General features: G+C 54.2%; 1 protein-coding gene across 4 annotated transcripts; it reads right to left on the bottom strand.

The window, feature by feature from the left end:
* Window positions 1-24,642: 24,642 nt before the first annotated feature.
* On the bottom strand, window positions 24,643-121,274 carry PAX7 (paired box 7). 4 transcript variants are annotated; one of them, XM_087445816.1, is made up of 12 exons: window positions 121,190-121,274; window positions 118,423-118,658; window positions 117,733-117,862; window positions 116,601-116,729; window positions 68,688-68,887; window positions 62,288-62,453; window positions 60,968-61,174; window positions 44,315-44,334; window positions 42,062-42,088; window positions 36,195-36,209; window positions 31,832-32,078; window positions 24,643-24,758 (listed from the first exon to the last, which is right to left on the bottom strand). In XM_087445816.1, the coding sequence occupies exons 1-12, from the start codon at window positions 121,272-121,274 to the stop codon at window positions 24,643-24,645; spliced, it is 1,578 nt and encodes a 525-aa protein (XP_087301942.1). The 4 variants fall into 4 exon arrangements, with proteins under 4 accessions (XP_087301942.1, XP_087301940.1, XP_014639405.1 ...); XM_087445814.1 differs by lacking the exons at window positions 36,195-36,209; window positions 42,062-42,088; window positions 44,315-44,334 and adding an exon at window positions 31,143-31,196 and having other exon boundaries at window positions 60,972-61,174; window positions 116,601-116,735; XM_014783919.2 differs by lacking the exons at window positions 36,195-36,209; window positions 42,062-42,088; window positions 44,315-44,334 and having other exon boundaries at window positions 60,972-61,174.
* Between the last annotated feature and the right edge of the window lie 622 nt (window positions 121,275-121,896).

Raw genomic sequence — 121,896 nt, forward strand, 5'->3', positions numbered from 1 at the left:
TGTGGTGTAGTAGTTAAGTTTGGTGCATTCTGCTCTGGTAGCCCAGGTTTGCGGGTTTGGATCCCGGGTGTGGACCTACACCACTCATCATCCACACTGTGGCAGAAACCCACATATAAAGTAGAGGAAGATGGGCACAGATGTTAGCTCAGGGCTAATCTTCCTCAGCAAAAAAAAAAATAATAATAATAAATATTGGACCATTTAAATGAATGTTGACTTGGGGTGGGCTGTTTGATGTTCTTTGCTCACTCCAAGTGCCCTGAGTGTGGGCACTCACGGTCCCTGTCCCCTTCCTTGGAAGGCTTGTGGAAACATGTGCAGACCATTGCCATCAGATCAGTCCCTTCATTCTACAGGTGAAGATGAGGAGGCCCGGAGACACCAAGTGACCTGACCAAGCTACATGCAGGGCTTTACAGAACCACAAGTGGAATCTGACCTCCTGACTAAGCGTCCCCCGTCCTCTTCCCAACCCCTATCCCTGGGTCCTGGTCAGACCAGAGTGCCGTAGGGATGCTGGGAAATCCCACTTCTTGTACTTGACATCTGTGAATTCTGCATTGCAGTAAAGATGATTGTGTACATACATACTCCACGCATTGGCTGTTGACACACCTTTGGTGCCTAGGCCATGTCTTATATGGTTACATCTTTTTACTGAGCAAATACAGGTGGGAGGAGACGGTCATCTGGTCTACCTAGAACACTTGAGTACAGCCGTGTTTAAGAGCCAGCGCCGCCAGCTCTGCCACTTCCCGGCTGTGTGATCTTGGGTAAATAACACAGCCTCTCTGTGACTCTGTTTCCATTTGTTAAGTGGGATTAATAGTAATTTCATCATATTCTCATGAGGTAAATGAGATAAAGAACCTTGCACAGTGCCTGTAACAGAGAGTAGGTGCTTAATAAACATTATATTTGTAATCACAATTTGTAATGATTTGTCATAATAATCTTTCTTTCCTGCTTCCCCCTCAACTCCTGCCACCCCTCCCTGGATGCTCACACATGCATCTTCAATACACTGGTGTCTATTTCACCAGGAACTTCTCTCGCCCCCAAATACCAGCAAGTTTCTAAGCGAGAGACATTTTGGAGCTTGGCTTTTCTTGATGAATTAGAAGGATTTATTTATTATTATTTTTTAATATCTCAAAATCACTGAGTGAGCCGCGAGCCACAGCATGAGGGGGGAAGTTCACACCTGCCGAAGGCCTGCCGCCCGCTCTCAAAGTTAATCCTCACAGCCTCCATGCAGACGTATCATCACCTCCATCCTACAGATGAGAAAACAGAGGCACAGAAACCAATTAATGTGGCCAAGGTCAGAGAGCAAGAACGAGATGGCAATCAGATGCTGAAACTCTGAATGCTTGATCCTAAAACCCGTTCTCTTTCCACTAGGACATCCCATTTCGCTTTCTGAGCTGGAGCCTGACCCAGTCTTCACCTGGCCCTGAGGTCTGGAGCGGGTAGGAAGGTAGAAGGTGGGTAGGATGGGGTCAGAGGAAGAGGGTGTGGTCCAAGTTCACAAAGTCCCTTCAAGTATCTTCCAAACAAACAGCTGGAAGACATGGCAATGGGTCTTTGACTGATGGGTCTTGAATTGTTTTGATGATTTCCTGTGTTGGGGTTGAGAATACCTGGTTCCTCCCTCTGTAAAATAGAGTGTGTCCCTTGTGAAGGAAGTCCTCCATACAGGGCAGTTGCAAGATGGCGCTAAGTTGAAGCAGGAGAAAGTGCTTGAAAAACAAAAGCAAACATGCTCAGCAAAAGCAAGGAGCTCCTGGTGCTGCGTCTTATCATCAGGGTCTCTCCCCAGGCTCCTTTACATCTCAGAGACATCCCGGTCAAACACGCTGAAATGGGCCAGGCTCTACTGGCCCAGGATGGGCTGAAGAAGAGCCAGAATTGCCCCCAAGGAGGGAAAGGCAGGACAATGCTGGCCTGAGACAGTGACATGAGACCACACAACAGATCAGAACCAAGTCCTGCAGGTGGCGGCTGGGGAACTGGGAGTGGTGAAGCCTGCCCAGTGGATGAAGGTCAGGGCAGGAGGCTCAGAACCAAGACCAAGAACCAAGTGCGAGGCCGAAAGTCTGCTTTTAGGTGATTGGATGCAGATCTAGCGGCCCAAGAGGTCCACCCAATGCTCAGACTAAGGGATTAGGTTGTTCAAGATGGCAGGTTTACAGACACAGGGAAGAGATGGATTAGGGTGGGAATGACCTTCACCAAAGTCATCCAGCTTGGGCCAGCAACAGAGAACTCTGCCCAGGGAGCTAAGACCCACTGGCCGCCTCCCTTGTCCACTCCCATTGACCCCCAAAGTTCTTTATCTAGCCCATGGGGCTGCAGCAAGCCACAGCCCGTGGCTGCTCCTTTCATCTCCAGCCATAAAGAGACAACAGAATGGAAAAATAATTAAAAAATAAGAGTGGCGGTTGAGGGGGGGATGCGTTGGTGGAGGGGGGAGCTGGGGGCTGGGGAAGCGATTTCCAGAGAAGAGAGGGATGGAGGGTTGGAGAGGCCGGCGTTGAGATAACCAACAGATGCGATTCTTCAGATAAGCGTAGCAATTTAGATAAATCTCAGGCTTTGGAGGCTCTCGCCTGTGTCCCCTCTCCTCCGTCTGCTTTTTTTCAATTTTATCTCTGAGCCAAGGAAGGGGGAGGGGGAGGGCAGGGAACTCAGAAGGGTGAGGAGGTGGGAGGAAGGGAGGGCGGCGAGGGGGGCCAACTTCATCTTCGGGGACTTTGGCTTTTCTTTTTAATGTGTTTTTCCCAGAAGGTGGGAAATGCCAACACACACTCGGAGACCTAGAAGGCGGCCTATGTTTTTTAAAAAGCGGCGGACAAAAATCAAAATATTTGAAAATGTATTTCATGGTAATTATGTCATGTTTCATGGGCTGGTGCCACTACTGAAAGGGAGGCTGAATGCCTTAATTTGTATAGAAATTGTAATCATTTGTTCATTTCAAGGTGAAAATTGCATTTTTTAATTTAAATTGTATCCTGCATGATAGTCTATTATCTAGTAAAACTGTCTCCATGTCTGAATGCCTTATATGCAGCTGCAATGCTTGTTACAAATCCACTTATATTCATAAAAGCAGGTGGAAGCCATTGTGTGTGCACGCGTGTGGGTGCGTGTGGGTGCGTGTGGACACGGCGGCTCCTCTCGCCCGTCTCTCACTCCTGCCTTCTCGGCCCCCCTCCCGCCCCCCCACCTCTGACTCTCATGTCAGCATTTCCAGATCTGCTTAACAAATGATAATTAGTTGGACTAAATGAGGAAGCTGCAAGATGTGGAAGAAACCTGAGTCGGGGGGGGGCCGGGCAGGGCTATCTCCATCTTGCTGTGCGACCCTGGGCAGTTGCAGCCTTGAGCCCCACTCTGGGCCTCAGTTTCCCCCACCTGTAAAGGCAGAAGCTTGACTTCCTCTGCGTGGAGGTTCTGTGCACACATGGCAGCAGGGGGGTGAAGAGCCTGGCTCCACAGCCTGACAGCCACCTCTGAACCCTGGTTTTGTCACTAGCCAGCTGTGTGATCTTACACAGATACCTTAACCTCTCTGGGACTCAGTTTCCTCATCTTTAAAATGGGGAAACAACAAAATCAACTTCTTCTGGTTATTGTCAGCAAACCATGGCCAGGGGGCAAATTTGCCCATCACCATTTTTTAACGGTTGAAAAATAAATCAAAAGAAGAACAATATATTGTGACATGAAATTATATGAAATTCAAATTTAAGAGTCCATAATTAAAGTTTTACTGGAACACAGACACACGCGTGTGTTTACATGTGGCGTCTCTCACACTACATCAGAGTTGAGGAGCTACAGTAGAGACCAGACAGCTCACAAAGCCTAAAATATTTACTATCTGGCTCTTTATAGGGAAAGTTTGCCAACCCTTGAACAGCATAAGTGCCTAGCCCAGTGTCCGCGATGTCATAAGCATCAATTCTTGTTAGCAGTTACTACAGGTGGGAGATTTAAGGAAGCCTGGGGATCAGGGAGAAAATTAACCAACCAGTATTTACACAACAGTTACCGTCTGCCCAGCTTATACTTGGTACCTTCTGGCCAAAGGTACAGGATTTCTCTTTGGCACGAAAACCAGAATTGGGGCCTTGTTTTCCCAGAGGAACTTTACCCAGAGTTTTCTTGAAAATTCTATAACTTCTTTTAACCCTGGAGTGTCAGAAGGGGCTCTGGACCAGACGTTAGATGCTCCTGGTCACCCAGCTACCCTGGGCCTTAGTTTCCCACCTGTAAAATGGGTCCCTTCCAGCAAAAGGTACACTTGTGAGTGCCGCATGCCATGTGTAAAGGGTTTACATGCTCCTGGCATAGAGCAGCTCCCTGGAGGCTGTATTTCTTCCTCTCTTTTCCCCAGGGTAGGTTCCCTGGTCATTGCAGGATCCTATTTAGAAGCAGCTACTGCCCATCTTTTAGCCCAGCTCCTTCCTTCTTCCTTCCCTCCCTGCCTCCCTCCCGCCCTCCCTTCCTTCCTTCCCCCAGCAATTTCCAAGCATCTCCTATGTCCCAAGCACTGTCTTGGAGGAGGCTCCTTGTGGTCCCTCGTAATTCCAGGCTCCCTTTGGCAAAAACAGAAAGAAAACCTGCAATTAAACCCAAGCCGAGCATCCTTTGGTGAGTGACTTCATCGCTGAGCCTCGTTTCCCCAACCAGAAAATGGAGCTAATGATTTCCCTCTCCCTCACAGGATTGTGGGGGAAGATTCAAAGAGATGGTGTGTGTCAAAATGCCTTGTCAACTGTAAATCATCACGCAATTGTTTAAGGATTTACCTTTCCCAGGAGTCAGCTCAGGGATGACTTGCCGGAGGCCACACAGCTAAAACGTAACTCAGAGGAGTTTAACGTTGGTGCTCAGTGTTATGGACTGAATGCTTATGTCCCCTAAATCCCTCTGTTGAAGCCCTAACCCCCAGTGTGATGGTATTTGGAGATGGGGCCTTTAGGAGGTGATTAGGGTCAGACGAGGTCGTGAGGGCGGGGCCTGCATGATGGGATTAGTGACTTATAAAAAGGGGAAAGACACTAGAGCCCTCTCTTTCCAGGCACACCCTGAGGAAAGGACGTGTGAGCACGCAGCGAGAAGACAGTGTCTGCGGGCCAGGAAGAGGGCTCTCCCCAGAGCCCCACCGTGCTGGCACCCTGATCTCAGACTTCCAGCTCCCAGAACTGTGAGAAAATAAATGTCTATTATTTAAACCACCCAGTCTGTGGGAATTTGTTAAAGCAGCCCGAGCAGACTAAGATACCTGGGTCTGGATGTATTTTATGAAGGGGAGAGAAGTCCAGCCTTCTGTTCGCAGCCTGGGGGAATTTTGGGTAGGAGAGGGTTAGGGTTAGAGTTCCATGGCCTCAGTTTCCCCACTGGTTGTCAATATTGGTTGTGTGACAGAAACAGCTGGGGAGCTAAAATAGTAATAATAATTGTAATAATAATAATAATGGTAACAATGGTGATGATGCCCGAGCTCCATTCCCAGCGGCGCTGATTTAACGTGTCTGGGAGGGTCCTGGACATTGATGGGGTTTTATCGCCCTTCTCCCCGCCCCTCCCCCATCCTCTGTGATTCCACACAGAATATTTGCTGAGTGGAGGCCTGTTTCCCAAGCGGCAGCTCTCTGCATGAGATGACCCCATCCCATCAGCCCAGGGGAAGAAGCGGACAGACGCTGAGGGGGAGCAGTTCACATGCCCCTCCCTCCACGCCCCACACCCAGCTGGAACTCCTGGGGGGCTCCCAACGCTCCATGCCAACTCCCGAGAGTCTAGGAACATTGAAATAACTCAGCCAGAAAGGGTGCTGGGGTTGGAGAGCTGGGGCCTGGAGCCCTGGGTTTGCACACTGCCCCAGGGGCATTTGCATTGTTCAAGAGGGGCAGGATGCTGGAGGCGAGTCGCTAACAGCGGACAGACGAGCAGCATCAAGGGGTCTGCAGACAGGAGTTCTCTTGGCAATGTTCCAAGCCTGTTTAAGTGTTAATAACAATATTTACCAACTACTGTGGGCCTACGGTGTTTTAGATGCTTTGCTACATGGTCACATTGAGGACCTACTATGTGAGGTGTGTGGCCTCATCAACCACTCTCTCCTCTCAGCTCCTGGCACCATTCTCTCCTGCGTGTCCTCTTGTGCCCTCTGCTGCCCCTTCACAGGTTCTCTCCTGGATTCTCCTTTTCTTTTGAACTCTAGAGGCTGGCGTGCCCAGGGCCCAGTCCTTGGCTCTCTTTTCTTCTATTTTCTGCCTCACTCGCTGCCTAGCAATCTCAACCAAACATTAAATACCAAATGTCCAAAGTCGAGCATCACGCCTTCTCCACACTGCACAACTATCAGGTGGTGTCGAATCTCTGCCCCGCCCTTGACGGCCTTCCCCCTGGTCTTCCCGGCTCAGTACACGGACTCCATATCTACCCCCTGTTTACGCCAAACACCCTGGATTCCCTCTCCACCCCCTCCCGCCCTAACCCCCACCACATCCCAGTTCAGAGCAGGACCCGCTGGCTCCTCCTCCAAAAAGGATCCTGAATCTGTCCCCTCCTCTCCACCTCCGTGGCCACCACCTGGTCCCGGCCACCACTGTCGTTGGTCTGTGCAAACAGACCAGCAGGGGCCTGGCTTCCCTGAGTCGGTTCTTGCCTTCCCCCAGGCTGCTCTCCATACAACAGTCGAACAATCTTCTGCTAACATGAATAGATCATGTCACTCTAGATCCTCCCGTGGTGGCTTTCATTCACGTTTAAAATAAAATCCAAACTCTTGGCCAGTGTCCACAAGGCCGTCCATTATCTGGCCCCTGTCCATGTCAGCCTTCCAATCCCCTACCCCAAATGAAGGACTCATTGACTGACTGAATGAACAAACGAATGAATGAATGAATATATGGAGAAGGGCCTGGACTGAGAATGAAGAGACATGGACTCAAGCTCCTGTCACTCTGGAACTTTGGACAATCCCTTTGTCCTCTCTTAGCCTTTGCTCTCAATATTTGTTGGAATAAATTCTCCTATGAAGTGGGCATTGTGACACCCATTTCATAGACATAAAAAAGGAGTCTTGGAGGGGTTACGTCCCTGCCAAGGTCACCCAGTGCTAACTGAGAGGGCTGGGATTTGAACACAGGTCCATCTGGTTCCAAAGCCCACACACTTTTCTCTGAGCTTCTGCCCTGAATGTGCCTCCCATCCCAGAACCCTCCCCTCGTCTCCAGGCTGGGACCAGAGGCCCATTTGGCTGATGCTAGAACTCCGCCCCGACCCTACATTCTGGCTGGGAGCTGGGGCCCCACATCCTGCAGAACCCTCCACCCCCCCAGGACCTGGCTGCTCCCAAGCCAGCTGCACAGGCTTGGAGGGGACACTTTATAAGTCACAGTGGACCCGACTGAAAACCGCGTGTGGCCACATCCAGCTGTCTTCCGGAAAGAACCACATCAACTGCTACTCTGGTACAGATGGAAAAATTCCGTTAATTTAGTGAGTCAGGACACAGTGTAGGATGACCAAGTCCTAGTCTCCCAGCCTCTGAGTAATGGAGCTCACTGCCTCCTGACCCTCCTCTAATCCAGAGTTTCTCAATCTTGGCTCTTTTGACATTTTGGGCCAGATAATTCTTTGTTGTGGGGGCTGTTCTGTGCATAGTAGGAGGTTTTGCAGCATCCCTGGCCTCTGCTTGCTAGATATCTGTAGCAGCCCAGTCACCCAGTTGTCTCCAGAGGGGCCGAAATTGCCCCGAGTTGAGAACCACTGCTGTCCTCCTAAGCACCACCTGCTCCTTATCTGTTCTATCTTACAGGATAATAGCCGTTATCCCGGATGGAACTTTTCCTTGCTGCAGGCTGCTGATGACAGTAACTCACGCTGAGCACCTGCTGAATGCCAGACATAAACATCTAACATAGACTAACTCACTTAATCCTCACGGCAGCCCTTTGGGGTAGGTATTATTATGACCCCATTTTACAGATGAGGAGACTGAGGCACAGAGAAATTCAGTGAGTTGCTGGCAGACCTCCATTCCTGTAGACCACCCTGCCACAGCTAGGCTGTCCGCTGGGCATGTCCTGCATTCATGTTCTCATTCAATCCCAGCAACTTTGGAAGTCATGGTGTCATTATGCTCAGATCCCAGAGGGAAACTGAGGTTCATGCAGTTCCCAGGAGCTCCCCCAGTGTCCCACAGCCATAGCAATTGGCAGAGCCAGAATTTGAACCCAAACCTTACGGTAAAGCCCACTCTCTTCCCACCAATCCTGGCTGCCTTTTAGAGGCTCATGAATATGCTTTCAGTTGACAGGTGCTTAGAGATCATTATTCAAGAAATATTTATTGGTGCCCACTCCATGCCAGGCCCTGTGGTTAAGAAGGTGGGCTCTTCCTTATCTTTTAGAGACACATGCTGAAATATCTAAGGAAGAAATAATGTGGGATCTGAGATTTGCTTCAAAGTAGCCCAGGATGTAGAGGGGAGGAGCGTGAGGGTACAGATGAAACAAGATTGGTGGTGAGTTGATATATTGAAGCCTGGCAATGCATGTGTCTTTACTCTTGTGAAATTTTCCACCATACAATGTGTTAAGAAGTGTGGACCCTGATTCCTTGCCTGGGTTCAAATCCTGGATTCATCACCTCTGGTGTAATCTTGGGTAATTTTCTTCATCTCTCTATATCTCAGTTTCCTCATCTGTAAGGTGGGGACAATAATTTGTAGCTTGCAGTGTCACTGCAAGGATTAAATGAGAAAACACAGATGGCATATGACAGTTTCTGCACAGAGAAAGGACCTCACTGTCTACAAGAGGCAGGGGAGATTCAGCCTCATCACAGAACCCATCCTAGATGTATCCTCCATCCACCTCCAGCCCAGGTGGCCAGGGAAGCCGTAGACATTGTGATGGCCCTGGAGGGACTCTAACTCCGAGTTCCCCGCAGAGCGAGGTGAAGACAAAACTCCTAAGCCCCGTGAAGGACTCTGAGTCCCTGCAAGTCCACCCCCTCGGCCCCAGCTGTGACAAGGCCTCATCTGGAATTCCTGGTGCCCGAGCTGTCAGCAAGATCCTTGCGGAAGCCACAGATGAAAGGACCCTCCCACCCATTCAGCCCTCTCCCCTTGCTTCCTCGGCACTCTCTGAGGGCCGGCCCCCTCCCCCCATCAGCTGTCTCAGCTGGTTGAATTATTTTGATGTTCCCAGACTCTCAGGAGCTGGCACGGAGCGTTGGGAGCCCTCCAGGAATTCTGGCTGGGTACAGGGCATGGACGGACTTGCCATGTGAACTGCTCCCCCCTCAGCGCCTGTCCACTTTCCCTGGGCTAATGAGAAGGGATGGGATGGTCTCATGCTCAGAGGGCTGCTGCCTGGGGCATGGGCCTCCACCTCACAAATATCCATGTGCTGCCTCACACTTCCCAGACTGCCTTGCAGTGGTAAGTTGGACCTATGTGGCCAATTTCATGAGAGGAAGCGATGTGGGTAACTTCTGGGCTGAGGTAGTTACGAGCTGGTGTGCCTTGGTGCCATTCTCTTCCCCAGCTACAGTGACCTTGGAGGCCACATGTGCCAAATGATGTAGGAACACCAAGGAGAAAACAAGCCTTCATTTGGCAGGGCCTCTGAGATCTGGGGTTTATCTGCCTCTACAGCAGAGCCACGCCTCACCTGGCTAACACAACAGGGCCTGTCTAAGGACCAGCTCCTCTTCCAGAGGGTTGGAGACTAAAGGTGAGCCACGCAGGCAGTCAGCCACATGTCCCCAGTAAAATCTCTGCACACCGAGGCTCAGGTGAGCTTCCCGCTGTGCGTGTTGTCACACCCTGTTGCCGCGAGGAGTTAACACTGTCGATGACATCACAGGGCAAGAGCTCTGTGCTGGGAGCCCTCCTGGGTTCTGTCCCAGTATCTCTTCCCTGGGCTGACTTTAATCTGTATCCGTGCATTGTCATAAACCATAACCATTGGTGTAACAGCTTTCTGTGAGTCCTTCTAGCAAATGATCAAATCTGAGCATGGTCTTGGGAACCCCCAAACTCTGAAAAAAGCGAGTGTCAGAAGTGAGGGTGGTCTTGTGGATCCCCCCCTTTGCCGCCTTCTGTCATGAAAGCACTATACTTGAATGTGGGACCACATGAATGGACCACACTGTACCGCGGAGATGCGATTCGTGAGCCAATCTGTCTTCTGGGGACAAAGTCACAAATGAGGAGAATGGTGACGGGGATCACCCCTTGACAGCACTGGGTTATCTAGCAGAGCTTGACCTCCCCACCCCACTCCTGGTGTTCAGGCCAGGCCTGCAAGGGAGCTGGCGCAAAGACGTTCATTCGGCACTGTTTGTGGGGGTGGGGAAATGAAAGCCAGGTGAGCATCCCTCAGGGATTGGGGGGGTGGAATCTGATGGAATGTTACACGGCACACAGAGGTGATGCTCCAGTATGGTCACATGGAGGACGCTCAGTGTCACCTGAAAGCGAGAAGAAACAGAAGAATGTCTACAGCCCAAAGATATTTACGTAAATTCACAACACACACACAGCTGTGTCTCAAGAATCTGTTTAAGGATGTATATTCCACATGAAGGATGCTAACGGATGAAGAAAATGATAAACAAAGTAAGACAATGAAAATTCACATTGATCAGAGATTACAGAACTCTGAGGGGCACCACAGGTTATCAAATGACTGGTATAACCTTGTGGCCTATTTGTCTTGTCCCCTTTAGGGGTCTTTGCATTGCACTGCCCCCTTTTCCTGGCTTTCACTTTAAGCAAGCACACCAGCTCTCATCAATTTCAGTGAAGTTCCTTTGTGTGTGTGTCATGTTTCCCGCCTGCCTTCAGCACCCCCTGAGCCCAGATACACTGTTGGGTAGATCTTGATGCCACTCCCAGTAGTCAGGGGGTCTCAGTCCTGACTGCAGCTTACAATCACGCGGGACACTTAAAAAAATACCCACACCTCCTAGCATGATGCTGATTCAAATTGGCTGGGCTGGGGTCAGGCACTGGCCCTTTAAAGCCCCCCAGGTTGCATCCGGTGATGGGAACCACTGGGGTCAATGCTCCTGCCCTGGGCTTCCCTCTGTCAGAGCCCCTCTCACATCCACTAAAGTTTTCTACACGTTTCTCCCCAACTCAGCTGTTTCTGAACTACCTTGAACAGGACCAGGCACAGACCAGCCTCTCAGGAAAATGTTTGTTTGAGATGAACTGTTTCCAAACTGTTCAAACAGATTAGACACACACGTCGTTATCCAGTTCAGTCTGGCACTGTAAGCGTAATTTTTTTTTCAGCCACCCCCAGATTCAGCTCCTCATTCTCCTCCGGATCCTGGTGCTCTCATTCACAGAGAAAGAAAAGTCTTTTTCATTTTTAAAGTTTTAAACAGCTGGAATCCTCCCCTTTGCCTGTCAGTTCACTGTGTTATTGGGAGCCCATGGGTTGGAGGCGGTAATGCCGTGGTTAAGGGCAGGCTCTGGGGTCATATGGGCCTGGGCTTGATGCTGCTCCATCACTCCCCAGGGGTGAGACCTGGGCCAACTTCTAGTAAAGTGGGCCGTCTTGAGAATGAGAGGGATAGTACATGCAGAACGCTGAGTGCAGTATCTAGCACGTATAAAACACATCATTAAAACTATTCTTAGCAGCAATCATTTTGGTGATTTTAGACACCTCCAAGCATCAGGACTGCCTGCAGAACTGGGGGCCCAAGAAGGCACAGCAGCCTGGGGTCAATAGGCAGAGAGTTTATGGTGAACTCCAAGGACCGGTGGTCACACAGAGCCCACTTACCTGCAGGTGACAGATGCAAACCTTGTCTTTCTGGCCACAGGACCAGGAAGAGGGGTTCCTGTGGGCCAGAGAGTGTGAGAAAAATCTGTTTCCTTTTTATTGTTTTCTCAACCTCTGCCCTGCCCTGAGGCCAGCCCCCATGGCGGAGCTGCACTGCTGAGATGGCCGTGGTGGCAGCTGGGCGCCTAAGACCCAGAGAGAACACCTGTCCCTCTGGAGAGAGGAGCCAGGCAAAGGGCCCCTGTGTTGTGAAGAGTGTGGGAGAAGTGCCAGAATTTTTTTTTTTTTTGTCTTTTATCTCTTCTGCCTTCTCCTTGAAGGTGGGTCCAGTTACATGCAACCAAGTGACAGTGTAGGAGACTAAAACGCTGAGAGAACCCAGTCTTTCTGGTCAGAAGGACGGGAAAAGGAGGCCCCTGGGAGCCAGAGGATATGAAGGAATCTCGAATAGGAGAGAGATGGAGAAGGAGAATCCCCAATTCTGCATCAGAACTGACACAAGTACCTGGCTCACCCAGCTGTGTGTGCACAGGACACACATTAAAATACAAACAAGGGGGCCGGCCCCGTGGCATAGCAGTTAAGTTCATGTGCTCTGCTTCAGCGGCCCGGGGTTCACAGGTTCAGATCCCGGGCACAGACCTATGCACCGTTTATCAAGCCATACTGTGGCGGCATCCCATGTACAAAACAGAGGAAGTTGGGCACAGATGTTAGCTCAGGGACAATCTTCCTCAGCAAAAAGAAAACAAAGCAAAAATCCACAAACAAAATGTAGCAAAGTCTTTGAGGACCGAAGAATGATATAAACTACTACGCAAGCCCCAGACCAACTCCTGAGTGGCACAGGAGTGGGACAGACCCAAACAGCACAGCAAAGGCTTTCAAGACTAGATTGAGTCTGAAACCACCATTCACAGAAAGCAAGACAGATCTTGAGATCTGAACTGAAATGGGTTGATTGCTGGCTAAATTAAAACAACAATGAAACAAAACAAATAAGCAAACATTTCCTTTCTCTAGAGGATTTTAACAGGATCCAGAGTCTCACAACGTAATATCCAAAAAGTCCAAAATTATTTGATGTGTCAAAAACCGAAGAACTCTAAACCAATTTTCAAGGGAAAAGATAATCGATAGATGCTAACCCTGGGATGACCAGATATAGGAATTATCCAAGACTTTAATGTGGCGATTATAACCATACCCCACAAGGTAAAAGTGAACAGCCTTCAAATGAATGGAAAGATAGAAATTATTAGCAGAGAAACAGAAACTACAAAAAAGAACCAAATGGAAAATTTTTAACTGAAACCTACAATATCAGAAAATTTTTAAAAAACCACTGAATGGGTTTAACAGTGGAATGGAGATAACAAAGAAAAGAGTCATGGAACTCGAGGAAAGATCAATAGAAATGTTCTACTCTGAAGAACAGAGAAAAAAATATTGAAAAAATAAGCAGATCCTCAGATACCTGTTGGACAATGAGAAAAGATCTAATATTTCTATCACTGAAATTCCTGAAGAAGAGGAGAAAGATGTAGACACAGGGAAAATATTAAATAGAAAATAATGGCTGAAATTTCCCAAACTTAAGTGAAAAAACATAAATTTACAGATTCAAGAGGTCAGTGAGCCCCAAAGATGATAAACTCAAAGAAAACTATGCCCAAATGCAACCTAGCCAAACTTCTCCAAATAAAAGACAAAGAAGAAGAAATAACAAGTATTGGAGAGGATGTGGAGAAAAGGGAACCCTCATACGCTGCTGGTGGGAGTGCAAACTGGTGCAGCCACTACAGAAAATGGTATGGGGATTTCTCAAAAAATTAAAAATAGAAATGCTATATGATCCAGCTATCCCACTACTGGGTGTTTCTTCAAAGAACATGAAATCAACAATTCCAAGAGATGCGCCCCTATGTTCATCACAGCACTATTCACAATAGCCAAGACGTGGAAGCAACCCAAGTGCCCATCAACTGATGAATGGATAACAATATGGTATATATACACAATGGAATACTACTCAGCCATAAAAAAGACAAAATCATGACATTTGCACCAACATGGATGGACCTTGAGGATATTATGCTAAGTGAAATAAGTCAGAGAAAAACAAATACCATATGATTTCACTCATATATGGAAGGTAAACAAACACATAGATAAGGAGAACAGATTAGTGGTTACCAGAGGAGAAGTGGGTGGGTGAGGGTGAAAGGGATAAAGGGGTATGGTGGTGGATAAAAATGTATGTATACGTATGGTGATGGATAAAAACTAGACTAGTGGTGATGAACACAATGCAGTCTATACAGAAACTGAAATATAATAATGTACATTTGAAATTTACACAATGTTATAAGCCAATATGGCCTCAATAAAAATATAAGAAAACATCTTAGTAATGAGAAGTCCCGTTATACGAATTTAGTAAAGTTCTTTGGAAGTTTAAAAAAAAAAAAAAAGATAAAAGTCTTTGAAGAAGTCAGAGATAAACTATATATGTTACATAAAAGGGAACAATAGTTCAAATATCTGTGGATGTTTCATCAGCAACTGTAGAAGCCAGAAGATGTCTTTTCTGAAAGAAAATAACCATCAGCCCATAATTCTATACCTAGCAAAAATATCCTTCAGAAATGAAGATGAAATAAAGATATTCTTGTGTGAAAGAAAACTATGAGAATTCTTAACCAGGAGACACGCTCCAAAAGAAAGACTAAAGGAAGCTGTGGGTGAAAGAACCTGATACCAGAGGGAAATTTGGGACTTCAGGAATAAAGAAAGAGCAGCAGAAGTGGTAGCCATCTGGGTAAATATAATAGACTATTTTTCTCCTCTTAAGTAAGTTCTTTAAAATATATGATTTTTTAAAGAAAAAGTAAAACAGTATCTGGGGGCGTTCAATATACGTGCAGGTAATACATATGACAACAATAATATCAAGAGTTGTAAACCTTCTATGTTTTATTTTAAGTTGTAAAATATTAAGTCTAAGTAGACTGTGAACATTAGGTATGTATATTATAATCCCTAAAAAATAATATAAAGAGATATAATGAAAAAGCCAACAGATAAACTAAAATGGGACACTGAAATATACTAAAATAATCCAAAAGGAGGCAGAAAGAAAGGAACAGAGAAACAAAGAAAGGCAGTTACAAACAGAAAAATAATAAAATGGCAGGGCTAAATCCAACTACATCAATTACCACATTACATGCAGAAGGTCTAAGCACAGACCTCCAAAGACAGAGATTGTCAGACTCCGACAATGCTGTCTATAAGAAACCTGTTTATCTATATAATTATACTCTAAAAATTCTCTGGGGTCTTTATTGTCCAGCTCTTTGCCATTCAATATTTATCAAAAGCTCAGTTAGGAAAAATTCCATGTTAAGTGCAATTTTTTTTGATGGGCTTACCCACCCTCTCCAGAAATTCCAAAATGATCCTGGGATAAGGTGAAGTCATCAGGGCACCCAGGGTCTAGATCATATCATGTCCTCACCTCTCCCCACCTGCCACCAGGGTAACTTTTACTGAATTACTATCAACCTGTATTGAAGACCTTTATGAAAAACAATCACTTGCAACACATCTTCATATATTTCAGTAGTTTATTCTTGAGTTGTTATTTGTTACAGTACACTGTCCTATTTAGGAAGACACCAGGGAGAACCTTCCTTTAGCAAGTTTCTTATTTTCTTATTGACATTGGTACTTGTGTAACTCATCAGGTTTGCCATTTTCCATTGGCTGCTAGGAAGCTCCAGGCACCTCTCCATAATGTTAATAAGCATTCCTACAATAAAAGGTCCTATGGTCACGAAAGTTTGTGAAACACAGGGCTAAAGAAAGTTAAATTGGTTTCTTTATTCTGTCTCATTTAATCTTTACAACTATCTGGGAGGTTGGTACCATCATTATGCCAGGTTTACAGATGATGAGAAAACCGAGTCCTCAGAGAAGTTTAGACTATTTGCCCAAGGATAGACAGAGGTGATGTTAGAATTGGAACATAGGCTGTCTGACCTCAGAGTCTGTTCTCTTAAAACTGTAGGTAAATCATGTATACAAAGTACCTGCACAGAGGAAATGCTTATCCTTATGGTGTGGGCAGCTGAAGGGCTGGCCTCAAGCCTGGCTTCACAAAAGGAAGAGTTCTGGAGGGTCAAGCATGGGTGGCCCAGCCCAAAGAATCAAGGAATCCAGCCACCCCTAACCCGACACTTATCTAAGCCCTTCTGCCTGGGAATGTTCCTGCTGACGTCAATTGTTATCCAAAGCTGTTCCTGATAACTCACAAACCTTATGCTGGTACCTGATCCTCACCCTGACTTCTCCTAGGTCCCACTTTCTTCTCTTGGAGGCCTGCTCTCCACGACCCAATTTTGCAGGACTGGGGAAGGAGGCTTCATGGACTTCAAATGCACTGTGGACACAGCTTATTGGTCAGCTGTGTACCCACGGAAGTGGAGGAGGTAGAGCCAGATAGAGGGATATTTTGTTTGGGGTTGTTTTTGCCGAATTTCCTGAAGAGTGGGTCCCAATTCTTAACTCCTCTGTAATAGACACCTACACCCTTTCCCTGCCTCAAGTTGGGTGTAATGATCTTCCCCAACCCTTGACTTTGGGCTTGGGCAATGGGGTGTTAGTGGATCTGACAAGAGAAGAAGCTTGAAATAGGGCTTGTAATGGGACCCCCACAATTCCCTTTGAACTCTGTAATCATGATCTGTGACCCGTAATCATGGCCCAGTAGCCTTCTTCAAGGGCTCCCCCAGAACAAGTATCATCAGACCGACAGCCTGAAGCTGAGCTGCCCATCTGTATTAGTTTTCTATTGTTCCCTAACCAATTACCAAAGACTTAGTGGCTTCAAACAACACTCATTTATTATCTCACAGTTTCTGTAGGTCAGATGTCTGCGCAGAGCATAGCTGGGTCCTCTGCTCAGAACCTCACCAGGCTGAAATCAAGGTGTCAGCAGGGGCTGTGATCTCATCTGAAGGCTTGACTGGGGAAGAATCTGTTTCCAAGCCCATTCAGAGTGTTGGCAGAATTCAATTCTTTGGGTAGGACTGAAGTCCCCGCTTCCTTGCTGGCTGTCGGACAAGGGTCACTCTCAGCTCCTAGCAATGGCCCTCCCACAATGTAGCAGCTCACTTCTTTACAGGCAGCAGGAGACTCTCCCTCCAGGCCGCTATGATGGCATCTTAGGTAATGTGATGTAATCACAAGAGCGACTATCTCATGATCTCACCACCCACGCCTAGATTAGCCAAACCATGGTCAAGCTACAGAGCTGTGAAGGTGAGAATTAATGTTTGTTGTAAGCCACTGAGTTTTGAGGTGGCTTATTATGTGGCATTACTGTGACAATGACTGACTGATACACTTCTTTTCAAGAAGCATTGTCCTCCTGGTTCACATGGTGTCCCATATCCTCTTTGGGGAGGCAGCCTTCTATGACGGACAGAGCACTGGGACCAGTCAGGTCTGGATTTGAATCTCCACTCCTCCACCTCCTAGCTGGGGGGCCTTGAGCCAGTTACCTTACTCCTCTGGGTCCATTCCCCATCCGTATAGTGGTACCCACAATGCCTACCTCATCCGGATGTTGGGAGAGCTAACTACAGTGATAGATGAGGACCACCTGGCACATAGTAGGCACCATAAATGTTAGCGTCTTTTCTCTCTAAAGTTCATAGTTCTATGTCTTCAGAGAATGAACATGGTATGAATTCTGGGAGGGGACTGTGGCACTGTTGAGACCTGTGTTGCCTGGGTGGTGTCCCATCACCAGATGAGGGGTGACCGGCAGGGCTCTCTGCCCTTGGGAGGACTCTCTGTTTGAGCAGATTGTGGAAGGCAGCCCTGCCTAGTGTCTGTGGGGTAGAGACCAGGGTCATCCACCCTCAGACAAGACCCCTGCTCTATCTCTCCAGCACTTTAATCTTAAAATGTGACATGGAATCCCTCTTTTGGAGAGCTCAGTCTCTACCACTAACCAGCTGTGTGAGCTTGGGCCAGTGGCTTTAACTTTCTGACTCTTGATTTCCTTCCCTGCACATTAAGTGTGAAATTCCCACCTCACAAGGTTGTTATGCCAAGGATGCAACAAAAAGCGTGTGCATGGGCCCATCACAGGGGCTTCATAGACGGTGTTCCCTTTCCCACAGAGCAGAGACCATCTATGGCTGGTGTTCTTTTAGTGCCCCGTGCTGCCCCACCCTACCTCCAGGGACCATCATGGACAGCAGCACAGGGCAGGTGCTTAAGAAAATGTCTGCATCCACTCTGGCATCTGTAGCCTCATTTGATCCTCATGAAAACCCTCTGCCTGGGTGGGCTTGGCAGCCCTATGCACTGTTCCAAGTAGTCCAACTTCCCACCTCCCGGGCACAGGGTGGAATATACTTCCCTGCTCCCTTTGAAATTCACAGTGGCCACAGGACCTGTTTTGGTCAATGGAGAGTGAGCAGAAGTGTCCTGAGTCACTTCAGGTGGAAGCCTAGGAGCCAGGGCACGATCCACCTCCTTCCTTTTGGTACTGGTGACCAACAATGCTTGGGATCATGCCCATGCTCTATCAGGCTGACTACGATGAGTAGCAGAAACGAACATGAATGAGAAAAATAACAACCCTCTAATGTTTTAAGCCACCGAGATTTGGGGTTGTTGGTTACTGCATTCTACCCCCTTACAGTGGGACAGACTTTATTTCCATTTGAAGGATGAGGGGGAGTGGCTTGCCTACAGTCATAGAGGGTACCTGGGGCCAGGGGCGGGCCTTTCCCTGAGCGAGCACGTCCAATCCTTTCCAGGGGAGAGAGTAGAGGTGCCTGGAGGCCTCAACACACTCTTCATGGGCCTCTGGGAAGGGAGTCCCTGCTCCCTGCAACAGCTGTTTACATCATGAGAGCAGGAAAATGATTCTCTGCTCAGAGTAAGTCAGTGGCAGCCTGGGGAGTGGAGGGAGTGGAGTTCTGGAAGCTGTACTCTTGAAAAGACCAGATATTCTAGACTCAAATACACAACAGATGGGATTATACTCAGAAGCCCCAGTCTCTGTGTATCTCTTGTCTCGGGAGCCTCTTTCCCTCACTAGCAAATTTTGCTCCAGGAAAGGTCATGAAGCTCATCCACCATAAAGTGTGCGTGAGCAATGAGCCCAGGAAGAGAGACTGCTATGTTACGCAGCATTATTGTGACAATAGCTGACTGATACACTTGTCTGTCCATATCCATTCTCCCCTCTTCCTTTAGACACAGAAACCTGATTTTGTTCTGGGCAGTAGTGTGCCTGGGCAGAAGACTACATTTTTCAGCTTTCCTTGGGATATAAACTACGGTTGTTGGGTAGAACTCCTAGGAAAGCTCTCTAAGGGGGGGTCAGGGAGCCCTCTGGGGGCCCCCACGGGCAGGGCTGTGTCTGGGAGCTCCGTGGCATCATACACTCAGCACGCAGCACTTTGTGTTGGTTTCCCAACCCTGGCGATGGACAGCTCTGAGCCATCCAGGCACCGTCTGGGCTGTCTGCAAGACCAGCCTTTGGTTACTGGCATGGTAACCTGGAAGATCCTTAGAAATCATCTAGCTTGCTTTTAAAAAATATATGGAAATAAAATCCGAGAGGGGGAGAAAGTTGTCTCAGGACCCACGGTGAGTCACATGCAGAGCTAAGAGAAGAACTTGACTAGTTCTTGACTCTCCCCCACATCTTCCTGACTTACTGAATGATAACTGCCTGGTTGGGGTTGGGGAGACAGACATGGGGTGGAACACGGTTGGGAGCCCTGGTTCTGACATTAAGCTGCCTGGACTCTGTAGGGGCTGGTGCAGAGCTCATCACACTGCAGGGACTTTATGTGGAGGGGGATGCTGGGGCAGCCTTCCGATTGGTCTCAGATCCTGGGAAGATCCAACCTCCCTCCAGGTCCTGCCCTGGAGAATGTGGCCGGGTTGGATGGACTCGGGGCCATATGAACACTGGACCAGTCTTTCACGTACAATTCCTCCCAACAACTCCGCCACCTTGCCCCCTTCCTGTTCAGATCATCCAAGCGAACCAGAGCCCTGGAATGACTTGGGTACCCTGAGCCACAGGAACATGCGTGGAGTAGATGGCGCTGGTCCTTGCCCCATGCCCTTTACTGGGCTGGTGCACCTGTCCCCTAACTGACGTGAATGTTGCAGCTAAGGGCTCATTGCTGCACCTTTCTCTGGAGAACTGCCTACCGCCCAGAGGAGCCACTTTAACCAGAGATAATTGCGCACACAAGCCCTTTACCCACCCCCCCACCCCCCAGGGACAGCTGATACTGCAGAACAAAAGGCTGCTGTCCCGGTCTCATGGTGAGACTAACTCTGTGCTACAGCTCATGCTCCAGAGCTCCCTGCAGCATCAGGTTGAAGCGAGACTCCAGTTAAACCTCCTCTTTGCTGAGCTCCTTCCTGCGCCCTATCTTGCTTCCTTCACTCCCTGATGGATTTCTCTTGAGGGCTCCCCCTCAGTAATTCACCTGCGCACGAATCCCCACATCAGGCTCCGCTTCTAAGGCAATGTGAAAGCTTCGAAGCTCTCTCCCACCTTCCAAATTCTATGAATGCGGAGATGGCCAAAAGGGTTCTAAGCTTAGCAGCTAGAAAAGTCTGTCCTGGTGAGGAGAACCGAGGTTTCACCAGAGATGCTTAAGCAACAGCATCCATTGATCAATACTGATTGGGCATCCACTATGGGTCTAGCAGCTGCTTGGTGCTGGGGGACCTGGTGGGATGCAAGAGAAGTGCAGTTCTTACCCCTACCCTCTGAGTTAGGTCAAAGGGCTTCCTGACCTCCTCCTCAGTCCCTTTTAGAGTAGCCACATACTGGCAATCAATTGAGCACATGGAACCTTGGAAATGCTTTTAATTTCTTTTAATGTGTAACAGTAACGCCTGAGTTACAGAGGAAGCGCTTACAAGCAGGTAGTTAAAGCAAATGCCAGTTTCTCCTTCTAGTCTACTACTCCATAGAGCCGAATAAATTATGGTGCGATTATATTTAAACACACACCCTGGCGCCCACACGCCCATGCACACACCCCACTCACGCTCTCATGCACACACACTCACATCCACATGGAGGAAAATGGCTGTGAGTCAAACATGGAAGCAACCAAGTTGCAGTTACTAGGAAGAAGGAATGATCTAGAGTGCTATGTAGATATTTCCCAGGTAGGGGATTGGCCATGTCGGAGTTGAAAGAAAAAGCACTCAATACACAGATGTCTCTGAGCATTTCAAGATGGCGGCTGCAGTACCCCCATTTGGTCTTGATTTGGTGCCTCTGCAGGAGGGGAACAGAGAAGACCCATTGACCACAAAAAGCATCAAATAGTGAAGGGCACATTCAGGAGCTTGATGAGAACATCAACCTGAGAGAGGCCCCAGAGAATGTCTTTTGGGGAGCAATCATGGAGTTTCACCAAGTTCCAGGACCCAAATCTCAGGATGCTTTACTAGCTCCATCTAAAACACTGGATTTCAGGGGAGTGGCCAAGTCTGGGACCCGTCCTATTTTCAAGCCATAGTCAGATGGGAAATCTGACCTTCTCATTTTTCTTCTGGGCGAACCTCTCTCTTCATTCTTCTCTCCTTCTCTCTCCCTCCCCTATCTCTCTTCTTCTTCATGTTCCTCTGGCAAAAGAACAGTAAAGGTAAATCAAGTAAAAAATAAGAGTATAAAAGCATCGCTTGGTTCTTATACATCACTTCTTTTTTTTTTTTAGCAAGAGAGAGATAGCAAATGAAAAAATGAAGCCATAACAATGAAAGAACCCAACAGAGCCTGGAATGTATAATTCGAAACACGCGATATGCAGATATATCCCTACAGATGGTCCCTGGCACTAGCACGACACGCACTGTGGGGGTTTTCTTTCCTTTTTTAGTATATATATATTTATATATAAAAGTCAACCTCCTATAAACGAACGGCACATCACCACGTTTCCAACTAATGTACAATGAGCTCAGAGGAGGGGCCTCCCGTAGGAAGGACCAACAGCTACTCGTGATTAAGTTGGAAGAAACAGCTCTTATTTTGCTATGGACTCTATTTACAGGGATGGATGGGGATTGCTTGTGGGCCGGCCTAGCCCCTGGGATTCAGGCCTTCTTTCTCAGGCTGTGATCAACCTCAAGAGTTTGAGGCCTTGTACCTCTTGTCCCATATCACCTCTCTGGTGAAGGTGCCAGCTGCCAGCACAAGACTGAATTTTATAGCTTGAGTTGGCTAGACACATCAACACACGGGGTTTTAGGAAAATTCCGCTGGGGTTGGGATCTCTGTCTGAGGGGAGTGGGGCCCCTGGGGAATAAGTCTCATTTTCTACCAAGATGGTGGCTTGGGAGAACTCCAGAGAAGTTGGACGTAATGAGAAATCATTTGGTATCTTCCCATTCCACCATAGGGGGCAGACACTTGAGATTGGTCCTAGCATTGGAATGTCATCTCCTGGGGGTGGGGGTGGGCAGTTTTGATGTCACCTGCTTGAGATCCCGGCTCTTGGGTAACACAGAGTGTAAGGAGACTCAGATGATTTCTGAGCCAGGCCTCCAGGGGAAGGATTGAACATTCAAGGAATGTGGATGGAGACTGTAGTTGATCTTAGGGAACTGCTGCTTTCTGGCTGTGATAGCTACAAAAGCACGGACTGGGTCACCAAGGTACAATGCAGTCTTTCTTTTTGTCCAGAGCTTGAAGAACCAAAAGTCTCCTGCAGTGGATGCTCCAGTTGAAATCTTGGCTGAACTTGATGGGCCACACATGTCTGGGTGTCCGCTGCTACCAAAGAGTCTGTTTGTCCCCAATTCTTAATAGATTCCTCAAAACCAGAGATACGAGCCACTCTGGCCATGGTCCAGGACAGGCTTGGTATCACTGAGTCTGAAGATGTGAAACAAGTGAGCATTTGTCACAGAGGTGACGTCCATGCAGGAAAGTATCCTAGCATCCTGCCAACCAGCTCCCCAGGGGGGAGGACCTCAGGTCAACTCCCATAGCAGCAGGTCTTCCCTCTAGGAATGTCTTGTTGGTTGAAGGCAAGAGGCCTGGGTTGAGCAAAGAGGTGGCCTCACGTGCCCAGGTGGGGACAAGCAATTTGGTCCAGTCTTTGTGGATTCAGTGCTGTGTCTCCCGTCACAAGTGCCTTCTACCCAGCAGCACTTGATACAGGTGATCCAAGTGTAGATTATAGTGATGGTGATGCTGAAGATGAGTACAGTTTTGATAAATAGGTGAAGGTGGTGAAAAGTTCCAAGGGAGGCATAGTCAGGGGCTTGAACCATTCCCCAAAGGCCTCCACTCTCAAAGAGAAGGGAGCTTGGGGAAGCCACTGGAGTGGCCAAGGAAGGTGCTTTTCCCTTTTCTCCAGGACCTTCGGCATCCCCCTCTGCCCAGGGGTGGCGGCTTGAAGATTGGCCGCATCCGCCCCTGCCCAGCTGTGCTGGATCAGGAGACAGAGGCCTCTCGGCCGAGAGAGAGTCAACACTGAAAGATGCCCCCCTGGGGGACAGGGACATGCCCCCCCAAATGCCAAGGGGAATTGGTGGTCTTGCCTGTCGGGCACACAGTCCCTGCAGGTCCAAGAACCCTCCTCCAGAGCTCCACGGGAGGCTCTCTGCACCCCCAGCAGCTTCAAGGGACTCCCAGACAGATAGAGGCCCCCTTCCTAGAGGCCTGGGCAGGCAGAGGATGGGCTCAGTCTCCACAGGGGGCTTTGTGAGAAATCGAAGCTCCGTGGGGTGTGGACTTGAAGACATAGAACTGGAGCCTTTGGCAACAAAGGTTTGCCACCCACAAGCAGAGAGACCCCAGTTATGAAATCCCCTTCTGAGCCAGCCCTGTGCCTCTTCACTCACGTGCCCTCAAGACTAGGTCCCCTCCCCCTCCCATCTGATCCAGCGAATGAGAAAACTGAAGAGTTCTGCAGGCTCCTCAGGCCCTACGTGGGGTGGACAAGGTTGGACCTTAGGTTTCAATCTAAGAGCCGCCAGCCTCTGGATGCCTGTGTTGGGTCCTTGTGCCCTGGGCCCACCATGGCTGACAAGCCCCACCCCGACCTGGCTCAGTCCCTTGGTCAAGCCTCTTCCCAGGCCCCCTGCCTAGGCCAGATTCCCCCCGACGCCCAGCTGATGTGTGTGGGGAGGGTCCTGAAGTCCTCAGAATTCCTGGGTGATTCCCCTGGGAAAACCCCAGGGCTAGGGTCCCCTCTCTGCTGGAGTCCCAGCATCCAGAGGAGGAATGGGCTGTGGTTCTGACCCTGGGCCAGAGACCCACCTGGGAGGGCTGGCTCCCAGCACTTCGAGCTGAGAGCAGCCCTGTGAGCTCCACCTCCACCACTGGCCAGGGTACCCAGTGGAATTGGGTCCAAAGGGCTCTAGGACCTCATCCCAGACACCATCCTCCTTTGATACCCAAGGTGCTCGATTCAGGGTGAGCTTTGATCTCTGTGCCTGAGATGGCACAGAGGCCATGACAGGATTTGACTAGGGGAGGACTGCAGGCTGGCCAGAAACTCTCCTGGGGAGACAGTGAAGGGGCAGACTCCAAGGGGGTCACTCTAGGTCCCTAACCACAGGCAAATGGTTGACTGGCTGCACATCTCCAGAGGACTGGCTATGAGAAGGGAATGGGCTCCTTTCCTGGCCTTGTGGGACCCCAGGGCAATGAAGGGACTGAGGCTGGGAGGCTCAGGGATCAGTAAAGGTTGGGCTGGGACTTGGGCTGGGGCAAGTCACCCCAGGGGCCTTAGTAGGCCTGGCCAGTTTCCACAGGCAGGAGTCCCAGCACAGCAGAGTGCTCCCCAAGCTTCATGCGACGCTGTGTGGAAAGGCTCACGTTTTTGGCCAGGTAATCAACAGCAGCTGGAAAAAAAGAGAAACTCCTAGAAATTGAGATTCTTGTTGCCTATTCTTCCATCTGCCCCACATCCATCCATGCATCCATCCATCCATCCATCCATCCATCCATCCATCCATCCATCTATATATCCATCCATCTATCCATTTATCCATTCATCAATTCGTCCACTCACCCTTCTTTCAATCTATCGCTCTCTTCTTCCATCCATCCATCCACCCATCCATCCATCCACCCATCCATCCATCCATCCATCCATCCATCCATCCATCCATCCATTCATCAATTCATCCATCTATCTATCTCTTCTTCTATCCATCCATCCATCCATCCATTCATCCATCCATCCATCTCTTCGTGAAGCTCTTTCTCTCACCTCTCCAATCATTCAGCATATATTTACTTAACACATTATTTCCCCAGCTCTCTCCGGGGTTCTGTAGGGAGGTACAGAGGGTACCCACATTGTTGAGTGAAGAATTAGTCCCTCTTTCCAACACGCCTCTACATATCCCACTCTGGGGGGCACCCAGTGAGTCCCACAGAACCCAGGTAGTAATGAGGGCTAGGTCCTTCTGCCTTCTCTGGACCCTGAGCCCAGCTCATGGATGAGGCAAAGCAAGACCCCTTACTCAAAAGCCAAAGCAGCCTTTGCAGGTGAGCTGATGGGTCCATGTAAAAGGAGGAGCCAGGCCCCTGATATGCAGGAGCTGAGACCTTCAGCCTTGTCAGTTCTGGTCCTCCAGAGGACAGGGTGAGAGTCTGAGGGTGTGCTTGTGTGCATGTGAACAGTGAAAACAAGCATCTCTGTGAAGTAGTAATGGGCACGAACATGAATGTTCACACATGAGCAATACTTGCACACGCACATGTGCACAGATGTGGGTGAGCTGTGTGTACCTGCGTGTGTAGAAGAACAGTGGGAATGCCTGTGCCTGTCCGGGTAACTGTGTACCACCTAAGTCGGGTACGTGTGTTGGTGTACGTGTGTGCACAGGTATGACCACTGGGCCCACGTGTACTGAGTTCTGTCTTAACTGTACTAACGGTGCCTGCCTGAAGCCACAGCAGAAATCAGCCCAGACCAAATGATGTGACTGGCAGGTGACGAAGGCCTCCAAAGCCCGAGTCTGCGGCTGTGGCCAATCCAACCCCTTGGCACCCAACGAGAGAGAAAGATGGAAAGAGCACTGTGCTGGGAATCACGAGGCCTGGCCCAACACCGCTCTGTCACCTGCCCACTGAGGTCCCCTGGAACACTCTACATGTCTCCCCTTGGGCAGGTGGGTGGAGCCAGGGGGTGATGGGCAGGGTCAAATGCGAGGAGGCCCAGGGAGGCAAGAAGGGCAGTATCAATGATTGAGCTACAGGAAGTGGTATTGCCTTGGGGTTCGAATGACCTAGGTTCAAATCCTGCATCTACTAACTTTTAGTGTGTGACTTTGGGCACACCCCTTCACCTAGTCAAGCGTCAGTCTCCTTGTCTGTACAATGGGGATAATAACAGTATCTAGGTTGAAGAGCTGTTGTGAGGATTAAATGAGAAAATGCATGTAATGTAGTTAGTTGGCACTGTGCCTGTCACAGAGTGAGCTTGATAAACTCGGGCTCCTAGGACTGGGACTTAGGACAGATGTGACTGACCTTTGATGAGGACAAGAAGGAAAGGAACAGTGTGTGAGGCAATTCAGACTCCCAACTACCTCCCGCTCATCCAGACCTGTTTCCTTGTCTGTAAAATGGATAGAACAAATTCCAGCCTCCTCAAGGGCTGTTATGAGGATCAAGGAGATCATGGGCTTTAAGATCCCGGGCACAAAGGGCTCAGGGCCCAGACCCCTAGATTCCTAAAGGATGTGCAAATGCCCTGGGGTTTATGGAGTGTCTGGACCCTGTGCCCCTCAGCTTCCCAGGCTCTAGGGCCTGAGCTGAGGTCCCTGGGTGCTGTCCCCGAGGTCACACAGCCTCCGGGCTAGGGCAGAGGTGGTGGTAACCAGTCTTGCCTGCCTTGGGTCTGCCCCTAACTCTGGATGGGGGGTGGGAGAATCTCTTACTTCTGGCCTCAGGGGTCCCTGCAATTCTGGCCACACCATCTCTGCTACCTGGAGCCAGTCTTTTCTGGGCTCCAGGGTCTGCCCCACAAGGAAGTCTAATTTTCAGCATCATAATAGGAAGAAGAAGAGCTAACATTTACCGAGAGCTGCCCTGAGCCAGTCCTGTCTCAGCACTTTATGTGCACCACCTCATTCAATGCTCACAGCAACTCTATGAGGCTGTAGTGTTACTATGCCCATTTTACAGATGATGAAACCTAGGCCCTGCCCTGAGAGACTGCATAACTTGAAAGATCACATGGCTCGTAAGTTGTGCAGCCAGGATTCAAACCCAGGCAGTTGATGCCAGCTCCTAACCACCCCCTCGAGCTTCACCCAGCAGCTTCCTAAGAACAACCCCTGGCACATGCACAGCACTTTCGAGGGGATGAGGCACTTTACCCCCAAATCCTGCACTGGCCCCATTTGCTACTCCAGGAAATGCAAGTGACTTGTCCAAGGGCACATGACCAGGTCAGGCGACCTTCCCTGAGTCACCAAAGGCTCTGGCTACCCCTCCTTACTCCACATCACATCCACCTCTGATGCCAACCTCTCCAGCTCTTCCTGCAGTGGCGGGGGGCTGGGCAGAAAGGCCTAGCTTTGAACAGCAATGATGACAACAGCAAGTGACATCCCTCACATGTTGAGCACTTACTATCTGCTAAGCAGACAGGATCTCCTTGAATTCTTTCAAAAGCCCCATGCTCTAGATACGTTTGTTCCCATTTTACAGATGTGGAAACTGAAGCACAGAAGGATTGCTGGCCCAGAGTCATGTCTAGCACGTGAGATGATGGAGCCCAAATTTGTCCTGCTTGTGCCTCTGGTCACTCTGTCTGCTCTTTAGCCTCCCCCAGGTACCAGCCAAGGCCCAGAGCACAGTGGGAGTTTCCCCGGGCCCCGTCAAGATGAGCCAGGAAACACCACGATGCCTAACTTGACTGATGACCCAGCCAACTTCAAGGGCACCCACTGCGCCACAGGGCCTCCCTCTCCCTGGGGTCGAGGCGGGGGCCGGCGAGGGCAGGGCTGTGACATCTCTCATTACGGCCTCTGTCAATGGCCCTCCCTGTCCCTCTGTCTCTCCATGTCTCCCGTCCTCTGCCTCGAGCCCGCGCCTGGGCTCTAAACATCTCAAATTAGATTAATCGGGAGTTGGCAGGAGATGTGGCCACGATGCCAACCAGTAAACAAATCTCAGCCGTCAGCGTCTCGTCAGCCCGCGGCCCCAGAGGAGAACCCTTCTAGACACAAATTCTTATTAGACTTGTCAGATCTATTAAAATTCTTTTCACACTTCTGCGTTCTATCAGCCCCATCATTAGTATGGCCCTGGCCTCTGGGAACACCAGGGCCATATTAATCTGCCGTGCGCGCGCCCCCGCCCCCTGCCCCTACCCCCTCCAGGGATGGAGAGAGACAGACAGATGGACAGAGGATGGCCAGGAGCAGGAAAGCAAGGCGTGGAGCGTCCCTGGGAAGACAAGAGGCCCAGGGAGAGGAGGTGGACTTTTCTGCTTAAGAGTTTGGCCCACGTGTATACTCCATGCACTCCTGAAGGTGAGGCTGTCGGGGGGCGGGGCTGTGGGTGCGGCTGTGTACATGTCAGGACGTGGTCTCGGGCACGTGCGCTCTCTGGGACCCCACTTCCTCCTCTGCGCGGTGGGAATAACCACGCACACCGCACAGGGTGGCCGAGGGGATGAAACGCCAGACCCACAGTAGATGCTCCATAAACGGTCATTTCTCCTTCCTTTATGCACGTACATTTTGTACATCTGTATCTCGAAGCCATGGATGCACTCACATTAGTGAATACTCACAGAGAAATAAATCTCTGTGCCTGGGCATCTGTTTGTCCAAACGTGCCTGTGAGGTTGTGAACATGAACCCACACAAAGGGGGGTCCAGGTGTGCATCATTACTGAGTGTCTTACACGAGTTTGTGATTTGGCCAAAGAGAACTGGGTCTAAAGTCAGGAGACCTGGAGTTCACCATTCACCTACTGTGTGACCTTGGGAAAATTTCTAGCCTCTCTGGGCCTTAGCTTTTGTGTCTGTAACCTGAGGACAAAAAACACCTACGTACCTTGAGCGGGGTTTTTGAGAAAGACATGAACTGAGGGACTGTATGCTGCCCAGTGCCCGGGACGGACGTGAGCAGATGACAGGAGGACCTGGGCATACTCGAGGCAGTTAGGGACTCTTGCACCTGGACTGTGGGAGCCCAGTCGTATTCAGTCGCCCGTGAACGTGGAGCAGGTGGTCACTGGGAACACGTGTCCCCTAGCTGTTCCGGAAGTCAAAGGTGAGGGAGACGACACAATGGAAAAACCCTGGGGCGACTGATCTAACCCATGGGCCCCCATTTCACAGATGGCAAGACTGAGGCTCGGAGAGGCAGGGCGACTTGCCCACACCATGGTGGCAGAGGGACAGACTTTCCCTCAGGCCCCTCCCAGCCCAACCCTGGAGCCTCGGTGGGGTGGGGCAGAGAGGGGTCTGTGCCGAGATCCCCTCTGGGTAGGGTTGGACAATGCGGCGCAGGAGGAGCTCTGAGCTGCCCCTGCAGGAGCCAGGGGAGCAGGGGTGGAGCTAGCAGGGGAGGGGCTGGGGGGGGAGAGATGGAGAAGCGGGGAGGAAGGACGAGGACACAGGGAGGAGGGGGAGGAGGCCCCACTCCAGCCAGCTTTTCCATCAGGGAGGAACAAACGCTCCTTTCTCGCCTCCTGGGCCCTTTCTCTTTTGATCTCCCTCCCTTGCCACCCCGTGCTGACTTCGGGGTTAATTTTATTTCCGAGCTGGGCGGGCGCCCCTGGAGGGGGCACAGGGCTCTGGGTGTGACTAACGCCTGCCCCAGGCCGGGGCTGCTGCCGGCGCTGGAGCCGCTCTCAACTCTTGATCAAGAGCATGTGTGTCCCGCTCCAGGCCCGGGACACGAGCCAGGCCGGGGGGTCACCCTGGGCCTCTCTGGAAACACTCCCATTCACGCACACGGGTGCACGTTGCTCTCAAACACATATGCACACACGTGTTACACAGCCCCACATGCTTGCTCCCCATGCACACACATTCACACAGACAACATCGTATGTACACACTCAGGTGCCCAGCAGTAATACACAGGTACACACAGCCACACCTGTGCACACACTCAAGCACACACACCCCCATATGTACACACTGCACACAGAGTCTACAAGTCCACATATGTTCTTCCAAATACACACACACTCAAGCATATGTACCTGCTGAACATAGATGCACGGACATGTACATACAGCCACACACATCTGTACACTCACACACGCATCTGTACATACACACACATTTATTATGCCTGTCCACATAGTGACATAGGTCAAACACACAGGCACATGCATAGACACTCAGCCACATGCACATACCTGAATGCACATTTGAACACACGTGTGCCCTGTGTTACAGCCACATATACTCACGTGACCAAACCTGTGCACACGTGAGTCCACATACAAATCCATATGCACGTTTGTGCACATACTATGCTTATTAAACTCACACATATGTGATAGTCACACACACATATACCCACACACGCCACTCACACCTTCACACATACACACACGTACCTATACACAAGGATGAGTGCACGAACACGTATGCTGAAATACACGACACACAGACACACACACGCACACGAATGGTAACATATCTATGGCACATGTATTCATATTCACACATGTGAACACAAATATACACAGGGAAGGAGTTATGGACACAGCTGGGAGGGGAGGCTGGTGCAGCTGGCCTTCATTTAGCCATGGAGGCCAAGGCCGTGCCCGGAGCTGTGGGCTGGTGTGAGGGCAGGAAGCAGAGGTCAGCGAGGCCAGGCCAGGGCTTCGGTGGGGGGTGGGCGGGTGGGGAGGACGCCCTCGGGCTGGGAGTCTCACCCTCTCGCCACACGCCCTTCTGATTAGTTTGACACCAGCAGGTGAGGCCTTTGCTGGGAGGTGGGGCAGGAGGGGACCCCAGTGACCTCAGCTCCCTGTGCTGTCTTGGCCTGCCCTGCTGCTGCCCCATCTGGTAGCTGGAGGCTGTGGCTGGGCCTGCCTTTTGCAGCCTTTGGTCTGAGGGTCTGCCGCCCCACCTCCAGGCAAGGTGCCAAGGAGGTGGCGGCTGGGGTGGGCACCTGAGACCAGCTCAAAGTTTGGGGAAACCAAGGCTGAGGGTAAGGGATAGAGGAAAGAACTCAAAATACAGCTTTTCCCCACAGCCAGGGGGCAGAAATGGGCAAGATCTCTAATACCACACCATCCAACGTGGCAGCCACCAGCCACACATGGCTACTGAGCATTTGAAACGTGGCTGATATGACTGAGAACTGAATTACGTTTTAATTCAATTTTATCTAATTTAAATTTAAAAGCTGAAATTCGATTTCAGTATATTTGAGAAATTTTTCAGTATATTTGGAACAAGTTGGGTGTGTAAATCTACTTCCTCGGTTGTAAATTATTTAAAATTTAAATGCAGATCAAGTATTTCCAATGAAAACAGTGTCTGAATTAAAATGGGCTGGATTCCAAAGACAGAGTGTGAAAAAAGAATGTAAAATATCTCATTAATAACTTTGTACGGATGACACGTCGAAATGATCATCTTTTGGATACTGGGTTAAACAAAATATGTTAGCAAAAATAATTCCACTTGTCTCTTCTTATGTTTTAAAATGGGGCTATTAAGACATTTGAAATGGCATTTGTGGCTCGGATAATATTTCTACGGGGCAGCACTGCTCTCCGGCGACAGTAGCGTGAGTGTAGGGGTCCAGCTCAGCATCATCTTAGGACAACTGTTCATCCTTTCTGGACCTCCACTTCCTCATCTGTGAAATGGGCCCCCCACCCATCACCACCTCGCAGCTCTCTACAAATAAGCAGAAGGCCCTTGGAGTGGGGGCGGGGGTGTGGAGGGGGACGCCCCGGGCGCCGGGCACTCACTCTGGCCATACTGGCCGTACTGGTAGCCAGCCACGGGGTCCACGCTGTAGCCGGTGGTGCTGTAGGTGGGCGGGCAGTAGGACTGGGAGGTGGGCAGGCTGTCTCCCGGCTTGATGGAGTCAGCCCGCTGGCTGCAGCTGGCCGAGATGGAGGTGGCCGCGTCCAGGCCGCCGTGCAGCGGGGAGATGGAGAAGTCGGCCTGCGGCTGCGGTGGCACGGCACTGGGGTTGCTCAGAATGCTCATCACCTGCGGGGGAGAGACCATCAGTGCGGCCGCGCAGAGGCGTGGGGGCTCGGAGGACGGACCCTGCCGACACAGCACGTGCGGGCACGATGCCAGGCCACCTGGGACAGGCCTTTGCTGGAGTTGCTCCCTTGAGGTCCCTGCAGCATCGAGAGCCTCAGTTTACCTGGTTTGCTTGTCCTTGTGGGTAAGATGGTTAGTGGTTAGCTCCCTCCACTGAGAGCTCTAGGGGGCAGGGTGTGGACTTGTCCACTTCTCTATCCCCCAGGCCTGGCTCTAAGGGGTACCTTGTGCCTGTCTGCTGAACGAATGAACGCATACAGGCGTGAATGAATGAATGAACTAACTAGATAATTACGTCTCTCCCATCAGACAGGCACCTCCCCTGGGACAGGAAACTATGCCTCCCCCATCAGACTGGGATGCCCCCATCTCCCAACACAAAGGTCAGAGCAGGACTCTGGATCTGTCCGGCTCCTCCCCCCTGCCCTGTGCTAGGCCCGCTCCGTCTCTGACTTCCCTGGACTTGGAGCTTCTGCCCCCACAACACCGACGTACACGGCCAATGCTGTCAAATAGCCTCCCGGGCACCTTTCTTAGATTCCGGCAGCTCCCAATGTCTGTGACCATCAGTGCCTTCCCTGCTTGGCCTGGTTCAGCAAACAGGAATTCCCTATCAGTGCTGGCAACCCGGACGGGCAGGTGAGGCTCGCCTCTGGAAACTCAGCTTAAAGAACCAGTTCATGGGTATGTTCACTTAGTCGTTCAACAAACATGCACTGATGATGGCTATGGCCTCAGGCTAGGCCCTGGGACTTCAGAGGAGGAAGAGCCATGGTCCTTTCTCTCCGCAGGGGGAGTATCTGGGTCTGGTGGCGGAGGCACCTGGCAACAGACCATCAAGATACGGAGTGATGAGGGGCGTGATGGAAGCAGCTCAGGGGGCTGTGGGAGCCCCGAGGGGGGCACGCAGCCAGCCTGGCGGTGGAGAGAGTGGAGAAAGGTGGTGCAGGCAGGAGTCCCTGCAGCATGAGAGCACAGGGGTCCTGGTCAGTCCAGGGGAGAGGAGGCAGACGCAGGCCCTTGGGGACCAGACCCGCAGGGCCCAGGCCCCTGGTGACCTCCCAGCGATGCCCCCTCCTAGGGGAGGGAGGCCGCAGGGCCAGGTGGGGACAGCCTTGCTGATGATCTGCCCAGCACAAGCTCAAGGACCGTGCTGCGGTCCACGCTGGGCACGCAGTTGAGTTCTCTGATTTCCCCGCCTCCTGGCGCGTCCCTGCCACAGGCAGCGAGGCATGGCCGGGGGCGAGGGTATGGACCTGCATCCACAGGCCAGGATGGACTGAGCTCCTCCGCTTCCTAGCCGTCAGCCTCGGCTGTCCCTTAACTTGTGTGACCACCGCCGTCCTGATGATGATGGAACCTACGCAGACGGTGGCCGGGAGGATGAGGCAGGCTCTAGGAGGAAGGCTCTGCACCCAGCCCGGCCCGCGGCGCGTGCTCAGGGATCAGCGGCCCTGACTCCTCTAATCTTCCTTCCCCACCTCCTTCCCTGTCCCTCCTTCCAATCCAGAGCCCTGCAGAGATGTGGGGGCGGAGCTATGATGCCCACTTCTCAGATGAAGACACTGAGGCCCACGGAGGCTCTGGCTTCCCCAGATCTCACAGCAGGTGTGCGAGGGAGCAGTCTAGGGTCCAGATGGCCAACCTGCTCATCTGAGCATGTCAAGACGGACTCTCAAGGCCCCTTTAGAGGTTCTCACTCCAGGGACTGGGGCAGCTGCTGTGGGGGGATGGGGTGGGGTCCCTCACCCCTGGGGGCCTGGCTCCTCTGAACGGCATGGGCACAGTCTCCCCTGACTCCTTCCTCCAGCACACTCAGCCCTGGGGTCCCCCCTCCTCTGTCCTTTCACCCCCGCCCCAGGGCCAGAGTCACGGGCACTGGGCCCTCCGGGGCTGGTCTTTGTCTCCACTACAGCTGGTGGGGTGTAGGTGGGACTTGTGGTGTGACAGGCCATTGAGATGGCAAAAAGACAGGGGCACGGGTCTGTGAGAAGAAGAGTCTGCACAGGGGACGTCTGGACGACCTCGGGCAGCAGCGCTGTTTCAGGGAGCTGAGGTCTCCCAAACCCACTCTGCACTGAATGCCCCTCAGAGGTCTGGGTGATGGCAGAGTCCACACAGGGTGCTTGGGGGGTGGCGACAGGGACCCCGTGGAGGGGTGGTGTGTGAGGGTGTCTGACACGCACCGTGGTCTGTGTTTGTTGCTTTCCACCTGTTGCGCAGGGGTCTCCTGGGCCTGAGGAATTTGTGTGTGTGTGTACAAGTGTGAGTGTGTTGGGGTGGGGGGAGAGCCTCGGGGGAAACCCCAGAATCTAACACTGCCCTGGGAATCAGAGACGCGATCCTCTTCCAGGTTGCCAGCCAGGTTTCCAATCTGGCCCTCACTTTCCATCTAAATTAAGAAAACCACCACCCAGCCCATTCCCCATCCCATACAAACACTAACCCTGCGCCCTCACAGGAGGCCTGCGTCCCAAGAACAGGCCTAGAGGCTCAGGGGAAACACACAGGCCCCATTTCCCTGCCTCCAGAAGGGCCACTGTGGGGGCAGGGAGACTCCCGGGAGGGTCTGCAGCTCTGGTGAGACCCCAGTTTAATCCTCCTGAACATCACCAAGACCCCAAGCCCAGAAGGGACAATGGGAGGGGAGGGGAGAAATGGGGGGGTTAGATAAAGAATGAGGGTGTTTTGGGGACATGCTGGGAGCTGTGCACAGACCCAGTATTCATCCTGCGAGACCGAGACCTACACAGAACCACTGCCAAATCTGACCACTTCACTCAAGAACCATCGGTGGCTCCTCAGTACCTCCCAGATGAACAGGGCAAAGGCCTCTTGCTATCTGACTGCTACCTGCCTGTCCCAACTTCTCCCACCCCTTCCTACCTTGCACTTCATATCCCAGCTATCCTAAACGATGTGGTCTTTCCTGAAGATATTCTTCATTCATTCATTTATTCGTTCAACAAACACTTCGTAGAGTGCTACTATGTGCCAGGCTGGAGACAGGGCTGGACTGTGAGCTCTTTGAGGGCAGGCTGGAACTGTGTTTCATCCATCTCTGTAGCCCCGGGGCCTCCCCTGTGCTTGCCACATACTGTGAGCTCAAAGGACCCCTGTTGAATTCACGTATATTCACTTAACAAATACTTACTGAGCACCTAGGATATGCCAGACACTGAACCAGGCCCTGAGATACAGGAATGAACAGTAGCAGCTCCATGCCCTCCCAGAGCTGCCAGTTATGAAGGACCCTGACCACAAACAAATGACCAAATAAACAATAGAATTTCCGAGACTGATACGTGTTATGGAGGAAAAATAAGGGGAGTATGTGGAATCACGCAAGACCTCCCCAAAGAGGTGATATCCAGCAAGACCAAAAAGAACCGGCCATGGGAAGATGCAGCAGAGAGCTTTCCAGGCAGAAGAGTCAGCAAGTGCAAAGGCCCTGAGGTGGGAACACACCCGGCAGGCTTAAGAAATAGCACAAAGGTCAATGCTGAGAATGAAAATCCGGGAGCTGGAGGCCTTTGTTAGAAGGGGCTTGTGTGGTGCCCAGTGGCTCAGGGGGGCTTGGACCCTGGACCCTTAACAGACAGCTCAGAATCAGCTCAGGCCCAGGGAGCTTTCCTGTAATGGGATTTGTTCAATGGGATTTGCCCCGGAACATCAAATCAAATCCACATCTGGGATAGGTGTGAACGGGGGATGCGGGGCATCTGCTCACTCTCTCCCAGAGTCCCTGGAGGCCTGCGGATCAAAGGGCTTCCATTTCATCCAGCCCCCTGACTCTAGGCTTGGCAGCTTCCAAGCAAGTGGGACAGGACCCAAGTGAAGAGAGGTGGGAGGGGGAGCATTCACTCCTTAAGCAAATAGGCTATGACTACCCCCATTCTGCAGATGGGGAAATCGAGGCACAGGGAAGTGGACATGTGTACCCAAGGTCACACAGCCAGTAAGTGGCAGAGCTGGGATTTGAACCAGTCTCCCTGACCCCTAGCTGTGTCCCCACACAGGCTGTGCTGGAGAGTGGAGAGAGAGGCCCTCGGCAACCTCGCCGTGTAGAGCCTGCAGGCCTAAGTGGCCCTTGTCGGCCTCTGGCTGGCCCGCGGAGCCCTGGGAGTCCCTCTTTGCCCGCGGAAGCAGGAAGCGTTTGCCCACAGTTAGGGGTCCCAGCCGAGGTCGGGGGCCTGCAAACTTTTGAACTTGAGGAAGTCCTGGTCTGATGCGGTAATCCACCCCCTCAAGAATGCTAAGGCCTCTCCCCCGGTGGGTTTTACTTCTTCCCGGTGACCTTGCTTTCACTAATGTATTACTTCTTGGTACGTTACCGTTACTAACTCAAAATCAATACCGACCTCCACATCTGTAAGGTTTTATCTGAAGGCAAATCTCTGGGCTGTCCGTCAGGCTGAGTGACAGCCGTCCCCTCCTCTCCCCCCGACCGGCCGGGGCCCCCACCCGCCCCAGCCCCTTCCTCTCCCTCTGCTCTCAATCAGTGCCAGCCTCCACCAGACTAAATCAATAAGGGTCCGGCCTCACCCCTCTTCCGCCGCTGGGGAGAGGCTTGCAGGTTTGGGGGTGGGGGTCACAGGAGCCCCATGTCAGCCCCCCTTCCACATCCTCTGCTCGCCGCCCCCTCCCCCGGGACGTGCCGGCGCGCTCCCCTACTTTAAAAGAAGGGGATGGGAAAAATGTAATTAATTCCCTCCGTTCCTGAGCTGGCCCTGAGGGTCTGGGACCGAGGAGGCTGAGCTGCGAGATCTGCACCCTCTGTGATAACCGAACGCGGCTTTGGGAGCGAGGCTGCAATTAGAAGGGGTGATCGCCATCATCGGGGCTCCATGGCAGGGTTCAGGGTGGGTGGGTGGGGGCCGAGGCAGGGCGCAGAGGGGAGAGAGAGGGGCAGGGGCGAGGCTGGTGAGGTCAGGACCATGGACCTGGAGATGAGACGGGGCTGGAAGGAGGCCAAGGATCACCTGGACCAGCGGGCAAGTGGGGAGCCCCACCTTCCAATGCCAGAAGGGGACCCTTAGGTCCCAGAGGGACAGTGGTTTCCCCAAGGGCGCTCGGCCAATCAGTGCCCTGAGGGGCTTTCCTGCAGCATTGGGGGCCAGAATATCTGCATTAGCATCCATGCTCTGCCGCTGACCAGCTGTGACGCTGGGCAATTTCTTTAACCTTCTGTGTCTCGATGTTCTTATCTGTGTAATGGGAATGGTAATAATTGTAGCTACCTAGAGGGTTATTGTAAGGATTAAATGAGTAAATGCACACCAAATGCTTAAGACATTGCCCGGCACACGGTTCGTCCTCAGTGAATGCCAGCTCTCCCCACCTTCTCCTCTCTCCCCCATTACCCCCTCCTCTTCCACCTGGATTAGAGGGACCTGGCCTGAGGCTGAAATGACCACTGGAGGGCAGGCTCAGGGTCCCGGGCCGCGTCTTTTTCATCTCTTCTTCGCCGTGGGGGCTGGCACGCAGTGGGGGCTTTCTGAATGGAGACTTGCTCTGCCCTGCGCAGAAGCTGGGGCCTGCGCTCTGGAGAGAGAGCCGGGTGGGAGTCATTTTGACAAGCCACACGCCCCCTCTCTGGCCTGAACGTGCTCATCTGTGGACAGGGGATGGCATCCCTGATGGCAGATCTGTGATGTCCCCAGTCGAGACCTGGCGAGGCCCAGGATTCGCACACCTACACAACACACACACCCCACAGAGCAGCTCACACCCACCTTCACAGGGACGCACCCCTGCATCCGGGAAGGTGAGAACTTGAAACGCCTCTTCTCTGGATGGCCAAATGGCTTTTCATGCAAACCCCAATGAACCGTCATGACAGTCCTTCACACGTGCACACCCACTTCTCTTAAACTCACCAGTACATTTACACGCACTCACACTTACATGTAAACACACCCAAATACTCACATAAAACCCGAGAGGTACCTTGGAGATCGCCGCATTTTCACAGACGGAGAAACTAAGGCTCAGAGAGGGGCAGTGAGTCGCACTCGGGCAGACTGTCACCCCAAACCAATGGCAGTGGTGCCAGCCCGGGCTCACGATGGCCACTCGTCCTGCCCCCATCTCCGGCTGGGCTCCAAAATGACCCGCTGGCGTGGCGCACCGAGCACGTTTATCTCCAAGCCTCAGATCTGACTGCAGTCGTGGTCCCCCCTCTTACTAATTCACCCCCTGACTTCAACAAGAGGTGGGAGCAGGCACGTTGTGGGAGCACCCTGTTCCCACTGTCGGGGAGAGGAGGCAAGGGCACAGCTTGCCAGGAATGGAATGCAACGTTTGTACCGCTCTGTAGAATATGTCTCTACAGACCAAGAGCTGTCCCAGGCTGGGGGATCCTCTGGGGACTTGTCTTGGTCCTTAAGGGTCTGGGGCCTGGTGTCTGTTGCTATGGACAGATGGACCCCAGGGGGCGCAGGCTGAGGGCTGGGGACAAGGGACGAGGCTGCTCCACTGGGGTTTCTCTGCTCAATTGATGCTTCTCCACCCTGGCTGCCCAGCAGACTCACCTGGGGAGTCTTAAAATGCTGATGCCAGGGCCCCATCCCTTAGAGGTTCTGATTTGTTGGTCTGAGGGTCTGGGCATCAGCATTTTTTAAAGCTCGTTCCCCAAGTGATTCTAATGTGCAGCCGAGTTTGAGAACCGCTGCTCCTAAATCATCACTGTTATTGCTACACACAAATATTCCTACTACACATCTACACCCATGCGGGTGAAGACATGAGCACGCACATGAAATACAGACAGGCCAACACAAACACACAAAGAGTGGTGCACAGGAAACACTGCACACATGCACACCGCTTACACATCGTCCACACACTTCACAGACGCACACCCGGGCACCACACACATTCGCACACACGGCAGCCTCACAACCCCATAATCGCCAGCTCACTAACGCATGCCTACGGGCCTGCATCCCCCCCCTCCAGCCCCGGACGGACACCCAGACACACATCACACAACACCCCCGCCTGGCCCGCTGCCGGTCCCCAGCTCCACGCCGGGATTAGTGCAAGCGAGAAATCACCCACCCAGGTGGCCGACCACCCCCGCTCCCCCCGCTCCCGCTCAATTCCCGGCTAAGAGGATCTGGGCCCCTCCCCTCTCCCTGCCCCCTGTGGACAGCGGTAATGGGCTTCGGGTGCTGACTCTGAGCTTCCAAACAAGATTTCCTGCAGGTCTCCCTGTCCCCGCCCCCTTTCGCCTTCCATCTCTCTGCTTACAGCCCTCACATGCCACCCCGCCACCATCCACAACTCACACAGCAGCCCCCCACCCACCAGGAGAGCTGGTGCCCAGGCACGGCCAGCGAGCTCCCCTCCCCTCTTCCAGCCCCAGCCCCAGCCCCCTGACTCCCTTTCTCCTCATGTGTCACCACGCAGCCTTCCGTGCAGGCTTTTCTGAGCCTTGCTGCTGCCGTTCTTTTGCACAACTGGCCGCTCACAGTGCCCAAAGCATTTCCCGTGAAGCCTCATCACTGCTCTCTGAAGCACTGCTACCCCATTTTTCAGATGAGGAAACTGAGGCTTAGGAGCCCACCCAGAGTCACCTAGGAGCTGAGTGGCAGCATCGGCGCAGGAACAATTGACCCCTGACTTCTACTTCACTCCTCTTGCCCTGCACCTCACTGTGGTCTTCATTCTCCATAGATGGCTCTGGGTCATTCTTAACTCGTGTGTGTGTGTGTGTGTGCGCGCGTGCGTGCGCTCATGAGTACTGTGTGGGTGCATCGTACATGTGAGATTAGTGTGTGTGCATGCGCGCATGTGCACGAGTGTTGTGTGTGTCTATGTGAATTTTGTATGTGTGGTTGTGAGTCTGTGTGTGCATGTGTGTGAGTATTGTGTGTGCAAGTGTGAGTATTGTGTATGTGCATGCATGTGCACATGGGAGTATCATGTGTGCAGGTGTGTTTTGTATGTGTGCTTGTGAGTTCACGTGTGCAGGTGTGTGAGTGTTGTGTGTGAGGACTGCACGTGTGTATGAGCACACAGCCTCTCTGTCCCCTAGTTGATCTCCCCAAGGGGACGCACCGGGGCCTGGGGGCCTCTGAGGCTCAGAGGGCACTCAGTAAACACTGGTCACTGACTGCGTCTCTGACTAGGAGGGGGCTCCTGCTCCTCATACTCCACCAGACTGTCTCTTCCTCCCAAGTGGGGGTTCAGCAGACCAGACCTGAAAAGACTCAAGAGACGGGCTCTGGCTGATCGGAGAGGCGAGCAGGGAGACCATTTCTGCAGAGATGGGATGTGGCCAAGACTTTGGTAAAGAACCTCCTTGCGTGTGGAGGGAGAGAGCCTGAAAGGCTGAGTCGAAAAGGCTGTGAAGTCTTGGGTTTGGGCCTCACCCAGAGAAAGCTTTCAGCCTCACTGGGGCCCGGCCTCCGCCCTGGGCACACCCTGACGCTGACCCTGGATTTGGCCAGGAGCTGCTGGCGGCAGACTTGGTGTCCTGTGACCAGTGCCTGGCAAAGAGTAGGGTCCAACAGACATTGGTTGAGTGTGTAAATTCATGAGCGAATGAATGAATGAGTTTATCTGTTTTTCCCCAGCACAGGGCCTGGCACGGATTTGTTGGAATAAAAAGAATAAACTCAGAGTCTGTGGCATACTCGCATCTGCCCCTCAACTCAACGGATTTCTAAGAGCCTCCTTCCCACCCCAGGGATCCTTGGAGGCTTAGCTACAGACTGTCTGGAAGTGGGGGATGGAGAGAATGACTTCCCACTCTTTGTCCAAAAAATTAAAGACACACACACACACAAACACACACACATTTCTAGTGTTTGGTCTACAGGATGTCAACCTCCAAATATCTGGAAACACCTAGAAATATCTGGAAACATCTAGAAATATCTGGAAACACCAGAGAGGCATGGCTTTGGCCTCTCCTCCCTGGGTGGATCTTGGGTTGGCCCAGGTCTGAAAGTGTCCGTGCCAAGATGGGTCCCAGGGGTCCCGGCCCCTGGAGGGTGCTGGAGCTAACAGAGTGCGGTGGGATTCAGAGACTATCTCTGATGGCGCGATAATGGCGACTGGGGGATTAGCGAGACTCTGCTCAGAGAGGCAGCGGGGCTGGAGAAGGAAGGCGCCGATCGCCGGGAAAGATATGACTATTTAAAGATAATGATTGCATAAATTTAATTAGCACACTTTCACGCGGCAAATGGCCGTTTTGTAATTAATGTATCTGGCCTTACTAAGCATGAAAGATCCCATCCCTCCTCCTCCCCTCCCGCTCCCCCTCCTCTGCGGCCCTAATGAAAGACAGAGAGCAAGTGACAGAAACAGTTTGTCAGCGGCTCCAGGTGTCAGGGGCCTAATTGGCTGAGCTGAGGGAGGAGGGTGAGACGGGAGGGCTGGGATGGGGAGGGAGGGGGGCCTCCTTGACTTGGGCCCCAGCCCAGGTTGGGAGATGAAGAGGAGGGGGAGGCCTGGGCCCCCTGGCGTGTGGGGGGGTCCCCCTCAGTAATTGCCAGAGACGAGGACGCAGATCGGCCGTGGCAGGGAGTGAGTGGTGGCAGGGAGGCCTCGTTAGTACCTGGGCAGACAAGCTGGCACATATCAGAACGCGTTAAGGACTCACGGCCTTGATAACTCAGGCCCTGCTTGCCCTAAGGAGCAGAGGCTCTTAGGTGGAATGAATGTATGAACAAATGAATGAGCCTCAGTTTCCCCTTCTGTAAAACAGTCCCCGGTTATCAAGAGGAAAAATGCCCATAGCCTTCCATTACTAAGCCTCCTATTATTAAGCCAAGCACCTACTATGCACGGGCAGCACCCCCATCCCTCCCACCACAGCTGTCTGAAGGACGCATATTTCAATTCTGAAACTGCAATGCATTTAGCATCCACTGCACCTGGCTATGGCCGTGTTAGCAGCTAGGTAGCACCACTGTCAGGTACCAGTGAAGACAGAGCTGGGTGCGAAACTTTTGTTGATGCCTTCCGATAAGACCGAGAAAGGGCCAGCCTCTAATCGTCTTAGATTCCATGAAATACAGGTATCATACGGCTGTTCCGTGCTACAGATCAAGAAATTGAGGCTCTGGGAAGCTAAATCATTCTCCCAAGTCTACACAATTAGTAAGTAGTGGGTTGGGATTTGAACTCAGAAGGTGTAACTCCAAAGTCGAATTCTCTTTCTAGCATCTACCTAAGGGACCCACTGCAGGGCCAGCTCAGCACCTTTCCCTTCCCCAGGGTACCATCAACATGCTCGACTGGCTCCATAGGAAAGCCTCTGTTAGGTGGGTACAGCTGTCAATCGCAATAATGTCCCAAAAGTTAGAGCTGCCTGGTTTTCCTGGGGGGTGACCAGATAACCCTCTTGAGAGGGTTTGAGCTGCCATGCCAAACCTTTGTGTAGTGGCCACCTTGGGGGCTGTGTGCACTCCCACCTCCCTGACAATGACCCTCCACCGTCTTCACCAGCTGCCCTCTGCCAGCCTCAGCCACTGGCCACCGCCCCAGTCAGCCCAGCCCCTGCCCAGTTTTCTCTGAAAGGCAGAGCAGGGAGGCCTTGATCCAGCCCAGGCAGGGTAGAGTGGGGCCCTGCCAGCCCTCTCCCGAACCAAATTCAATTTCGAAGCTTAATGAGTTTGCAGAGGAGCCGGGTGAGCTCGCTGACGCCACTCCTTGCCGGCTGGGTGGTTCCCGGCCGGGCCACCGAGCGTGCAGCGGCCGGAGCAGGGAGAGCCCTGGGCTCCTTCGAGAGTGGCAGGGGCACTGAGCGAGTGAAAAATGTCAGAGCAAATTGCTCTTGACAGCGTTAATATCTGCACCTCATAGCAATAATTACATGTAAATAAATAGCAAAATCACACTCAGCTGGAGGCAGCTTGGGGCGGACAGACGCTGCTAAGGACCAGCTGGGGACCCGGACTGCTCTGCTCCACCCGTTTCTTTCCTCTACGAGTCTCTGCTCCCTGTCACTCTCACCCAGAAGCTTGCTGCAGCACAGAGCAGAGACCTCACGATCCCGGCCACTCACACTAAAAACGGAAGGGAAAAAGAAAACACTGGGTCCCCCCACGCTCTCATCCAGCTGTGGGGGAACAGCTGGACCAAGCATCCTCTCAGCCTCTTTCTCTCCTCCCTCTCTAAGCATATTATTCCATCTCCGGGTCTCTGAGAGAGATGTCTCTGAAATCCACATCTCTGCCCCGACCTCTATCCTAGCACCCTCTTGGCTGCCTCGCGGCCTTGATCCCCACACATCAACCCCGGTCCAGATCCTCTTCCTGCACTCCCTGCTTCTGTCCGTGATTGCATCGCCCTCTTGGTCACCCAGACTCCAGACAGCCCAGTCATCCGCACCTTCCGGCTCAGTCCCAACATCCACGTTGCCGTGCAACATCGTGCACCATGCAGAGTCACAAGATAACATGGCGCAACTTCCCGGAGTGTCAACTTGACCCGATGCTAAGTTATTATATTATTATGGCCAACAAATATGGCTCCACAGGGGCAAAGAATGCAAACTGTGCATGCATTTTAAAGATAATACACAGAAGTCTGAGTTACACCCCGCCCTCAGGGCCCAGGGGGCACACACTCGACTATTATCGGGGTACTTTGGAGAGAAGTTTGAGAAGCCCAGTGTGCAACCAGAGTGGCCTCTTGTTGCCATGCTTGGGGGCCTACTGGTTTGGTTTTGTGCTTTTGTCTGCAAATGCTAGGACCCTGTCTTATCCATGTCTGGATTCACAGTACTTAGCAAAAGCCCTTTGGAGGTGTTTGAGGGAGGAAGAAAGGAAACAAAAAGGAAGTGAAAGGCTTGGAGAAAGGGAAGGAAGGAAAGAAAAAGCATGGGAAGGTAGGAGACGGGGGAGGAAGCTGCCGCCCAGGGAGGTGACACCCTCCAAATGAGCCCAGGTATACCAGATAGTTGGATTCAATGCAGGGTTCTACCCTCCCTTCCCCTGATGGACCCGAGGGCCATCCTGGGACCAGCCTTCCACCTACCCTCCGCCTGCACTGTAGAGAGTCCCCAGAATCAGGGCTCCCTGCCCCGGGAGAAAGAGCACAGAGAGCCCTCCAGCTACCTCAGGGCCCTGCCTGCCTCGCTGGCTCAGGGCGGGGAACGCAGGCTCCATTCTTTGCGAAACAAATATCTTCTCCAGAGCAGCTCCCGCGTCCCACACTGTCTTGTTTAGCGCACCGACTAATCCACTTATCGAGGATAAAGCGCCTGTGAATCCCCATTTGATAAAGGCAGCCACAAAATTATCAAAAACGTGCCCACGGCTCTGACGTACTAAACAAACAAGAGGCTGGGGACAGCCGTGGAGAGATGTTGTCTCTTTGCAGTCCCCGGGCTGGGAGAGATGCAGGAGGAGATAGCAGCTTTCTCACTCATGCTGCAGGCTGGGAAGGCGATGCCGCGGGTTATTCCAGAAGAGGGTTGGGCAAGGTGGGGAAAGGAGCCAGAATGCAGTCCCCACTCCATCCTATACTGCATGCACCCCAACGCCAGCCCAGGTCCCCAGCTCCCTTAACAACCCAACTCCCTGACCCTCTTGCTGACCACACTTCCAAATGTGACCATTCATGATCCTAGCTAATATTTCTTTGATGCTTATTCTGTGCCAAGTAGCATTCTCAGCATTCATGTGTTAATCCATTTACTCCTCACACAGCCCTGTAAAACAGGTACTACTATCATCCACATTTTATAGATGAGGAAACTGAGGCACAGAGAGGTCAAATCACTTGCTTAAGATCACACAGCTGGTAGCCACTGCTCCCAGTTGCAGAGTTATTACCTATATTTTAGATAAATGCACTCCAATTCCACCATGACCAATTCAAACTCACCGCATCTCCAACTATGGTCCCCAACTCTGACAGCAGTCCCCTAAACCACCTGGCTGTACCCCAAACTATCCATGATCCCCTCCCCTGCCACTCTGCACAGGGCCTTCAAGTTGCTGAAGCCCGTTTGCCCCCCCATATAATCTGATGACTGTCAAGTTCACCTCCTTGCGTCACTGAGAGCTAAAGTCATTCTTCTGCGCCCCACGTCCACCATTAGCGACTCTGTTATCAGGGCCGTGGGGGCCCCCCGGCAGCCCCCCCTGAGGCCTTTCTGCTTTGCCCCAAGGGGCTCCGGGTACTTCGCTGACACGGCCTCTTGACCACGGCAGCAGGATTATTAACATCATCACCCAGACAGGAAAACAGAGACTTGAAGGAAAACTCAGCCACAGTTGACTGGCTCATCTCAGGGGGGCTCTGAGGGGGGTCTCTTCTCTCTCCTGGTGGCCAGGGGAAGTCCAGGAAGAGGGAGGGACCAGGCGGGGGTTCTGGAAGGCTCGGTCTCTGTGCAGCCCACACACCCACCAGCTCCTGCTTGGGGAGGAGGGGCTGGTCCCAGGCCTAGGGGGTGGGGACATTAATCACAGGGGAGCACCTGTCAGGGTGGTATCTGGAACTAAAGGAAAACACTTGGTAGAAGGGCAGGACTTCTCACCCCGGGCTCTGGAGGCTCTGGATCAACCACCGCCACACCAGGAGGCCAGGGCTGGGAGCAGGGCATCTGGGGTTCAGGTCCAGGTGGCCCCCTCGTTTTGGGAAAAGGTCCCTGCTGCGGACCTGGGGACCATGGGTGGGAGAAGGGAGCATGGAGAGAAGCTGGGCTCTGGCAGCTTCCCCTGTCAGGACAAACGGTCCTTTTCTGCTGCTGCTGTTCTCTTCATGGAGGAATCCAAGGCGAAGTTCCTTCTCTCCCCAAAGCCACACAGCTAGGAGGTGGCAGGGCTGGGATTCACATTCAGGCCTGTCTGACTGCAGAGCCGTGTCTGTAGCTCCCTCAAGCCCTCTCTGCACCTGCCCCCTCCGGCTTTGGGGTCCTCCCTCCTGTCTCGGCTCCCTGTCCCCGTCCCATTTCTGTAAGTGCATCTCCCTCCAATTGTGTCTCTGACTCTCCATCACTCCCGTCACCCATGGCCTCTCCCTGTTTCTTTCTGTCTTTTTCTTCCCGTCTCTGTCCCTGTCTGCGCGCCTCTCTCTGTGTTGCTGTCTCTCGTTCTTTCTCTCTGTCTCTCTCCCTTCCTGTCTCTACCTCTCTACGTGCTTCTCTCTCAGCCTCTCTTTATGTTTCCCAGTCTGTGTCCCTTTCCCTCTGCCTCCACTGCTCCTCCATCGCTCCCTTGCCCTGTCCGTTCTGCACATCTGTCTGTCTGTCCTCTTCCATGCCCCTCTGCCCACCACCCCTGCATGCCTCCAGCAGGAGGCACCTCCTGAATCAGCCCTGGAGCTTAGTGGGCCAGGACTGAGCCCGCCACGCAGGGTGCCAGGCTCGCACTGGGTCCAGCTGGTTGTCAGCCTAGTACAGGACTGCAGGGCTGGAGGAACCCTCAGCCTGCCTCCCTGCACCCCTGCTTCCTCCTCTGGGCCTCTGAGAGATTTCAGCTTCCCTCCCAGGCCCCTTCCTGTCTCCATCCTCTGCTGTCCAGGGTGGTCCACTCTGAGTCACCGCAGGAGCTTGTGGGGCATCTGAGGGCTGGGGAGTAGGAGAGGGCACGACAAGGTCATTTCGGCCAGTGCTTCTCAAATTTTCCTGTGCGTGCAAATCCCCTGGGAACTTGTTAAAGTGCAGACCAGGGGTCTAGTCCGGTCCTGCCTGTTCTGGCAGCCCAGCACTAAGGAGGGATTTAATCTCTGCGCTCAGACAGACCTGGGTTTTGGATTCCGACACCGTCCCCTGCTCTGACCTTGAGCCGTGCCTCTCTGAGTCTGCAGAATGGGCAGGATGATTCCAGGCCCTCAGGGCTCGGCAAGGATCAAATAGCTAAAGGGGCCAAAGCGCCTCGCTGACCCCCAGGTTCTGAACAAATTGGGGATGGTGTTGCCATTATCATGGTGCCGGAATAGCAACCCCACTTCAAGGTGGGGCCCCAGTTGGGACAGCTGCTTCTCCCCAGAGGCCTAGAGAGGGAGGATGGAGTTGGCTGGGGCTGGAGTCAGCACCAGGGACTCAGGGAAGGATGGTCAGCGGGCTGCGGATCGGGAGGGCATATCTGGTGGGGAGGGGAAGGCAGCTCCTGGGGGAGGCTCAGCAACTTCTGCCCCTGGGCATTACGTCTCAATTTCAGCTGGGATGTGTTCTCTTTGTGTAAGACACTAGCCAGGGCCCTCACGGGACCTTAATCCTCCGGTGGCGCTGTAGCTCAGACCCCGGGTCTGGCCAGAAGATTGCATGCTGAGCCCTCAGGCTCTCTGCTGGTCCCCAACAGACCAGTGGGAAGGAGGCACAGGAGGGGGGCAGAGGTGGGTCTCCCTCCCGAGCCCCACCCGAGTCTCCTCGGCTCGTGCTCAATGCTTGAAAAGATTTCCCAGGGCTTTGTGTCAAAGTGCGGACGGTCCATGCCACTCAGAGCAGAGGCAGAGATGACTGTAAATGCTGTCCACTGACCCTCTGAGATGATCCGGCCACTGCCACACCCACTGTGCCCTCAGAAACGTCCTGCTCATCCCTGAGTCTTTCTAGGCAGAGGAAAGTGTGCAGGGCCCTTGTGGGGGCTTCTCTTTGTCAAAGCAGGCAGCAAGTGAGGTTAACTATTCCTAGGGTGCCTTCTAGCTGGGAGATTGCTGGAGAGGGCATCTCAGTTCAATTCAAACAGATCCTCCTCTGGGTCACTTCCTAAAGAAAGAGGGGTCAAAGTGCTGATGTGATGTTGACACGGTGAAGGATTGCGAACCCAGGCTGCCTCGAACAGTGCGCTCTTTAAAATAGGGATTCTCCCAGTCCCTGTACAGACCTACCGCTTCAGCATGTCAGGGTGGAGCCTGGGAATTTAGACTTCTAACAGGCATCCCAGATCATTCTGATGCACAGGTTTGGGAACCACTGACTCCATTTAATCCCCTACCCTGCAAAGAACGCACTCTCCAACAGTCTTGACAAAACCAGTCTGCCCGCATCCCCCAGAGACGCGGCGCTCGCTGCTTCACAAGGCTGTCTATCCATCCGCAGCCAGTTCCCACGGGGAAGGTCCTTCTTCATCCCGAATTCTGCCTCCCCGCGACCTCTGGAACATGCTGGCTCTCTCAGTCCCCAACAGAAAGCCCCGTGGAGGTTTAGGGGGGATTATGAAGGTCCTCTTTTGGCCTCACTTCACATAATCTGACCTCCTGCCACTTCCTGAACCTCCGAGTTGGATCCCAGCTTGCCAAGGGAGGTGGCTGGAAAGCAAAGCTGGACCTCCCGGTAGTCCATCCAGCCTAGCCAAGCCGGCAATCCCTTCTTTCTGGAGGCTTCTGGCTCCTGGTTTGCTTGCTTGTCTCCTGCCAAACTATCTAGAAGGTCCTTGAAGGCAGGAGCCCCCCGCCGGGCATAGAAGGGATGCCCACTGTGGCCAGTGCCTGCCCACAGTTGTTTACTGGACCCCTACTCTGTGCCAGGCTTTGTGCTGGGGACCAGGATAGCCTGGTCCTTGCTGGAGGGGGACACAGCAGTATCCAGATTCAGAGGCAAAACTGCTACCCTGAGAGGGAGTGGGGCCACCCAGACCCGAGGGTCAGCGACAGCTTCTCAGAGGAAGTGATCTCTGAGCTGAGACCAGAGAGATGAATAGGGTTTGGCTAGGGAAGAGCGGTGAGGGTGAGAATGTCATAGCAAGTGCATTGGCGTAAGGGGACCAAACGAGTGGATAGGGAATGTGGAAGGAAGCCCTCCCTGGAGGCGCTGCCAAGGAAGTAGGCGCCTGTCTGCTTCCCTCCGGAGCGAGCGGGGCTCGCGCGCTCACCGGGCCGCCCTGCCCTCGGCCCGTGCGCCCGGGACGGGACGGCGGAGGCAGGAGGCAGGACCGCGCCCACGCGCCCGGCGCGCGTTCCGGGGGCGGCCGGCCGCCGCTGCTCCCCGATCCCGGCCGGGCAGCGGGAATTAAGCAGGCCGCCGAGCCGCGCGCGTCCTTATCTCGGGGAGACAGTTGTTGGGAATCACTTTGACTGAGTGGTTTTGTCTCCCCGCATTTTCCACTGTCAGGCGGCCTCGGGCCATGGATCAAAGGCGCGCGGCGGCGGCGGCGGCGGCGCAGGGAGGGGCGGCCGCGGATCCCCGATCCCCCCGGCCCCCACCTTCCTGGCCGCCGCCCCCGCCCCGCCCCCGGCCCCGGCCAGGACCAGAACCTGTGCCCGGAACCCGCGCCCAGCCCCTGCGTGACCTCCGGCCCCGTGAGCGAGCTGGAGAGTCCGAGAGGTGCGAGGGCTTGGGAAAGGAGAAATGGGGGGCCGGGCGGGGGGGGGGGACACGGAGGTGGGGCTGGAGATGGAGAAAGAAGAGGTGTTTGGGGAGGAATCAGGAAATGAGAGGACTGGAGAAGAATGGGAGAGATTAGGGGAAAGGGAATGGGGCGCTGGATTTGAGAGGAGGAGGGTCTGAGAGATGTCGGTCTGCAAAGGGGGTGAGGGAAAAGGGGGCCAAAGGGAGAGAAGGGCCCGGAGAACCCGGAACTGGAGGAAGTTCGGGGAGAGAGAAACAGGAAGCAGGGGGAGAAAAGAAATCAGCCGTTCATTTCCCATCAGCTGGGCCCAGAGAAAGTTCTGGGCTGAAGGACAGGACACGGAGGGGAGGCTGGCTGCAGGAGAAGGAAAGTGGGATGGCAGGCCTGGCTGGGCTGGGGTAGAGGCTGTCCTCCCTCCGAAGAATGTGCTGACCCCTTGTCACTTAGAAGGAAGCAGACTTGCAAAGCAGGGGTGACTGGCTGAGGCTGCACAGGAGTTGGCGTGGCACTCAGGCCTGACCTTCTGAAGGTCGCCAACCATGCCTGGAGGACAGTCTCCCAGATCTCAGATGCTCCCAGAAACTCCAGGGGAGGAGCCTCCTCTGCCTGTGTCCTCCCCATCAGCCACCATCTGGCAGCAGAGCTCCCTGGAGCTGCTCGGAACCCCTGTCCCCACCCCCAAAGGTGTTGGAGAAATGTTCAGGGCTGGGGAGAGGGCCTGAGGGAGAAGGGGCTAATGGGAGGGTCAGGAGTGGGGGGAGGCCCTGGGGCTGAGGTTGGGGTGGGGCAGGAGCCTAGACAGGGAGGCAGAAGAAGCAGTAAACTGGAAGGTGCTGGGGGAAAATTAATTCCCCAACGGGAGATCTGGAGCCTGGCCCTGCACCGACTCACTGGGTGGCCTTGGGAACCCCCATCTGCAATAGCCCCTGCACTGTGCCAGGTGCCAGCATGCTCTGCTTACATCAACACACTTACTTCTCAGACTTCTCTATGAGAGGGGAATGTTATTAGCCCCCTTTACAGGGGGGGAAACTGAGGCAGAGAAGAACCCGTTTGGAATCACACAGGTGGGAAGTGACAGCGCTGGGGACTGGGGCCCAGGGGTTCCAGAGCCTGCCTCCTGAGGCCTCGTAGGGCACTGGAAATAGTGAGATCAGAGTCGTGTTTGGGGCCGTCAAAGATCTCACCAGTGAGTGGGAAACAGACCGTTTTCATGACATGTACTGGGTAAGAGCATGGTCTCTGTGGCCACGCCGGCTGGGGTCAAGTCCAGCGCCTGCCACTTGTTAACAACTTATCTTAGGCACATTATTTAAACTGCTGGGTGCCTCTGTCCCCTCATTTGTGAGACAAAAATAATTTGAGGCCTCCTCCTTCCAGAGGAGATGTTATGATGATTAAATGAGATAATCCGTGTAACCAGCTTAGTGTGGCATCTGGCATGGGGTCAGTGCTCAAAAAAATTGAACTATTATTACTACTATTATTAATTTGTCTAATAATACAGGTACTTTTAATGTACTGACAAAATGTCATCAATGCATCAGGAAGGCACAGCTAGCCCACCACGAGGGGCTGAGGAAGGCATCCTGGAAGGGGGCCAAGTCTTAAAGAATGAATAAGATTGGGTTGCGATGATGATGGGGCTGTAGAGGAGAAGGTCCCAGGCAGAGGGAACAGCAGGTGGGAAGACCTGGAGGCAGGGGAGGGCATGGCCTTGGGGACCCTCAAAGTCACCCCCGCCTTCCTACCTGGGGTCTTGCCTGGCCTCCCAGGTCCAGTCACCCGGCCATCCCAGCGGCCTCCCTCCCGCTGGGGACCCAAGGGACAGGCCTGAGCAGCTCCGAGTCTGCCCGCTGTATTAATTGCTAATCTCCCTCATTTTCTCCCCCTCGATCTGCCGGCACGGTCTCGTTCTGAGCCCCCGTGCTAATCAGAAAGAAGGACAAATCCATTATTTCCATTCTTTCCTACCAAGCCAGGCAGCTCCGGACAGCTAAACCCGGGCCTGCTGGGAAGCAGAGGCAGGGGCCCCAGGAGAGTGGAGAGGAGGCGTAGCACGGAGAGGAGGGTCGCCCCCGCCTGTGGATCTAGAGGCTGCAACTCACGTGCTGGTATACAGAACCCGCAGAAGTCGCAGACTTTGAGCAGGGAGGTTCCTTACTAGCAGTTGGTCTATCTCTTCCATCGCACAGATAGGGAAACTGAGGACCAGAATGAGGAGGCCTCTGCCAAGGTCACACCCTTGACCTTGGTGGGTCAGAAGCAGAACCGGGAGGGAACTCAGATCTCCCGACTTTCCAACCAGTGACCAGACCTGGCCTGGGCTGAGCAGGACCTCCAGTCCCCGAAAAGAAATGGCCTAAGCAGAGAAACCTAGCAGGACCTCGCTAATTCAGTTTCTAATCTGGGCAGAGAGAAGCAGAGAGGGAAAAACTGTCCCTTATTAAGCTTTTCCTATATGCCAGGTGAGTTGTATTGGCCCCATTTTACATATGAGGAAACTGAGGCTCAGAGAGCTCAGGTAACTTGCCCATGGTCACACAGCAAGTAAGTAGAGGACCCAGAATCCGAACCCCAGTCTGTGTGATCATTCCACTGTGCCCATGATGTATCTGAGTTAGCCACTGTTTTAGTGTTTGCTGTATTCTTTATTGCTGTCCTGTCTGCACCAACCTCCTGACCCTTCCTATTTTACCCTGAGCAAATCCTACCTCCCCTTTGAGACTCCTCCTCCGGGAAGCCTTCTCTGACGGTGCCGTCCCTTCTCCAACTCCTCTGCTCTTCCTCTCTTGTCTGACCAGAATCCCACTCAGTTGTCAACAACTGAGTCTCTCATTGCTCTTTGGGGTGCGGGGAGTATTGTCTCCCCCAAAATAGACTTAGTAAGAGCAGAGACAGCCATGTATATTTTCTGTTTTGAGCCTCCCTATACGTTGTCTCAGTCACAGGAGCTGGATGAATGGATTTGAAGGGAATCATACGTAATGACATTGAAGTGCAAACCAAATGATCAGTTGCCTCAGGACCTCTTGGGAACAGCCCACAGCTGCTGTAATCAGGCCCGCAGGACCCCGGGTTCACGAACAGTTATTGGAGGCCCACTACGTGCCAGCACTGAGTTCTGTGTGTCACCAAAGGAAGCACCACGTACTGAGAATTGCTGCCGCGCCTGTGGTCCTACTGGAAGACTGTGGTCCCTGACATCAGGTGGTGCATGGAAGCATCTAGGTCCCCCCTGGCCCACTTGTTTATGAGACAAGCTACTGCCCACACCTTCTCAAGGTGTGGGGTCTAGATCACTGTAGATGTTTCAGTGGTGGGCAAAAAAGGGTCCCAGAACATCCCTTGAGGGCAGCCCTCAACCCACATCTCTTTTCCAGACTCAGGGAGGTGGGTTAAGACACCATCTTCCCAGAATTCCACTCATCCTCTAAGAAAGGAGGAAAGGCCAGGGTGGCCCTCAATGATGAAAAGACCCCAAAGTCACCAGGAAACCAGGCCATAAGTCAGGGCCCCCCTTTCCCAGCAGGGTGTGCCCATAGGCATGACCGCCCTCCTACCATCAGTCTGGAAAGTTCCTGATCCCAGTCTCGCCTGTCTCTCCCCTGCCCCCTCAGTCCCCTCCACCCAGCAAAAAGGGATGAGAAGGGCAGAGACATAAACACGGGTCTGTTTTCACAGGAGACAAGGCTGGTCCAGGCCTCTCCCTGTGGGCGGGAGCTGGGCCTCTGACGGACGAGAGCAGGTGGTTATGTTTGGCGAGGAGCCGCTGGGGGGAAATAACTCAGCTTTTCCCACTGAGGTAGGTTAACCGTGGACAAAGGCAGAGCTGGACGTGAGAGCAGGATCTTGGCAGGGTCTGTGCCCCCAGGGGCCGGAAGGGCTCAAGGATACCCAGGGCCGCACAGCCAATTCTCTGAGCCTTATTGCTCACCCCTGCCCAGGAGTCAAGGGGGAAGGGGCACTCGGGGTGTGGGGGGCCCCCGATGAGCTGAGTGGACACTCCCCATGGCCCCCAATTGGTACCCTGATCAGTCAGGGCTGTGACCAGGGGCTGGCAGATGTGGCCGAGGTGGGGGAGCTCTGGGAGCTGGGCTATCCCTGGGGACGGTGAAAGCCAGCTGGGGAGGGCAGACACTGCAAAATGGCATTTGGCTTCAGGTCCCAGAAAATCTGGCTACAGACTCTTGGCCCTTTCCACAGCTGACCCCTGGCCCCACACCATCACCACTGGTCATGGTGAGAAATGGGTAGATGGGTGGGTGGGTGACTCAGTTAGTTCTTCTCTAATCCTGGGAAAAACCAGTGTCAGAGTCAGTGTCTTTCCTACATGAGCCAGTCATTCCTTTCCATCCCAGCTCATCCTTCCCCAGCGCCGAGGGCGGGTGGGGGAGACAGCCTTTCCTGTGCTTTCTGCACAGAGGGGTGCTACCTGCACCCAGCGTCCTCTCTCCCCAAGACTGAGGTCAGTGGAACCCCCTACACTGTCCTGGATTGGAAACCAACGCAGGCATTTTCCAACCAAATGAAGGGAGTGAAGGAGAGAAGGAAGGGAGGGAAGAGACGGAAGAGATGGGATGGAAGTAAGGCAGAGTTGGGAGGCCAGGGCACAGAAGCGGGGGTGGAGAATGCTCGTGTATTAAGCACCTACTACATACTAGGCACTTCACTCAAATTCTCCCTTAATCCTCACAGCAGCCCCTGAGAGGCAGGGATTATCACTCCCATTTTCACACAAGGAAAATGAAGCCCAGAGAGGTTAAGCAAGCTGCCCCAAGCCACACAGCAACTTAGTAAGTGGCGGAACCAGAACTCCAAATCAGGACTGCCTGTTGGCAAAGGCCACATGGTTTCTCTCGACCCAGGCTTCCTCCCACTCATGGGGGCCTGCGGGAGAGGCCTCTTGGGAAGGGGAAAGCCTGGAAGAGACCCTCAGAAGGCAGAGGAGAGGGAGGTGGAGCGGGAGGGAAGCTGGAGGCAGAGGAGGTGCTGGGGAAGAGAGGAGAAGGGAGGGCTGGGCGGGGCCCCCGAGGAGCACTGGGCTGGGGTTAAAGCCCCTGTGCCTACAACCCGCTAAGCCGGAGAAATGAATTCTGATCCCTCCAAAACCCAACCTTGGAAAATGCGCGAGAGCAGGGTCTCCTTTCAGGAGAGCAGGAAATCCTCCACACCTCCTCCCGACGCCCCGGTAATGCCAGGATGTCCCCAATCTGCTTTGAGGAATGGAGAGATTAAGAATAATAAAAAAATTGCAATAAAATATGTGTGAAGGAGGGGGTAATTGTGGACAAACGCAGCATTCAAATTCATTTTTCAGCTCTTTTACACACCATTTCAATCTTATTTTCTGCTTGTTAATGAGATCTTGTTGCCTGGGCTAGGCAAAACCTTCCAATATCAGGACGTAATTGCACATAATTTTCTCTCCTACCAGTGATTTGCATCAGTTTTTTAAAAATTCTGGGCTATTTAACACCCCACCGTCCCCCTCCCCGTCTTCCTGCCTACAAACCTCCCACTCCCCCCTCCTTCCTCGTCCCTGGTCCAGCAAGACTCATTTTAAATGCTTATTATAAACACAGTGTCGCCAATAAAGGGGAAAAAAAACACCAAGAGGAAGTGAGAAGAGAAAGAGGCGAAGGGAGTTTCCAGCGCCCACCACGTGGGGGGCTCAGTCCCCCAGAGCGAGTGGCCTGTCTGGATCTTGTCCCTCTGAGGGTCATGGGAAGGTGCGGTGCATAGGTCAGCAGATCTGCGTTAGAATCCCATTTCTGCCACTCCCCTGCTCTGTGGCCTTCAGCAAGTTACTTAACCTCTCTGAGCCTGTCTCCCAAGTGTAGGGCTTCTGTGGGGCTTGAATGACTTCACAGAGCAGACGTGAAGCCTACATGGGATCTGGCACTCCGTAGTGTGCAGCTGACGGAGTGTCTTTCCTTGTTGGATTGGCTTCCCGGGAGGCCTCAGTGATGCCGGGAGGGCAGCGTCAGGAATCCACAGCTGAGAGGCATCCAGGAGAACTCATTCATAAAGAAATTAAAACAAAGCCTTTATTCCTACTGTATTCCTGCTGGTCTCAGAAGGAAGGAGAGGCTTGGCCTTTGAGGATATAGACTCTGAACCTGGCTATGCCATTGATTGCCACTCTAGCCTTGAACCTCAACTTCCCCATATGGACCATAAGACCAATCTCCCGGAGCAGATACAACAGATAACACAGTGGGCTCTGGAGCCAGGCTGTTCAGATCCTAGCTCTGCCACTTCCCAGAACCTACCACAGAGGCTGGCACATGGTGGGGGCTTAATAAATATTTGTTGGATGGGTGGATGGATGGGTGGATGGATGGATAGAGGACTCTGTAAAATGACAGTCACAAGATAACTGCCAAGATTCCATGGGTGAGAGCAGGTACAGCGTTTGGCCTGTCCGTGCCGGCCCTCTGTAAGCGTGCACTCCACGTTAGCTGTCACTGCAATTATGAGCACAGGAGGGAAAGGAGGAAAAAGTCAAGAATCGAGAAAGGACAGAAAGTCTTGGTTTCCTGGGATTATGGCCTGTGATTAACCGCCCACTTAGAGAATAGTTTCCATCAGTTCAGTGTGGGGGACACTGTGGACGTGTAAATCCCTTTACAGGTTCCTTCATGTTAAGCTCCAGAAAGGAGCAAAGGGGACGAGGAACGTGGGACTTTATGAAGGAGCGAAAGGAGCACTGGTGGCAAGGTGGCAACTCCCTTTCCCAGGACGCAGTGGCAGAGGCTCTCGCCTAGGGGTCTGGAGACCTGGGTGCCGGTCCCAGCTCGGCCGCTAACCCGGCTGTGTGATTTGGGGCAATTTTATCCCCCTCTCTGGGCCTCAGTGTCCACTTCCAACTCTGACAGAGTCTGCGTCTAAAAGGCCTGGAGGAGAAGGAAGCTCCAACTAGGGGCTGCCCCCTGGAGACACGTCCACGCAGGCCCTGAAGAAGCCTCCAGCCCAGGGCCCCCTGTCTGTAGCCTCCAGCCCAAATGACCCTCGAAATGGCAGAACTTTGCTCCTGATTCTTCGCCTGGGAGCTCGGCCTGGGTAAAGCTGCAGCTGCAAATGACTCCCCATCACACCCGGGACTCTCCAGGAGAGGGCTGCGCTTCCGCCATCAGACAAGGGCATCTGTGGATGGGGAGTTCTTCTCTTCTGTCACACTATGAGCTCCTGAGGACAGGACCTGGGTCCCTCCTCTCTGACCTGATGCTCTTCTGGGCAAGGGCTGTGTCTCCCCCATCAGATTGGGGAATCCTAAGGGCAGGCCTGCGTGTCCCCCGTTCCATCTCTGCCCGCTACCCCCAAAAGCGTGCCCTGCTTGCAATTCCCAGACACAGGCTGGTACCAAGTGATCAACTGCAGGTATCAGACAATTCAGAGTCATCCCCATCACAAAAGGTTCCTTTTGCCCTAAGCTATCTTGAGCTGTCCTCGAAGAGCTGTTTTCCAAGTAACTGACCCTCAGCCTAGAGTGAGGGGCAGAGAGTGGGCTGGGGGTCTGTGAGTTCAACCCCACACCAAGCCATCAGAGACCAGGTCTCCTGGGCAGGATTCATTTTCCCTACACCTCTTCAGAAGGAGCCAGTGCACAAAGCCGGGACATCCATGTGCTGAATGTCTGATCCCATAAGGCCGGGCTTTGGGCCTGGGCCATGAGGGAACCCAGCCCCATGGTATCTAAAACTCCCAGAAGGCTTCTGACTCAGCTCTGTCCATGGGCCCTAACTTGAGGTCCTGGCCTCACTTTTCTCATCTGTGACATGGGTCCAATGAGCTTTCTTCTCCCCCGAGCTGAAGGGACCGGCTTCCCGAGGTAGTTTCTTCCTGCTGCCAGTCTATCTCCAAAAAAGAGAGCAAGCATGGGCACCTCTGGGGCAGGAGGACAGCGCGACTGGTTAAGATCTCAGGCTGCAGAGACGTGGGTTTGAATCCTGGCTCTACCCCTCCAGTAGATCAGTTTATAGGAAGCACTCAGGACAGCCTGAGTCATGGGGGCTCAGGGTGTTAGCTGTCCTTGTCAACATCAGTATTAGACATATTGCATGACTTGCTTTTAATTCAGTTTATTACCTGTCTGCCCTCACACTGCCAGCTCCACCAGGGTGGGGCTCTCCACCCCTCATGGCCACTGATTTATGCCTAGAACAGTGCCTGGCACACACAGGCACTCCGTAACTATTAGTTATATTAGAGCCAGGGGGCAGGTGCAGAGCTGAGATGGCTTTTCTGTGAGATTCTGCTGGGCAGCCTCTCCGTGGAGTCCCTGAGGCTGGGCAGCACCCACTTCCCAGGCCAGGCCTGAGACGAGGACCCGGGTCAACCCCTAGGAGGAGGCACATCTTCCCCAGGGAGCAGCAAGCCGGCCACTGTGATGAGCAGATGCTCTGCAGAGCCCCAACTTCATCTCCCAGTGTGGTCCCCTTGGCCTTTCGTAAGAACAAGGGCCAAGGCTATCTGGGTGATGGTGGCAGGGACCTGCAGTCCTGGGTGAGGGGACATGTGCCGGCCCCACAGCCCAGGACGAAGCCCCATCCCCTGCTGGGTGAGCCACGGAGAAACCCCTCCTGCTGACGAGACAGGACGTGGGAAGTGGGTCTGTCTTGGTGGAGACCGCCCACCCCCACCCCTCCCAAGACCACACAGATGTGCTGAAGACGTACAGTCAGCCTGCTCAGATGGAGGAGAAAGTGTATGGGGAGTCGGAGCTCAGAAATGCCAGGAACTTTTGTACAAGACCCAGAAACAGCCCCCTCGCTGCCCCCTTCCTTCAGGAAGTGTTCCCAGCTTAACCCTGGCGGTTCACATGCACAGAAGCACACACGGCCCCCGCATGTCTGCCCTGTGAGCAGCCCCCTCCCCCTCCAGCAGCTGTTCACCTCCTGGTCCCCTCTGCCCCTGTCAGACCCTCATCTGTCTTCACACCTTTGGTGGGAACCTCTGGGCGAGCCTCCGACGTTCGCCCAATCCATCATGCCCCCACAGCCTCTCCGCCCTGAGGAACGGGGAGGAAGCCTCTGGAGGGTCTCTCAGAGGAGGGGCGAGGGTCCGACTCAGGCGGGAAGGAGGTCGGGCTTGATCTGGCTGCTCTGAGTAGTGGGTCAGTGTCTCTTCTCTCTCTCCCCAAGGCTCATCTCTGGGCACAAACAGTGCACGGAACATCCACACTCTTTACTCCCACTGCTGAATCACGCTCCAGAAGCCAGGGGCCCCTTATCTGCTAGTGTCTCCTCTGCCCTGTGACAAAGTGCTGCTGTGGGATAAACCTCAGCCCACATCGAGAGGGGAGGGCTGGGAAGAGCAGCGGTCAGGGAACCAGGGGCCCTGGCCTCTCAGCCCTGGCCCGGCCAGTGTGTCCTGGGCCCTCCATCTGGCTGGCCCACATAATCTCCACGGCCCTCTTCAGCTTTCCATGTGATGCTCCTCTAACTTGCTTTGTACCATAAGGCCAGGCCTGGACCACATTCTCGGGTGTGGACACCTCAGTCTCTGCAGCCACCCTCACCCAGCCGTCTCTGGGATCCTGTGGTGTCTGTCTCCTGACCCTGGAAGGTTAGCTCAGCCAGTTAGTCCTTGGCGCTCATGAGATGGAGGTCACGGCCTTGAACCCCAAAGAGGCCAATTAGATTGCACTGGGAGAACATTCCAGTCTGCAGGCTGCATCGCCCCCCATAACGTGAGCCCCACGAGGACTTGGCGCATCATGGTTAGGAGCTCTGCATGCAGCTGCCTACGTTTACCGGGCACTCCACTCTGCACCAGACCTGGGCTAAGGGCTTTACGTGGATCGACTCAATCTCCAACAACCCTGCAAGATAGGTGCTGGCATCAGCCCCATTTCACGGATGAGAAAATCGAGGCAGAGAAAGGAGAAGGGATCTTACCCACAAGTAAACGATGGAACTGAAATGCAGTCAGCCCTCAACTACACACATTAATAGAGGCAAACAGGAACGAGCCCCAAATGTGCAGGAAATTAACATCCTTGGGAAGGTTTTAGACCAGGGGGTAGCGATTGCTTTCGGTAAGGGCCAGACAGTAACTATTTTAGGCTTTGTGGGCCATGTGGTCTCTTTTTGAAACTACCCAACTCTGTGGCTGTAGTGCAGAAGTGGCCATAAGTACGTAAATGGATGGGTGTGGCTGTGTTTGAATAAAATTTTATTTACAAAAACAGGTAGCTGGAATGACGTGGCCCCAGGGATGTAACTGACCTCCCCTTTGGCCTCTTTTTTCCTTCAGGTAACAGGTTTCTCGTACTTAATAATATAATTTATTGTCCTGGCAAAGGGAGGAGGGGGGCAAGAGCCCTGATGCTTATTAGGCCCATATTTTGTACCGGCTCTGTGCTGGGCGCTTTGAACAGTTAGCACGTTGAACGTAGAGAACACCCACCTTTCTTAGGAGGTTGCAACAGTCTTTGTGTAACCACTTTTTGTGTAATGGGGTAAACTGAGGCTCAGAGATGCCAGCTCGCCTAACACCCTGACTGGCGGGGCTGAGATTTCAGGCCCCTCCAGGCCTTCGCCTGTTCTCCCGCCCTACAGCTGTTCACTTCAGTTTGCATCACTCGTATTCTCACCCCAGACGTGAGGGAGGTGTCTCAAAAGGTGGAAGGCAGAGCAAAAGCAGTCCTGGATTTAATTCCTTCCCCTGTGGGTACTGGAGACCGTGCCTAGTTATAAAAATGAACTCATCGGTTCCTCAAATTCGCTGGAACTTCCAGCGTCACTGAGTCCTGTTCCCCAAACCCACCAATGACCACCATCAGCCGGTAACCACCAGCCAATAACCCCTATCAGCCCCAACTTTGTCTTCCTGACTTCATCCAAAGAAGGTCCCACAACTTCTAACGGCACCATCGGGCAATGAGTGACTTAACCAGCAACCAGTCACACGTGAGTGAACAGAGTTCCAAGACCCAGTGGGAGTCGAGCTCCCGTCTAGAACCCCAGCTGCAGTTCTCTCCACCAATGGGATGCGGTTCTGCCCTTCCCTCATGGGTCACTCCTGGTGAAAGGCGGGAGATGGAGCACAGGATGGAACACAGGAAGGACTCCTGATTCTAGAACAAAGCCCCAACCACAGTCAGCGTCCCGCAGGAAATGGTGCAACACTTCCACCAATGCACTGCCTGAAAATGCCCGACTTTTATGGACTGAACCGCCATGAGGTGGGGGGTGGGCCAGTTTCACAAGCTCTGGGTGGCTTTCGGGCCAGCAGCAAGTCTATAATACAGTATCTGTTGTTTCTGGGTGGCAAGAAGCATGGAAACCTGTTACGGAAACCCTTTTGCCACACCCGCCCGCTGGGTCGCCCAGGGCTGCAGCTTGAAGAAGGTAAACCCGGGGTGGAGGGTCACAGAACACTGACAAGTGACGGAGCAAGGAGCATCCTCTCCTCCCCCTTCAACCCTCGCAAGGTACCAACAGCCAGCAGTTTTGTGGAGACCAGCAAATTCTTCCCCAAGGAAGAGCCAACCTGTGTCACGCGTAGCCCAGACTGGCTGGGCAGTGTCTGGCGATGGGACCCCGGGCAGAGGGGCCAGGCCACCCACCTGAGGAGACAGGCCGTTGCTGACGGGGTTCATGTGGTTGGAGGGCGCTGCCGGGTTCATGAAGCTGTCGGAGTAGCTGGAGAAACTGTGGCGGGCTCCGTAGGCAGAGCTGGTGTCAGCGGCCGCGGCTGCCGCAGCCAGGCCCCCCTGGTGCATGGTGGACGGCGGGAGGGGCTGGGGCCGGTGCACAGTGCTGCCCCCGTCTGTGGAGAGACCCAGGGGAGAGCCTGAGCAAGTGGCAGGGGATAAGACTCCTGTCTGGAGAGGAGCCATGAGCCTCCTTCTCCGTCTCCATGCCCTGGAGGGACGCTACTTGGGATGGGACAAGCTGGCTTCTGGACAGGGCACTAGGGACTGGCCAGGTCCTGAATGACAGCCAACCAACATTCTGGATGACTTCTGGGCAACTGCCCGCCGGCCCTGTTGCTCAGTGCTTGGCACACAGTAGGTGCTCAATAAATGTGATCTGGACTGAAAGTCAGTCTTTGCTGGGGACTCTGGTAACCCATGCAGTCCAGGCCTGATCCGACGGCACCTTGCCAGGTGCTTTTACAAATGCTGTCTAAGGGTACAAAGCAAGAATATGATTCCCATTGTACAGATGAAGAAACTGAGGCTTGAGGGGGTCGGGGCACTTGTGCAAGGTGACAAAGCTAGTGAGTGGTGGGGCGAGGGTCTGGACTGCCATTTCTGTTCTCAGCTGCTGTTCTGCTCTGTCAGGGCCCCCTCCACACAGCCTTCCACGCAATGGATGGGACCGTCATCCTTGGCAACAGTTCAGTTTCTCCTTGAGAATCATAAGGAGGGTCCCCTGCCCCTCTCCTCAGCCTCCAGAGCTGCAGCCTGCCAGCCCTTTGAGAGGAGGCCACGGGGCTTCTTCACGAGACAGATGCCAAGGAGCAGGATTCCTAATGTGTGCTAGGGGGCGGAGAGGAGGGGGAGGGCAGAATGGGGGGCAGGATCCAGGAAGAGTGGAGAGGAACCCTCTCCCAGCACAAAGCTCGCCATCTCTTCTGCATTTTAATAAGACCCCAGGAGGTTCATGTGACTTTACAGTTTAAGGAGCTCTACACGTGGATATGGAGGCGACCTTGCTGATCCCCTGGGGATGCTCTGTGGCTCATTGGCAAAGCCAAGAAGTTCAAGGGTAGGACCTCATCTTTTTTGTCCTAATAGCCTGCCCACACGAAAGCAGACGAACGGTCATAAAATAATAACTCGTTATTCCTTCTTTGTAGGGAAGGGAGGAATGGACGGGGCGAGGAGAAGGATGGAAGGGCATCGCCGAGACGCCAGGACGGGGCTCGGGCACTCACCTTGGGAGATGGTGGGGGTGGGGTAGGTGGAGTCCGGCAGCTGGTAGGGGGGCAGCGTGGGCATGCCGGTGGGCGGGAAGCCCCCTGGCAGAAGGTGGTTGAACGCTGCCAGCTGGTTGGCTCCTGCCTGCTTACGCCAACGGGCGCGGCGGTTACTGAACCAGACCTGAGGGATGGAGAGCAGAGAATGGAGGCCCTCAGCCTGGCTCCTGGCGGAGAGTGAGACAGAGCTAGAACCCGTCCCCGAGAGTCACCCTCCTGTCCAGCCGGCATCCTCCTCCACGGGACGAAATCCCGCCTCTGTGCAGCTCAGGGCAGTTTGCAGAGTGCTGTCAGGGGCGTGATCCCATTCTGTCCTCCTGACCTTCCAGTGAGGGGGTTATTGTCATCATCCCCTTTATACAGATGAGCAAACTGAGACCCGGAGAGAGTGGGTGACTTGCCCACGTGACGGGGTGGTTGAAACTTTAGTCTGAGTTCCTAGAATCTGCTTGTCTGGATTTACAAGTTCCCTGGGAGAGGCCAGAGAAAGAGGAGAATGAGGGTGCAAAACGGGGGCTTCCCTGAGGGGGCTCTTGTCACCTTTGGGATTTGCACATGCTGTTCCCTCTAACCTGCACACTCTTCCTGCAGCTAGCTCCTCGGCCTGCAGGGCTCGTCTGAAATGCCTCCTCCTGCTCCCATTCCCTAATGGCTGCATTGAAGGCGGTTCAGGCAGGTTCCCGCCTCCTCTCAGGAGGCCTCGGGCTTGTGAGCTTCCTGACACAAGCCATCATTCTATTGACTTGTTTCTCGGCGATGTTTCTCCTTGTCTCCCCTTCTGTGCATCTTTGCTCACTGCTTGCTCTCCCATAGGCGCCCACCCAATACTTGTTGAATGAAGGAATGAATGAATTAATGAAGGAATGAATAAACAAGGGAAGGCAGAGATGGCTCTATTGTGTCTTTACTGATGCGGAGGCCACAGGGCTCAGTTGGGAGCCCCTCCTGGTGGGGTGAAGACCCCAACCTTCCCTGGCACCGGATCGCTTAAGACCCCCAAACCTCTAGATGGTGTCTGCTGACATAGGGGAGGGCAGCCTCGGCTGGGTGGAGGGGTGCTTTGTGCCCCTAGTGTGGTCTGTCTTTCCCAGGTCCTTCCCGAGGGGAGAAACAGTATCCAGCTTTCCAAGCTGGATGAGCAGAGCAGCTGGCTCTGATCCGTTTGGGATTCACAGAGAAAGGAGATGAGGCAGCCCATAAAATTAAAGCCCTGGCTTCTCCCCATCTCCCCAGGGCACCAGGGCGTCCCCAGGGGCATCTGGGGTGGGATGGACGCCCGCCCGTCAGACCGAGGCTGCTTCTGAACTGGCGAGGAGTGGGCAGTGCTTCCTGCGCCCTGCTAGGGGGAGGGGCGCACTGCTTTGTTTTAATTCGGCGTCTCCCAGGGGGTGGGCCTCCTATCACCCAGCGACAGAGAGACACCCCAGATGGCGAGTGACACAGACATCATATAACCCTGAACCACCTCTCCTCCAGGGCTCTGGGCCTGCAGAGGGGGAAGAGGAGGAGGAGGAGGAGGTCTCAGCTCGGTGCTAACGCATCCTTGGTGCCTTCTGATACCTGCTCATCTCCCTTTCCACACGGAGAGGAGAGGACGCCTCCTGGAGAACTTTCATCGTGTTGTTTTCTCTTGTGTGTCTTTCCAACTGCCTTCCTTTCAGGAGCGTGATATACACTTTTATTTTAAAATACATTGATTTTATTAAAAAAGTAAATAACAGTACAGATAATGTGCAAACGTGAAAATCCTGAAGACGATCAGGCATGGCTTACGTGTGGGACACGCTGCTCTACTCGGCTGCGTTGCAGCTGCGTCTTAGGTGTGAGTCACCTTTTCCTCAGATGAAGGGTCCGAAATGCAGCTGGAAGCATGCTTCCCCCCTCCCTTCCCTTCCTTCCTTCCTTCCTTCTCATCTCAGACCTCCACTGGGACTCTGCTCTGTGCCAAGCGAGACACTAGGGATGAGAGATGACCAGGACGGTCCCAGCCCTCGCCGCCCTCTGCCTGGGTGCACGCAGACGAGTCAGGATAGCGGCTCTCCAGCGCAGAAAGCTCGGGGTGACACGCAAGGTGCCCTAAGGAGGCCCGAGGAGGGGCTTCCAACTTCACCTCTCAGAATCCAGGAGGGCTTCCCGGAGGAGAGGACGTGCCCCTTGCCATCTATTCTCTCACTTCTTCTTCCTTCCTTGTCCTGTTTCCCCAGGGCTGTCTCCACCCCAGCAGGCCCCTCCCTCCTCACAAAGTGCAACATGAGGGTTACGAGCAGGGACTCTGGAGCCCGACTGCCTGGGTCTGAATCCTGCCTCTGACTCCTAGCTAAGACGGGCAGATTCTGTTATCCCTCTGTGCCTCAGTTTCTTCGTAAAATGTGGCCGATAACGGCACCTACCTCGTAGCGGTTCTGGACCTGCAGTGAGTTAACACAGGCCAAGTGCATACAGCAGCGTCTACAGTCATTATTCGGCTGGAAACCCTCCGCTGGCTGAGCTGGACGGGCTCTTTGCCAGCACCTGGTGCAAGCTGCCCATCTACAGACGGGGAAACGGAGGCTCCCGGAGGGACAGCGGCAGCCTCAGCACCCACCCAGAGTCCCTGACCAGGGAGGGCTGAGTTCTTTGAAAGCAGAGGCTGAGTTTTGTTATTCATTCTTGATCCGTCCCTCAGCACCCAGCCCTGGGAGCAGGACACCGTAGGAAGCATCTGCTTACTGGGCTGGATACTTCATCCGGCCCTTCTCTCCATGCAGCACAGAGGAAAAGAACATGACAGACGGACTTGGGTTCAAGTCGCAGCTCAGTCGCTTATTAACCGTCTCTAGGAAGTTACCTCCCTTAGCTAAATCTCACGTTTCTCGCCTGCAAAATGGAGACAATAATATCGACCTCCTAGGATTACGGTGAGGAAGATAATGTATGTTGAGTGTTGAGTGCCTGGCAGAGAAGTGCATCATAAATGTTGTCCAGTGTTATGAAAAGATTTGGTTTCAGTTGTTAATTAGCGAGTCCCTTTAGTGCCTCCAAAACGCAGTTCTGTTCAAGGTGGCCTCTGTTTCTAGAAGGAACACCCAGGCTGGAGGATCTCGGCACTCGGCACAGGGGATCTGTTTGCCTCCAAGGAAGACGTTATGCAAGGTTGGGGTCCAGCCGCAGCTGTTTAAAAATGAAGGTTCCTCCATAGAAAGGAGTCACTGGTCCCCAAGAATGTGTCCTCCTGCATGACACCCCCTTTCCCACCCCCGACTGAGTCCGGGGTGTCTCCACCAGACATCAGGGTTCAAAGGGAGGCTCCCGACCCTCAGCTGGGGAGCAGGGCTGGAGGGAAGCCAGGGGGAGGTAACGCACTTGAGTTACTAGAACCCCGCCTGACACGTTCACCCGCTTACCTGTTTATTCGAACGTCAGCTCCGTGACAGCAGGGATCTCTGTTTGCTGAATCCCCAGTGCCTAGAAAAGTGTCTGGCACACAGTAGGTGCTCAATAAATGAGTGCCAGATGAATGAACCTGTAGTTTCAAGGGTGGTCAGAACTGGAACCACCAAGAACAGGTGGAGTTTTAACAACAACCGCCCCCCTTTATGGCACTTCTGTGTGCCAGGCGCTTCCTAACTGTGTGTGGGTTTTTTTTTTTCACTTGTAGGCAGTTAATCCCCAGAACGAGGTAGACCCTACTATTGCCACCTCTATTTTGCAGGTGAGGAAACTGAGGGCAGAGGGGATAAGTCATGGAGCTGGAATTCACACCAGGCCTCTGGCTCTGAGCCTCTCCACTACCCCACCCATCTCTTAGAGCTACTGAGATAAGATGGCACAGGACTGCAAAGTCCCAGAACCAGAGACTCTTAGGATCCGAGGCCAGGACCTCAGAAGTATAGAGCCATAAAATCTAAGCAGTGTTCAGGGGACATGGCACTTTTGCTTGAATACTTCCAGTAACAGGGACCTCACCACCTAAGGCAGCTCTGATTGTCAATAACTAAGGATCCTAGAACTTTAAGGAGACCTAGTGACCATTTAGTTCAATCCCTTTATTTACAGATGGGAAATTAAGCCTCAGGAAAGGAAACTGACCTGTTGAAGGTGACACAGCTGATGAGAGGCAGGGACCAAGGGGAACCCAGGCCTGTGGCTCCCAGTCCCGTGCTCTCATCCCTGCAGACCTTTATATGGGACGCGGGACATTCCCCTGTTGGCCCTGGTCCCACCAGGGCCTCTCAGAGCAGCCGTGTCCTTCAAGTCTCCTCTTCGCCAGGCCAAAGATTCTATCATTTCTGTCTTAATTTTTTTGGTCAGCCTTTGTTCATTCTTTAAAAACTCAACATTTATTGTTCCCTCCTCTGCTGGGAGAGCTCTCGGGGCTGGGGGACCCAGCCCTGACTGGGGGGAGAACATAGTCTGAGGGGGAGACCCCAGCCCTGCCCCGGGGAGCTCGCAGTCTGACGGGGAGACCCCAGCCCTGCCCCAGGGAAGCTCATAGTCTGAGAGGGAAACCCAGCCCTGCCCCGGGGAGCTCATAGCCTGAGGGGGAGACCCAGCCCTATTCTGGGGGAGCTCAGAGCCTGAGGGGTAGATCCAGGCCTGCCCGGGGGAGCTCACAGTCTGAGGGGGAGACCCAGCCCTGCCCAAGGGAGATCATAGTCTGAGGGGGAGACCCAGCCCTATTCTGGGGCAGCTCACAGTTTGACGGGCAAGTCCACCTGTGGTGGAGGTCTGCCTGGCCCCCTCACTAGGGGTTTGCCTGGGCTCTGGCCGTTCCCCTGTTCCCTGCCCCCCTCCCTCCTCGGACCTTGAGTGACACCTGTTTCTGGGTCCCCTGGGCCAATAAAAGCACTGCCCTGACAGCCAGGAAATTTTACAAGGAGCGGTCAGGCCTCAAGGTGGTGGGAAGAAGCAGCCGTGGCCGCCAGACGTGGAGATGAGGAAGCAGCCAGGAATGTGCCCAGGAGGACAGCTGCAGGCAGAGGGGGCCGCCTGGGGCGGCTCAGATACCACCCCGTGGAGGAGGGGGGATGGGATGAGCTGGCTGCTGCCGCCTGCCCCTTGGGGTCTCCCTCAATGGCAGCCACGGGCCCCCTACTCCGGGAGTGGGGGTGGGAGGTCTGAGGAAGGTACGCTGATTCCTGAAGGGCTTACATGCCGGTTTGCTTCTAGAACTTTCCCTATTGCTTTCAAATACCAGGCTCTGAGTCAACTTCTTCCTTTTCCCGGATGGAAGGAACCCCGGCTTTGGCATCTGCCAGGCCGAGTTCCAGGCCCAGCTCAGCCCCCGTCCGGCTCTGTGCCCCTGGCTGTGTTGCTTCTGAGCCTCAGTGTCTGCACCTGTGGCGTGGGGGGGTGGCCATACCGACCCAGGTTCCATCAGGTCACGTGGGAGAAGCCCCGAGCACTGCGGCTGGCACAAGGTGGGGCCTGACAAAGGCTGGCTCCCCTCGGATGGAAGCGCCCCCCGCCCCGCCCCTCTGCAGGCCCGCCTCCCCACTCAGGAGAAGACGGGCTGGGAAGGGGCTCCCACAGGACCCATTCACCCCCACCTGTCCGTCTCTTCCTCCTCCACCGCCTCCCAGCCTGAGCCCCTCCCAGCCGGGCCCGGAGGCTCGCTCTGCACTCCTAGAGCGACTCTGGGAATCCGAGAGCTTGGCCTGGGGAGAGGAGGAGATTCCCTCCGCGCCCCCCCCCCCCCCGCGAACCCCAGGAACCCCAGCAGGCTCTGCTCTTTCTGCACTTTCCCCTCCCCCAGACCCGATGAGGAGCCACACACTGGAGGGTGTGGAGGGGGTTCCACTTCTGCCCACCCTCCCTCGATGCTTCTAACCCACCAGGAACATGCCTGCCCAGTCTGCCTGCATGCTTCTCATGACGGGGAGCTCGTTATCCGTCTTAGGAAGCCAGGCCTGTGCAGAAATTTTCCTCCTAACCACCTCCTCCCCTGTCCGAGCCTTGGGGATTATTATCTTCCGGAGCCCTTCTTCCGGCTGACCCAGTGCCCTCCTTTCCTGCCTCCCCCCTTTCCTTTCTTCCTCCCTCTCTCCCTTGCCCTTTTTTCTTCTCTCCCTCTCCGGCTCTCCCTCCCTCCCTTCCTCTCTCTGAAGTACTTGCTGCCTGGAGGGATGAACGCGATCCAACAGGCCTCCCTGCAGCTCCTGGCTTCCCTGGGGCTATCCGCCGCTTGGTCAGTCAGTCAGTCAACCAACATTGGCTGCCTACTTACTCTGCATCAAGTGCCAGTGGCTTTACTTGTCTACACGGTCCCTGCTGCAGAACCCCCCCAGGCCCACTAAACTCTCGGACCCTGGCCCCCCACCTTCTCGATCCCAGTCTCTGCAATATGCCCACACCGCGAACACCCGAGGCACCTCCTCACCTGCACGCGCGCCTCCGTCAGCTTGGTCCTCTGGGCCAGCTCCTCGCGGGTGTAGATGTCCGGGTAGTGAGTCCTCTCGAAGGCCTTCTCCAGCTCCTCCAGCTGCTCGGCCGTGAACGTGGTCCGACTGCGGCGTTGCTTGCGCTTCAGAGGGAGGTCGGGCTCCGACTCCACGTCCGAGCCCTCGTCCAGCCGGTTCCCTAGAGCCGGGCGAGAGGGAGGGAGAGGGTGGGGACCTAGTGAGACGGAGGGGTGCTGTGTGCCCACCTTCCATCCCACCACTGCACTGATGATCAGATCCCTCCTGAGCACCAGGAGAAGGCTGTTTCCCACAGTACTGTTTATCAGAGTGAAGAGTGGGAAGCAACCTCCATGCCCAGCCCTAGGGGATTGGTTAAATACTATGACACAACCACTCTTTTAAAAAAAAAAAATCCCCTATAGTTGAGCATTTCGGTTATTTCCACTGACGCAGAAGGATGCATATATGACATAGGACTCAGGGAGTGGTTTCATGATGAAATACATTTGTCAAAATTCCTAGAACTATATTCTCAAAAAAGGGGGACTTTTGCTGTATATTAACTATACCTTAATAAACTTGACTTTAAGAAAAAGGCAAGGTACAAACCAGCGTGCAAAGATCAATCCCACTTTTGGAAAAGCGCCCATGACACATTATGGAACACTCTACCCAAAAGATGAATAAACGTTAACCTTCAGAGTGACAGAACTTTTGTTTTCTTCTTTACACTCATTTATAGTTTAGTATTTTTAAAATGATGACCATTTAAACAAAGACGCTATTGCATTTTGGGAAAATATTGCAAAACTAAAGAAAGGAGGAGACAGGAAAAAAGGAAGGGAGGGAGAGAGGGAGGGAGGGAGCAAAGGCATGTGCCCAGGGCTGGCAGTCAGAAAGCTTAGATTCCAGGCCGGGCTCTGCCTCTAGATGCCCTGAACTGTGACCCTAGGAAGGCTACCTTCCCTCTTCAGACCTCAGTTTCCCCATTTGTGACATGAGGGTTTGGACTACGTGACTTCCAAACACAGACCCTTCCTGGGATGTTCCAGGATCTCTGAGTGACCTTCTGGGCTGGAAGAGGAGACCTCACCTGATCCTTGGTCATGGCCATGGCTCCCACCCCATCATCCCCACTAATTTCCACCCTGGAGCCTGGTGGTGGAATGAAGACCTTTGCTTTCTGTGCAGAGAGAGCCCAGAAGTCTGGAGCTAGCTTACTTCCCAGCCCTGGATGGGGTTATCAGACCAGGAATCTGCTCCTGTCCCAGGTCCAGGCCAGGGAGACTGCAGGAAGGGCTTGATCAAGCTCCTTGGTATTCAGGGCTGAAGACATCCTGGGAACTAAACTGGCTCCCCATTCCCATCAACCCTGTGCCTCTTGCCCATCTCTGATCCAGCAGAGGGGATGCTGGCAAGGCGTTCCCTAGCCAGGGCTCTGAAGCTGCACCCTCAGTAGCTCCAGGGGAACTGTGGGGAGCACGGAGGAGGGGGCTAGTGAGAAGAGGAAACAAAACAAGGGAGAGGGAAAGGGGAAGCGAGCAGTCAGAGATTATCTTCCTCCTCCCCACTCCTGCTTTCTCCCTTTTCTCTTTTGCCTTTGTTTCTCTCCCCCCTTCCATCTCCATCGCTGGCATTCCTGGAGACACATGTGTGCTTGTCACTCGTTCACTCCCCAGAGCACGGATGGGGCACCTGCCATGTGCCACGCATGCGCCAAGGATGCTGTGCTCAGAGTGCTCAGGCAAGCTGGAAAAGCCTCAGAGATCATGTGGTCACAATACAGATGGGAGAAACTGAGTCACAGAGAGGCCACGTGAGATGCCCAAAGTCTCTCAGGGAGTGTCCACACTGGCTCGGACCCTGCTCTCCTGTCTCCACCCCATTCTCACTCAATGGCTTCAAACACTGGTTACACGAATACGTCCAGTCTCCTCCCACAGGGGACAACCTGCCTCCCCGTCCCCCCAAAAAAACACCTAATACAGCCCTTTAGATCTCAAGTGGAGGTGAAGGGAAAAGTGTTCCAGGCCAGTGGATGAGCACGCGCAAAGGCCTGGCGTGTCCAAGGGCACGACGGGTAACATTATCATGGGGCTGCATCCACAGCCAGGAGCCAGGCAGGTGGATGGGGAGTACTGGGAGGTCATCCAGACTTGGGCATTGCCCCTCTGCCCTGGGTCCCCTTCCCTCCATCCTGTTCTCTTGGCCACTGGGCAGTCATCTCTGCCTTTTATTGGCCACTGCCAGGCAGTCCCTGCTCGTGATGCTGCCCGACAAGGGAACCAACGGCAAGGGAGACGTCCCTTCCTCGTTGCCTGCCTCATCCCTAAAGGCAGACATCGGATCCAGCCCCTCCTCTGCCCTTTCCTGGCTGCCCAGCTCCCTGTCACCCAGAGGAGGCCACAGCTGGCATCCCGAGGGGCGCTTCCCCAGCATGTCTGGGGCTCAGAGCCAAATACAACTAATCCCAAGGATTCATTTTCTGAAACTCTGCAAAACCTGTTTTTTGACTGTGGCCAGGAGAGTGAGCCCTTGGGGCCTCAGAAGGAGGAAGCCGGCACTGGCCGGCAGGCAGGGAGGTTAGCCCGCAGACGGGGAACGGGGCACCAGCCTCTGTCCTCCAGGGGAGACCCTCGAGCTCAGACAGGAGCTGAGTGAGATGAAGATCAGGGCCCTTGGTGGTGAAATCTACCTGCAGAGACTGTACTCAGAGCCGTGAGGTCAGACTGGGGAGGAGATGGAGAGCCCCATTCTGATGGAGGAGGCACAGCCCCGTCCTGGGAGAAACCCAGTCTGATTAAGTCTCAGTCTGGTTCTAGGGCAGGCTGTCTAATAGAACTTTCTGCGCTGATGGAAATGTTCTAGATCTGTGCTGCTCAGCCTGCTAGTATCAGCCGCATGTGGTCCTGAATACTCGAAATGTGCCTAGTGCAACTGAGCAAATGAGTTTTTCCTTTTATTTCATTTTAATTCAAATTTACATGGCCACATGTGGCTGCTGGCCACCCCAGAGGAGAGCACAGCTTCAACACTGCTCTTCTGTCTTTCGGACAAGGAGAAGGCAGGCCTCGAGCTCAGAGCCTTCTGCACGCGAAAGTCTCTAGGCAGAATTTAACAACATTCTTTGTTTTAATGATATTTGTTTTTATGGTTCCCATCTATTTATAGGACATGATACTCATTTTCCATTTATAAGGGCATTAGTTTCCTTGAATTCAGTTTTTTAAAGTGCTTTTGTATAAAGTAAAATATTAAAGAAGTAATAGGACAGGCTGTTGGGCTGTAACCAAAATCGTGAATGCAGTCAGCAGATGACCGGCTGCAGGATAAAATTCAGGGTGCTTCTGATCCTGGACCGTCCCCAGCCTCAGTGCCCACTCAGGCCCATGCACACCAATGCCCTTGCCCTCCTCATTACTTGCAGCTTCTAGACTCATCAGGGTTCTGAGTCTATTCCTCCGTCTCCCTGTCCCTCCAGCCCCTCACTCAGCGCGGGTCTGGGAACTCCATGGGCCCAGAGACACCCAAACCGAAACCCAGGCTGGGGAAGGCAGGCAGGGCCCACAGGTCTCTGTTGTTTGACAGGCACTGGAATGACCCTGCAGGATGTTGGCGGTTGTCATAACAACCCTTTGGATGCTGAGTGGGGAGAGCGAGCCTCTACCCCACTAGCTGGGAGATCCAGAAAGATCTTAAGGGAAGTGGACTTCAGGCCCCTGAAGATCTCCCGCCTCCTCCTTGGCCCAGCCCAGGGGAAGAGACCCCCATCCTAGGTCTGTGCCATTTTGCTCTGTGCCAGCCTCATGACAGGTCTGTGAAGCTGGGACTATCGGCTCTTTTACCAACAGGGAAAACAAGGCTCAGAGAGGTTCAGTAACTTGACGGGGGCCACACAGCCAGGAAGCTCGCGCTCCTTCCTGGAGAGCACGCGGAGGAAGGACAGGTTGAGAGGGAGTTAGGGGCCCTCCGGGGCAGCTCTGTTCCAGTCGGGAGTCCTGGTCTGGGAGGCCCGACATCTGGATTCTGGGCTCGGTCTCTCCCTCGCTGTGTGGCCTTGGACAAGCCACTGCCCCTCTCTGTACCTGGGTTTTCTCAGCTGTAAAAGTGAAGATAATGCATCCCAGCATGCGTCACTGGATTGCTGTGAGAATAGAATGGAATGAAGATTATGGGAGTAACTGGGAACCTATAAAGGGCGCGCGGAGGATGATGACGACGACAGGAAAGGGGAGAGGGTGGGGGTGCAGGACGAAAGCAGCGTGAGTGAGGGGACACCCTCACGGAGAGCCCTGGTGCCGCCACATTGCCCTCACTTCAGTTTCCCCGGTGACGTCCCCTCCCCGGGAACCCGCCAGCCTCAGAGTCAAACTAATCAACAGGATCAGGTGGACTCGTCGCAGAGAGGCCCTGCTGGCCGGGGCCGAGTCCTCCACGCGCCGAAAGCTCGCTGCCTCTCTGTGAAGCCTGGGCAGCCGGCACGGGGGGGGGGGGGGACGGGGGGGGATGTGGGGAGATGGACATGGGGGCGCATTCGTTAACGGAGGCTGCGTGTGGGGCGGGCAGCGGGGGAGCAGCCTCCTGCCCTGCTGCAGCTCCCGCCCTCCCGCTCCCAGGCAGCTGTGAGATGGAACGGTCCCGAGGGGGTGGGACGGAGCTGGGGCTGGTCTGGAGATAGTCCTGAGAGAGAGGGACTTGGTGAGGGTCCCCCTCTCCGGGCTCCTGGACCCTGCCTCTGCTGAGGGACGTGGGGAGTCCAAGACAAAAAAGGAAGAAACAGCCCCTACCTTGGGGCCCTCCCAATCTTACGGGGGACAAACAGCCTCTGTCTTAGCTCCCAATCTGATGGAGGAGGTATCACCCTTGTCCTGGGACTTTCCCAGTCCGATGGAGGAAACACTGCTTCCAGATGAACTGGGGCCAGGACGGGCGTAAAGCACGAAGACAGCTGCAAGACTTGAAAGAGCCTAGAATGAGGGACAGGAGGGTGACAGGAGCCGTTTGGTTTGTCAAAGCTCTAGGGTGGGCGGGAACGAGGTCTGCTGAGGGCCGAGTCCAGCCCAGGCCCGGCTGATGGAGGAGGGTAGAAAATTGCTGGGGCAGCTCTCATGGGCTCCACCCCAGCCTCTGCCTCCTCCATCAAAGCCGCTGACCCGGGAAGCCTCAGCTATGCCAGCGAGGCCACACCACCATCGGCCCTGCCATGTGCCCAGGCTCACCCCGCCACTCCACGTGGTTCCCTGTCCCTCTCTCGGCTTCCTTAAATGACCGAGGCAACCTGTCTCACATCTCCGTGCCTTGATCACAAGCTTCCAGCGCTTGGGATGCCTCACCCCTTTCACCAGGCACACTCCTACACATCCAGCAGAACCCAGCTCATGGGTCGCGCCCCCCCCCCCCCAGCAAGGCTTCCTGGGCCCCTCCAGGCTGGTTTCAGTGGCCACCGTCAGGGCTGTCAAAGTTCATCAGGAGACACCAAACTTGCCTGTTTATGGGTCTCTCGGTCCCATTGGACCATGAGATCCTTGAATGCGTCAGGAACTGTGCCTGGCACACAGCAGGTGCTCAATAAAGAGTCTTCTTCAATGAACAGGGCTTCATAGAACAAAGTTCCTTTTGAACTCTGACACCCTGCAATAGTCATCACCCTGTACCTGTGCACAGCACTCTACAGTTTACAAGCTCTTTCATTGTCCCAACACGGTCTCTCCCGATAACCCCGGAGGGCCAAGCAGGCAGTATTAGCCCCATTTTATAGATGTTCAGTAAAGCCTAGGGCACTGAGGCTGGGAAGAAAACCCCGGAGTCTGGACTCCGAGCCCAGTGAGAGCCAGCTTCGCTACAACTGTCAGGTGCTGGAGAATTCCATTTCTGATCATGAAAACCGAGGTGGCTTCTTCTCCATCTCTACCCCCAAACTTTCCCTGCAATCCCTTTTGCCAGAGGAAAAGCTTTGAAATGAGATGGTCACAATTTCTGGACCTACCCCCCTCTCAGACGGCAGGAGGGAGCTGACCCATCTCAAATCCTTGTCATCCTAGATCGGGGGAAGCCTGCAGTGGCCTTGAGGTTTGGGGTCCTTCTCTCGGTTCCCCCCACCAGAGACGCCCTCCCACCCCTGCTCCTGCGCCCCCTCTCCCCGCCGCCTCCACCCCAGCCTTCATTACAGTTTCACATAGGCTGGCTCGGAGCTGCGGCAGAGAGACGAATCACATAATAGTTGATATGCGTTTTAATCAAGTAATTTGGGCAGAGCCGAGAGCTGGCGAGTGTGGGCCGGGCGTCCCTGAATACCAAGCAGGCCTGGGCGCAGGTCTCGGAAAATGGAAAAGTCATTTACAGCTCAGCTGGGGGCCTGGCAAGCCGGGGCCATGGCGGGCGCCCTCCCCGCCCCTCCGCCCCTCCGTGCGAACTGCTCAGCTGTAACCGAGCGGGGCGTGCGGCTTGGTAGCGGCTTGGTAATGTCTGCGGGAGCCGACCGCACAGGAGGGCTGGGCTGGGTGATGGGGGATCGGACGGCGAGGCGGCTCGGACCCGAGTTAAACGTCCCTGCAGGCGACCCCCTCCTGTCTACCTCCTCTGCCCAACTTCTCTCAGGTGCCCGTCTCAGCATCACCACCCGGGCGTCCAGATCGCAGACCTGGCCCTCGTCCTTAATGCCCCTTTCCTCGCCCTTCACACCTCCAGCTCCAAATCTGTTAGCTCCGAACCCAGCCCACACTCTACCCTGGCCCTGCCCGCCTGTCCTCTCCCTCTCTCCCTGGACTCCAGCTACCATCTCTGCCCCCGCAGCTGCAGGCCTTTGCACAGGCCGTGCCCTCTGCCTGGAGCACCCTCCCCAGCCCCTCCTGGCCTGGCGAACCCCGGCAGTTCGCAGCTGGCCAGGCCTAGGAGAGCGGGCATCTGGATGCCTGGATTCTGTGGATTCCATGTGTGTAAAATATGGGTAATATTAGAGACTCTCCCTGCTACCTTCCTTGCTTTGCATTTTCCCACAGCATACAGCACAATCAGATGTGCTAAATGTTCTATTTTATTGCACACTCCCGCCTCCCCCTGCCTCACCCTGGCTGTCACTAGCGTTCCATTAAGGGGGGTGTCTTCATCTTTTTTGTCCACTGTTGAATCTTCAGTGCTTGGCACAAAGTGGACACCCAAGTATTTGTTGAATGAATGAGTGAACAAGTGAGAATATTAAGGCACGTGGAATAGTGCCAGGGACAAGTGAGTGCTCAGCAAACACGAGCTTCCAGTGATCCTCGTCCTTTCTGACTGGGCTTGGGACCCCCACCTCCAGGAAGCCTTCCCTGATGGCACCCTCCTCCATCCAGGTCTGAGGTGCCCACTTCTGTGCTCTCAGCGCTGGGGCTCAGCAAGACTGTCCACACTGATTGAGTCCTGCTCTCCAAGGGGCCTCCCAAGGCCTGGCGAGGTGGGGATCCAAATAGATTCTCTCTGACCCCAAATGCTAGAGTCGACAGGCCCAACCTCACTCTCCCAACTCAAGAAGGGGGGGTGTGGAGAGTATCTCTAGAAAGCCGGGGTGGAACTCTCACTTTGTTCACAACCTAAATCCGACAAAACTTTTCCTTCTCCAGGAAGTCCCGATCTAAACCCATCAGGCTGCTTTTTAAAATTTTTTTTTACTCCGAACCTTAGGTAGATGATTTGCATTACAAAATGTGGGACCCATGTGACGTGTCCTCTGATCACGGCCTTTGTGCTAACAGGACGGTACTGTTCTCAGACACTAGAGGGCGCTCTTTATACATTCCTGCCAGGAGGGGCTTATCTAGGAAGAAGGAAGTAGTGCTGCTGGAAATGGTACTGCGTGGTTGCAGTGCTGGAATTCAGAGCCATGTTTTCTCATGACGGATCCAGAGCTCTTTCTGCACTGAACCGTGAATCAAGCCCAAGTCACGTATGGGAGAGAGGAGAGGGTTTGCAGAGAGCTGGAACCGTCTGAGCCAAGGGCACTGTGTCAGGGAAGACTTCTGGGTGTAGAGAGTTCACAACTAAGGCTCGCCTGCCCTTAAGGCAAGAGGTTGACGCAGAAGACATCATGAGGGCGTTTCCAGCTCAGTCTCTTTAACCTGCTGGTGTCATCTGCAGCAAGTGTGGAGTTCTGGCAGGGGGCAGCAGCTGTGGGTCAGGGGTGGGGAGAAGGTGGGACATGTTAAGCAGGAGCCTTGGGGACAGAGCAAGCCCACGATGGAGGAGCTCAGCTCCCATCCCCTCTTACACTCTTCCTGTGACTCTGAGACCATCTTGAGAACAATCACCAGTTTTCCTTCACTCCTTCACTGGGCTGTCGGCAGACGGCAGAGCTCACTGTGTCAGCCCCTGAAAGGGGGCTCGCCAACGGGGTCCCGTCTTACAGAGCGTGGCCGAGGCAGCCACGGGCAGGCACCGGGGGAGGCGGGAAGAGAAGCTGTGGGGTCAGACAGAGCGGGGTGTGAATTCCAGGTCTGCCTCCCACGAGCTGTCGATGGCGGGTGTGTTATTCAACTCCTCAGCGGTATTCTCTTCGTTTCTAAAATGCGGACAGCGAAGGGACTCAGAGGGGAGGACGGGAAGAGCAGGAAACTGTGCCTGGAAGGTGAGCTCCCAGAGCTGTGGGAGACTCCCAGACCCAGTCTCTCCTCATTCACACCGAAGCCCGGCGGCTGGGGAGCTGGCACTCCAGGCTCAGTCCCCGACCCTCCGTGTGACCTTGAGCATGTCACTTGTCCTCTTGGAATCGCCATTTGCCCATCCACCCACTGGGAATAAGAACCACCATCCACCTCCTCCTCGGGGTGCTGGTGTGGCTGTGTGGACGGGAACCTCGAGAAATACCAGTGGTGCCTTTGATGCAGTTTATCACAGCCCACTCCCCTCCTCACTCAGCAACGTTACTCCACTGCTCTGGGCCCCAGTTTCCTCATCTGTGAAATGAGGAAAATAATAGTACCAACCTCACAGAGTCGTCATGCATGGAGATTAAATGAATTACTGCAAGACAGGGGTTCACAACAGTGCCAGGTACACAGTAAGTGCTCAATAAATGTTAGCTATTATTACTATTACTGCTATTGTTATTATTGGTGCCTGTATACAATGAGAACTTAAGTCACCTCTGTATCCCCCAGAGGCAAGCACCTTTGCCTAGCACGCAACACAATGGTGAAGAATGCATGAATGAATGAAAGAATGAATGAATGAACAGATGATTGAATGAATGAGTACCCCTTGGTCATCCCTTCCTTATTCTCCCATGATGGGGGCTTTGCACAAACCCAGCCACACCCACAGACCCCACATCCCATCCCCTCCCATCGCTAGGGGAAGCCATCCCGGATGCGAATGATGCCCACAGAAAGGAGTGGGTGCGGGGGTCTCAGGTAAGTAATCCAGCCAGCGTACAGATGCTGGTAGGCACTGAGGGGCCCAAGAGGGAGGCAGACCCTCAGGAAGTGGGGCCGGGGGAGGCCTGGGGGAGGCCTCAGAATCAGCGAAGGGGAAACAGCAGCAGCTGGGGACGCAGTGGCCAGATGAAGCTGCCCCGCGTGGCGGCGAGGAAAAGGCAGGCCGGCCACCCGCCAGCGCCCCACAAAGCCACGGAGAAAGGACCATATGCCTGAGAAGTCAAGCCTGCCCGGACCCTCCTTCTCCCCCTCCCCACCCCCTCTCCTCCCTCCTCCATGCCGGAGCCCTGGAAGGCTGCAGCCAGTTGGAAAGTTGACAAAGGAGGCGGCATAGAAGATGGTTTCAGAACCCCGGCCCCTGCCTCCCTCCGTCCATCGAACCCCCTGCCTCCTGGCTCAGCCCTGAGGAAGGGCTTAAATCTGGGGCTTGCTGTACGCTGACGACTGGGCTCTGTGATCACACAGTCTCCTTCAGCGGGACTGGGCGTGGAGGTCCCAGGGGAACAGACACAAAAACAGCTGCTGGTGGTTCTGAGCTTATTACGAGCCTTCCCTGTAACAAGTCACAGAATCCCGCCATCACCCTAGGAGGCAAGTGTTATTATTAGCCCCATTTTACAGATGAGGAAACTGAGGCTCAAAGGGGTTAACTAACTCCATTGTAGAGTGACAGTTAAACCCAGGCAGCTGCCCCAGAAGTCCTCTCTTAACCTTCAAGGTGACACACGTGAGCCTGTCACTCAAGGTCCTCTTGGCACTGACCAGAACATGCCCCTCCCTGCAGGCCATGTCCAGGCCTTTGTACCCTGCTCGGCCTGGGGTGATGCCCCCACCCTTGAAATCTGGACTGAAGCCCACCTGGTCCTCGAAGCTCTCCGTGGCTGCCACACCCAGAGAGCTCTCCTGTGTCATTTGCCACCCGTGCCACCGTCTCAGCACCTGGCACCGACCCCTGCTGGAGACGCACAATTAACTTAGGATGCATACTTTCTGTTTACCAAATACACCTATAACCCAGCTTGTAAGAGGTTTATTTGAACTTCTTGAGTGTGGGAACTGGGTGTCCCCCATCAAGCTGGGGACAACCCAGCATAGAGACTGTGCCTTCACAGTAAAACTGGAAGATTCTTGAGGATGGACACTATATTTCTTCTATTATACTGGGTGTCACCCCAGGGCAGGGTGACTGGGAACAGTTCTGTGGTTCCTATCATTCTAGAATGTTCTTATGAACAGTCTCTAATAGGAACTGCAGCCATCAGTTGAACAAAGAAACCGTGGACTTTGTCATCACAGACACTACAAGGACAGCTGACTGAAGCTTCCCCAAAGTCGCCGATTCTCTCTCAGGACTCTGCGCCGATTTCTTTCCCCTCGAGAGTCATTTCCATCCATCCGACTTCTCATCTATCCCCACCTCCATCTTTCTTTAAATAGGTCTCCCAGAAAACTCCGAAACCTGACATTATATTGCATGTTCAAGTGCACTTACCGGGTGCCCCACACTGATAAAAGCTACAGCAATTAACATCCACCACAACGGGCACAGGCGGCTATCTCAGAATCCTGCCCCTTTTAAAGAGAACCACGCTCTTAAAGGTGAGCAGTGCTGTAGGCTGATCCCGGAGCACGGATGTGAAAGTCAGGCAGGACCGTTGGAAAAGCACGCTGGACCTTTCACGTGGCTTAATGGAGGCCTGCCTCCCTCCTTGGAGACAGCGAGCTTTAACCGGTGGCCCCACCAACAAAACAGACTTCCTCCCCGGAGACCAGCCCAGAGCCATCAGCTTGAGTGACTTCTCCACCTGTCACTACCTCTAGGAATTCTAGATTAAAATGCAAATATCAGTGCAGAGGTGCCCCCCAAACCAGCCACAGGCACCAAGCACCCCAGCCAGACGAGGAGACTGTTACCTTGCCCAGAGGAGGGTCGTCCCTAGGAAGCCTGTGGGCTGGCTGGAAAGACGAGGAGGCTCCGGACTGGAGCCCCGAAGTTCATCCTTGACTTTGCCTCCAACTTGCTGTGTGACCATTGGCAAGTCTAAACCCCTCTCTGGGCCCCATTTTCCCCACCCCTAAAAATCAGAGGTCCTCCTGGGTCTCTAAGAAGAACTCTGACAAGGGGGCCTGGGCTGTATCTGATTAATTCATTACTTCACACGCCAGAGCCCCGTCTGGTTCCTGGCACACAGCAGGGCTTTCAATAAATGCCTGTTGCTGGATGAAAGAAGGCTTGACCCGTGAGGGTAGTGAGGAGCTCCAGAAGAGACTAGATTCTAAGTCGGGGTGCAGCTGGGCTACAGGACACCCTGAGATCATCGATTCCTGTGGGGCAGGGAAGGACCAAGTTCAGGACCCTCATATTCTGCCTGGGGCCAACCCGCTTCCGGGGAGTCCCCAGGCCCTTCCTCTTCTCTTAGAGGAAGGGGGTGGGGAAGGCTTATCCCTCCCATCCCCCCATGCCCCTTCCTCTCCCCTCCCCTGGCCAGTCGTGGGCCTCTTGTGTCTCCAGCTGGTCGCTGGGCAGCCAGAGGCCTTTCATGGTGCATTCTCCTGCTGCCCCCTCCCCACCCTCTCTCCCCGGCAACCCCATCCTGTCCTGCCCCCATCAATCTGCAGCAGCCTGGCCTCTCCAGCTGGCCTAGCCAGGCTGTTCCCAGGCAGAGCAGGTCCACAGTGGAAGGTGGTGGAAAAATGTGGACAAATTTCTGATTTGCAACACTCTGGGAAAGAGTTTATTGCCATTGTTTGAGGACGAATGTATAAATAAAGCAAGGCGAAGATTGCAGGGGGAGGCTGATGAAAGGCAGAAAACAAGAAATTTTATGGCCATAAGGAGCGTACTCTAATGGTGATTTTTGAGGCACTGGACCATGGTAGTTACTTAGCCAAATGATCGCTGCGAAGCTGGGCAAGGCGGCTTATTTCTTAATTACTGTTACATATCATGTCAGGCGGACACCCCAGCCCTGGAAAACTCGGTCCTGAAGCAGACACCCGCTCGGAGCCAGGTCATGGTGCTGGGAGGCTGGTGGGCTGGTGGAAAGGCCATCGCTTGTACCCATCAAGGCCAGCGGGCCCCCCGGACATGCTGCTCTCCCCCACGCCCAGGCTCCTGTCCTCAGATATTAATTCATCACTCAACACACAAGTGTTGGACGTGCCTAGCTGTGGGCGATAAAGCAGAGGATGAAATGCACATGAGGTCCACCTTCAGAAGATACTTGCATAAAGCAGCTAGGGGCTCCTGTGGGGCTCCCTGGCCATCAGTCTCTTTGCAAAATAACTCAGAGGACAGGACACAGGTGGAAGGGGGTGGGGGGAGAAGAGGGATGGCTCTGAAACGCTGTGTCACCTGGGCCAGGTACACAGCCTGAGTGAGCCTGTTCCTTCACCTGTAAAAGAGAGGTGGGACTAAATTGTCCCCTTTGGCTCTAACACCTACGGTTCTGTGATTCTACTGCTCTCGGAGTTGGTGAGGTTGATTTTTCAAAGGTGATCAGCATTTGCCCTGTAGAACACTTTCATCTTCTCTGAACGGTTCGCTGCTGTCACGTAATGCAGTAATAGAAGGGAGAAGGTGGGTTATGGTTTACTGAGGGTCTACTACGTGCCAGGAACTCAGCGTGCATCGTGTCCTCTCGTGGAATCCTCACAGTCATCTCACAGGCCACTGCTCTTTGGTAAATGCTCAGAAAGGCGTGGGGACTTGCTCAGACGCTAAGTGGCGAAGCTTCCCTTCAAGACAGCTAGGTCTGACACCAAAGCCCACGAATGTATTTTAAATAAATCAAGCCACCTCCGCAGCATCTTCTGAACCAGAGGTTCTCAAGCTTTAGGGCATCAGAACCCCCTTGAGGACTTGTGTAAACACAGATCGCTGGGCCCCACGTGAGAGTTTCTGATTCGAGAGGTGGAGCCTGAGAAATTGCTTTTCCAACAAGTTCCCAGGTGACGCTGCTGCTGGTGGGGGCCAGCCTCCGAGAACTACTGTTCTACAGAAGTTCAGAGCACAGCAGCAATATCTAACAAACAAAAACCACGCTGCTCTATGGAAAGGGAAAACCATATAACTCTTCTTGGCTATCATCAGATTGCAAAGAGAGGGTCTGGAAGAGAGTGCCAAACCCTCAGCCCTGCATGGCTCCAAGACACTGGATCTTCTTCACAACGGGGAGAAGACGCTCAGCCCAAGGTGGGCTCCGCCGGGGGGCAAGCTTGGCAAGCGAACTTTCTTCTCTGGGGTCCCTGCTCCAGCAACTTACCCCGGTGGCTGGGTCATCAGATTCTTGAGAGACCACAGCCCTGGATGCCTGGAGCCCAGACCAGGGCCCAGCCCGCCGCCCACCTGTGGGAGGTGGACCCACATCTTTCCACCTCTGCTCTCCACCCTAGCTTCTTATCTAAGCCTTCTTTCCCTTCCGCCACCATCTTTCCCTTCATGATCAGCAATCAGATTGTGTCATTGGTATTAGCAAGGGGAAAGAGCTGTCATTGTATCAGGAGAGTGACCTTTAAAAGGCTGAAGTCAGAGACCACCCCTGACACCTGCCTCCTCTGTGATCCGTTCTCCGGCCTCTCAGCTGGAATTATTTGGAAGGGCAATGTTTCCGCTCCAGGAGGACAAGGATTTTCCTCTGTTTTGTTCATTGCTTTCTTCCTAATGCCCAGAAAAGGGCTTGGCCCATGGGAATAGCTCAACACATGTTTGTTGAATGAATGAATGAGTGAACGAACGAATGAATTGCCTCTTCCTATATGCCCAGATCTGTGCAATAAATTGCAATGTTTCAACAGATGCCTACAATGGTTTGCTCTTCAAGCTAACGTGATTATTGGTGAGTATGTAAGGATCATCCTGCACAAGTCTCATTAGCGATGTATTTATGCAACGCCAGACACCTGGCCCCACACTGAAAGCCAACCAGCCAGCTGAACAGTTCCAAGAGGTCCGGAGGATTGACGCTCTGTAAACCAACGCACGGGTACTCCACTGAATTCCCCCATCTGCATCCAGATGTTTGGTCCATGCAGAGGTGGCCCAAATGCAAATGTGGTTTCTTAATGATGGCTGCAAAACAGCCTCCACCTCCCGCGGAATCCCTCAGTCACCCGGGACCATGAGCACCTCACTGCAGAGAGCTGGACATCTTTGGAAATGGGCTCCTAGAGGGAGCCAGTGTTTAAAGGAGTTAAAATCCAATTTGATCCTGCTGCTTACGCCTTTTCTAGTTTGATGTGTTTTCGATAAAAAAATCTTTTTTGATCAATAAAAATAAAATCTGCTACTCGCACCCTGGGGCAATTATTGCTCCAGGCCTAGTTTGCTGAATCTTGATAGAATAAATAATGTTACTTTCCCAAAATGTGGCTAGCCATAAGTTCGTTACATTACACTCGCGGGGGGAGGGGTGGAATCTGAGAACATACTGGTTCTCGGAGGGCAAAGTGCCGCTTCTGGATGGTGAGGGATTGGGCCTCCCGGTTCTGAAGTACAAGCGGTCCTCTCCACGGAGATAAAACACGGATGATGGGCATGTGTGATGCTCCCACCTGGTGCCAGGAACTGTGCTTGGCATGCGTAACTGGCATCATCCCACCACACTCACACCTGGAAGGCACTGACATGAAAGTGGTTCTGAGGATAAGACTCAGAGAGGGACAGTGATTTACCCACGGTCACAGCTATATGTAGCTGTGTTGGGACTTGAACACAGGTCCACCAGGAGTCTGAACCCACGTACAGACCCCTTTGCCACTCCATCTCCCTTTCACTAAGTGAGGGCAGGGAAAAGGTCTTGGAAACTGTAGAATACTCCCATGCCAATGCTCCTTTCTCTACACTCCTCTGCCTCCTTCCTTTCTCCCCCTGTTGCCACCCTGTATTTGCTCCAAATAGAGCTGCTAGGGGCCGTAGGAAAGACCAGCGCTCTCTGGCCTGGGGCTGCATTTGGTGGGAGGGGATGTACCATTTGAGATACGGATGGATATCATGGGAAGGTGCTGGATTCTGTGCTTTGTGAAATACACGTTGAAGGACGCGCATCTGCTATTAACCACGGTGCTGGGTGTGTGCATACATGCTTACAATTCCAGGGACTTTTACTGTTTGTTATTTCTGAACAAACAAGTTGGTCTTTTACTAAAAGAATCTTACGTATCCTGCAAGAGGTTGGGGGTAGGTAGGAAGGGAGGATGGCTTGGCGGCCTCAGAGGCTGAGCTGGACATGTTAAGACCAGGAGGCTGGGCGACCTGGTGGCTAGATTCAGAGGGCCAGTGGTGAAAGAGAGGGGAGATGGTGAAGGGAGATTCTGAAAGGGAGTGAGACAACCAAGGGTGCCCGGAGACGAGGGGGGTGTCAGTGTCGGAGGTGCGGAGGCTGGTATCCCCGGAGGATGAGGAAGGGCAGAAATATACAAACTGAGTGCCCAGGGTGCATCGAGCTCTGCTCAGACATTCCCTCATTTCATCCTGGTATCTATGCCAACACAGAATTTTATCATTCCCATTTTAAAATAAAGAAACTGATACTCGTGTTAAGCCACCAACTCAAAGACATAACGCAGAGCGAAAACTCAGGATTCAAACCCAAGCCAGCTGAGCCTTCCGTGAGGCCGGGAGGGGAAAGGCCTCCCCAAAGCCCAACTTTTGCCCTCACAGCCCTCCTCCATGCAGCCCAGGGGGCCTCCCAGCCCCAACCACCAGCTTCCATCCCCTCCCAGGCTCGGCCGCCTGCCCTCTAATTAGATTCCCCTGGAAATAAGAGTGCATTGTACAGTTCTGCTAAAGGCAAACTGCTTGTACAATTTCTTTTCTTTCCTCCTCATTAATAACTCTCAATGTCTCAAGGAGGTTCTACTTACGGCCTACACACTGGAAAATTATTCTCTCCCTCATGCACTCATTTTTCTCTCGAGGAAAATTGAAAACCGGATTTCTCCTCCATCACCGGCCCCCTCTCTTTGCCTATCTTGTGCCCAGAAGATTCTAGTCCTTGGCCCTTTTCTACCTCGAAATCAAGGCCCCCTGCCTTCCTGCCCCACAGCCTGGGAAGCCTGGCAACCCCAACTGATCTCGGGACCATTGTGGAGTCTTTCAGAAGTTGGGAGAGAGGCAGGAGGGAGGGAGGCGGTGGGGGGGCCACGCGGTTTGCTCCACTTGGTGATGCATTTGCCTCCAGAGAACTGGACTGGCTCCAACACTTTTGAGGAAGGAGCTGGGTGAGTGCAGAGCCTTTATTGGTCCCATCGGGTTCCCGTTAAGTGTCAGGGAGTAAATTATAAACAAATGGATCCCATTTCCATTTCTGAAGGCATCTCCAGCCCTGCCTTCACCCTCTGTATTTAAGGGTACATCCCCTTAAGTGGTGCCTGATGGGACGAGGAGCCAGGTGGATGGTGTCACTCGGGCCTGGGCTGTCATCTGCGCAGTGCACAGCCCCCACCAGCTGCTGGAGCCCACCTTCCAGGCCCTGGAGCCAGACCAGTGAGCAACGTGTGACGGATGGACAGACAGACAGACGGATGCCCCGGGGAACCGCAGATCTGAGCTCAGAGTCAGCAGGTTTCATGAATTAGGGTTCGAGAGCTCTGGCCCAAAGGGAAGCAAGATAGTGAGGGGGTGCTTGATGGAGAACCAGGCCGGGGCCAGGGCTGGGCACAGGGTGTAGCTGGCGTGACCACGGCTATGGGCTAAGAGGGTAGGGAGGGGCACAGCAGGTCCCCGGGCCTGAACAGGGCAACCAGAAGCCACCCCCACATCCCCCACCCTCCGCCACTTCCCAGCTCCTACTGCCCAGCTGCTATTACGGGGGTTGGAAATGGGAGAGAGAGTCAGCCACATCCATGCAAATAACTGATTTGACAATAATGGGACAATTTGCCAGGCACCAAGGTCCGAGCACCAATTATCTCATTTAATCTCGGCAACAGCACCACCAGGGCGGCACTCTTACCCCCACTCCATAGACAAGGGCTCTGGGATGCAGAGAAACCACACCAGAGACGGTTAACAGCTCACTGGAGTACCTCCTCTGTGCCAGGCACCCTGAAGGGCTTTCTGTGGAATTAGCTCGTTTAACCTTGCAACAATGTTGCAACTATTATCATTCCATTTACAGGTAAGGACGCCAAGGCTCAGAGGGGCAGAGCATGGGTTGATCTCAGGTCTGGGGCGGCACCAGCCTCCCTTTAGGACAGCTTCCCCACCGACTTGGTCTCTAATGTCTGGACCTTCTTCCTTTCTGTGTCAAGAGAGTCAGTTGGTTCAAGCTAGGAGCAATCTGTGTCTCAGCTCATTGTCTTACAGATGTGAGCCCAGAGAGGGGATGTGACTTGCGGAGGTCACACAGCAGGTCAGTGGAGAGCTGGGACTGGTGTCAGGCCCCCTCTCTAGTCCCAGAGACCCACAGACACCCTCAGGGTGTGTCAGCAAAGGATGGAGGGGTGGCCGACAGCAAGCGCCCGCCGTCGGGGATACCCTGGGGGTGTTGCCCCCCACCATACGGCCACCGTTTTAGCGAAGTCCTGGGGCCACTGACTGGGGACGCAGGCTCTAAAGCTCTAAAGATGCCCTGGACTCCTCCTAGCCGTCCCCTGCTAGCCCAGAAGCAATGCCACCGGTTGCCACCCCCAGTCTGAGGCTGCTCCGGACCCAGGAGGAGGGGACAGGAGAAGGGACCGTGAGGCCACGTGCCAGGAGCTGAGTAGGGTCCGGCCAGGCTGGGGATCCAGAAGCATCGCTCCTTTGTTCCTGATGTGGAACTACAGGCTGCCAGCGAGATACGGCTTTGGAGACCAGGAACTGGGGGTTGAATCCGGGGCGACCTCGGGCTGGTCACTTTGCCCCTCTGAGCCCTGGCACCTAGGACACAGGTGGGTGCTCAGACAAAGCAAGTGTCTGAGGAAGGGGAGGCAAAGGAGAGCCCCCTGTCCCTTGGCCCCTGATCCCTCCCAAGGGCCCCCTAGGAAAACAGACACAGGCGCTTGCCACATCCTCGTGGGTCCTGACACGTTGCAGGAAGAAACTTGAGGCAGCCAGGCCTGCTCTGGGAAGGGGCTCGGCCACGGCTGAGTCACTGTTTGCCGAGGGTTATCTAAGATGTGTCCAAACAAGAACCAGCCGCGGTCCTCCTCCAGGGCCTCCACATGCACCCGGCTGCCCAAAACCAGGACAAAGGCTCCCCTCCTCCTGGGGAGAGATGTGCCAATGCAGGAATCACCCAGGTCCACAGAAAAGCTTATGGAAGTGCATGCAAAATACTCGGCAACCGCAGGCGCTCCATAAATGGGAGCCCGCATCATTTTAACGAGCACTTATTGAGCACCTACTGGGTACCAGGAGCTTTCTCACAGATCTCCTTTCTGATCTGCCTTACAGCTCTGTGACTTCTGATGGTGTGTCCAGGGGAGGACAGTGGAGCTGGGAGGGCATGGCTCAGGCGTCCAGGTGCCTGGCATCACCTGCGGAGCTTCAAATGCTACTGCCCCCCAACTCTGATGTAATGACTAGGGTGCTGCTTGGGCCCTGGGATTTTCAAAAGCTCCCCCATGCGAGTCTCCTATGCAGCCCGGGCTGAGAACCGCTGTTCCAAGCCTCCCGGGTTTCGCTCCGAATTTTCCCATCTCCTATTCAGCTCCCGGGGCAGCACGGTTACAGGGAGGAAAAGTCACAGAGATTTCAGAGGGAAGCGGAGAACGGGAGCTGGGGAGGGGGCTCGTGCCCTTGGCCTTGGCTAGGGGAGGAGAAGAGCAAAGAGGCCACCCTCCTCAAGCCCCCGTGCTGGTTGGGCTGGCTCAAGGGCAGGGGTCCCGGCCGGAGCTGACAGGTGGGCAGGAGCTCCTGGGACTGCACCAGGGAGGTCCCTTACAGCATCCCCCTGCCTCTCCCACATTCTCCGAGCAGACCCCCCCGCACCCAGCTAATCTTCCTCCTCCCCCCCGGGACCACACGACTTACAGAGACCAATGGGTGTACGTTCCCTGAAGTCTCATCTCAGTCCCTCCAACTGCTCCTCTACAGCCCATCTGCTGGGGTTTGTCCTCCCTGTGCTCTCTGCTCACGTGAGGATCTGGCTTCTCGGAAGAAGGTCTCCCTTTATGGGGCTGCTGCAAAGTCAGGGGTGTGTGCAGACCGAAGTATCCTTCCTTCCCCTGCAACTGTCTGAAGGATGGAGGTGAAGCCCAGCCACAGAATAAACTTCTCCCCACCCCTTCCCTTTCTGTAGGATTTTACACTTGACCAGGACCTCAGAGCAGGTATTATTATTCTCCCCTATTTTACAGATGGGAACAGGCACAGAGCCATAAAGTAGCTTGCCCAACAGCACGCACAGCTAGCTGTGGCAGGGTCAGGACTCAGGCTGGCTCTTCAACTCAGCTGCTGAGCTGAGAGGGAATCTGCAGCAGAAGGGAATGAAGTTAGACCAAAAGAAGAACTGCCTGCCTCAGGAGTCCTAAAGCCTAGAACCAGTTGCTATGAGGAAGCCACAGAATGTCTCAGGGGTCTTTCTCAATGATCCCGAAGGACCCCTGCTCCCGAAGCCTACCACTGGAGCCAAGCTCCCAGATGCCCCCACCACCAAGCAGTCTGAATTTTCCCCCAGGTGAGTCAGAGGGGAAATTCAATCCTGTTTCCTTTTCTCTGAACTTGCCAAAAGCTTGTTTGCTCTGAGAGGCCCGTGAGGCCTTGGCTTCCCCGGTTTCAGATAACTGACTTTCAAAGCCTGTCTTCAGGTAGAATGCTGCCATGCACCACTTGGGTGAGGGGTTGAGCCCCAAGGACTTTGCCAGGGAAGAATGGGGGGGTGCCCGGGCTCCACGATTGGCTGGATGCCTCCCACAATCGCATCTGGGCCCCCAAAACCCCTTCTCCCACCCCAAAGCCTTCCCTATGGTCACTGGCTGGCATGGAATTTGCTCAAATTGGGGGCTGAGCTGGCCAGGCAGGCTGCAGGCCCCCGGTACTCCCGAGGACATTACTGGGCAGCTATTAGAGAGAACGTGGCACGTGTAGGTGGTGTCACCTGTGCCATTAGCCCGTATGCCACCCCCCACCCAACAACTCCTTCTCTGGGGAGCCCATGAGGTCCCCACAGGCCGGAGCATGCTCAGGGGCTCCCCAGACCCTAACCAGACCACTGTGTGTGGAACGGGGGACAGGCCCGAGGTTGGGGTTGGCCTTCAACCCTGGACGACAGAGCTTGTTTTTTCCCTCCAAATTAAATTACTATTTTGAAACAGGATGAGCTGAACTGGCACGGTCTCTGGGGAAAGGAGGTGCATATAACCACCTCCTTTCTTTCTTTTATAAGAAACCTCACCGTTTCTGCAGCTGAACAGCCTCTGAGCCTGCCCATGCCCCGTCTGTCCAGCTCCAGGCACGAGACCCCTCGTTCCTCGGCCTTCCGTGTTGGCCAGAAACCTGGGAAGGACTCGTGCCACATGTGTGTGGTCAAGGCCATGGAGGTTGGGAGCTGGGCCAACCTCAACCCCTCTTGGTCTGCCCTCATAGTAACAATAAGAAGCCGCCCCATTTATTGAGCACCTACTGTGACCAGGCTGTCTGCTAGGCTGTGTGCCCGCATTACGTCGTGTAACATGCTCAACCCCTCTGTAACAGAACTCCACGTAGCTCATGGGGAAACCGAGGCCCAGAGAGATGAGGCAGTTTTCCCAAGGACACACAGCAGAGTCAGGATCAGAATTTGGGTCCCGCTGACTCTGGAGCCTGGGAGCTTAGCCACCACCCTACACTGCCATGTTTAGAATCACTGGAACCGAAGGGTGGCATCTCCGGCTAGGCCTTGTCACAAGGCTGGCGTGTTCCCTGGGAAAGGAAACACACTATCCTGTTTTCCTTTAGGATCTTTTCACCCATCATATGTCTAAGGGGACAGCACATGTCCAGGGGAACAGGTGCCAGAACAGGGAGCTCCTGGCCGCCCCTCCTCTGGGCCTCACCTTCCTCATCTGTAAAACGGGGGCAGACGACTAGATGGTCCCAAAGCTCTCCCCTCACCCCCAGGTCTGACACTCTGTCACTTACTGAGTGACTCTGAGTTACCGATGTCACCCTTTGGGCCTCAATTTCCCCATGTGTAAAACAGGGGTGACAAGGCTACATCACAGAGGGCTGTGAGAATCACAGTCTCAGAAGAGCTTTGTAAACTGTGAAGTGCGGGCCAGATGAGAGGGCTGTGCTAACATGGTAAATGGACTTCCAGCACGGCTGCCTCACCCTCATCCTGGGGCAGCTCCTCTCCTCCCAGCTCCCCCACCCCAGACTTTGTCTCCCTCTTCCGGGTCGTCAGCTCCCCATTTGTTATGCCTCCTGGCCTCCTCCGGCCTTGGAAGACTCTCACAGTTGGGAAGGAAAAACCCAGATGTGGCTACAGGCCATGTGGGGGCCAGGAGAGAGGTCACCGCTGCCTCAGAGGAACGAGATCATCTTTCCAGCAAGATGGAATCCGTCCTGGCCCTGCGGCTAATTAGCTGTGTGACCTTGGGCAAGTCACTTAACCTTTCTGGGGCCTCTGCCCCTCCATCTGTGAAAGTGAGAGAGTCAGATTAGATGCTTCCAGAGCTGACATAGGAGGAGGGGCTGATGTGGGAGAAGCTTTTTCAGCTCCAAATCCCAATCTTAGTACCATGATTTGGGGGAGCTGTGAGTTGCAAGATCCTGGACTGGGGAAAGGAGGTGCAGCCCGGGACTCCACGTTCTTAATGCCGGTGGATGAGGTGCGGGTTTACCCAGCCTCCCTTTCTTCCCTGTCCTCTCTCCCTGGGAGGGAAAAGGGAAGACTGTGGTACTAGGCAGTCATCTCAGATGGGCTGGTAGCAGCCGGCCTTAACTTCAAGGCCATGTTAAAGTCATGTAACGGCTCTGGGCTGTCGGGAGAACGTCAGCACTGCCTGTCTTTCACCACAGGGCCAGGCCACAGTTCTTATCTGGACTCCGTCCTCGGAACCCAGCAGTTGTATTTTAGGTTGATACCAACTCCTCCACACACCCCAGAATATTCCAGGGGACTTAGAGTCAGAAAACCCAAATTCAAATTCTAGCTCAGCCACTTTCCAGCGAGAGGCCTGGAGTGACACTCTGTTTCTCTGGTCCTCAGTCTTACCATCTATAAAGTAGGGGCAGCAATGGCTCCCGGAGTTAAGAGGTGACAGTGACAGCTATCAGGTATCACCTGTCAGATTGACAGTCAGTGACAAACAATTGATAAAACCCATTGCTGCAGAGGCCTCGAAGAGGAAGCAGCCTCCCATCTCAGCCTCCAGAAAGCGATGTCCTCGACCCATTAACTGTCTCAGTCTGGAACAGCGCGTAGAGCACAAGCCCACTTTGTCAGCATCACTGTATGTATGGATGTGTGCATCTCCCTGCAGAGAAATATCTAGAAGATCAGACTCCCAGATTCTTCACAATACTTAACTCTGGGGGGGAGGGGGTGAAAAGGAGGGGCCGACAGCCTTTTCACTTTCTATATTCTTCCAGTGTTTGACTTTTGTTTTCACAATAAGCATGTAATTCTCTTACAATAAAACTAATAAAACGGATCTGGATGTTAGACACCAGCTTTCTTTTTTCTAATTCTAAGCAGAAGTCTGACCTGAAGCTGCAGCCTCTCTCACGGGCAAGAGAATAAGTCATTGAATGAATGAATGAATGAATGAATGAACTAAAGAAGGAATAGAGGAGCAACCTCGCGACTTCATAAAGGCTGCCTAATGTGATCGCCCCACTGAGTATCACTTCGCCCGTCCTTCGAGGTTGCAGGGGCAGAGTTCACTGTCTTTAGGCGCGTTTTGAAGACAGGGTCACTGAAGCTCAGAGAGGACGGGCGACGAGGCCAGGCCCCGGGTCACACACTCCAGAAGTGCTCACTTCAGGCTCTGGGAAGCCCAGGCTCCCTCTCCCCCACTCGGGGTCCTCCCCAGCCCCCCAGCAGCTCATGGAAGGGAGGCTGCTTCCCTGGCCCCTGCGCGCCCACCCTGCCCCGGTGAAGCCCCAATCCCTGCCGTCCGGCCCCCCGCAGACCTCTGAGGACGCCGGTGCAGACAGAGACCAGGCTCTGCACAACCAGGGACCAAAACATAAATAACGCCGCTCTCTGAGCTCCGGGAGGCTGGCTTCCACCCCCTCCCTGGAAACGTCCTTTGATTTCAAAACAGGCTGGAGTGTAAAACCAATAAAGCTTCCTGTGCCCATAAACAAACAGGCAGCCGCTTAACCTCCCTCCTCTCCTCGGGCGCCCTCCGCCCATCCCCTGCCACTCGAAGGCGCGAGAGGGCAGGGCTGAGCGCCATTGTCCCCGGTAATTAATTGCAGTAATAAGAACCTGCCCTGAGCTTCAAGGGCCAGGCTGGGCCATGGGAGCGGAGCCCTGGCTCCTGTGTGCAGCCAGACCAGCACGGGCTCCAGGCCCACCTCTGGCATCAGCACCCAGGCTCTGAGGACCTACTGTGCGCAGGCGCGGCACCCGGCACTCGACTTTTTCCAACACTGTGAGTTGGGTGTTATTCACCCTATTTAACAGATGAGAAGACCGAGGCTCAGAGAGGTCATTTCTTGCCTGTGGTTACACAGCAAGGAAAAGGAGTAAGTTGACACAAAACACAGCCACATGCCGGCTTCTAGAAGATCTGGAAGGAGAGCCAAGACAGGCCACTTCCCTTCCTCCGGCCTCTGCTTTCCCATTCAGCAGATGGGGGCGAAGGACCATCTAATGTAGGAGATGTAGACACACCACGACGGGTTTGGGGTGGGCCGTTGTGGTAGGTGGGAGCAGAGAGCAGAAAGTCCTGGAAAGATGCACGGGAAATGAGGGTTTGAAAAAATAAAGACAAACTCATGTCCACCTCATGGACTCCAAAGCCTGAATCCCCCACAGCCCCAGTGCCCCCCTAGCACCTTTCACACCGAATGTGGGGGTATCTGTTTGTCTGTCTCCCCCACCAAATAAGGGGGCCCCTAAGGGCGGCAATGCTCCCATGTTGTTCTCCACTTCAGCTCAGCGCCTGGCATATAGTTAGTGCTCAACAAAGTCTTATGGATCCTCTGACCACAGAACATCAACCATTTAAACCCTCCATCATCCCCCATTCTGGGCCCCTGCCTCACCACATATTTCTTTTCATCTTTCCCTCTGGCACTGCTGAACCTCCAGGCTCCCACAAGCTGCTTTCACCCGTGTTATTTCACCGGATCCTTACAGAAACCCAAGGGGACAGTATTTTTAGCTTCATTTTACAGATGAGAAAACCGAGGATCAGAGAGAGGAAATACCTTCATACCGTATTTGAAGGGTGGGCTGCCTACTTCTTCTCCCCTCTTTCCACCTCCTGATCATCCTCCAGGCCCCCAAGTCCCCCCCACCCCTCCAGCCCCACCTGCCCCCTCCTCGGCCACAGGCGCACGGGCCAGGCGGGGCCCCACCTCTGAGCTCCCTTCTGTTTTTTCACTCAGGATTCCTGAGCCCAAGGAGCCGGGCTTGTTTATAGCCCTGCCTGCCCTGTTGCCTGGGTCCTGGCTCAGGTCAGCTCTCTGGGGCTAGTGGGAGCTTTTGAACGTGCTAAATACAGGTTACAGGGGTCAGGGGTCACAGCCCTTCCTTGGGGGAAGTTAGACTGGGATCATCCATGAAATAGCAACTCTTATCTTGGGGGGGTGGGAGGAGGAGCAGATTTCTTAAATTATGATGATTCTTTAGCAACCTCCCCACCCCCCCCACAACTCACTCAGCCCCCCTTTGGGTCTCTCTGCATAGATTCGGCATCTGGATTTCCCGTTTTCTTTCCTCTCATTCTGTCCTTAAGCCAGAAAAAAATAAGGGGTCTGGGGGACAAGCAGAGCAGAAATGAAGGGAGGAACTGAACACGGAACTCGGTTAGTCTAAAGCAAGGGCCCGGCTCCCGCTGCCAAATGGCCCAATGGGAATCTGGCCCCATCCCGGGGGCCGCTCCCCTGACAGGCTCCCTCGCCCCAAGCTCTAGCCCTGAGCTCCACTTCCACTCATGGAGGATCCCCCTCAGCCTCCCAGCACAAAGCGTAGGTGCCCAAGAGTCTTCCCCAAGGTCACGCCTCGCAAGCACCGAGGCCTCTGAGCTTTTCTAAGTCCCTTTGCAGCCGCCCTTCCCTTCCCTCCTGGCCCTTTAATGAAGCTGGGATGAGGCTGAGATGACCCTATTTGAGGATGACATAGCTGAGCCTCACAGGCCGAACGGACCTGTCCCTGCACCCCAGGGCGTAGGGTGACCAGCCATCCCCAGTTTTCCTGGGACTGAGGGCTTTCTGGGATGCGGGACTCTCAGTACTAAAGCCAGGACAGTCCCAGGCAAACCGGGACAGCCAGCGATGGCCCTACCAGAGCCGGAAGGCCAGATGCAGAGGACAGGCTCCCACCTCTCACAAGAGCAACTTCCTCCCACCTGCTACTTGCCTAAGCCCCTTTCCTTCCCGTCCCCATCCCTTCCCAGGGAAAAGCACGGGGCAGGATGGCTGCAAACACCCTCCCTGGAGGTGCTAGGAGGGAAGCTGTTCAGAAGGTGAAGATAAGTGATGTGGGTCGTTCCAGCCCATAATCATTAGAGACGCTCCCTTCTCAGGCCCCTCATCACCTGAATTAAGACAGGTGTGGGATGCGGAGAGAGGGAGGGAGAGAAGAGAAGGGGAGGGGAAGGAAGGGCTAGCCTCAACCCTCCCCAGAGGCCTGCTTGCCCCTCTCGCCTCCACTGCTCTTGTGTCTCAGAAAAGTTCCAGATTTAAGGAGCATTTACTGAGCACCACTGCATACAGCACTGTACTGACACTGAGTAGAGGGGATCAAAACCGAATAAATGCAGTTAACTTGTCCTTGCCCTCAAAGAAGGTTCTAATCTGGCGCAAGAAATGGAAGCCCAGAGCTAAACTCACTAGGACAGCGACACACACACTACACATATGTACAGGCATACGTGCACATCTACACACACACAGCACGCATGCATACACATACTCTACACACACAGACACACACACAAGCACACACAAATGCATATACTCACACATATACACATGCACACACATACGCACAAGTGCACACACACTACACACACATGCACACACTCACATGCATACACACAGACACAGGCACACACACTCCCCACCCCAGTTAGAGGGAATCTGGAGTTTCTCCCTCACTGTGGCTTATCTGAGGATAACCCAGAAAGGAACCTCCCAGGCCACCGCCCGTCCCGGCCTCCAGTCAGATCTCTCCAACCTCGTCCAGCCCCGTGTCCTGGGGTCCAGGCCTCTTCCAGGCAACCTCCCTCTCGGAATGCATCGATTCTCCCCGAGCTGACCGAGCTATCGCCAGCCGATTCAGAAGCCCGCCAGATAACTGGGGCTAAGATCTGCTTTAGGCCTCAATCCCTGAACTGAATGCAGCAGCTGAAAAACAGCACGAGGCCTAAGAGTCAGCCAGGCCTGGAGTTACATCCCCGCTCATCCTCCCCTGCCCCTGCTCGCCTGCCTCACTCTCCCGTCTATGACTTGGGGGAAATAATACCACCCTTGATGTAAGAGCCCCCACGGCGGTGATGACGTAGGTTGTCTCTACTCCACTCCTCGTACCTAGTAAGTGCTCAGTAAAGGTTACAATGAGGACAGAGGCTGGAGAACCCCATTCTCCGGTTCTTCTCCAGAAACACCCACCCTGGGGTCCCTCCAAGACGCCAGCAGGCTGTGCTCAGCAACATATGGCCGGAGGACGGCGGGGAGAGGGGGTGGGAGGGATGGGGAGGACGGGCAGGTGGGGGCAGGGAAGAGGAGGAGGAAGGGTGCATTTAGGAAAAAAGAAAAACCCACACAAAACCGACAGAATTCCAGCCGATTATTCCTCTGGTTGCAGATGTACATTAATGCAGGAGAGTGGGGACAGAGCTGCGGGCCGGGGACAGAGAAACAGCTTGCAGTTCCTTTTAACAAGCCGTTGTCTGGCCTGATCTTGTCACTCTAAAGAGGGCCATTGAGAGGTATTCATGCGTCGGCCCTGGGGGGACAAAAGGGCGCAGTATATATAGTGACTGCTCAGTTGCCTGCGGGTCTTGGGGCTTTTGTCTAACCTTCCCTTAATAAACTTTTGGGAAGAGTTCATCAATCCGCTTCAATAGCTGATGTTCTCATTTTCAGAGAGAGAAGAAACATAGCAGAAGGCCAGCGTGTTTTTTTTTTTTTTTTTTTTTAAGGAGGCTTTCTCAATAAGAAGGGAATGGAAAAGAGAGAGAAAGGGAGAGAGCCTGTAGACACCCCACTTTAAAGGGAAAAAGAACACATCACAGCCACAGCCACAAATCCTAAATGGGCGCCCAGACAAAACGGCTATTCATCGGGGCCCTGAAGTCGGCCTCCATCTGAGGGTCTCTGGGCCATGGAGCCGGGTCCCCTTGGCAGCGGCGGGACAGGCTGAGTCCGTAGCCGTAAGGAGTCGGGGGTGAGAGGAGCAATTTCTTAGAAGGAACGTGTGGCTTAGAAGCAAGAGCAGGCAGGAGCCCTCCCTCCAGCTTCTTTTTTAGATCTGGGGCCACTTGGTTTCCTTCTCATCAGGCAGTTTTTAAAAACTGGAGGTCTTGTTTTTTGTTGTTTTTTTTAATCCAGCACAGGAGGGACATTCTCTAAATGAGGCCTCTGCTTCTAAGATCGCAGGAACCTCCACCCTCAGGCTGGGGTGGAGTTTCAATACTCAGCCCCGCTCCTGGAAGCCTGTATCCCCTCCAGCTTTGCTTGGGGTTGTAGAAAAATAACCCCACACTCCTCACCAAAGGGGTGAGACCAGACGTGCCCCCCGCATTGCATGCTTCATGGTGAGGTGTGGGGGCGTGGGTTGCATTGGGATGGGGAACAAAGAAAAAGGGATGTTCCCAATATTCCTACAGGGCCAGACACCGCACTAGTTTTGACCCTGTGTTAACTCCCTTCTCACCACAATCCTAGTTTTGAAGACACATTTTATTTTATTCATTTTACTTGGGGAAACTGAGGCTCAGAGAAATGATCCCTGATCCAGAGTCTCGTAGCAGGAAGTTTAAATTCGAGTCTTTTTAAATCCACATTTCCAAGTTCTAAACCAAGCTGCCTCTGAACATTTTAAGGTATTATTAATAATAATAGCAACCAGTAGTTGTGCTCCTAAAATGTGCCCGGCATTGTTACAAGCGCTTTACACACGTTATTTTCGAAACAGCTCAGTGAGACGGGTCCTATATTATAAAACCCACATCACAGATGGGGTGACTGAGGCACAGAGGGTAAAGAACTAGCCAGCGTCAGACAGCCAGGAGGGCAAAGCCAGATTCGAACTCAAGTCTGACTCTGGAGCCTGAAGGCCCACACTGTCCCGCCTTCGATGAAAACGCAGGTGCAGGAGGAAGTAGAGAAGCTAACGGATGTGACTTCTGCCCCCGCCGAGCCTCAGAGGTGGGTCTCCCAGGGAATGGTTCAGCTTTGCAGTGCACGCTCACACACACACACACACACACACACAGACCCTCTCCAAGTCTCCTCAGCGGCTCTAGTTCAATGTTTTACAGGCCTAATGAGTGTTGACAAGTTTAATGAGTTTGTTTTAAAGAGGGGAGGGGGGATCTGGTCAAGTTGAGATTTCCGAGTCAAACGAATTAGTGGAGGCCGCCAGACTTCAGCTGACAGGCCTGGAAACCCTCCCACGGACGGCAGCCCTGAGCCATGGACCCCAGCTCCCCTCAACGGGAGCAGGGCCCCATGCCAGACACTGGGGGCTCCTGGGGCCTCGGAGCGGCCCTCGGGTGCCTGGGTCCCAGCCAAAGCCCGTCTCTCCATCCCGCAGACCCCTCCCTGCCAGCCCACCCCTGGTGGGCCCCCCTTCTGCTGGACTCTCCTCCCCCACTGGGTCCCCAATGAGAAATTTGATTCAAACCCAGTTTGGCACTTGTTTGCATATTGATTGCGTGGTAATTAAGTGGCTTCATCTGTGGAAGGGACGCGCCACCTGCATTTCTAAGCTTCCCAGTCATGGGCTGGGACCGGCCGCAGCCCTTGTTCCTGACCGTGCAAACTGGAATCCAGGGAGACCGGCCTCTGGCTGCTAGAGGGAGTTAGGTCGTCTTGGTTTAAGATAGTATTCTTTATTTTTTGCAGTGATGAGATGAATTGGGAAGGAGCTGGTACAAACCTGACCAACTCCAGATGAAATAGCAGAGCTAAAACTAAAGCATAATAATCAAGCCCAAAATAAAGGAACACGTATGCTGATGTCAACTAGGAGCTGACACCACTGTGGCATGAGGCACATGCAAAGCAAGACTAGTTCTCCCTCTGACTGGCCCCTCCTGAGCCCCCTGGGGGGCTGACATGAGTCTTGGACCCCAAGCCAGAGAGACCCGGATTCAAACTCCTGCCTCTTTCTCCGGCCCTGATCTTGGACAAGCGACTTTACCTCACTAAGCCTCAGTTCACCCATGTGTAAAATGGGATTAGTAAGACCTGTGCTGTTCACAGGGTTGTGGGGCTTCAGAGGGCTGTGCCCAGCACACAGTAGGTCTTCCACAGCCCTAAGGCTGCTTTCCAGATTGGCATCCCAGCTGGAAATGAGCAGGATCTGTTCATCCCTAATTAGTACAGCCTTGCAAATTGGCACAAGCTACCTTCCAGCCCACCCAACGTGGTTTGCATTTCTTCCTCCACCAGCCTGGGTAGCCCGGGCAGTTTCTCAGGGGACGTCTGTCACCCTTTGCTGCTCGCCAGGAGGAAGCGGGTGAGTGGAGACTGAGGCGGGAGAAGGGCATTGCAGCCCGGTGCATCGGTTTTGCTGCATCATGTCATGTTTTGTCTTCTGTGAAGCAGAATAGAGTTGGAGCTGACGCATCCAGGCTGGGTCACAGCGTCCAGCTGGGATTGCAAGCCACCTCCCCACCCGCCCAGCTCTCTCTCTCTCACGTGATTATTTATTGGATATCTCCCCCTGGGAGGGGGGGCTCTCCCCTTCTATAACTTTCTCCTAATCTCTAGTCTAAGGCGGGGGACTTGAGAGAAGTGTTCGAATTTCTTTACACACTGTTTTCCCTTTCTAGCTGGGAGCCAGGAGCTGGGGGGTGGGGGACGGAGAGATGAGGGCAGGGGAGGGGGACGGGTCACTCCAAGCCACGCGGGCCGACCCTGTGAACCGCCCCTCTGGACAGGGCTGCGGTGCCTCTCCGGCGATTTCTCCACTTCCTAGGTCTCCCCATTGTTCGCGGCTGCAGCCAGCTGCGGGCGTTAATCTTTGGCTTATTTGCAATCCCGAGAAAGAAAGGCCCGCGTGCGACAGGGCTGGGCCGGGAGCCCGGGGAGTGGGCAGAGGCTGAGACGCCAGAAGGAGGAGGGGGACCTGCATGTGACCGCACACACGTCCGCCAGGCCCCGAGACCGAAGGTGGCATCGCCGCACGCTGGTATTTAAAGCTTTTGTTGGCACTGAAACCTTTCCTGGGGAGCGGGGGAAAAAGGCTGGATTCTGGAGGCAGCCCTGGTTTCCCTTCTTGGCCAAGCCACTTACTGGCTAGGGGACTTCGGACAGACGACTTGACCTCTCTAAGCCTCAGTTTTCCCTCTGTAAAATGGGAGGAGAAACATTTAGACCACAGCAAATGCACTGACCTCCACCCGGGCGTGGTGGAATGGATGGGCCCATCGGTAGACATATCCCCTATTCTCCAGCGACACACTCAGGGACATCTACCCCACAGCACCAACAGATGCACACCCAGATCTACACAGCCACACACCTAAACACATTCACACTTTATACCACAAGAACACACCCACACACACCAACAACCCAAAACAAGGCCCACCCCCCAATCTAACCAGGACCCACTCTCCTTCCTTCCAGACCCCCACAATATGATGCATCGGCAACCGTGTGTACACAGTAGAGTTGCAACCACAAAATCCACACAAGAAAGAACGCTTCCTTAACAGAGACGCCAACATCGACCTTCCAACACACACCCCAGGCTGACTGGGGTCTCTCAGTCCATAATCCCAATGCAAAGCAAAAATGTGGGTAGGGTACCCCATAAAAGAAAACAAATCAGCAGGCTCTCTTGATGCGTCTTCTGTTACGGACAAGCCCCTCACTCTAAGACAGAGGAAGCCACTCCGCAGGGACACAGGACCGTGTGAATTAGTGGAGGGCATTCCAAAGCCAGATGGCTGCCCAAAAGCCAGTGTGTGGCAGCGGGAAGAGTTTGTGGCACCTGGATTCAGTGACTGGCTCGGCCACTTGCTGGCTGTGCGACTCTAGGGAGCTGAGCAAACCTCTCTGAACTCTGCCTTCATCTGCAAAATTGGGATGATAGATACCCATGGGGCAGGGGGTGTTGGGTGAGATGAGGCTTACAGAGCACCTGGCAGGGTTCCTGACACCATCTCTTGCGAGTGAGAGGAGGGAAGGGGGAGAGCACAGGCTTCCAATGAGACATACCTGCCTGACTGTGCCCAAAGGGCCAAGGAACCTCCTTGTGCCTCAGTTTCTGTATCTATCAATAGGCATCTTCATAATCTCTCTTTCAACGTGCTCCTGGGAGGATTTCATGAATTCATTCCTGTAAAGTGCTTAACCCAATACTTGGCACGCAGTCAGCTCTCAACGGGCTATTCTCCTAAGTACTAGGTATTCAATACATGGCAGTCTCTTTCCTGCCACGCGGGTCTCAGGTCAAATATCACCTCCTCCGGGCAGGCTTCCCTGATAACCCACCTACCATTGCTTCCCCAGTTGGCCACTTTCTATTGTGACTCTGCTTTATCTTCTTCCAACCTTTGTCCACCTTCTGAAAGTATTTCTTATTTGTGGACATGCTCATTGACTCCCTGCCCCCAGTGTGTAAGCTCTGTGAGACCAGGTCCTTGTGCGTTTCACGGCCGTGCTCTCAGACCCTGGAACAGTGCTCGGCACAGAGTAGGTGCTCAGTGCACTGCTGTTGTGGGAATAAAATGGTGGTTGTAGCTCTACTTTCCTGGGACACTGGTGGGGGGGAGGGGAAGAAGGATGGTGGAGGTTACAGGTGGAAGGGTTCCCCCCTCTCCCCCACCCCTGCCTCCCTGCACATGTGCCACACTCCCCCCTTGTGCCCCCCCCCTTGGGAATGTGATTCCGGCCGCTGGTCCAGCCTTTCCACCGGTGATTCTCTGGCCTCCTCCTGCCAAGGGGCCCGAGAGGCTTGATGGGTTTACCTGGGTGTTAATCCCCAACACCCACCCCTGGCCTGACCCGAGAGCCAGCCTCCATTCTTGTCCTGGGTCTAATTAAGTGCCTGAAATGCCACTTCCCCTTTCAAACCAGGCTTCTTTTCTCTGAGGCAAGGCAGGTAAAGGCCAGCCTGCCCTTTGAAGCAGAGGAGGCCGGAAGCCCAGGCAGGTGCACCAGGGGGAGGGGGAGGGGGAGGGCGGAGGGGCCAGGGGGGAGGGGTGGGGAGGGAGGGGGTTTGCCTGCTCCTCCTCGGAGAGGACAAACACCTGCAAATCTCCTAATTTGGGACACTTAACCTTTTGGGGACCCTGAGCCTTAGGAGACTCAGGAAAAGTTAAGGATCCCTCTCCAGGGAAACACACACACATGCCTACCCACACCCACAATGGAGAATTCAATTCTGGAGTTTCAGGATCACCCCTGAAGTCTCTACAGTTCCCCAGGTTAAGTTGATATAATGCACTTTCCTTCAAATACGTATCTGTATCTAGATTGATGGAAGGATGGATGCAGATAAAAATCTAGACAGCCATCCCCCCAAACTCAACAAGATTATTTCTGGGGAAGTAGAAGGATTCTCAACTTTTATTTTATATATACATTTGTATGATTGAAATTTTACAACCACATACTACTTTTGTAATAAATCTTTCAAAATTATATGAAAAAAAATATATGCATATATTAGAGCCCCTGAGAAAACAATGTACATTTGACTTAGAAAATTCTCATCTTAGGAATCTTTATGGGTCAACAATTTCACACAATTATTTTCAGGTCTTTTACCTGGTTTTAATCAGGCACTTCCTGTGTGCCAGCCACCTTTTCTGTGTTTTAATTCGTTTGCTCCTTTTGTGATTTTTATCCCCATTGGATGGATGAAAAAGCCAAGGATCAGAGAGGTGAAGCGACTTGCTCAGGGGACCCACAGCACGGAGGCTGTGCCTGGGTCTCACTGATTCTGAGTCCAGGCCTATTTTGTGGCCCTGTGGCTGCCTTTGGATGTAAAAGCTGAGGGCCCAGAGCTGAATGAAGCAAGTGTCCGGGATGCCATCCCCGTGGCATGGGCAGGAGCTGGGGACAGCAGCACAGGCAGGGGGCTTGCCGCATCAGCCCCCTGATTCCTAGCATGGTGCCCTGGCAGATCAGACCCTCAATAGGGGCAGGGGGACAGTCATAAAAGGTGAGGGACCCAGGGACTTTGGAAGAATGTTCCATTCATGGTGCCTAGTTTAACAGTCTGGAGACCGGGTCCCTATTCTGACTCTGCTCTCAATTTGCTGTGCAACAAGGAACAAGTCCCTTCCCCTCTCTGGGCCTCAGTTTCTCCATTTATAAAACACGGTGTTGCACTAGATCAGTGGCTCTCAACTGGGGTGGCCAACAGAATGACTAGGGCAGCTTACCCAAAGAGCCACTCCCCTCAGATGTCCCAAGTCGACACAGTGCCCACGTGTGCATGCACTGTGGGGCACACCCTCCCGCCCTCCTGACTCATGGGTCTTTCCATCTCCCACACCCTGCATTGAATCCTCCTCCCAGAACCATGCCAGGATGGTGCTGCAACCCAGTCACACCACCAGTGCCCCCCCCCAGCGAAACACAGAGAGGGTAACTGCCTCCCCTGGTCACACAGCAAGCTGGGCAGGGACTCAAGAGGTAGACCCCAGTGTCTGCAGACCAGCCACGCCTGTTCTTCCAGAGAGACCTCCCAGCCAGGAGAGAAAGTTCCCTAATCAGGGGAACAGAAAAGGAAGGGAATCATTTGTCACCAGATAAGCAACATCAGCTTATCTCTGAAGACCAATAACCACAGCCCTGGGGCTCTGATTCCAGGCGTAAACAGAGTCTCCCCCACCCCCTCCTCCAGAGTAGCCTCGGACAGGACAGGAGGATGGGATAGGAGGTGGTCCCTGCTCCTCCCTGGGACAAAGCCATCTCACCAGAGTCTCCTCTACCAATGGGGAACATGATTTTTGACTTCCTCCCTCCGATGCACACATGCCCAGAGTCTCAGAGCTCGAAGGATCCTCACCTGCTGCATCACCCCTGAAGCTCCTGCTTGGAACCCCAAGGCTCCACGGAACACAGTTTGAAAACCACCAAGCTGATTGCAGCTTGCCACTGTTCAGACAAAGGGAGAAGGACCAGAGAAATTAAGTGACTTGTCCAGAGTGACACAGCAGTTAGTGCTAAAGCTGGGGCCTCTCCATGGGCCCCTCACAGGAGGATCTGAATTCCAGCCCTAGCCACCATACTCCAGTGACTTTCCCTCTAGGCTCTATTTTTCCTTGGTGTAAAGGGACTCTTCCCAGCAGGATGAACAGACTGTGCAGAGGGCCAAGTCTGCGGCATCTGTAAGTCTCAAGATCCCAGCAGGCGCTCATGGGTGCCGGGAGTGTGGGTGGTAGTGGGGGATCCTGGCTTGAGCCCCAGTCTCCCCAGGGCTGAGGATCTAGGGTTCGTGAAGAATGGGGGAGGGTGCTGCGAGCTGCGACTGTTCAGATGGGGCAGCTGGATTTGTGCCCTTCAGGCTCCTCAGGGCAAAGGCACTGGGGTTCTACAGACCCTATTAGGCGAGAATCCTCCTTTCCATACTTCCTTATGCTAATCTCCTTGTGCCTCAGTTTCTGCCTCTGTGAAGGGAAATTTAAAAGCCTGTATCACAAAGGGTGGTGGACTGCAGGGATGTGAAAGGGCCATATCTTCCCACGCCCTCGCCCCATGCCTTCCAAACTCCTGGAAGTAAGACGTCAACCAACTTATTTTGTTCCTCCACCCGCGCAAGTGCCCGCAGACCCTTTCCCTCCTCTGGGCTCACTCGCACCGTGCCCTCTGGACCTCAGCTTTTCCATCCGTAAAATGACCAGGTGACCTCTAATGCCTGCTCAACTCTGAACTTGCCCTTTAGGATTTCAGCCTGGAGAGGAATTCCCAGGTCCCTCTAAGTGACCTAGGAAGCAGCCAGAGACTCAGCACACCTGGTTCCCTCCCTCCTCTCCATCTCAGACTGGGGAGGCCCCTCCTGAACATCTCTCCACTCACCCCCTGCTCTCTACTCTCTGTGCGCCCCTCTCTCTTGCTCCCGTGTCACAGCATTAACCTCCTAGCCGGTCTCTCCACACCTTCCAGAACATTCTCTGCTCAGGCCATCACTCCCCTGCTGAAATCCCCTCCTTGGCTCCCCACTGCCCTTGGAGTCAGTCCCAACTCCTTCACTCAGCCTTGAGGACCCACAACCTGGACTCTAGGGGTCTCACCCCCAGCAGGCACCACACAAAGTAGGGCTTAATAACCAGCTGTGGGATGAACGGATGAGGAGCCAAGATGCCTTCAAAGCACTTCCAGGCTATTCCAGTCAGGGCCTAGACCTGCCCTATTTGGAGGGGATGGAGGGCAGCATGGTAGAGGAGCAGATGTGACTGGGGGCCTGTGTTTCCACCATCTCCTTCAATCACCAATGCTGCCCAGCCTCTACCTGGGAGGGGACAGAACTCACCAGGGGAGGAAAGTCCCTCCACACATCTAACTGTCTGTTGGGCCCCAAGCCCTGGCTGTTTCTGCCTTCTTCCCTGGCCTTCTGTCGGATGAGGAGCTGCCCACAGGGCCACTTCATTCTTTGAGACAAGGAAAGACACTATTCGTTGGCACATTGGCTGACCACCTGCCCCCACCCCAGCCCCTCCCAATATGGTGATCACTTATAGATTTACAGCCTCAATTATTTCTCAAGTCACAGGGGAGTGGCCTCCAGATTGAAAGAGGCCTTGGAGGAGAAGAGGCGGTCGAAGGGAGTGGAGAGTAACACTTATCCCGCCTCCCAATTTGCCCTGCATTGTATGTAATTATATTGTTGACTCTTCCCAATATACTTTGAGGTCGTCATCCATGGGACCATTTTGCAGACAGGGACACTGAGGCTCTCGGGGCACCTCACTCAAAGTTACCCAGATCTTTTAGGCTGGGGGTGGCTCCTTCTTCTCCTTCATCCCTCTCTGGCCCCCAACTCAGGCGCCTCCTCTAGAGCATCTCAGAGCAGTGGCCTCTGCTCAGCAGACCTCACTCATCACAGACCCGGATGGTGGCCACAGCTGGGGATGACTTTGGAGACCTCTGGACCCAGCTCCCCGGGGTCACAGACGAGGAAGGGAAGGCCTGAGAGCCCGCGCCGCGTGCCCAAGCCAAGCAACACTTAGCGCCAGCTCCGCCTGCTTGGATGGCTGTAACTTTCTCCTTTCCTCCGCCACCCCCTCCCAAGACAGCCACGACTCCAGGCTCCTCTGCGCCCCCGCCCCCATCCTGGGCCACCGGGGGCAGCTGACCCCGCAAAAGCTCAGCGGACGAAGCCCTCCACCGGGGCCTGGCTTCCCCTGCCCGGAGCTCGGGTTTTGTTGTGGGGTTTGTGCGTGCTGTGTTGTTCCGTCTCCCCGCCCCTTCCCGCGCGGGGCCGGCCCCCTCCCCACCCCTCCCCTGCGCGCCGCTCCCCCGCCCGGGCTCCCAGCGCGCCCGCTCTTGACTTCATCCACTAAGTCAATAGCCCCGGCGCGGGCGGCCCGCTCCCCCCGCCCCGCGCCGCCCCCCGGTTTTCTTCTCTGGATAATGGGGGCTCTTTGTGGCCTAATCAGCCTCCTGAGGGGCCGGGAGGCCGGGAGCGCTTCCCCCGCGGCCGTCGGTGAAAATGAAAGCGAGATTAGGCCGGGGCCTCGGCCCACACCATAGTAAAGCGCCACCAGGCATTCGCCCCCTTCAAAGGCCCTTTCGGGGGTTTGGTTACTTTATTTCTAAAGTTGTTTGTATTTCTAAAGTGGCCATTGAGGCGCGAGCGGGGACTGCGCCGAGAGGAGGGGGCGGCCGGCTGGGGAGGAGGCGGAACTCTCGGAGCCTCCCTCTCCCCCTCCTTGGACCCGCTGACCAGTTTGCAAAGAGCTTTCCCGGCCCTCATTTCCTCCAGCCCCAGGAGGTGGGGAGGGCTCTTAGCCTCACTAATCAGACAGGGAAACTGAGGCTCGGGCACCGGAAGTCACTGAGGCAAGGCTGCACCCCAGAAGATGCGCTCCCGGGGTTCAGACCTAGCACGCAGCCTGGAGGGGATAAAGGGTGTTTATTTTTTTAAGGGGGAGACGCAAAGGGGCATTGACAGCGGTGGTCGCCCGTGGCGCTCAGCGCTGAGCGCACCAGCTAAACCTCTTCGTGTCGCCTGTACAGGCCATCGAAGGGCAAGTCCCAACCCGAACACAGTTCGACCCATTTATTAAAGAAGTTCCAGAGCCTCTTTTCTTAGGGTTCACTCCCAGCACCTCCACTAAACCCCAGACATGCCGGCGCAATAACTCAGCATCATTCCCCATCGCCAAAGATGGGAGGGAGCGGGCAGAGATTTTGAATTTTGGCATTTGCAGGCTGCTGGAGGGAGGATAACAGAGAAGGGGTACAGACGGGTAGGGTGGGGGCAAAAAGCAGCAGAAGAAAAGGGTTTCTCTTAGCTGCGCCCCTTCTCCCACACATACATTGGAATTTCTTTTATTTCTATCGGACTTTTTGACTCTAGGAAGCGTGAAGCCGAGCTCAAGAAGTCCAGGTGAGGAGGAACACCGCAAGGATGAGGAGCGCGGGAGGGGGGCCTTAGTGCCAAGTCAGGGGCTGGAAAGCACCAGGTTCCGGGTTCTGCGTCTGGACCAGCAGCGTGAGTTGGGTCCGTGGTTGCAAGAGCGCACGGGAGATAGGGGAGCTTCTGCAGGCTTCCACTGGGAACGAGAGAGTTCCAGAAAGTTCCTTAGGACTCCCCCTGGCCCCTTCCAATCCCAAAGTTGTTGCTGTGGAGACAGACTCCAGCTTGAATCTGATTTTCGTGTCTATGCAGCCCAGATAAATCCGGTGCGGATTTCTAGGACGAGTTTCCAGGGAATCAGACGGCTTGATCTCAGACCCACAATCTCCATGCAGAAGTATGCACAACTCACCACCCAAACACACATACACCCCACAAAACTTCGCCCGGATGTTGTCGTCTCTACACCTTTCCCAGTCACCTAGAGACCCGCAGCTGGAATTCGAACCCGCAGCGGTAGTGAGCCCTCTCCACCTGCCACCGCGCGGAGGCTTGAGACCGTGGAGAGGGCCCCGCGGAAAAGCGGCCGTCCACTCATCTGGGGCTCCTCTGGGTCTGGGCCCGACGGAAAGGACCCCAGAAAAGTTCTGGGTGGAGTTTTCCAAGCTACTTCTTGCGCCCGACGCCCCACCCCTTTTTTCTGTCCGGTCCGGGGGCCTCTTTGATCTTCGGTCTTTTTGCGGCGCCAGACAAAGAGCGCAGTGAGGGCCAGAGGCTCTGGAGCCCAGCGGCCCGGCCGCTCTGCCCTCCTTCTCTTGCTCGAACTCTCGGCGCTTCGAGACCCTGGCCGACGCCTGCGACTGCCGAGGTCAGGTTGGGGGCTGCCTGCCAAATTCAGCCCCGGCCCCAAACACATCCTGCTGTTGTGCTGATACACGGATCTGCACACACACACACACACACAACATTCACAAATACCCAGACACACACAGGCAGCCGGGCAAGGAGGCAGGCGCACAGGGAGATCCAGGTGAGGACGCACACAAACGCACGCACCAAGGCACATCTGTTTATCGTGGGCTGATTTCCTCTCTCAACCACTTGGCTCCGAACTCCACGAAGGCAGGGAGCTTCTTGATGTCTCAGGTGTTTCCAGCACTTAACACAATGCCTGGCACACAGTAGGTACTTAAATTTTTACGGAATGAATGAAGAAATTCACCCCCTGAGAAAAACTTTTTTGTTGTTGTTTGTTTCTTTTTGTGTGTGCGTGTGGGACAGACAAAAGGGGAGCACAGCATTTGTGCTTATCTCTGCCTATAACAACCTCAGAAAGGACTCTTCCAACAACCAAATGGGGGGGGAGGGGGAGGATGGACTCCGCTACCTCTGTTTTGGTGGAAGCACTGAATCCTAGCCACTAGGCTACCAGGGAACCAGCCTCTGTTTTGGAAAGGGAGAGAAGCGCCAAGGGCCAGGCAGAGGGCAGGCTCTCAGCCTCACCCTGCTCCCCTCCATCCGTCTCCTCATCCTGGGCTCCTGCTCCTGGAATCAGATGCCCACTCGGGAATACTGGAGTCGCTGGGAAACACGCATATGTGAAGTTCCTAATGGGGTGTGGCCTCTAGAAGCCGGGAGACAGCTTTATTCTGTCTGCAAAATTCTGCCTGATTGAACCTGTGTGAATGGCCAGTTTCTTAGATTTTATCCGATTCTCAAGAGGGTCCAGGGTCCCCCAAAAGGATAAGAATCTTTGTCTTAGTTCAATTATCTGATTTTCCATGGGAAAAAACTGAGACCCAGAGAGGTTGGGCAAGTTGTCCCAGAATAACATTGCTAGTGAGTTGAGGGCAGGATGGACGTCAGAACCCTTACCTTCTGGGCCCATCCCAAGGCACTTTGCCCCTCCCGGATGCCTCCTGCCTTGCACAGCTGGGTTCAAATGGAGACAGGGAGAGCAGGCCATGGAACACTCAGCAGCAGGGAACTGGGGGGTGTGGACTGGACCCAGAGCAGCAGGAAGCCTTCAGCTCGCCTAGTGTTGTAACCTCACCCTTACTCACCCTCCAGTCTGCAGCGTCGGAAGCCAGAGAGTGGGGGTAGTGGCCTCTGCGCCATCCCTTCCCAAAGCTGAGAACTTAGAAGGGGCAGCTGCTAAAAATCGGAAGGAGGCGAGCCCCACTCTCCCCATAGTGAAACCCGGACTGGCCTGTTATTTAGCGACGCTCTGAATAGGGGTTCCCCGCCCCCCTCGCTCCCGGTCCCAACAGGGCCAGGCGCGCGGGCCGGCTCCTTCCCAGCGCCCCGGGTCGGAGCGCGGAGCCCGGGCCCCCGCCTCCGGGTCGGCCTCCTTCCCGCCCCGCTGGCCCGGCTCGCTCGCCTCTAATTAAGCGGCGAGATCGCAGCAAGCCGCCGGGCCGCGCTGTAATATGATGAACTGCCTTTGTGCCAGTGTCACCGAAAGCGCTTCTGATAAGGGGAAGCAGCGGAGAATCAAAAGGACAACAGCAGCTCGCCCACCTCCCGCCGCCGCGCGGCTCCGCGCGCTCGCCGTCTCCGCCCGCGCTCTCCCGCGGGCTGTCTCTGGTCCCCCAGTCTCTCCTGATCTGCCTGTCCCAGACCAGCCTTTCGGTGACTCTGCGTCTCTTTGTCTTTCTTCCTGCTGCCCCGCGCCGCCCTCGGTCCCTCCGCATTCCTCAGCGTCCTCAAACGCTCTGGGCAGGTTCTCTTATCCCGCGCTCGGTCCTTCTCACTCTGGATTTTCTCTCGCGAGCGCTCTCTGTCTCTCCTGAGGCTCTCCGCCTCCTGTCTGACTCCCTCTAGTCCCTCTCTGTGGCTCTGTGTGTCCCCGGCCTCTCCCATCCCTCCCTTGGTCTCGTCCCGGGCTCACACCCAGTGCAGCCCCAGGGCCCGCGAGGCCAAGTCTCAGCTGACCCGCAGTCTCGGGGACATTGAACCAATCCATCCGCAGCGGGTTTGCAGAGCTCCACGGCCCCTTGCAAGCCACCCTCACTCAGCTGCCGAACAGAGGGCCAGGCACGAGCAACCCCAGGCGCCCGGGAATGCCCTCGGATCCTCTTCGGAGCCGTGACTTGGGGCGCACACAACTTCCCCCTCATCCCTCCCGAGGCTGCCGCGACCCGCGACCCGCGACGCTTTTCCTCTCCCCCAGCGGCTGAAGTTCCAAGTGCAGCCGACCCCCGCTGGGCATCCCCTTCCCTACACCCCTTCCTTTGGCCCCCGCCTCCCCTTTGCCCTCGACCCCTTCTCTTCCTCCTCCAGGCCCCTCCCCTTCGCATGCTCCTAGTCCCCCCCTGCGCTCTCCGCGGACTCCTTCCTTGCCTCGCCTCACCCCCCCACTTTGTTTGAAGTTTTGGAGAGATCTATCTACTAACGACGAAGTTTCCCCCTTAGGTCACCGTTCTGCCTTGATTCGATTTGGGAAGGCGAGTTCCCTCCCTCCCCCGGCCCGACCCCAGCCGGGGCCAATCGCTCCAGAGCAGGTCAGACAGCGCCGACCCCATTTCCACCTTCTCCTCTTTCAGCCAGACTTGGGGGAAGGGGGGGCAGCAAGAACCGAGGGGGCATCCCAACCTTCCAGTCCACTCTCATCTCCATCCCCAACTGGGTTTCCTAATTACCTCATTAGTCTGGAGTGGGAGAGGGAGAAGAGCTATTTTTCTGGAATTCCTGGAATGTGCCTCCCCTTAGTCATGGCCTTCAAGGCCCCAAAGCCTTTGGAGAACCTCCCTTTGGGGTTTCTCTTCTGTGCTCTTAATAGCAGGAAGGCTTCCCCTCACCAGGCACTGTCTCTTCTGTGGGGTGAGTTCTGGCTGGCTTCAGACCATGAGCTTCCAGGGCCAGAGCCAGGGGTCTTGTACATTTCATGTCTGCATTCTTAGGTGCCCATTAGGAATGAAGCCTCATCAACTTTCCTGATGATGGTAAAGAGCAACTCCAGAGAGGCAACCTGGAAGGAAATCTCATTTGCTCAGGCCTCTCTCCTATATAAAAATATGTATGTTTTATATAATATTATTTATATAAAATGTAGTGTGTGACAACTATCATTTTCAGAAAGACCTGCTGTAAAAAAAAAAAAAAACCCAAATCACCTTACTGCTTTAAGGCTACTGTTATATGTGCTTTTAAATCCTTCCATGTAAATTCCACTGAAAAATTTGGAAAGCTGTGAAAGGGGAGGGGGCGGCGGTGGTGGGGGGGGAGGTTAATCCGGGTTTAACGCTGCGATGCCGTCTTAGGACCAGGGTTAGCCTGATTGCGTTATCTCTTCCCAACATTTGAGACGCCCATATTTCACCCAGCCAAATAGCTCGGAGAGCAGTGCAGATGGCTGCCGTGGTCGCGCCTCAGGAAAATGTGTTATTAATATCTAAATAACTTCCCAATACTGTCTGGTAAATCTCCCCGCCACTATTCCAAGTGATGAATTCGTTTGAAGTCTTCCCCCAGCCTCATCATTTCAATGTCTCTCTCTCTTCTCTCTTCTTCTTAGCCAGGCTTATTTCAAACAGGTAAATATCTAATTCCTTTAACGGCTGTGCCGTGCACACGAGTCTTTTAGGTACAAACGCTTCGGAAACAGCCGGTGTGCGGCGGTGCGTGCCCGGAGGTGAACCTAAAACCCTCACGCCCTCGCAGCTGGGGACCCCACCCGGTTTCGAAATGCGTTCTCGAGACTGGGCTGCGCGCGGGAACCTCAATCCGGGAGCCGAGCCCTTCCCTCGCGCGCCCCAGGGACCCTCTCCTGGTTCCCCGTGGAGTCCCAAAGGCACCCCCCCTCCCCCGCAACGCCCAGCTCTGCCGCGGCTCCTGGCCTCCCACCCCACCCCCAGCCCTCCAACAGCTTCCCTCGCTCTCTGGGGCGGATAATTACCCTCCGCTCGCCTGTTCTCCCTTGTTTAAAGTTTGTTTTCTAAATGTCTTCTATTAGATTATGTTCGTTCATTCCCCCTCCAACCTTATCTCCTTCTGTCTCTTCTCTCCTTGCCCGTCACACTCGATTTAGGCACGAGTTTATCTGGCAAACAGTTTGCCGACTTTGTTTATTTACCGCGGGTTCTGGGGCTGTGAGCGCGCGCGCGCCAGTGTTAGTCTTTGTAATAGTTATCTCATTGTTGTTCTTCGTTAGTCTCAGCTCCCTCCTCCCCCTCGCTCTTCTTCGGCTGGGGGGATGGAGAGAAGAAAGGGGGAGTCTTGTCAGCCCAGTGTGGGCTCGCCCCCTCGCCAGGAGCCCCCTCCGCCGGGATAGTCCCCCCGGCACACCCCCTCCCCGCTCACCCCATCCCCCCGCCACCCGAGCGCAGCGGAGCCCTGGCCCCCTCCCTCCTCCCTGTGGTCTCACCGAATATCCACCAGCGAGCGCTGCCTAAAGCCGGGGAATTGCCTGACACCCTCCCATCTTCCTCCGAGCCCCCATTATGCGAAGCTGATCCCACTCTGAACAGCCTCAAATCCCGCCTGGACTCCGTTTGATTAGATTGCCAACCCGGGGTAATCCTTTGATTTGGTAGAGTGTCAATTACCTTTCTCTAAACACACATTTACAGAGGAGGGAACTTGTTGGCTTAAATCAATGCAGATTGTTTCTTGATAAATGGACTATCTTCGTCCCCTCCCTCGCTCCCACTTCCAAGGCCCCTCTCCCTCTGCGCCCCCTCCTCTTCCCTTTCGCGTTCTAGCCTATCCGGTAAACAATGCCCCTTCCAGGTGTGAAGCCGAAAAAAAAAAAAGAACCCGGAGTGGGCTGAGTGGAGCCTGCCCCCCTTCCCCTATTCATTCGCTCCCCCGGAGCCTAATTAAATTTGGCAGGTCCTTGTACACACAATCAAAACAGCTTCCTCCAGTGTAGCAAACGACCGAAAACCGCATTAGCAGCTATCGCTGCTGCCAAATTAAATTGTTTCCCACCTCCTTTTACAAGTGTCTAAAACCGACACTTCGGGCTCTCCCCTCCTTTCCGATCCTCTCCGTCATTTCCCGCTCCACACCTGTAAGTTTGCTGCTTTAAAAATAAAAGGAAAAATGCAAAGAAATACAAATCTGCCTCACACACACACCCTCCTGGGGCCCCCACTTCACAAGGTCTTTTATACCCCAGAAGTCAGCAAATTCTCCAATGGACTTTGACACCAGCACTTTCCTCCCTAGAGGAAAATGCACAGTCTTCTTCCTCTTTTTAATCTCGTGACTTTTTTCCTTATTTCATATTAATTGTGACCCCACTGGGTTTTCTACTCTAGAGACTAAAGTGGAGCCCCATATCTGATCTGGTCAGTTTCAGCCTAAGTTGCGCATTGTCAGATTCATGAAGCTTTGGTGTTCTTATTGTTTATTACTCTTGTATTTGCTTTTACTATTATTGCCTATTTCTTCACACTCCCTCCCACAGAGGAATGGTTTGACTCTGCAAACCCTGATCAAATTTCCCACAAGAGTCTCCCTGGGCTCAGGTTGGGAAGATCTTTTTTTTTTTTTTTTTTTTCCTCTTCTCAAATTCTTTCCCTGTTGGGTCTGTGGCCTGTCTCTCCTCTGATCCTCGGAGAAGGACTGAGGAGGAGAGAGTCCAAGTGGATGAGGGCAAGGAACTGTCCATCTCCCTCTCAAGGTGAGTACAGCATGGCTGGAGCCCTATCCACAGAGGTCTGAGAATTCTCACAACCAACAATCCTAATAACTCAGTCTTAACAAGGATAAGAGAAAAAAAAAAAAAACATATGAACAGCCTCATGAATATCAGCCCAAGGGGAGCAGGAGTGAGCTGTACAGAGATGAAAGTGCACAGAAATAAAAGCTCAATTTAATCTGCTTTAAAACCCTTCAACTTAACGTTTGTGCTTCAAACTCTGAGAGTGAGGACTGATTGCGGATAAATAGTTTCTTACCATGCCTGCAAGCTATTACACCCCTCTCCAACACAGTTTCCTATTCAGCAGTCCCAGTTTTCATTACCAGCTCTAATAAGTCTTAACATTATTAAATGCCAGCGGACGATAGGAAAAAACGGACTCAGGGAGGGATCTCTCTTTAGCACTTAAAGAGGAGAGCTCTTAAACCCCTTCTCCGGCGGCTCCCCACCACGAGAGGGGCAACCCCCAGAGGAAGCATTTGTCAAGAGCAAGAAGCCAAAACAAAGTCCGTGGGTGCGTGCCCCTCCCCCTGCTCTGCCTATGGGGCATCTCTGCCTTTCCCCACCCGGCCGACTTGGGTGGAGGTTGGGAGGTCTTTTCGCCTTTAACTTGACCATGAAACTGATGTCTGGGGCCTGGGAGAGAGAGGAGAGGTTCCAATTGGGCGGTTTACTGAGATGCCCACCGATGGCTAGCCCAGGGACTCAAATCGGGAGCTGATAGGATTTGTCCACAGATGGATAGACAGCCCTCTTTAAGCCCCACTGTCACTCTGCCCATTAACACCCATCTACAATCACACTGCACACCCACACAGAATTCCACTTGCACAGAATACAACCCATGGCACTTGGATTCAAAGGCCCGTGGGCAAATGTCACACGGAGAGACACATGTGCTTACACGGCCATCCAGGTCACAGTCACAATGCCCAACGTGTCACTCAAAAACTGTGGGGCTTTCTGCACACGAGGCCTACCACTTTCCTTCCATTTCTGCAGCTCCTCTCCAGACTCGGCGCTTCTGCTCTCGGCCTCCAGGTCTGGAAGAGCCAGGCTCCTCATTAAACCCTTGGAGACCTGGAGCTTCCTGCTTCTGCTGCGGGGAAAACCTCTCTCCAGCGAAGTCGCCTGTTAGCTGGTTTTAAGCCCAGACCAGCCTCCGAAGCCCCCGAACTCCCTTGAGAAAGGGATCCCCAAACCACATAATCTTTCCATCCTCTTCTTTTCCTTCTTTCTCGAAGGAAATTTGTTTATTGTGCTTCCTCATACACTGGACATACCCCCACCACACACACACACACACACACACACACACACACACACCCTAAGTCTCTCCAAATAAAACCAAACCTCCTTCCACTTCTCCGGGGTGTCTCTCAGAAGCAGTGTCTGCTGTGCAGTATTTGGCTGGGAAAGATTATTCAAGTTCTATGTCCCCCACCCCATAAAAAAGTTCAACTAAGTCCTTTTCCAACACGAACTGAAATCAGGTCCCCTCCACAGGGTGCCAGGGCCCTGGGCTGCCTCAGTGGAGCCAGGGGCTGCTTGGCTGTGCAGGGCTGCCTCCCTCTGCAGACACGAGGCCCCTCGGCAGGCCCGGCACAGCGGGGTGCCGGGCACAGCTCTGCTCCCTTTCTTCCCTCATCCTTTTGTCCCTGGCGGGACTGGGCTCCACTTGGGGCCCTGAATGTCAATAGCCCGCCCCCTCCCCAGCTCTAGGCTGCTCTCACATGGGGCTGCCCCTGCCCCCCCTCCAGCTTTCCCCCTCCGACTAGACTTGCGGGGGCTGGGCTTCACTGGGAGTTGTCTTGGAAAGCGGGCTTTGTCTGTGAAGTTCATCTTCAAGGTTGGGAGAGATGACTGAAAACTGGAGAAACCTGGGCTAGGAGTTCACGGGAGGCAAGGAGAGGGGTGCCTCAAGAAACTTCTGGAAGGAAACTCCAACAAAACTTGCTCTTTACAAGTTTCCAGGTTCGGGGCACTCCCCCACTTTTTTCTAAGCCTCTGTGCTGCAGGTTCCCACGGCCACTGTCTGTCCTGCCTGCCTGCTGCCTCCCTGCGTGTGTTGGTGGCTCGCTTCTTTTCCCCTTTTCTGTGACTCAGGCTCTTGCATTTCTATTTCACCTGACGTCTTCACTTCACGCACACTAACCAAGTCTCCAAGAGAACTGCGGAAAGGGGGTAACCAGGAAGGACTTTCCCTTCTCTGGAAACTTCCCCAGTCAATAAACAAAAGCACGATCCCCTTTCCCGGGCGTGCAGGCGCTTGAAAGATAAATGCCTTCCCAGTTCATCTCAAGAAAAAGCAGGGCTCTGGGCTGCGACTCCAGCCCGCGTGGCAGCCAGTGGGCAGAGGGAGTGCGGAGCCCGAATCTCTCTCCCAGATTGGGATCCTCCGACTCTGGGCATCTGGGAACCTGGCCTCACCTCCTGGCCCGGAGGGAGGAAAGCACCCGGATAGTGCAACCGTCTGTCCCTCATTCGGCACTGCCTCGGCTCCGGCCCTGGCAACCTGGGACTGAGAGTGAAGCGGCGGCCCACGCGGCCCTCGCTAATTTTTATTGATTGCAGCGGTCAGTCAACTGTCAGGCGGGGTTTCAAGGGACCGTTTAGAGATCGTGTGCGGGTCTGGTTAACAAATTCATTTAGGAGCCTCCGGCCGGCTCCTCCTTCCTCGCCGCCCGCCCCCTTGCCCAAGTTTCCCATAAATAATAGATCAACACAGGGTCTAGCAGCCAAAACGCCAGCCCCTGAGGACGCACGCCCCGGAGTCCTCGCTGGGTCTGCGCGCAGGGGCTCTGCGCAGTCAGCGGCGCGCCGAGCACTAACCTCTCCCGGGACGCGGAGGCCGTCTGCGCCCCGCCCGGCCCGGGGGCGCACCGAGGGGGCGCTCTCCGTGAACCCTGAGAGGCTCCGGCTGCCCCGGGGGCTGCGCGTTCTCCCCCTAAAGTTCTGTCTGCCAGTCTGGGGCGGCGGGAGTGAACCACTGGCCTGCACGAGAGCGTCGCGGCCCCGGGGCGGCTGGCTCCCTACCTTTGTCGCCCAGGATGCCGTCGATGCTGTGCTTGGCTTTCTTCTCGCCGTCGTCCTCCTTCTTGTCCGCTTCGTCGTCCTCCTCTTTCTTCCCGAACTTGATTCTGAGCACGCGGCTAATCGAACTCACTAAACCTCAGAAATTCAAAGGCAAAAGAGCAAGTATAAGTTGTTGGAACCGGGAGCACGGGTGGCCTGGGCCCCCGGGAGAAAGTCAGGAAGCCCCTTCCTCCCCTACACACGGCAAGGGGACTCACACCCATTGCCCCCCCCCCATATTTAAGATTTACACCTATTCTGAGGCACAAGTACAGTCCCCCACGCAGGGAAGCTCTCACCGCGGGCACTCCCAATGGTGGTGAGGCTGTGGCAGAGCACCACCCGTGCATTCCTACACACATCCTAGCACACACTTGTGCCTTACACTATCGCATACCCTCATGCACGCACACCCACTTCCCCAGGACCTCCCTGGAGGCCCTCCAGGCCCTGAGGCGGCTGGCCATCCCCACAGCCAGGAGTGCAGCCCAGTCCTGCATGCCTGAATGCCCATGGCGCGCGCACACACACAGGCACCCCAGACCCCTCTCCCTCTCACGGCAGCGCGGTTCAGGGCCTCCACATTCGGGACCCACTGGGAGCTGGTGGCAGCAGCTGAGCAGAAATGATGGCTTGGAGAAGGGGGCAGGGACACCCCAGAGATCACCCTTCCTAGGACAGACCCATCTCTCTAGGTCACTTCTCCGAGGAAGCTCCAAGGGAGCTTCTCCTGTCACCCAACCTCACAGGACAACTTTTTGTCCCTTCCTTCCTTCCTTCCTTCCTTCCTTCCTTCCTTCCTTCCTTCCTTCCTTCCTTCCTTCCTCCCTCCCTCCCTTCCTTCCCCTCCTTCTCTCCATCTCTTCTTCTTTCCTAACTTTCTCTCTTTTCATTCCCTCTTCCCTCCTTCCGTCTTCCTTTCGGTTTTGATTCTTCCCTGTGCCCTCACTCCCCTCGCTCTTGCTCCCTTTTCCTCCCAACTTTTCTCAAGTTGCCTGGCATCCATCACGTTCCCTCCTCTCCACCTCTGGCCCCACACAGCCAGAGCCCCGGCCAGACCTGGGCAGGCTCCGCGGCTCAGCTGCCTTCTCACCTGAGGGCACGGTGCTCCGATCACAGTGCCCGTCCTTCAGCAGCCGGTCTCGGATCTCCCAACTGAACATGCCCGGGTTTTCCCTCTTGTACTCCTCGATCCTTTTCTCCACATCGGGAGTCGCCACCTGCTTCAGAGGTGGAGGTGGGAGAGCAGGAGTGGAAAGATGGGGTGGGGGGAGGGAGATACTTTTAATATCAACCTCCCGAGAGCCCCAGGCCAGGCTGGTGGCTCTGGTCACCATGCCCCGCTTCTGAGATTGGCTTTATCCTTTCAAGAAACCTGTTCCTGGCTCCCAGGAAGGCAGCTGGGGTGGGGAGGATAAGGTAGTGGTAGGTAATCAAACGGAAACCTAATTTGCACCCCCAGGACCTCCCCTCTACTATTTCAGGCCAGACTGAGGGAAGACTTTGGGATGGTGATAGGGGATGGGAGCAGATGTAGGGACAGCCCAGGAATGACTCACTAGCCTCAAAGTCTTGGGCAACCTAGACCTCAGTTATCCCCATCCCTGAGAAATTCAGATAATGGGGGGGTACCTGGGGATGGGGATGCTCTCCCACTGTACTTTCCACTGGAAGCACACAGACCCCCGGTGCTACTGGGTGACACAGGATAGTGAGAGGGGCTACAACAGGATCCCCCAACCATGGGAAGGCCGGCTGCCAGCGCTGCGGCAAAGACACTCACTCTGGGCTTGCTGCCGCCGATGGCCCCAGGCCGGATGGACCCCGTCTCCTGGTAGCGACAGAGAATCTTGGAGACGCAGCCGTGAGAGACACGCAGCTGGCGGGAGATGACACAGGGCCGAATGCCATGGTGGGCCATCTCCACTATCTTGTGGCGGATGTGGTTAGGCAGGGGTCGGCCGTTGATGAAGACCCCACCAAGCTGATTGACCCGGCCTTGGCCAAGCGGGGTGGACACTGGAGGAGGGAGGGGAGATGAGGAAAGAGAGAGGCACAGGGTGACGATGGGGAGGAGACACGGAGCGCACCCCTGGACTCCGGTGTTGTTTGAGCCCCAAGACCCCAGACAGTGGATCTCCGAGTTCCCCACATTTGGGGCTGTGGTAGTTTAGAGGTCAGGAAAAAACCGTCATGAAGCCGAGAGAGAGGGCCCTCCAGGGGTGGGGAGGGGTCACAATTGGCTGCAAGAGTGCCCCCAGATGCTGCGTGTCCCCAGTCCTGCCACACTAGGGAGGGAGGATGAGGACACACCTGGGGGAACTGAATGCCTCTGAGAAGAGGAGGGAGAGACAGAGGCGAGAGGGCAGAGCCACAAGGCTGGTGGAGTCCGGAGACTCTGGGACCAATGGCTCTCTGTCCCCCAGGATGTAGCTTGAGCTGCGGACTGTCCACCTCTGGTGAGACGTGGCCCATCTGGTCAGTTCCATGCTCTAAGTGGTCACGACTGATCCATCGTACTGGGGGCCAGACGGGGCTGGCTGATAGCTAGTATTTACAGCCCTGGGTTGGGCAGCAGAACTGTCCTACCATAAATGAACAGCCGAGGGACCTCGACATAATGCCATCGGCTGCTGCCTCCAGGGGCACCTGGCTGTCCCTTGAGAGACCCCCTTGCTGCCAACGCCTCTCAAAATTCTAATTTCGTTTTGGGATGATTTCGGGACACGCTCCGTTGTCGGCAAGCTCCTAGATCAAATACCCGTGTGGCGTCAAAAATGTATGAACCGTCCCTGCAGGCTCAGAGAGGCCGGTACGTGCAGTGGGCCAGAGTCCCTGGGTGTGGGTGACTCTGGGAACTAGGAAGACAGGCACTCTTGGTGTGTGCTGGGGAAGAGAGAGTGTCTCGGAAGCCTTACTACAAAGTCTACACAATTTCCTCACAGAAGATTGGGGGACACCCGGTGCACTAATCCAGCCTCAATCCCCCCAATTTGGGGACTCGGCGGCTGCGGAGATCCGGCAGATTAGAATGATTTCACAGCCGCCCGAGTGGAGGGAGCTGACAGTATAATTGGAAAGGAGGAGGCGAGAAGAGGCTCCGGCGGCTGAGCTGTTCCTAGCGCCTCCTCCCTCGCTCTCCCAGTCCCCCCACCTCTGTAAAAGTAGGTGTCTGAAGCCACCCTCAGATTTAATCAGAAATCGTGCGTCGCCAAGTCAGAGTCACTGGGTCTCCGTGGCGGGATATGCCATTAGCGCTCGAGAGCTCTCGAGCTCCCAACTTTATATTCAAGAGCCTCTTTAGCGACCGGCGCTCGGCTCTCCTCAGTATTCTGCGTCATGTTGGGCAAATATTGTTCTAATCCGCTGCGCGTCCTCGGCCGCCTGTTTTACTTGCATTCGCTACAGCAGAGAGCTGCGGCAAATCCCCGGGCTTGGGCGCTCTCCCGCCTGCGTGGCTGCTCGCGCGCACTTGATCACGGAGCCACTCTCTGCGCTTCTGTCCAATTCAGGGACCCGCGCCGTCTCGTTGCCGGAGGGACCCCCCCTCCCCAGATCGCAGGCTGCCAGCTAGCCCACCCCCGCCCTGCCTGCTCTCCCATTCCTCGCGCACAAGTGGCTCACACAATTCCAAGAAGAGTAATTTAAAAAATAAAAGTCGCACCTATCTCTAACCACTTCTCTATGACACCCTGGTCTACCTAACCCCAGAAGCCTAACGATCCCTCAGTTGACAGGCTGAAGGCCTTCCATTAGCTTAAAAATAAATCAAAACAAAAACGCAGAAAAAGCTCTCAGCGGTGCGCTCCCAGCCCTCTCTCCAGCCGGGACCCGTTCACCGCCTGTCCTCTCTGCTCACCCCGGGGGGCTGGATATTTAGGGAAGACACATCACAAAACTAACACTTTCCCCTTGTCTGGGCACTGCGTTGCCCTCTCGCCGTCTTGACGTTCTCTCCCGGGAGATTTCCAGAGTTCGGAAGGCCGAGTGAAAAGTTTGGGGGAAAAAATTCGTTACTATCTATTATTTCAAATTAGTTTCTTTCCAGACCCCAGAGTAAGAGTTTCTGAGTGTTGCTTTAGAAGAAGCGGATAGCCTTCCGAGTTTAGCCATATAAAATATCACACATTGTTGGTATTTCGAAATAAAAGGGATTAGAAAACCCTCCCGGGAGGAAAGAGAACAATTCAAAACAAAGAGTGGAAAGTCCGTAGCCGGCGAACGCAGAGAGCTGAGAAAGTATCAGGGGAAAAGTATCTGAAAATAGTGGAAAGAGCTGAAATTCACTAGGAGCCGAAACCTACCCGGAGTTCAGCCTTGCGAGTAAAGGCCAGAGCCCTCGACCCGTGCAGCTGAGGCCGCTGCTCCGTGAAATCCACGCCGAAACCGACAAGTGTCGGTCCCAGAAACTTCCTGGGTCCGGCGCCCGGACTTGGACCCAGAAGAGAAGGGGACCCCCCTGCTGCCGCCACCAGCCCCTGGAGATCGCCGCCTCTCCCAGGACCTCGAGTTCCCCGAGGAGTGGAGGCGAGGCCACCGGGCGCTCTTACCTTCCAGAGGGAAGCCGGTGCGCGGATAGTTCTGCCCGGGCGCCGGCCGCATCATCCTCGGTACCGTGCCGGGAAGGGCCGCCATTCTTGCGCACGCCGGGGACGAATCCAGAGTCGGCAAAATCGCTTTCCTCTGCTCCCTTTACCCCTGCTGCGATCTCTTTCTTTCCTTCCTCTTTTTTTTCACCCTCTTCCCCACCACTCCACACACACTCCCTACCCCACCCCCCCACCCCCGGCTGCAGTCAAATGCGTCCAGAAGCTGGGGAGGGGGGCGAGGTGGGGGCGGAGGTTGGGGGGAGGGAAGGTGGCGACCAGGAAGTTCAAACAAACAAACGCGCCAACCCCAAGTCCGCCTCTGCCCGCTCCGCTCGGCCAGAAGTTGTGCGGGCGGATGCGCCGGGCAGACCCCGGAGACGAGGCCGGGCCGCGGAGCGGGGCTGGGGGACGCGGCCGGAGTCAGGGCCCCCCGCCTCGGACTGGCGAGCGACGCGCAGGCTCTAGCGCTCCGGCCAAAGTTTCTGAGCCGAGAGGCTGCCGAGTGGATTTCTTTTCCGTATTTATTTATATATTTATTCCCTCGCTCTCGCTCCCCTCCTCCCCCTGCTCTCCGCACCGCTCTCCACGCCTTCTTTCTCCAGGCCACACTCGCTACGCCCTGACACACAAGCTTTCACACTCCCGCCCCCCAGGAGGCTTGGGGAGGG

Source organism: Ceratotherium simum, chromosome 22 (genome assembly GCF_057802395.1).
Source record: "Ceratotherium simum simum isolate JZ-2026a chromosome 22, ASM5780239v1, whole genome shotgun sequence".
NCBI lineage: Eukaryota > Metazoa > Chordata > Mammalia > Perissodactyla > Rhinocerotidae > Ceratotherium > Ceratotherium simum.

Bases quoted from the DNA above. Each gene is read 5' to 3' on its own strand.
- PAX7 (XM_087445816.1), bottom strand. From the start codon at position 121,274: ATGGCGGCCCTTCCCGGCACGGTACCGAGGATGATGCGGCCGGCGCCC. The intron at 68,888-116,600 runs GTAGGGAGCCAG...GCCCGGCTCTAG, and splicing joins CGGCATCCTGGGCGACAAAG to GGAACCGGCTGGACGAGGGC. The intron at 42,089-44,314 runs GTGTGGGACGCG...TTTCGCACCCAG, and splicing joins TCGGTGCGCTAAACAAGACA to CTCTGTCTTCACTGGTACCT.